The sequence below is a fragment of the Periplaneta americana genome, chromosome 2 (genome assembly GCF_040183065.1).
Source record: "Periplaneta americana isolate PAMFEO1 chromosome 2, P.americana_PAMFEO1_priV1, whole genome shotgun sequence".
In the NCBI taxonomy this organism is placed as follows: Eukaryota; Metazoa; Arthropoda; class Insecta; order Blattodea; family Blattidae; genus Periplaneta; species Periplaneta americana.
The window spans coordinates 31,963,785-32,064,722 of NC_091118.1; the positions used below are offsets into that span (position 1 = coordinate 31,963,785).

The 100,938-nt window shown below is 36.7% G+C and overlaps 3 protein-coding genes across 3 annotated transcripts in view; all 3 read left to right on the forward strand.

Moving 5' to 3' along the window:
• Window positions 1-20,409, forward strand: part of LOC138695159 (UDP-glucosyltransferase 2-like) — a 22,126-nt gene extending 1,717 nt beyond the window's left edge. The window contains exons 2-5 of the mRNA XM_069819616.1: window positions 9,940-10,749; window positions 14,610-14,826; window positions 18,272-18,491; window positions 20,096-20,409. Coding sequence (XP_069675717.1) covers window positions 9,940-10,749; window positions 14,610-14,826; window positions 18,272-18,491; window positions 20,096-20,357 — 1,509 coding nt within the window. The 3' untranslated portion in view covers window positions 20,358-20,409. The remainder of the gene's footprint in view (window positions 1-9,939; window positions 10,750-14,609; window positions 14,827-18,271; window positions 18,492-20,095) is intronic.
• Window positions 20,410-42,831: 22,422 nt separating this feature from the next.
• On the forward strand, window positions 42,832-66,090 carry LOC138695160 (UDP-glucosyltransferase 2-like). Its single transcript, XM_069819617.1, has 5 exons — window positions 42,832-42,864; window positions 44,725-45,531; window positions 54,536-54,752; window positions 59,086-59,305; window positions 63,685-66,090. Exons 1-5 carry the CDS (start codon window positions 42,832-42,834, stop codon window positions 64,043-64,045), a joined length of 1,638 nt encoding a protein of 545 aa, XP_069675718.1. The 3' UTR covers window positions 64,046-66,090.
• Window positions 66,091-78,586: 12,496 nt separating this feature from the next.
• LOC138695161 (UDP-glucosyltransferase 2-like) lies at window positions 78,587-98,543 on the forward strand. The gene is made up of 6 exons (XM_069819618.1): window positions 78,587-78,649; window positions 79,936-80,766; window positions 82,707-82,778; window positions 86,792-87,008; window positions 97,351-97,570; window positions 98,246-98,543. The coding sequence occupies exons 1-6, from the start codon at window positions 78,587-78,589 to the stop codon at window positions 98,541-98,543; spliced, it is 1,701 nt and encodes a 566-aa protein (XP_069675719.1).
• Window positions 98,544-100,938: the final 2,395 nt, after the last annotated feature.

Here is a 100,938-nt window from a genome sequence, read left to right on the forward strand (position 1 = left end):
TTCACCGCTAGTTGCTATTCTATAGCATACACAAAGGGACGATCTGCACTGTGTCACTCCCCCTTGCTTCATAATACAAACTAACATTCCTTAATTCAATTAATTATTATTAGTTGGGAATACTGTAATATTAACACTAAAATATACTCAAACATGTAATTGTCAAACATCTGTGTGGCTGTATTTTATATCCACTTCTGTACTTTATTTAATACTTTATTTTCTTGTCTATACAACGTGGGGGGTACAGGTATAAGAGGTAACAGCTACCGTTCTGTTACTGACGGACTCGGGGCAAGTAGAAGGGGAAAGAAATGACTCCGAATCCTCTCAGCTTGTATGAAATGTCGTTTAGTAATACGTGGACAGCAGTTACCAAAGAACAAAGTGCTAAGACTAGTAAAATTTAACAGAGTTAATAGCCCTGCCACGACAGTATCTACAATTCGCCTGAATTGGCTCACCAAGCGAGTACTCATGAGCCACTCCATAAAAGGGGGCCCTACACCCAGCACAGGAGGCCTTTGCCTAACTTGAGACATACGGCTATATCATTCATTCATTCATTCATTCATTCATTCATTCATTCGGCTACCCAGTGCAGAGGTATTTATAGCTGTCTGCTAGCTGGTCCGTGATTCGAGAACATAATTCCAACATTTCGCAATTGGGGTCGACAACGACCTGATGGAATTGTTGACGGGGAAGAGAAGATTTTAAATTGATCGAGGAAAACCTGTTCCCAAGCAGTCAGCAGTCGCTTGATTTTGCAATACGAAGCCTTTTGTTTACATCTCACCTCGGATGTCTTCAATGCCTCCGTGTGGAATCTTTGGCACTGCGATGTTGTCAACGACTTTAAACTTTCGATGCTATTATTACACGTCTCTCAAAACGTATAAGATATTTTTTGTTTATTTTCATGTAATCTTCCCCTCCTTTCAATGCGCAGGATTACAACGCTTCCACCCTGTATAGCTTACACGTTGTTTTTAGTTGGTTATTTAACGACGCTGTATCATCTACAGTAGGTTATTTAGTTTCGATGAGTTGGTGATAGCGAGATGATATTTGGTGAGATGAGCCCGAGGATTCGCCATAGATTACCTGGCATTCACCTTACGGTTGGGGAAAACCTCGGAAAAAAACCAATCAGATAATCAGCCCAAGCAGGGATCGAGCCCGCGCCCGAGCGCAACTTCAGACTTGTAGGCAAGCGCCTTAACCGAATGAGCCACGCCGGTAGCTTACACGTTGTTCAGAAGTAAACATTTCATTAGCCATCATACAGTTTGCATTTATTCACACTTTTATTTTAAATTCACCAGAAAACACAGTATAATACACCGTAGTACAGACCATTCCAACATAGGGTTTGAGGGCTAGGGCGCCCAGGGCGGACCCCTCCCCCCTCCTCTCTGTCGCTGAGGCTGTGGTGGTGTACGAATGCGTGCGATCATCAATTCTTCTCGTCTGTTCGATGATATTCTGCAGGCATTGCTGGATTATGCGTTCCATCAGTCATTCATTCATCCATATGGTGTGCTATCGTTTGTACTTAACCGTTTTAAATAAGAATGAAGAGAAGTGCGTCGACAGTCGGTTCAGGATTTAATCCCTCTTGAGAGGGCTTGTATCTTGTCTAATCTGACGACAACAATGTTCAATGTTTAATATGTCATATCAATGTACGGGCAAAAACGTACAACATTAAGCGTCATTTTTAAGTTAAACATTTTGATATCCACGCTCATATTACCGTCGAACAAAGGAAGGAATTAATAACGAAACTAAAGGTCGAAATGCAGTCTTCTTACGATGAGGTAAATACCATTTCAATTAATTAAGTACCCTAAGGGCAACATAATAAGGGCATCTGCTGCTGAATTAGCCGTGAAGTATAAAGTCATTAAATATGCTCATCTTTTAGACAATTATATCTCTGTCCCATTTGCTGTGGAGACCTTCGGTCCTTGGAGTCATGACGCTAAATTTTTGGTATCTCAAATCGGCCAAATTTTGATCTCCATTACTGGTGATCGCCGTTGCACTACTTATTTGCGTCAACGCTTAAGTATTGCTATTCAACGCGGAAATGCAATGAGCGTTTTGGGTACTCTTCCAGAGTCCAGCCCTTTGGACGAACTTTTTCTCCTGTAAAATTTATTATCTCTATGTAAATGTTTATATTTAGTTTTTATATATGTTTAATTGTAACGGTGACAATATTGTTAATCAAATAATTTTTTTCGTATTTTTGTATATTATTTTTGGGAATGTTTTTTGTAAGTAATTTTATGAGGTTGTTATTCATATGCTGATAGTTTATTTGTACGAATTACGAATTTTCTAGTGTCCTGAACGAATTTTATTGTGCTTATAAATCCATATTTATTAAATTAATGGTTAGGTTACAGTGACTTTATTTTGAACAGTTGTTTAGAATGTATGGGAATTATTATAAAAACATTTGTTAAACTCTTAAAGAATTTTCTGTCCGTTTAACTAGGTATGTATTTTTTGTATAGTCACAATGTCATTAAATATTCATTTTTCCCTCTCTTTCGCAGCACATTGAGCCAAGTTCCGAAATAGCTGTCCATGCAAGCTACATTGTTTCTCTAAATATCGCCAAAAGTAACCGGCCTTTTACGGAAGGAATGTTTGTAAAGGAGTGCATGATTTCATCAATTAGTCTCTCTCCACAATCTGTCGCCGCGTGTAGGAATTTTGTGAACATTTTTATGACGCCCTTTTCTGTACATGCTGAGCGGACTCCAGTCAAATTCCAAAGAGAATAATTGATAAGGCTTCAATGTCACACAATTTTGGAAGATAGATATTACAATGTTCCAGGCGACCTCATTGCGTTTTATAAGAACTTGGAACAAAAAGAGTTTCCGCTTATCCACGCACTGACATGCAAGTTAATTGTTACATTTGCATGTATTTACATTTGCGAACACATATTCTCAGTCATGAACCTGAATAAGAGTAAAACTTGGTCATGTTTGCCCTATGTTGCATTGGAAGCAGCGTTACGCATTCATTCTGCTCAAACAATTTTCCCTGATATAGCTAAGTTGGTGAAATCAAAGAAATGTCATTTGTCTTCCTAACTATAGAAAAAAGAACCATTTTATTTTGTTGCATTATTTTGTAATGAATTCATTCTTTCTGTGTCATTCATATATCTCACTGGCCCACTCCCCCCTTGCACGCATGCAACCCCCTCAGCGTTCCGTATTCCGTCTCTTTCCCACTCACTCGCTTTCTCTCTCCGGAGCTCTGCACGGCTCCTACGAACCCAGGGCAGCCACAGGGCATCAAGGGGGCTGCCCACTTGGAATGATCAGCCGTAGAATGTACCGTGTCACTCGCTAGTAACTTGGAGACTGATTCACTTACTTTGACACGAGCCAGGACGAACAAGTGCATGCTTGAGTCATCGTCTCTGACACCCACCGGTCCCCGCACAGTGCACAGTAAAAATCTCATCGCTCTAGTCCACGCCTCATCTGATCGTTCTGTGTAACAGATGAGGGTATTTCTTGCTTGTTCGTATCTAGAGTCCTCGTTTGGTTACGTTGAGTACAAGTCAGGTGCACATGGATCATACTAGCTTCGCTTGCAAGGGACGGCTTTGATTCGTCTTCCCATTCAGTTTCGTGTGTTTACGTCTGCTTATTCGTATAGGGCAGTGTAGGCACTGAACAATGAGAATACTACTCATGTATAAATATACTGCCTAGAGGATTTAATAACAAACTAACATACATATACTTTTAAGCCACCTTATAGACAACAGAAGATTATTCTCACAATAAGTAAAACGCATCTAGACTCTAGATACTCGTATACTTTGTTTCATAATGTACTTTCATCAAGAAGTAAAAACCAATGCTCATTATTTTTATCTTATTTACATAATGTTGAATATTTAAATTGCACTTTATAAAAGAAATAGATATACAGGGACATCATTTTATTTTTACTAACATTTTCAATATTAACTTGCCTATACCTCTGAATCAACGCCGTTTGCTACCCCCTTCCACGACTGGAGTTCGATGATACTGACGTAATATATAAACAAATCACTTTACTGGGTATAGGAGGGAAGAAAAGTAGTTCATCCATTTACGTAAACTAGGAAATATTGCGCTTTTGAGTTTGATCATTTTCATTAGTATTTGTTTAATCAAAATACAGTACAGTATTAACAATGAGTATTTTTACTCACGAACTGAGCTGTCCACGTGGACGTATTCATTATGCAGTGTATATTATACTGTCTACAGCACATTAGCGTACAATATAGAGAATGAAGTTAAATTGAAAAATAATCATAATATGGATATTTAAACACATTTTTTAAAATGGTGGCCGTTCATTTCGATACAGACTTCAGTTCTTTTGTGCATATTATCGCACTATAGACTATTGTACCTAATTCCAAGTACCAGTTTCGTCCTTCGTACTAGTAACTCATGTTGAAATAATTCTGTAACTACTATACTTTATAAAAGAGTACCTTACGTACTGTAAATTCAATCTTCACTTCTGCCCGATCCGAAAAGATAAAATTACTCGGACATACTATCTACTGTCCGTCCAAGGGGTTTTGTCGTAGGTTCGTAGAAAGGGGGGAAATCACGTGACAGTTAATTACATAACGAGGCCCTTTCATTTAAATTATTTTAAATAGGCCTAGTTGTATAATATTACGTAGACGTCCAATTCCTAACAGAAATTAATGTTTTCAGAAAAGAGCTAAGACAGCCCAGCCACTAGCTGGCGAATAAAAGCTGGTGGGGGAAACCGGGATGCGACGTAGGCAAATGGACGGCAGTACCTGTTTGAAAATGATTCAATATTGAGAGCTCTTTCGTCACTGGAAATCGCGAACATATTTTTGGAACGTACTGTTTACTGTGACCGTAAGGCTACTATGACTATATATGCGGTCTTGGATCTGTGTGCAGGACGGTTGAACTTCATTAGTAGAAGGGGTAGGAGTGAAGTACATTCAAAAACTCAGGTACAATAAAAATTGAAGTAAAAATAAAATGATGTCCCTGTACTTTATCAAAGTGAAAATGAGTTTAGAAATAAATAATATGACAAGTTATTGATACGATTGGAATTTGAATATTCACAATTGAAAATGAGTTAATATTGAAATATATCAAATATATTTCGGCCCTCTTGTTTCAACTTTTGATCAATTGTAAATGCTGTAGTATATTTTTGAATCCATATATTACTGTCTCTAATTCCAGGTTGCAAAAATCAATAATTGAGCCGTTCAGAGCGAAAGTGGTGTAAGTCAAAATTGGGTAATGAGGTTTAAAGTAAAAATTCTGTAAAATACAGCGCAAAGTAGCAATTAATGGTCTTCTTGCTATCCACTGACTACTAATAGTTTAAGTAAATTGAATATTAATTGCTACTATGCGCTGTATTTTACAGAGTGTTCACTTTAACCCTCATTACCCATTTTTGACTTACACCACTCTTGCTCTGAACGGCTCAATTATGAATACTTGTTTCACACGTGAACTTTGTAACTAAATACAGTCTGTGTATTTACACACATATACATATATATATATATATATATATATATATATATATATTTATTTATTTATTTATTTATTTATTTATGGTGTAAATTAAAATAACACAATAAATCTCAGTAAAAACAAAATTATATTCATGGCCTTTTTCTTTACACGTCCCTTCACATTACAATGAAGGACCGTAAACAATGTTTACTGTTTCAAGTGGAAAATGTCTCCTTTTTTCTGATAAAATATTGTTTCTTCTTTTCTAATAAAGTACTCGCTACCACATCTTGCAATATAGCCCTGATCTCCAAGAGCCTAACTTTCTTTTGTTTTGGCATGTTTGTACGCCGTGTTCACTACATCGTATTGCATTCCTCGGACGAATCGCACGCAATGGGTTTTTTAATGCAGTGCGTTCACTGTAACGACTCTACCCAGAGCCTCATCGGATTCCGTATCAGCTGTTTAAAACATATGACGTACGATACTGAATTCAAAAAGAGAGGAGTTTTTGAGGTTAGGTCTATTAATAACGAGTGATAGCGAAAAAGAATTTGTAATAATTGTTTCATGCTTATTCATTGAAGAGGACTAAACGAAAGCGATATTACTTACATGTCATTATATGCAAGAACCGACTTGATTGCTGTAATGGGGATGCCTCAAATTACATAATTCGTCTTAGTATACTACAAGCGAAATAAATTTCCCGTCTTACATTCCGTCGCGACACTGAACACGGCACAACATACTATTAACAGTTGAGCAATTACAGTCGTTTTATTACAGGAGAGCATGATCGCATGGATCGGAAAAGTTGCTCTTCCGAGAATCGTGGACGGATTTACCGATAGCCGATGCGTGCGATAGCATGGATGAATACATAATAGGATGCGAAACAGCGGTCAGCACCGTCTGACGGAAGGAGGTTCAAATAAGATGATCAGCGCCCAACGTCGTGGGTGGTGAACATTAGAACTATGTGTTGGGTAGATTACCCAGAGTTCTCTATTTATCCGTTCGTTCGACACGAATAGACGATGCTCGAGAAGACAAGACGGCAGCCAGAAACTTGCTAATGGGTGGACATAAAGTGATACAAAGTGTGTGTATAAGAAGTGTATGTTAAACAGTGATGTTTATGGACGTTGTAAAAATAGTGTTGTTGAATGTATTGTAAAGTAATAGTAATATAATAAATTGAACTAAGTAGTTCTTGCAGACTTTTCCATTGCGCTGTACAATAAATACCCAAAGAATACAATCCCAATTATTTAACCTTTTGCTTTATTTTCTGTCTCTGTTTGGTTATATTTTAACTGGGTAGTGTAAAATAGATCGTCTCTTTTATCTTCCTCTTGACTCCGGTAAGAATTTTCAGTGGAACGTGGTGTGAGAAATAAAAATGTAAATGTTTTATTTTAAATTGAGTTAGTTGAAAATATCGATATGGGTGGGAGGGAAGGAATATTTTATTCATAGTTTAACATTTTCGTCACCAGGTGCGCTGCTAAATGCATGGAGTAATTAGTTTTTGTTTCCGGTACTTGGCGCGCTGCTAGATGTAATAAGTTCTCCTCCGTCCAAGAGATGGCAGCAAGATCAGTTTCTATATTAGCGCCTCTAGCATGTGTTACGGGAAAATCAGTAATTTTCGCATCCTATTATATATTTACCCATGCCCATTGGGTGTAGTGAACGCGGTTAATTAACAATTATAGCAAAGATTGTTCTCCGATTCGTTCGATGAGTCCGATACGATGTAGTGAATGCGTACCTTTATACTCCATACACACCTACACTATTACGGATTGCTTGGAGGTTCTATGTAAGCAAACGCAGGACTCTATCCATGACAGCTAGTTGGAAAATTACCTTTCAGTACAAGCCTTTAAATCTGTTTCATATTAATTGAAGCGTCGCACAGTGTGTAATTTCAAGCAGCTAGCCGGCCAAAAATCAATTTTCACACCCTATCTTTAATGCTAAATTCTTATATAGACGTGTTTATAACACTCCAAAGTATACTATCCAAGTGTAGACAGATGCTTACATCTGTTAGGGGACCCTCACAACAGAGCGAAAGTTGCATGTCTGCGATAAGATCATTTACGCTGCTGAGGCAGGCGCGCAGTTTGTATTTAAATGGTGGAAAGTGGTGAAGTTAGTACAGTATTTTTTCTAATACAGAGTATGGATATTTTATAAGAAAGTATGTACTTACATATAAGCTGATTTTCGTCACAAGAATTATTATCTTATTGTCTAAAATAAGTGTCTAGGTAAACATGTGCAAAGAGTTAGAGTTTTACCTTATTATATATTTCGAGTTGACTTTTAAAAGGCGTAGCCCTCTACCACCTCGATAACATTTTGTAGAGATATGCATTATGCTTTTCTGAATACGACGTCGTGATTTTTTTCTGCAAACAGATGCATACAGAGTAGCTATTAATTATTTTCAGACACCATGCGATCCGTAATCCGGAGACCTGTTTTCCAGATGTGGAACAAGAGCGAGAGAAAAGTGAAATTCTCAAATACAATTAAACATTTTGGTCTCAAAGATTACTCTGAAGACATTTTACAGACAATAAAAAAATGAATTAAATTTCTATGCTCGAAAACTCGATTATGCTGGGAAAAATACAGCACAAATGAGAAAAATTCCTTATAATATAATGCGCTATGTTTGAACCAAGATGCAAAGTCTGAGAATAATTTGAGTCTGCCAGTACAAGCATTCGAGGATGTCCACGTAAATTTTTCGGAGAACTGAGCGACAGAGCAAAAAAAAAAAAAAAAAAAAAAAACTATTCCACTTTTTAAAGAAAGATCGCCAGAAGACAAGCTTTCTGCTGCCCATATGAGTTTCAGAACTTCTAGGAAAAGAGATGCGACCAATATTGTAGGAGAGCTTTCACTTACATCACTTCAACGTGCGACAAAATGGAGAAAAAAACGTGAAAATTGATTTTGCAGGAACGACCAACAATTGTCACCTAATAAGGATCTCGCTTTGATTACTGATTTACAGTTGAGCTCTAATCATTATAATGAATTAAGGGAAATGCAAAATCTTGTAACAGTCAATTTAGATTCACCGTTTTATTTATTGCGAAACATTGAAGACAGGATAGGTTCAAGCAGGAAAGAGGACTACCTTGTTGACAAGATAAAACAAAGCATTCGCAATAAAAACGATGCAAATACCGCAAGAATATTTGAGGAAGGTTTCCATTTTCGCATATGTTACGGGAATATATGGAAATATAATAAGTCGTTTACACACATAATATCAGAAAACTTTTTCTTGCGATTTTGCAATACTGATGAACGGGCACTTGACATGTATGCAAGGTAGACAAGTGAATTATATTTATGCTTGTACAAATAGTATTATATACCTACAACCCTTCACAAACTCTTGGCTCATAGAGAGAAGGTCACAGGACACTATTATACTTACTGGCAAACTATCTGAGGAAGCCCAGGAAACGAGGAACAAATACTATATATTACACTTTTCAGAGAAGTCTTCGCAAGAAAAACATCAAGAAAGACACAAATATCGATCTTTTACTGGGGCTACTTATTTCTTTGGACCCTTACATCACCAGCTTATAGAAATTAAGAAGAGAACATCGCGGTCGATTTTAATAGTAGTGTTGCAGTTCTCTCGGAGCCTCCATTACTCGGTGCTGCCGAAGGAGAGAATAGCAGCGAGGATACAGATTCTGATGGGGATGCATTTGACGTCTGAAAGAGTAAGAAATGTAGCAATATTCCTTCTTCTTACGCTTTCAATTTTAAACGCATTCCACATTATGAACATTAATTTCTTTTTTCACTCAAATAGAATTTGTTTACAATATTACTAATTTTATTTTCAGTAAAAATAGTTGCTATTTTCATTTTCATTATTAAAAACTTATTCACTTCAATAATTGAAGGTATATACCAAATTTTATGAAAATTGAGCGATTAGTTTTCGAGAAATGATTTTTGGCCGGCTAGACTCGCTAAATTACACACTGTGCGTCGGCTGGAACAACGTTATAAGTTACATTTGCTAAAATTTACAGGAGCTGCAAAAATGTGTACACGTACAACGTTGTTGTTATAGGGTAGCAAACTTTTGAGTGGACAAATTTCACGTAGTACTGCATTGATGGACAGTTGCAAGCGAAAGAGTATAGCAAGGTAACATGACATACAACATTATTACACGGAAACACGCCGAATGAAAATTTTGTAACTTACAACGTTGTTCCAGCCGACGCTTCAATTATTATGCACATTAGAAAACTATAGCCTGCTCTCATAATTCTTTTCACAGTTATTGATTCTCCGATCCACTTGTTCGCAGATGAAGTGCTCGCATATTCTAGTCATCTGTGCATTGCCTATATGCATCTCGGAAGCTGCGAGAATCCTGGCCCTGATTAACTACGCAGGACGAAGTCAGTACGTCATATTTCACACGTACTTAAAAGCCCTGGCAGCCCGTGGCCACCAAGTGGATGTGTACGGCTATCATCCACTGGAGAAACCGGTGCCAAACTACACAGACATCATCATAGGTGGATCAGCTGTGTTAAAGAATGTATCCATAGAACAGCTAAGGGGACAGGGACGGTTTCAAGTAATGAGTTATTTCCTGGACAACATGCTACAAACCTGCCGTGTTGCGTTTAAGAATGAAAACATTTTGAACCTCATGAAAAGCAACATAACCTACCACGCCGTTATCACTCTATTTATGGGACAGGATTGTTTCATAGGTTTTTCCCATCGTTTCAAAGCCCCCTTAATCAGTATAACAACCAGCACTGCTCTTCCATGGGTGACATACCGGAATAGTAACCCTGACAACCCAGCATATATCCCGAATTACTTTCTGCCTTTTACAAATCAAATGAATTTCTGGGAAAGATTGATAAATACAGTGTTCTACTGTACTGTGAAAGTCTGGTATGACCGTAATGTCAATACGGCTACAGAAGAATTCTTCAAACATCATTATGGAAAGGATTATCCATCGGTGCGGGAATTACAACAAAGAATAAGTCTCATCTTGGTGAACAGTCACTTCTCAGTCAACACTCCCAGACCTACACTTCCAACGTTTCTGGAAATAGGTGGATTACATATAAAAAGCGATGGGAAGTTACCGCAGGTAAGTATACAAAATACAGGAAGACTGAAATTCACAATGTGTCTTTCTTTATATTATTAGTTTACCAAAAATATTTAATGTTTGTCACTTTTTGCTTTCAATCTCTCACTGCAAGGCGTATTTTTTTTCGTTGTTGGTAACTCTATAGCATCTATTAGATGCTTTATGGTTGTGCTAACAGATGGAGTTACTTGTCAACAATGTGATGCTGAAACGTGTGTTCAGGTTACTGCCCAGCGACAGTCCTGATGTATTTTTGTATTTGTGCTGATTGTTTATTATTAACCCGGCACACTCACAATCACAGTCAAATTCATACAAATTTCCAGACTCTAGACACCCAGGGAATTCTTCTTCTTCAAGAAAAATTCGCTCAATAGTGGGTCGCTCATTCAAAAAGTTTGGGAATTACAGTTCTAAAGAAATGTGTGATATGGAAAACTACACACACAGTCATTAGATCTTAAAGATATCTAAAGGAATCATTTCAGAAAATAACGTTATCCTAAGCTCACCAGAAACACGGTCTTTGGATGGTAAATTCTCGAAGTTCCCGCGTTGGTTTCGCTGTTGTTCTCCGGGCCATGGACAGCTGGAAAATATAAACGAAAAGTTACATTTGTTCGAATCAAATTTCTACACATTTAAAGGATAAACTAAAATTCTTTCAATCATTTATTATCATAAACCACTGTTCTCTTAAATTGACAGAGCTGAGCATATTGGGAATTATGTCAATGGGTTTCCCAAAACGCGCTATGAAATGCTTCATATAAAACAATTTTTATCTCGAAAAGGAAGCAAAATCGACCAAAATTGTATTAAACTCTTTTGTTTGAAATATCTCAAAGAATAACTCCCTGAAATTTTCGACATTACTTCCGGTTCACTCTATATATTCTTTGCCTACAATAACCCAAGCCTTAGTTTTAGAAATTGATATAGACTTACTCATTCCAAATGCTGAATTTGTCTGAAGCAATCTATGTGTTGCTATCTGTAAATTCTTTTCAGATTCACACAGAATAATTCGGTTATCGGCGTTATCGGGTTATGAAATTAAATCATGTAACACAGCAACAATATATGAGGTGTAACAAAAATACTGGAACAAACTTTAGAACAAGTTCTTCACAGAAAACAAGAGCAAAATATAATTTCAAAAATATTTCCGCAAACGCCTGGTTTATGAGTTATTATTAAAAGGCTGCAGTAAATGCATGTCGAGGTATAGTCGTACAACTTAAGTTTGTTATAAATTATAAACTTCTGCAGACAATCAAGTGATCTTAAATACACACGTCTACACATCAATAAGGCCATGCATTGCCAAAGAAGTTTTTTACGCTCATGGTTAGCAGTGGCGTAACATGAAATTTTGAGCAGGGGAAGCTAATTCAAATTGTCTTTCATGCAATATGAGAAAACGTATTACAAAAATACAGTCTTAAAATAAATAGTAGTCAATGTCAAGTCAGCAGTCGAAGATTGGTTGGAACCTCGTAAGTAACACCAATAAGGCATGACCTCAAATGGTACGTAGTAAAATATGATTTCACGATTTACACATCAAATAGACACGCATAGTATAACACTAGCTCACTCCCTGTCATAGTTAGAGGAATCACAATTTTAACGGTAAATAGATACAGTACGTAAGTATGCGTCTGTCTTTTAGTTGTGTCCTTCATTGACAGCAAGGGAGTCGGTCATTTGTTTTTTTAGATCACACGTTTGTTCTAAGTCAATCTTGATAATAGAATTGTCCTAAAAAATTCAAGTAAATTGGTGTCAGGAACTGTTATTTCACTCATTATTTATTATATCAGCCACAATGCACACAACATTTCAACTGAACACAACTGACGTAAAGGGATAACTCGAAAACTACTTATTTTCAATGTCAAAGCTAGCTTCCTGCGAGCCTTGCGACCAGGGTAGTTTAGTTGGAAAGGGATGGAAAATCTGCGGTGTGGGTTACACAGAAGAATGAGTGTAAGAAACCAGTCTGCTTGGAAGCTGGTGTGTGCAGGCTTCTTGTTTACTGCTGCATCACAAATCATCCTGGGCTGCCGCATCACAATATTTAACGCGTAAATATAAATTCTATTAAAATTATTAAATAATTTTGTCCATAGATTGTAGGTTTATTATGACATTATTATTAACTGGGGAAGCCGAGCTTTTTAGCTTACATTGACGCTACGCCACTGATGGTTAGTCTATCTCGTACATGCATTTCATTTTTGGTGCAGTTGTGTTAGATTTCGGCTCCTAACCATGACCGGATATTCATTTTGTGAGCAGGCAGGTATGGTTTTTTATGTTTCGTCGCGCTAATGGTAAATGACGCAGGTCTACGCAGCAGTATCACATGGCGTTTTCGCATTGTTAGAGATGCACTACACTCCGTTTAAGTCGACGCATTTGAGTGGAGCCGATGACAAGAGAATTGACGGGGCCTATCAGTATAGAAGTGTATTGCGAGTTGCAACGGCTCACGGCCGTTAAGGGGTAAGATGCGCGTGACAGAAAATACGGCATTTTAGACACTTGTCTTCAAGCAATGCGTTCCCTCCAGAGCGATCATTGAAATAGACCCCTCCACTAACCATTTGTTCAAAGAACTTGTTTCAGCTCCTATACTCTACAGATTCCAGAGACTGAGTGTAGCTAACACCTACCATGACAGATGGATAGGTATGGAGGACCAGCTCAAAGGCCTCCACGTTCACCCGAACTCAATCCTTTATATTTTTAATCTGTGGGGACACACAAAAATAAATTAATAATACAATTAATAATAATATATAATACTAACAATAATAAATAATAATAATAATAATAATAATAATAATAATAATAATAATAATAATAGTAGGCCTATAACAAAATTAATAAAGAGCATCCTAAATAAAATGAAGCACGATTATGGATTGGTGAAAGACAAATAAATGTTCGAAGTATAAATGTTACGTTTTATGTAACGACGTTCGCAACTGCAGAGGTTATATCAATGTCGCCGGATGTGCCGGAATTTTGTCTCGCAGGAGTTCTTTCACATGCCATGAGCCTGTCGCATTTAAGCACACTTAAGCAGCGCTATACCAACTCGCCAAGCAGGCCGACTTCGAAGTGTATCTTGTTAGGTCTAATTAAGATTTTTAAGTGCCCACTTAACCTCTACATTCTATTCTAGGATACATAGGCTACACGAAACTATGGTTGGGATATTATTACTATTTAATACGAGAAAAATTCGTACCGGCACCGGGAATCGAACCCAGGACCTCTCAGCTCTGCGCGCTGAGCGCTCTTTCCAACTGAGCTATGCCGGAACACGATATACGGCGCCGGGCGAACCCCACTCGTAATGAGGTGGGCGAGATCTCATACATGATGAATATGTGATGTATGGTTGGGATAATTTTATTTTCTTAGGACACTTCAATAAAACATATTATACCCAAATTTCCCCATCCTTGAAGTTAATTCAGTATAGTTAAAACCAGAATTGTTATTATTATGATGGGAAGAAGCAAACATACTTGAAAATGCAAAAGGAACATCTAGAACATCACAGTGCTAATTATAAAAAACTGACTGAACAAATTTATCTGGTAACAAGCTATGGATCTCTAAACTTAAAAAAAAAGACTGATTTTTACTCAAATTACTCCAATCCAATAATAAACATCAGTTCAGAAACTACTTTTAAAAACTTTGATATATGAATAACTATTAAAACATGGTGGTTATTAAATTACTTATGTAAGTGCAACATTACGCGCCGTGGTATTAACTTGCCACCAGCAAGAAAAGATGTCTCTGGAATTGAGTGACCTGTTCTTTGTATACAGGACTTGCAGACGTACTTCGATGAAGCCAAGGAGGGAGCCATTTACTTTTCTATGGGCTCAATTATTCGTAGTGAGACCTTCACGAAAACCAAGCTGCAAGCATTCATCGACGCTTTCTCACAGTTACCACAGCGAGTTCTGTGGAAGACTGGCAACATTTCCGGGCTTTCGGATAATGTCAAGACTGCAGCCTGGCTACCACAGCTTGAGATACTCAGTACGTATTGTATCAATGTGCAGGATATCTGTATCCTTAAGTACAATGTTTAATGACATGTCTAATCCATTTCAGGGTATGTCTGTACCCTCAATTAATAAAGACGCGTTTCACGAAGTTAGAGTGTAATTTCTCAATATATACTTTACGCCATTAACAACAATTTAACCCTTTTGTCAAGCAACAAATGATGCAATTGTTTACACTTTATTTTCTTAATTATTATTGAAAAAACCTAAAATTTATTCAAGGCGATCCCAAAACAAGATATTTGATTACACTCATAAATTACGTAGTACGGCTTAAATTAAGTATGTACGTATGTATTATTATGTGTGTACAATTAGGGTGAAGTGAATCTATACATGAAACTGTTTTTGATCTGTTTTCCAAATGTAATAGCTTCAAAAATCTGTATTTTCACTTAACTTAGGAATGTGAAAAATATCGAGTTTCTATATTTAATTTTTGAGGTGCCCCAAGGGCTTTGATGTTTCTTAAAATTATATTTTTTTCCTCTTTATATTTTTTCTCTAGTATTTTATTTTTCATTATATAGCTAATGAACTGCTGTGATATCACATATATTGCAGTATACAGTATTTTTAGGGGATCCAAAGGGACGAAATATACAGTATTTTACATAAAATGTGACAAAAAATCCGTTTCAGCCCATTAATTTTTTTTAATTAGAATTTCTTCTTGTTTTATTTTCCATTTCTTTCTGAATGGTAACTAAATCAACAGGCCCAATTATCATCCTTCTTTCTGTTCTTTGCTCCAGTAAAACATTCTTGTTTTGGAACATGGAGGTCTTTATCACAATTAGTCTTACAGGATTAATTTTTTTTACATTTGCAACTGCATACTATATCAAATAGTTTGTTTGCTTCTTCTTTGAATTTTTCAATGCTGTCATTTTAGTTGTCGTCACTATGTCGTTTCTTACAAGGCGTATTTAAGTTTGTGTATTGATCCTGGTAAGCACCATTCAGTTGTAATATTCTTGTATGACTCACTTTCGGAGTTGATGCCTTTACTTGGATTTCCTTAGTTTTTATAGCAATTTTTTCTGAAATCTCTCCAACAGTAGATTCTTTTGATTTGAAATCAGATTTTAATTCATTTTTGACTTCTAGATACTTCATTACGTCATGATAGGTAATTGTGATAGGTTCAGCCCCTCTGGCATTGCGAATACAGGGTAGAAGGTTAGATTTCTTGTATTAATATTAGAGACATTCTGATTTAAATACCCTGTAACATAAGAAGAATGAATTTAAATTAATTCTATTATATTAATTATAGCACACGTAAAGTTTTGTGATTATGTCCAATTTTCTTATAAATTGAGGTTTCTGTGACACTTCAAGATGAAACAACAGTGGACCAAAAATATGGAGAGTCTTTAACATGTATTTTTTAACATGTTCCTGGTATCTTGTTCAGATTAAATCACTGGAAAATGTTCTCTCACTAACAAATTTGAACCTCAAAATTTTGTGAAAATTTCAAAATATGAATTTCTCGGGGCACCTCTAATCTAGAGAAAATATATTTCGCATAGTTCTTTATATCACCCCAAAACTTTTCCCTGGTATTACATTTTGATTCCATAAACTTCATATTTTCACTCCGCTCTATTGTACACCATTTGACACGGAAATTTACCTGCATTTGTGTCTGTGAATCTTTATGAAGTGTAGAATTATATTGAATCTTTAAAATGGAAACAAATGTCTTTTTTTTTAACTATGACACTTTCGTTCCATAGATGCTCCCGCGTCTCACTTCACCCTCCCTGTATCACTTCACCCCATTCTAGGGAACTTCTGTTGATTCCTGAGCTTCGCTTTGTCTTTCTGGAGGCCTTCCTTCACTCACCATTGAGATTTCTTGGAATTTAATCGAAAATCTGTCCATTCAAGTAATGCAGATAAATTATTTGGGAATCACAATATCAAGCTTTGGTTTTTAGAGTATGAAGTAAGGGATCAAATGATTAAGGCATCAAGAGTGGTAGGGTGTTTAAATGATTTCATACGGGAAAATAAATATGTAAAAAGAAATACAAAGATGAGAGTATACAAAACTACTGTAAGACCAATAATGACATATGCAGCACAAACCAGAGCGGATACAGCAAAATCAAAGCAATTACTTGAAACAACGGACATGAATATACTGAGAAGAATAACTGGAAAGACAAGAAGGATAAAGTGAGAAGTAAAGAGATAAGAGAGAAATGTAATATACAAAAAATACAAGAATGGGTTAAAATAAGGAGAGAGGAATGGAAATTACATGTATCAAGAGTGGGTGGTGGTAGCTTGGTAAGGAGAGTACAAGAGGATATACCTGAGGGAAGACGAAGCACTGGGAGATCAAAGAAGAAATGGCGATATTCTATGTCTGGTTATTAACAACCTTCAAAGTTATATCAAAGAAGAATAAGAAGAAGAAGAAATGTCTTAGAACCCATATATCATATTATCAATATATATAATTATATTATGGTTTTAAAGGGCACGTTAACTTTCTTAATAGTACATTATGCAACGAGCCTATAATGATAGTAATTAAGAATCGAGTATGGATATTTATGAAACGAGCGCAAGCGAGTTTCATAATTTTCATACGAGCTTCTTAATTACCATTATAGGCGAGTTTCATACGACTTTTTATGCTCGACCATATTTCTAACTTGAAATTACCGGTATTCAGATGTATACATTTTATTTGTAACTGACAAGATCGGAAGTGACCTTGTTCTAGGTCGTGAATTGTGAGATGTGCGCAGACGCGAAAGTATTGATTTTTTCCGAGGAACAATAATGCCATTGACCTTGACGTAGTCCCGTTAAACTTTATAATATTATAATATTATAACCTTGATTATTGAATTCGACATTGAAAAACGAGATGACAAATTGAATTTATTTGAATATTATTTACAATTGACGCTAATTATTATAGTAACAGAACATAACCTTCTGCGACAGTATTGGATTTCCAGCCTCCGTGACTTTTCGCTAATTCTCTTTCGATTGCATATCCGAGAATAATCGATACTTGCGGTTTTATAACGGTACAAAGCTGACTTGTCATTGGCTGAACACATGTAAGCTGAGTTATCATTGGCTGAAGACCTGTACTTTAATGAGTAGGTGTACTATAATGACATGCATTAAAGGACTGCTACCAGATGTATAATTAGTACATTTCGGCATGGTCGAGCATAAAATAAAATAAAATATCGGAGTTTTCACATCACTGCCCCGTTCCCTTAAAATGATTTGACATTTCAAGATTATTCAAAGATTTATTAATAAGGGCAATATTGCTCAATATCTCAAAGATAATGTATTCTCTTAGGTTGTTTACGTTTTAATGAATCTGTAAATTTAATTTTCCCGACATCAATGCCAACGTCCTTCCGTTTCAGAGCATCCCAACGTACGAGTCTTCATAACCCATGGCGGACTTCTGGGAACTCAAGAAGCTATTTACGCCGGCGTTCCAATGATAGGCATACCCGTCATGCTTGATCAGCCACTCAACATCATGAACTACGTGTCCAAAGGAGTGGCTGTGCATCTGGATTACGACTCCATCACAACAGAGAACGTCCTCAAGGCTCTGAACAAAGTGCTGCATGAGCAGAGGTGAGGATCTTACTTCCGAATGGCATGATAAGTGACGTGTATTATTCGGGACTCCACTTCGTGATCCTTCACTCTGAGGAAGGAAGAGATAGAAAACGGTAGTGCCGAGGGACTGACAGAGATTTCTATTCCTTATTGGCTTATTTTACGACGCTTTATCAACTACTATGGTTATTTAGCGTCTCAGTGAAATGAAAGTGATAATGACAGCGAAATGAGTCCAGGGGCCAACGTCGAAAGTTACCCAAATCTTATTGGCAGTTTCACATATTTTGTTCCACACATGTTGACTTTCTGCCCACTACTTTTACTAAACTGTCCATCTATTGGAGTATTATACAATACACGGGCACAGTAACCTTCTTTTGACCAGCACTCACAGTCTTCTACTAGTTTCACACAGAATTCAGTCGATGTCATAAAAAATGGACGTATTGCCAAACTACTTTAGTAGAGCTAGTTTGTCGTCATTTCTCACCACTTGCTCGTAGGCCCTAACTATCCCTATGTTCTTTCTTCATTTCGGTGTCACTTTTTAGTGAAGCGTATTATATTGTAAAGAATATTTTTATTATATGAAAATTATGACAGCATTAAATAAGAGCTCACACATTTATACAACATTAATTATTCTACTTACTACACAAAACTAAAGTAATGTGATTTATGAAAAGCCATGCTAGTGACCAAAGGTATATAGTGTTGTACGCCTGTATGAGAACCCAAACAGTGTTTCTATTATTATTACGTGAATAGCTAATGTGTAAGAATGTATCAACAATTAATATTATTTCATTTTACACACAATAAATCGGCAATTATATTTGCTTTTCTCAGGCATGCTACTGAATAGACGGAATGATAAATTCAATCAACTGGAGGCAACTAGTGACGAGAAAACAGAAGAAACTCGAATGATAACCAGAAATTCCAGGCCACGAACCTATATAAATGCATAGCGAATGACGCATGAATAAATTTCTAAGTTATCATATGAGCCGTTGAGAGCAGAAGTGGTGTAAGTCAAAAATGGGTAATGAGGGTTAAAGTAAACATTCTGTAAAATACAGCGCAAAGTAGCAATTAATATTCAATTTATTTAAACTATTAGTAGTCAGTGGTTAGCACGAAGGACATATTAATTGCTACTCTGCGCTGTATTTTACAGAATTTTTACTTTACACCTCATTACCCAATTTTGACATACACCACTTCTGCTCTGAAAGACTCATATAATGATACCGAAGGAGACGAGGGTATACAGAGTGTTTCAAAAATAGAGGGCATAATTTCAGGTACGTATTCCCCATATGTAGGCAATACAAAAAGTTCACTACAACATGTGTCCGGAAATGCTTGGTTTCCGAGCACTGCCGTCCGCATTACCGTACATGAAGTGCACTTCTGCCATCTCCTGATTTGAGTACATGTCTCACAATACAACGCCAAACGCAACGTTCAATGTACCCTTCGCCTCGGAATTAACTGTCAGAGTGTCCTCTGTTAATATCTTATCACGGCACCTACCTGCTGGAAGAACAACGTTGCCCTTTCCCAAGTAAAAGTAAAGGTTAAAATGACGCCCCTGCGAACAATTGTTTCAGTTACCGTACAAACGCCAAGCGTCTGTCACAGCTGTTCAGAGATCGTCCGCAATCGGCGCTGGACACTGCCATCTACTGGACAGAGTACGTCATCAGACATCGTGGAGCGCCACATCTGCGATCTGCAGCACTAGATCTGTCTTGGTACCAATATCTGCTACTGGACGTCATACTTGCGATTATCGCCCTTATAATTGCCTTGGGATTTATTGTATTTTACAGCTTTAAATTAATGCTCAAACTGGTGACCGGTAATGTGTAACATGCTGCAGTCAAGAAGCGTTCGTCCTCTAGTTCCATCTCACAAGGAGTTAGAAAAGGTACACAGCCTTCATCGCAAAGGGATGGCAATCGTAGACCTACATAGACATTAGATATCTTCATGTACCTTCCTTGCCAGCTATTTATTCTGTTCTGTTCAGAAAACCAGTTCAGTCACTACTTGTATTTTTAATGACGGGTACTTCACTTCCGTCATCACTATACTTGTTTTTTTGAAAGATGGGACATGACAGGAGCGTTGCGATCTGAAAAACAACTGAATGTCACATAGCGTGGTAGGCTTGTTGCTATGGTAACAACGGTTGAGTTGCCAAACTTACCGTTTGCACGTGGCGAGTGCTTAATAGCTCTCTTGGCGACATTTATTGTGCACACAATGTTAGCATTGGTACGTTTCGTGTTTGATTCTCTGTCGATTTTGTATTGTTTTCTTACCTTCACGTCAATTGTCAATGAATGTTTTAACGTCAGCCATCTTAACGTAAATTGCTAGCTTCCATCAGCTGGCAGCATGGTAGTCCATATTGGCAAAATAGCACTGTAGTTCCAAGCTCGGCCGCTTAACTGTCATGTCCCATCTTAAAAAAAAAAAAAGTATAAATGTCAAGCGTTTGGTCATCGAGTGAAGAAAACAGGTTAGTTGTGGCTACGTTGTATAGATGACAGCACACGGCATGTTTTGTATAGTCAGTGCAGAAGATAACAGTAACAACACAGTATCGGTGGTAACATGGTTATATATCGATTATTGTTAGTCTGATTGAAACTGTTCTCTGTCCGCATGTATATAAAAATTGAAATATACAACCACATCATGAACACACAAGTCACAACCCATTTCACCTGAGACTCAATTACAATAATAAAGGTTTTCATCTTTTGGTGAAGGAGGATCATACTAGTATACTCTATTTTTTTTCATGGAGTGCAGTTTCATAGAAAGGACTTTGCCGACAGACCTTCTACTGCCCCCTACTAATTGGTTGTCATAAATAAAAGTCTTCCTTACTGTGACGGAAATCTTGTATTCTCTTGTTAGTAACCAATCACAACCCTCGTTCAGAAGAATTGACAGGTTCCCCTCAAATCCACATGGAGGCAGAGTTGCCGCATCTTTCCCGAATTCCAAGGATCCCGTCAGTCTCACTGTTTCATTTCGAAGGTCACCAGGATTATAGCAACTATGAAATGTTGAGACGAGGTGACAGGATGGAATTGTCAGAGGTGTTTGTGTAGGAAGTCATAAATCTTTAAGTGGGTGTTCAAAGGAACCACCGAACTGCACTCCTTGAAATAAAATAGAGTATACACATAATGGTGATGATACGACGGCTCTGATTAACGGCCTAAATATTCATTTAATATCCATACACTTATTCCCTCAAAACACCAAAATATGACATAAAATTTGGAAATGTGATTAAAAAAATGTGTTGTTCAAAAATTATCTTGAAATTTTCTACAATATTGTATTTGTGAATATTAACTGCTTGAATTGACCATAGCGGACTGATAAGCCTATAAACAGGGGGATCAGTAGAGTGAAAAATGTCCAATGTATTTCCTCTGCGTAAAGTATTATTTTGCAGCTAAGTTAACAGAGTCGCTGACTGTTTATGAATTACTACCTGGCAACAACGGAGTTGAAGTCTCCTAAGCGTCATATGTTGGGAAAGGTGAGGGGAATCAAGACGAGACCGACCAGCAACAATCTGGCCATATTCCTAATATTATTTTGCCCTTTGTGTTTTGACAACTTACTGCGGCGAATACCGTTACCTTCAAATTTCATTTAACCACAAAATATTTATATGGAAAGGAAATGCGAATTAAATAAACACAAACAAAACGTCTTGCCATTATTGACACAAGACATGTGAATAGTATTTGGAGAACTATTGAAACAGCGTAATATGACCAAAAATATGCTATTCTATCATTTTTATCAAATATTAATTAATGATTAAAACAAATGAAGAGTCCACTGCAAGAATGATGGATGACACTTACTTGTCGAAAACGAACCAAGACTGTCAATGCATAGCTTAAGACATATAGAATGTACATAGAGAGTTATATGGCATTAACACTGATAGTCATTGTCCAGTAATGATCGGAAAATCACAGTCAAGCTTTGAGCCCTAAGCATTTCAAACGTTCAATTGCTTCTCCTGAAAAATGTATTCCAAATGACATCCATCATTCTTGCAGTGGACTCTTCAAATGTAGTAAAATATTCACTTATGTGACCAATACAAACCATGTTGTCCTGTTCAGAAGAGCTAGGAATATGTTTCATTTAACTTCATCTTATAAAAATGAGACCATGATAAAAATATGACTTGTCATAGAAATCTGGGCCTTGATTATGATTATTATGATGATGATGATTATTATTAATATTATTATTATTATTATTATTATCATCATGTCAGAAAACAATTATTACTGACATAGTCAAGGATGTAGTATAAGTTTACAGTCAATTAATACTCCATAAATTCTTAAATCTATCAAACGGTCTGTTCAGCGAATAGGGATTATAAAGAATGGACACTGAGCGAATTTTCCTGTGTTTTGTTTCTCTGTGCGCCAGCGGCTAGTTCCACTTTCAAGCGCTAGAGGTAGTGTAATCGAGCATACGCTAAGATAATAATTGAGAATAGAGTTGAGGCACAGGATCCAAACATCGCCTACCTTACTGCATAATCCAGTAACGCTTTGCTTCAAATAAATTCAAGTTAACAGCTTCTCAGTGACAAACTAGTTGCAATAATATTATTTTATATTTCAGATATAATACATTATATTATAAAATAATATAATACATTATAAAATTAAGTATCGAATTCGTTTAATATTTGTATAATAATATATAGGCATATGGTTTTACTTCTCGTAAGAGTTTTGTTTTTCCATTTTCAGCGCTATCAAATCATTACATATTTTAATTGTTGTTGGGGTCAACGTCTCAACTCTCATTATAAAGGAACTCTTAGAGTCTAGACATTGCAGTTAATGAAGGATTTATTATTTTATGGATCCAATTTATTTTATTTGAGTACATAATGTACCTAGATGTATTAATTGTATGTGTTATATTTCCGCTGTGTCGACTGCTAGCTGGTGTGATGTCAGCGCCAACTCTAGGGAGAAAGCAGAATCTCACGCTTTAGCTGGCTTGAAGGTCATTGAAATCAGTCCGGCTACATCAAAGGTACCGACGCGAAGTGTCCATTCTTTATAATCCCTATTCGCTGGTCTGCTGGGCGGCCAATTTCATTATAAAACACTTCTAAATGTTTTAAATACGTACTGACCGTCCAGTTACTGACAGCTTGTTAAACAATGTTCACACCATTCATATAATACTTATTTTAATCAAACTAAGCCTGTACTTGGGCTAATCTGTACCACTCTTTTGTCTCTTTCCAATGAATGTATTTGGATCTTAATACAATACACAATTATTCAAATGACTTTTAATTAAATGGAGATGATACCAAGATATGTGTCTATAATAAACTTATTGAACAAGTTTCTTCATTTAAATAACTTATTTAGGATATTATCAGTTATGAAAATGAAATACACATATTTGCTAAAATTTTAAATTATAAACGAGCAATGGCAGTCATCAGCAAAGTGTTTAAACCCTCACTAGTGCAGAAACATACGAGGATTAAAGCTTATAAACATTGGCAAGACCAGTACTAACTTATGGTTAATAAATAATTGATTAAGTGGCGATCTTACTCGTGTTAATTGTGTAAGCATGTGCGGCTTACAGCTGTTTCGGTGCTTCTTCACACCATCCTCAGAACCTATTAGATCTCGGCGTAAGCCGCACATGCTTACACAATACGAGTAAGATCGCCATTTAATCAAGTATTTATATTCAAGTGTTAAAAGTAGTGTGCGAAAGATTCAACATGAACTTATGGTTGTGAGGCCTGAAATTTGAGGGAAAGAGGTAAAACCCGAATAGTAGCCAACGAGATGAAATTCCTGCGAAGAACAACTGGCTGTACTAGATTAGACAGCAAGAGGAACGAAGATGTTCTTCAAGAGCTTGAAATATATTCTATTTTGGATTACGTCTATAATTACAGAACTAACTGGCAGCAACATGTTCACCGCATGGAAAGGACTCGTATTCGTCGTCATATTTCTACATACTGCCCAAGAGGGAAGAGATCACTGGGAAGACCTTTAAAGAAGTGTTTTTTTTTTTATTTTACCCGTCTCAAAATAATTCAGTTTCTTTTATCAATTTCATAATTTATTTTCTTAGCTGTATTTGAAAATACATCTAAATTAATTTAGGCCCAAATAGGAAATGTGAACATTCGTTTTCTGGATTATAGTGGACGATTGTTAGGGGTTCGGTCCGTAAAACATTTTTTTTCTCTGGGCATGCAGGTTGGCGTTTACCGCGAAGCGGTAGCCGTTCGCCATGGCTAATGACAGTGTCGTCTACCAGTAACGAAATTAAGAAAAGTAACCAAGAAGTAACGGTTTAAGCAATTTGTAACGAAAGTAACGAAAAACCCAATCAGATTGGTCGGCAACGTGGTTTGAACCGGCGAGTCTCAAAAGTTACCGTCAACTCATTTTTCAAACTGCACTGTGACGAAACTTACGAACATTGCTTACTGTTGAGCTTCTTAAGTTACGTTTCTTTGAAGTTCCATGTGCGGAGTGATGGTAGCCTGGTAGGTTGGTCAGTTGGTGTGTAATTTAATGATTAGTTAATTATTGAACAAAATGAGTGGACGCAGATTTATATTAAATGGTGCGTAGTGCAAAAAACAATCAGAGGAACAGCTGTTCCGAACAATGTATTAATCAGATCAATTCCAAAATGAGAATTATTTTTTAAGAAATCCGATTCGAAAAGCTGGTACTTCTAACAATCATCCATTATAATCAAGAAAAGAACATTCACCTTTCCCATTCGGACAAATTAATTTAAGTAGATGTATTATATATTATTTCAATGTACCGAAGTACATATGATATTTCCATGCAGATATTCTGCGTCATCATACGATGAAAGAGCAATGGAACGGAGAAAAATTCTCTCCGGCGCCGGGATTTGAACCCGGGTTTTCAGCTCTACGTGCTGATGCTTTATCCACTAAGCCACACCGGATACAACCTCGGCGCCAGACAGAACTGTCTCTGAGGGCGGCCACTAGAGGGAACCCAAGAGTTGGAACTCAATCAGAGACAGTTCTGTCTGGCGCCGGTGTTGTATCCGGTGTGGCTTAGTGGATAAAGCATCAGCACGTAGAGCTGAAAACCCGGGTTCAAATCCCGGCGCCGGAGAGAATTTTTCTCCGTTCCATTACTCTTTCATCGTATTAAGTAGATGTATTTTGAAATAAAGCTAAGAAAATCAATTATGAATTTGATGAGAGTAACTGAATTATTGCGAAACTGGTAAAATAAAAAATGATAAAAGTACGAGGATGATTCAGAAAGTAAGGTAACAAGAGCTCTCAAGCGAGAATTTTCCGCCAGAGTCGCAGCAGCAAATCACAGCTTCAACACACAGCCATTAGATGGCGCATATGTTGCGTCAGACACTCGCAGCATCAGTTGTGAGATGATTGCGCGCACAGAAACATGGCCAGACGTGGAAGTGAGTAGTGTGATCCGGTTTTTGCGTCTGAAGAGCACCTCACCGGCAGAAATTCATCGTCACTTTGTTGAGGGTCCACCGCTGTGAAGTAACGGTCAGCATGTCTGACCGAAACGAGCGGGTCCGGATTCAAATTCTGGTTGAGACAAGTTACTTGGTTGAGGTTTCTCCTGGGTTTTCCCTCAACCCATTAAAAGCAAATGCTGGATAATTTTCACTTAGACACTAGGTAAACCTAGCAGTTAATAAAGCGTCGTAAAATAAAACAAATAAAAAAACCTGTTGAGGTATACGTTGCGAATGTCATGTCATGGAAAGAGCGCTTCCGGTGGAAGGTATTGGACCATCCTCCCTACAGCTCCGACCGGAACCAGTGATATCCATCTCTTCGAACCGTTGAAGAAGCAGCTGGATGGTAAGCGATTCAACGCCGATACGGCTGTTCAGCAAGCCGTTGTGATGTGGCTTCAGAGACGACGTACATTTCTTCTATGCTGACATTGATACCTTGGTCTATCTTTACAACAAGCGTTAGAACAAACATGGTGACTAAGTTGAGAAGTAATGCGTACCAGTGCCCTACTACTTTGTACATGAGAGCTGTTATCTTAGTTTTTGAAGGACCCTCGTAAGTCAACTTAATTTTGTTTTCTCATTTCGTAAAATTAATGTGTTTGTGCTGCATATCGTGGTCGTACGTCAACTAATTTTTATTTTCTTATTTCGTAAAATTTATGTGTTTGTGCTGCATTTTGTAACAAAATGTCAGTTTTATAAAGCGTGATACTGAAATTTAAGTCGGTTACATGACCATGCATTGTGTTTGTTTCTATTAGAATATTTATCTATAGGGCTACTACACAATATTTAGCCGGAGTGTGATTAACAGGAAGATAACATTAGGAAAGTCTTGGCATGTTTGATTTATTCAGTGCATAGATCAATTCAGACAGTAATATCAGCTTCACGGTCATTTTTCCTTAGGAAGTTTTCCCTGAACATGTACTCCCAAAATAACTTTTTCCCCCGGATTCTTTTTCCCTAAAATCACTTTACCCAATTTCATTTTTCCCCTATTCGTATTTTTCTTGTTGCCTCGTAACCCAATAAAAATCAGGGTAGGTTATTTTCATTGAAATTTATTACCAAATATAAAAAGATTTTAACATTTTTTATAGTGTGAAATGATCACCCAGCGGTCTTAGATATTCTAAAATCTTGTCTTCTTCCTTATAAGTAGCCCTATTGTAATCAACAACAATGGATCGTATTCTTTGCTGTACTTGTACCCATTTCCTTTTCGGTTGTCCTAGAGATAGTTGGTTAATTCCTGTTTCGATGTCGCTTTGTTCTTTCTGAATCTCTGCCAGAGTTACATACTGTATAAAGTGATGTTTTTCCACAAATGTTTGAGACCGATTGTGCTGCTTCAAAAACGTTATGCGTGCGATTTTGACCATGAATTGTTGCATGATAACAATTTCACTGTTCTGGAGAGAATCTCGTTTGGACGTGACGTCTTCTTCCTCTTCTTGGTGTATCAGAGATGTACGCAGTTCTGAAGTACGCTGCAATTTCACTAAGTTCTTCAGGTAGTTCCTCAAACAATATTTCAGAAACATCTACAACATCTTCAACTGGTATGAAGGCTATAACTAACATTGAATGCATTCCGTTCTTAATTATCGGTCATTAGGATCATTTTACATGACTTTTAATCCTTCACTTGTATTTTACGGAATAATGACTTTAACAAACGGAGATGTTGGTATTACGAAAAGGTGTAAGTCCGAAGTTTATAATGGCAACTTCAAAATCGGACATATCTCTTGAAAAATTATAACTGCTTATAAGTGTTTCCATGGAAATAAACGTAATTGTTATAAAATTGTATAAATTGCTTGAGGGCATAAATGGTATAAGGGAAAAAGGGATTTGGGAAATAAATTGCTAGGGAAAGGAGATATTACGGAATAATTGTTTTAGGGGAAAATGGTATAGAGAGAAAACATTTTAGGGAAAAACTCCTAGGAAAAAAATGACCGAGAACGATAATATTCTTGACATCGTAAAGTACTGGGTGTTCATTTCAAAGTGTGCCATGACGTCACTGTTGTTGGGTCACCGATTTGAAGCGAGTTTCAGCTTATATGTTAGAGAAGTTGCCTATTATTTAAGGCGTTCTTCAATCTGAACTTGAGAACGTGTACGGTATAACTTGAACGTCGTAGCAACAGATGGCGGTCTGTACGGTCTGTGTGCTACCATAACCTCTTTCGAACTGTGTTTTGCGCCGGCAAGTCGTAGGCAGGGTATTTGTTATCATCGGTTGCGTACGGTAACATTCCACAACACAAATCAAATGCTCCGTGTCCATGTTGACCGTCGAAGTTAATGTCAACAAATACGTAAGTAATCGTCTTAACCCTCTCCCCATATCCCGACAGTACGTATTTCCAAACAGTTCACATTCCTGCCATTACCGGCGTTACCGTACGTATCGGCACGTACTCTTCAGAATGAACGCCGTACTTGCTAGCCAACTTCTCTGCCTCTTAGATTATACACCTGAGCTGCGGAAGTGTAGGAAGATTGAATTCTCTAGGCTCGTCAGCTAGCCACATGACGGCATACAGCGAGCCAAGACACATTTTGAACTGAACACCCAGTAGAAGAGGACAGACTTCAAGCAAATGAACTTCGGGCACATTTCTTTTTTAGTATCAGAATAAAAGCAGTAATTCTATAATAGAAATATAATTCTGAAAATTAAGCTACTTTTTCTTCCCCCCACCATCTCTTTTTGTGCACTTAAGGGCTAAGTAATTACTTATTTTCTAAATCTTAGGCAACCACACAATGCTTCTTCCTCGACCGCGGACGAGGCAACAAAGTGCAATAATAAAACAAGGAATACGCAACCAACTCCGAAGTATGAATTAGTTATTTATGCATCAAGTGGATAACATTGATGACTATGGCATGAGTGAGTTCGACAATTTTTACGAGTGTCATAATAAGATTATCCACGAGTTGGATACAACACTTTATGGCATCTTAGTTTATAAATTGTAGGAAATAAATTATGAAAGAAATTTAATTAGGGATCCATATCTGACAATATTGTCTTCATATACCTATTCGTATCGACTACTTGCGCCTCGCATTGCCATTGAGTGAAGAGGAATGGATGACCTTGCAGATTATGTTACAAATGCTCCTTTATTTAGGAGTGGATCAGGACAGCACGTTTGCACATCTCCTTTTTATGTTAGGTTAGGTTCTTTTCAAACTGAAATGACGAGTGAAACGTACAGTTAAAATTACTCTAACCTAACCTAACCTATCCTAACCTAACTTAACATAACATAAAAAGGTTAGGTTAGGTTAGGTTAGAGTAATTTTAACTGTCCTACGCTTCACTCGTCATTTCAGTTTGAAAAGAACCTAACCTAACATAAAAAGGAGATGTGCAAACGTGCTGTCCTGATCCACTCCTCTTTATTTTGTTAATATAGTTTCTCTGAAGCACAGAACTAATTTATATGATATTACAAAAGTGATAAAAATTGCTAAAGATTGGAAATAAATAATACATTACCTTCTGTCCTACATTTCATTTCTTGTTACGTCGCGCGTAGAAGCGATAACCAACATAGCAAGCGTTCCGCTATTACGTCATAGCAAATACATCATTACTTCTATCGGCACGCGTGCTATAGAATAATAACCCAATTACACACGATTTTCGATGTAGTAACAACCTGTTTATAAGGCTAGGATGGCATAACACTGGATTTAGTGAACATACAGCAGATTTTCAAAACAGTTCGAACAAATCGTCGGTTTACAAGCAAAACATATTAATATTATTATGATGTACGTAGTACATATAATATTTCCGTGCAGATATTCTGCGTCATCATATGATGAAAGATGAGTGGAACGGAGAAAAATTCTCTCCGGCACCGGAATTTGAACCCAGGTTTTCAGCTCTACGTGCTGATGCTCTATCCCAGGCCTGCACAAGGTTTGTGCTCTCCGAGCCGGCTCACAGCTCGTGAGCAGAATGCAGATATTAGCTGCGCTCTGTATAAGGCTGGACTGGAAGAAGGGGTGGATCTCGTAAAAAAATGTACACAAAAGGAAGTACTATTACGAGTGTTTATGAAATGAATTCGCGTTCACTGTTCGCAAAACTATCTTGGACTGTTATTAATTAATAAAGAAATATGTATTTTACAGAAATAATAGAAATTCTATACCTACTTAAATGTACAATATCATTTTGTTATATTTTTATTTACCAATACATGAAAACGAGGTTTTATGCTATTGGCAGCTGAAAGAGTAGCCTACTGATCGTAATGAAACATCATTGCAGATGTTCGATGTCTGCCTTTATTAAAGTTGATTATAGAAAACAGTTGCTCACAAATATAAATGTTGAGCCAAACATAGCAATCATTTTCACAGCCAGCCTGTGTAGTCGTGGATATTATTGCTATGTTTAGTCTTGTAAAACTCAACCAGGCTAGTAGTATTATTCAAACGATCTTTAGCCCTTAGGTCCCATTGAAGATCAATAAGTTCGAGCTGTAAATCGTTAAATGTTAAATGTTATGTTCCGTCTTTTAGATTCCTCCATACTGTATTGTAGCAGTAGGTAAGCAACGTGAAACAGTTACTGAGAATAGGCCTACACACTGCACTCCACTAGATAGCTGAGTGGTCGTTTCCCTCTCCTCTACTTATACCAAGTCTATGTCATTCTGACGTATCTTCCTCTCTGTTTCGGCGAGCGGTAAACACAGCTCTCCCGCTCCGAAGGAGCGCGCGTGCTCGTTGAGAGCTGTTTGTGCAGGTATGTCTATCCACTAAGCCACACCGGATTCCCATCCCGATGTTGGATTGAATCCTCTCAGTTTAAGTTTCACCTCTTGGATTCCCTCTAGTGGCCTACCCTCATGCACTGGGTCATAGATGTATGACAGTGGCACAATGTCCACACATTTGCGGAGGTGCACTCGTTATGAGTAACTAAGTGGCCGGGATCCGACGGAATAAGCGCCGTCTTAAATCATCAAGTGATTATTCGCATATCATAATACATTATTAGCATTTGTGATGTGTTCTGCATATCTGGAAGTGTTTTGTAATTTTGTTATGGCTGTGATGTGTTCTTTGTAACACAAATGCTAACCACACCTACAGAGACATCAACACAGACATGGAAATTCTACACAGCCAACCAAAAAGCCAGAAACTAAACACACTAGAACAATATGAAATATAAAAACACACAAAAACACATTCAAATCAAATTCTCAACACACAACTCAATTTCAAAACACACACACTCTCTGACGCCACATTACACTACACAAACACACCCCCACAAGAAAAACAAGGCGCCAAGACCAGCAACAACCAGTTCTGAAGAAGGCCATTAACAGGTCGGAACATGTTAACCATGTACGATAGAATTTAACACGAGAAAGACATATAAATACATATTCCGAAGTCATATAGTGTTAAAAGTTGTGTAATCAGGATGTATAGAAAAATATTTCACTATACTGTCCCCTTAAATTATGCTTTACTTTTGCAACGGACATCATCAGAAGTATTTCAAGTGTTTTCTATATCATCAGTGTAAATGCCATCACTATGTTTCATTTCTGCATACGAGAAAATAAAATACCTCTCCTTATCCATAATTTGACATTGTTATTCAACAAATTACGATATTTTAAAGCTCAACGGTATCCAGAAATTCCATCAAACTGAGTATCTGTATACAGTAGTGACAAAAAAACCGGACCGACCCTTGTACCTGATTTCAGAGCCTTGTTCACTTCAGAGCACGATAGACTGGTAACCAAGACTTTCGTGGTTCGAATCCTGCCTGGGAAGGAAACTTTTTTTTTGTTCCTTATTCAAATTTATTTCCAATACTTTTCGATTGCTGGTAAAATTCCTGTTCTGGGAATAATAAGTTAATTAAGTAGTAAAATATCACTGCAATCGAAAAGTATTGGAAATAAATTTGAATGTGGAACAAAAAAAGTTTCCTTCCCAGGCAGGATTCGAACCACGAAAGTCTTAGTTACCAGTCTATTGTGCTCTGAGTGAACAAGGCTCTGAAATCAGCTACAAGGGTCGGTCTGTTTTTTTTTTTTTTTTTTTTTTTTTGCCACTATTGTATATTAGAATTCCCTTTCTCTTCCCAAGTTTCAAGTTATTTAACTCTACCGCCCATGGTCTGCGAAATACTAATTCTTCGACATGTTTATCTTGTTAAGTTCGGACTTAGTTTTCAGCGTTTTGAAAAAGTACTTTAATTTATCTCACAAGGGATGCTTTCGGACCTTCCGACGAAAATCGCCACGAAACTTTCTGGGCTGAACAAGCATGAGGCCAAAGTAATTGGTGTCAAGTGTGGCATTTCGCAACCATTTGCTACCCCAAAAACAAGGCGTATAAAAGTACTGTTCGCAACTGTAATGTTTGTAGTCGTAGAGTGCCTAACATCATATACCTGTGAAATGTGATACATGTAAATGGCGAGATTACGTACAACAGATAGATTTGTAAACTGTCATATACGTACCTCATTCTACCTCATGGTAATGTGGTGTAAGAAGGCAGTGCTGCAAACAAAGTTGCATCTCATACCACGAGCAAATAATGGCGGAACTGTAATCGCAGTCAGGAATGCTACATATGTCAAGACCAGCAAAATTTATGTCCAACACATTACGAACGGAAGTGGCATGTCCTGTGAATCATATCCAGACGCCTTCCAGGCATAGCGAAGCATAGGCTTCAACTGATTGTATATCAAGGAATGCAACTTGAAAATGAAGATCCTATCATGCAGCTTGACCGCATTCCCTTCATCATAACGTATGTTGTCTTCAATGCGTCCCATAAATAGTTTGTACTGACGAAAGAAGTAGACGTCTAGAGGCTGACAGTACTTTGTGGTTTTAGGTGGTATGATTTTTGTATGTAAATTTAAATCTGTGTCCGAAGGCTCTGGCCCATAAATCTGTGTCTGTTTGACCAGACCATGATTCCAGCAGCAGAAGCGATGCTCCCCTTTAGTTCCGGTTGAAGTACTTTACTCATCCTGGACAGTACGAGAGCTGTTGACATCTTATCAAATTTACCACCCGCTTCCTGAAAACAGACGTACAATTTCTTTGCGAGGCGTCCTAATATGGATATAAGGACCTGAATGGTGTAGGAGTGAGTAGTAGATGTAACGCTTTCAACAGTTGCTTCAGTTGTCTTTTCCCCGGTCATTGATAGTGTCCTATTTGAGGTAATTTCATACTCAAATCGACTTTGATCCGTATTCAACACCATGTCGTCATCGATCGCATTAGCAGAAACGTAATCCGTTAACTTCTCGCACAAACTCCAATGCTCTGGTCCTCACGTCAGTATCAAGAGTAACATCCCGCCTAGTAACGAATCTTGTAATCTTGCGTGATGTTATTTTGTAGCGCGTTTGAACTGGTGGAGGAAATAATTGCTGGCTTTAAATCTGGAAATGCCCATGAAAATAGCTGCTTCTTTCGCCCAAGTCTTTAAATGCCAGTAGTGAATTGCGTTTCCAACATTACGCCATTCCTGAATTTGGTGTACATATGCTCTCGAATGCGAGCATGTTTTTTTTCTATCGTACCACCTCTCTGAAGAGCCTTTACTATTTGCCTCAATTTTGCCGGTGATGTCTTGAGTTTTCGGGCAGTTGCTGCTACGCTTTTCTTTCCAATCTTGACACTGTCATAAATCCTTTTCATTGTTATTTTAGAGACTGCTCGTGGATACTTCTCCATTTGAATTTAGGAGGTGATCGTTCATAGGAACTGGAACTGGTTACCGTGTTATGAACTGGACTACCGAGCACATCGTTATCTTCAGATAAAGTGTCCGATGTTCCATCATTATCACACCACAATGTCTGTCCTTCCGACATGTCCATGCCGCCACTGACATATTTCTCCAGGATGATAAACAACCACCGTGCAATTCGCCTGTCGACGTATGTTCGATGCGTGTTGTCCGCTGGGTAATTCTGTGTCACCTCATTCACCAGTATCTGTACCACAGCATGAGGGTTACAACTCATTTTGATAAACACACAGTTGTATACACGTATTTCAACTACAGTATTCTTTAACACACAAACAGGCCCATGCCCTGAGTCGTACTACCTAGCCACTTACGGTTATACAAAACGCACTTATTTACAAAAGGCAGGAGACCTACCAAGCATGCGCATTATCACAAAATGACATCATGTCTCTTATGACTACAAACATTACAGTTGCGAACCCTAATTTTATACGCCTGTTTTAGGGGTAGAAAATGATTGCGAAATGCCACACTTCGCACCAATTACTTTGGCCTCATGCTTGTTCAGCCCAGAAAGTTTCGTGGCGATTCTCGTCGGAAGGTCCGAAAGCATCCCTTGTCAGTCATTCTTCTGGAACAGCTAAGGCTGGTTTCTAATAGGTTACTGCACGTTTTTTCTTCTTGGCACTCAGAAATAGCCCTATAAATTATTATTGTTCTGTTTACACTCATTTGAATAAGAACCATCGAAACTGTCCAACTATAAATAATTCTTTGCGATTTCAAATTGATAAGCTATATTAGAATTGGTTAGTATTAAAAGGCACTAAGTAACATTTTTTTATAAACTGAGATATGCATTGTTTCTTATATTTTCAAGGTAGCCCTATCGATTGATAATACAGAAACTACCTACAACAACTTGTAGGGAAATAATTACAACCTCTTCTTTAAAGTTGATGAAGAAAGGGACGGACTGACTGATGACAGACGGACGGACGGACGGACGGACGGTCGGCAGATGTACAGAAGGACACATGGACGGACAGACGGACAGATGGGCGAAAGGACAGACGGGCAGATGGGCGGGCGGGCGGACAGACAGACAGACAGATGGACAGAGTGGAGGATGTAAGACGGACAAACGAACGGACGGAGGGACGGACAGCGGACGGACGGACGGACGGAAACACGGAAGTACGGACAGAGGGACCGAAGAACGGACAGACGGGCGAACGGACGGACATACGAACAGACAGACGGACGGTAGACATACGACGGACGGCTAAACAGATAGACAGACAGGAAGGTAGATAGACAGACAGGTAGGTAGATAGACAGACAGGCAGACACAGACAGGCAGACACATACAGACAGATAAATAGATAAAGGTAATATAATATCACTAAATAATAAAAAATTGCTTGAAACATTTGAAAATATACAAAAATTTACTGGAGTATTTCAACTACCCCGCTTGATAGAATGAAGATGCTAAAAATCTTGGGACCGGGAGGGTTATAAGTTATAAGGATAGCAATGAGTTTCTATTGTATATACGATCCATCACTGAGCAGTAGCAAGGAGGGTTTGAGACAGTAATAATAATAATAATAATAATAATAATAATAATATTTACTTACTTACTTACTTACTGGATTTTAAGGAACCCGGAGGTTCATTGCCGCCCTCACATAAGCCCGCCATTGGTCCCTATCCTGAGCAAGATTAATCCAGTCCCTACCATCATATCCCACCTCCCCCAAATCCATTTTAATATTATCCTCCCATCTACGTCTCGGCCTCCCCAAAGGTCTTTTCCCCTCTGGCCTCCCAACTAACACTCTACATGCATTTCTGGATTCGCCCATACGTGCTACATGCCCTGCCCATCTCAAACGTCTGGATTTAATGTTCCTAATTATGTCAGGTGAAGGATGCAATGCGTGCAGCTCTGCGTTGTGTAACTTTCTCCATTCTTCTGTAACTTCATCCCTCTTAGCCTCAAATATTTTCCTAAGAACCTTATTCTCAAAAACCCTCAATCTCTGTTCCTCTCTCAAAGTGAGAGTCCAAGTTTCACAGCCATACAGAACAACCGGTAATATAACTGTTTTATAAATTCTAACTTTCAGATTTTTTGACAGCAGATTAGATGACATAAGCTTCTCAACCGAATAATAACAGGCATTTCCCATATTTATTCTGCGTTTAATTTCCTCCCGAGTGTCATTTATATTTGTTACTGTTGCTCCAAGATATTTGAATTTTTCCACCTCTTCGAAGGATAAATCTCCAACTTTTATAGTTCCATTTCGTGCAATATTCTGATCACGCGACATAATCATATACTTAGTTTTTTAGGGATTTACTTCCAACCATTTCTCTTTACTTGCTTCAAGTAGAATTTCCGCCTTTTCCCTTATCGCTTGAGGATTTTCTCCTAACATATTCACGTCATCCGCATAGACAAGAATCTGATGTATCCCGTTCAATTTCCAAACCCTCTGTGTTATCCTGGACTTTCCTAATGGCATATTCTAGAGCGAAGTTAAAAAGTAAAAGTGATAGTGCATCTCCCTGCTTTAGCCCGCAGTGAATTGAAAAAGCATCAGATAGAAACTGGCCTATATGGACTAAGACACATTTTAATTAATCGAACTAGTTTCTTGGGAAATAATAATAATAACAATAATAATAATAATAATAATAATAATAATTCTTTATTTATACTGGCAGAGTTAAGGCCATAGGGTCTTCTCTTACACTACCAGGTCACAGTATACAAGCAGTTAAAATTTAACAAAAAGTTAAAGAGCAGAATACTAACATATTACAAAAAAATGATAACAGCATAATAAAATCGACACTAAACAACATGAAAATAATACCATGATAGAAAAAAAGAAAGTAAAATACATTGGAATATAGTAAAAGCAACTCATTTAGTACAAATGGTTAATATGGAAAATGTAAGGAAGAATATAACAAAATGGAATGTAATAAAATAATAATAAAAAAGGAAAGAAATACGAAAATTAAATAAAATTCACAATAAAAAGGCTATGATAATAAATTCATCGGCTGATAAAGAGAACAAAAAGGGGAAATGAAGGAAAGAAATATAAAGTCTATATTTTTACAAAACTATCGCAGAGAAAAGGGCTTGTAACTGAAAAGAATCTGAATTGAAAAAGTGTAATTTTAATTTATTTTTGAAACTAGACAATGTCCGACAGTCTCTGACATGTTGTGGTAGAGAGTTCCAGAGATGAGCTGCAGAGATCGTGAAAGATGAAGAGTAGAAGGATGTTTTGTGTTCAGGAATGGAGAGTGTTGTGAGCGAGTATCTATTTCATGATATGAGGACAAATGTTGAAAACGAGAAGCTAAGTAGCTAGCGTACCAGATGAACGAGCTAAGTAGCTAGCGTACCAGATGAACGAGCTAGGCGGATTTACTGCGATCACTGCAGAACGGCTAAAAGGATAATAGTACATTATGCAACGAGCCTATAATGAAGGTAATTAAGAAGCGAGTATGGATATTTATGAAACGAGCGCAAGCGAGTTTCATGATTTTCATACGAGCTTCTTAATTACCATTATAGGCGAGTTTCATACGACTTTTTATGCTCGACCACATTTCTAACTTGATATTATTAATTTTATTGTATCTGACCTGGAGCAATGTCTCGTATGTTGTGAGATGTGAGCAGACGCGAAAGTATTGATTTTTTCCCAGGAACAGATGTCCACATTGACCTTGCTAGATCATAAGAACCTACAGAGATAACATTGAAATTAAATTAGACATTGAAAAACGAGATGACAAATTGAATTTATTTGAATATTATTTACAATTAACGCTAATTATTACAGTAACAGAACATAACCTTCTGCGACAGTATTGGATTTCCAGCCTCCGTGACTTTTCGCTAATTCTCTTTCGATTACATATCCGAGAATAATCGATACTTGCGGTTTTATAACGGTAGAAAGCTGACATGTCATTGGCTGAACAGTTGTAACCTGAGTTGTCATTGGCTGAAAGACCTGACCTTTAATGAGTAGGTGTACTTTAATGACATGCATTAAAGGTCTGCTACCAGGTGTATAATTACTACATTTCGGCATGGTCGAGCATAAAAATGCTTATCACTGTCTTATTGATACAACTTATGATGTTTCAATCTGTATTCGGACTGTTAACTAAACAGCAATATTGTCATAGTCTGTATTGTGCTTGTTCATTAATGTCATGTCAAGTAGGTGCTACTTTTTGTCAGCCTGTCTAAGGGTGAAATACTAATATTTATAAATATGTCGCGTCGGCTTGAAACTTCTACAGAAATAGCAAACTTCATTATTCACTCAAAGTTTAGGAATTTTGCCTTGTTTGACATTAATGTACGGCAGATACTTCTGTCATTTCTGCAACAGTGTGACAACGACGAAGCATAAACTTGTTATTTATGTTATTACAAAAATATGCATGAAATATTAAAATAATCTGTGAAGGAAACACAAACTTATTGCATATTATCGCCTTATAACAAGAGGTTCTATATAAATAACAGAAGTTGTGAGGACATCGTATTCTTCACACACACTCAGGCCTCTGCAAGCAGGGATATTTACAAAGGTAACATGGAGCAGCAATAACAGCTAAATGTTATATTGTTTCATTAGTCCAATAAACTTTTATTTTAAGTCTCCTGTACAGAATTTGGCTTCAATTTTTTTCTCTTAACCTAGGAGTATACGAAACAGGGACTATTTCTGTTACGACATCTGTATAATTAAGCAGTACATATCGCTTGGGACAGTGGATTGTCTCAGGAGGCCACAAGATTAACAAGGAGAAGACACGCTCTGTTTATCACCGAATTAAATAATATTGTGTGGGATAAAAGTATAAGACGTACTGTTTAAAGTCATACCTGGTATAGGTGGCCAATGACCCCTCGTTTTGGAAATATTGGCTATTGTACAATATTCTGGTCACGAGACATAATCATATACTTAGTCTTTTCGAGATTTACTTCCAAACCTATCGCTTTTATTATTATTATTATTATTATTATTATTATTATTATTATTATTTTTATTATTCTCTCTAGTTATCAAACACATTAGAATGTTGATTGTCATTATTTTGAACAAACAAACAAATTAGTTTTTCTTCATCTTACTCACTAGTCAGCATTTCTCAAAATGTATCCCGCGGAATCCCATTACATTTTATTATGTATGACTACTTGAGAATTTACTATAAATGTATAAAAAAATTAGGAAAACATGAATAAAAATATGAAGCAGCACCAATGATTGATGGTATGAAGACTAATAATTATTGTATTATTATTATTTATTATCATCATCATCATCATCGAACATATAAAACGTAAATAATATGTCATGTATCATTTTGTCGCCGGATTTTCTACACGTGTCAAAAGAAAATAGGGAAACGGACTAAATTCACAAACAGAACTAGAGCCACAATTTTCCGCCATAAAACCAGACAAAAATAATTTATAGGCTTAAGAAACAAGCACATCCAATCTACTGAACAAACTATTTGAGACACCAGCTTTCATATTTGTTAATAATTATTAAATACTAATAAAAATACAATAAATTTTGTATCATAAAGATTTTTTTTTAAATTGTATACAATTTTGTACTACCGGTACTGCTTATATCAAATCTGTAATTTCAATGAAAATGCAAGATTTTTACAGTGAACGTACATTATTAATCCTGTTCCAATTTCTTTGTTACTCCCACTTCAATAAATAAATAAATGATAATATTCAAAGAAAGAAAATTGGTTACACTCTACAGGCCTAGCATTACACTATAAGTTAGGCCGGGGTACAGAAAGTGAAAAACACTGCACTAGGTCAATTACTATGTCCTCGTTCTTTTTCTTTGTCCCAATAGGCTGCTGAGCATTGCATCCAATTACTTTGATATCGCTTTCAAAGCAATTGTGAATTTCATCGAATTGAGTTTTATTTAAATGAAAATATGACTTAAATTCTGCATCAGGAAATTCATTACTTAAAACTAACTCGCAATGAGTATTCCTATATTAAAAGTTACTTCTCGCTCGAGTTTTTCTTTACTTTTGGCCACTATTTTTCAAACCAGTTTTATCAAAGTATGAAAAAAAAAAATCTGCAGTTACATCATTTGGTAACCATAACATTGTTATGGTCTCTCTGACATCTTTAATATTTCTCCTGCTTGTAATAAACACTTATTTCTAGAAAGTATACTACTCTCACATATGTAGAGTTGTTCATTTTAATACAATTAATTCTTTATTTGAATAATTTCGAGGGAAAAATTGTTCCGGAGCCGGGTATCGAACCCGGGACCTTTGGTTTAACGTACCAACGCTCTACCACTGAGCTACCCGGGAACTCTAACCGACACCGATCCTCTATATCCACAGACCTCAAAGTGGGCTGACAACCGTCAAGCAAACAACTTCGAGTGCACACTAACTCCGTGTGACTTAAATTGTGGTTTTCTGTTAACGAACAGTGACGTGTATTATGCAAATCAAGATTTCAGGTATAACTCCCTGTAAAGTTGATTTGAATAATTCGAGGGAAAAATTGTTCCGGAGCCTGGTATCGAACCCGGGACCTTTGGTTTAACGTACCAACGCTCTACCACTGAGCTACCCGGGAACTCTAACCGAGTCCTATATAAAATATATTAAAATTTACATTATGTTTTGGGACCTAATTTTCCTTTATTCAAAAAATGGGCATTATTGTAGTCTTCCTTTTGCATAAATGCATGTTAAATGAGTGTTCAAAATTTCAGAATTCTGTCTCTAATGGTTGTGGAGTTATGAAATAATATGTGTGAAAATTTTCAAATTTTGGAAAATTTAATTTAAAGTAATAAGTGAATTCTAAAAAATATTATTAGCAACCTTTTTATACTTTTATCAGATATTTAAGTTCTAATAAGTCTTGTTGTGGTGCCTTGTAACTTTTGTCCAATTGTGAGTTCATTTCCTGATAAAATTTTAGAAATTTAGAGCCTGCATTTTCTGATAATATTTGTGGTCGTTCACGTACATACACCCTTAACATATCTGCTGATTTTTCAGTCTCAATGGACAAAAATGCCGTACTGGGCAAAGTGCAAGTCACCAGCATTCATAAAGTGATCAAAATAGAACTGCAGTGCTCCATGTGCTCCATGAGCACCTGAATAAATTAAAAATAAATTAATTGTTAACTGCCTCCCATTGGAGGTAGCCCAGAAGGACTCAGTATACTCTTCTACATGAATTTTACAATATTAAATATGTACATACATTTTGTTGAAAGAAAATTAAAATAAACATATATGAATTATGAAGTGAAGAAAAAAATAAGCAGAGTGAATATGATGACTCAGAATTTGGCAAGAGCGTTTCAAAACTGAAGTTATGATGTCAGCAGTCTGTGGTAGTTCAAAAGTCTTCCTGAAGTTTTCAAAGAACTTGGGGAATCACACCACGAGCTCCAATAAGAAGACCAGTCACCTCAATGTCTTCAAGCTGGTATTTTGCTTTGAAGTAATCAACTGTTGGCAGATAAATGTTGATCGTTTCTTTATTGACATCTTCCGGCTGGCTACTCCCCGTTTCAATCCTTATGGTAGGATCAATTATATATCCTTTCTTGGTAGTCTGACAATACGCTACGATGTCAATACATCTAGAGGAGCCATTAGTAGCAAGGCAAAAAACTTCCTCTTCTACTATCCAAAACTTTTTTTTCAAAGCAGTTGCAATTAAGGATCGAACATGATGATGTCTGGCATTTCGGAGGAGTAAACCTCTGTTACACTGACCTTGGACGTGGAAGAAAGAACCTCCACGAATGTCGCAAAAGTTAACTCCTGGTATGTGAAAAGCATACTGCTTCGGCACTTCAAACCATTCAATGGGATCATTAATGTATCCTGATTTATGAAGTGTATACCGAATCATGTCTTTGAATCGCGGAGACTGTAATTAATTGCAGCGAAATGAATGCAGAGTGACAATGGTATCTCTGTCATGAAGTTTTGAATGAAAATGGTCGTCCTTGATTGCATAATCCGATATACTGGGTGTTCATTTCAAAGTGTGTCATGACGTCACTGTTGTGAGTCGGCGATTTGAAGCGAGTTTCAGCTTTTATGTCAGAGAAGTTGCCTATTATTCAAGGCGTTCATTCTGAACTTGAGAAAGTGTACGGTATAACTTGAACGTCGTAGCAATAGATGGCGGTCTATACGGTCTGTGTGCTACCATAACCTCTTCCGAACTGTGTTTTGCGCGGTTAAATCGTACGCAGGGTATTTGTTACCATCGGTTGCGTACTACAACATTCCACAACACAAATCAAATGCTCCGTGTCCATGTTGACCGTCGAAGTTAATGTCAAATACTGTACGTAAGTAATCGTCTTCACTCTCTCCCCATTTCCCAATAGTAAGAAAAAAACTGACCTCAGTAAGTGTTTCCAAACAGTTAACATTCCTGCCACTACCGGCGTTACCGTAGGTATCGGTAAGTACTCTTCAGAATGAACGCCGTACTTGCCAGGCAACTTCTCTGGCACATACAGTCGGACACTAAAGTCTACATACACCCCCATTTTTAGCATATTTTGTACAATCCTGAATGCACAGATGTTAACGTGAAACTCTATGTCTGCGTTCACTTCCATAACAACAAAAACCAAGGTATTCAGACCAGAATCTTGCGCTACAAGCTTGTTAGATGCAACTGTTTGTGTTTACTGAAGTACAGAAGTGAACATACACTGCGATTCTTTCGTCAGTTGTAGGAGAGACGTTGCAGTGAACACAGTGAAATTGGTGCAGTTTGTTAAAACAGTAGATGTGTATTACAATACATAATTTGATCGCGTATCATGGATCCAAAAAGAACTGAAATATCAGTGGAGGTAAGAAAAAATATAATTGAGCTCAATAAAAAGGGCTTTTCACTGAGTAAAATTGGGGAAATTGTTAGAAGGAGACATGCAAGTGTCCAAACCGTAATAAGGAACTACAATGATCGAGGAAGTGTAGAAAAGAAAGCCAGATGTGAAAGACCAACAAAATTATCTAACAGGGAGCAACGGCACATCATTAGAAAAGTGAATTCAGATCCCAAAATTACAGCTACGGAGTTGGCAGTAGATGTCGCAAATACTAGTGGAAATATTGTTCATCCCATCACAGTACGAAGACTTTTGAAAAAGCATGAGTTTCAAAGTAGAATAGCAAGGAAAAAAACCATTCATAAGCATTGTAAATGAACAGAAGCGCCTAGAATTTGCAACTCTGCATCGAAGTAAAGATTCAACATACTGGAATACAGTGCTTTTCACGGATGAGAGTAAATTCAACACATTTCAATGTGATGGAAAGCAAAAGGTGTGGCGAAAAAGGAATGAAAGTTTGAAAAAGCAAAATCTTGTTCCATCAGTGAAGCATGGTGGTGGAAATATTCTTGTATGGGGTTGCATGTCTGGAGCTGGGGTTGGGAATTTAGTATTTTTTGAGGACATTACGGATAAATGGAAGTATCTCACCATATTAAAGGAGAATTTGAAACAATCTGTTGAGAAACTGGGACTAGGAACAGACTGGGTGTTTCAGCAAGACAATGACCCCAAGCATACGGCCATTGTCGTAAAAGAATGGCTACTTTACAATGTACCAAAACAGTTGCATTCGCCTCCCCAGTCACTAGACATCAACCCAATTGAACATCTTTGGGAAGAACTAAAGCAGAGGATAAAAAAATACAAAAGCAAAAGCAAGAGGGATTTGAAAGCTGCCTTAGTGAAAGAGTGGAATAAATTTACATCAGCGGACACAAAAAAATTGGTGGAATCTATGCCTCGACGTTTGGAAGCTGTGATAGAAGCAAAAGGTGGAAATACAAAATATTAAATGGTGCCTGAAAGTGAAAATAATCAAAATGTATGTTGACTTTTGTACTTGATCGGTTTTTCTTTTGTGTGCTTAAGATGTTATTATATGCAAATGTTATTAATAATGCAGTATATATGTTGTTTTTCATTTACTAAAATGTCTGTTTTTGTCACACAAAGTGAATACATAATATTTTCTTTATTGATTTTGAATTTAAGTGTTATTTTTAGGGTGTATGTAGACTTTTGCGTCCGACTGTAGGTAATACGCCTTTGCGGAAGTGTAGACAAACTGAATTCTCTAGGCTCATCGAGCTAGCCACATGACAGCGTACAGCGAGCTATTATACACTTTGAACTGAACACGCAGTAGTCCTCCAATATGTTTTGTATTGTCTGAAAAAGAAAACGTCCCGTCCAACAATTGAATCATACATGGTAGTTCCGTTTGGAATTCATCGGACTTTCACTGACTTCCCAGCCGGAGCTGTTGCTGATCGCACTTGCTCATGTATTAATGCAACAAAATCTGGTAAATGGGATTACAACAGCTGCGGGAATGGTACCTTAATTGCTATTGGCCAAATGCAGGTAGCAGGAATTTACTTATGGTGGACAGCTGGACATCGCTTAACAATGAACATACTCCACTTAAAATATCCGTTGAGTGCGATTCACCCGAGGAGTACGATATGGTGTACTGAACGCTCACCTTTATACTCCATACATACCTACACTGTTATGGATTGCTAGTTGGAAAATTAGCTTTTAGTACAAGCTTAAACATCTGTTTCGTATTAATTATAATGCATATTAGAAAACTACAGCCTACTCTCACAATTCATATCACAGTTAATGATTCTTTGACTCACTTGTTCGCAGATGAAGTGCTCGCACATTCTGGTCATCTGTGCATTGCCTATATGCATCTCGGAAGCTGCGAGAATCCTGGCCCTGATTAACTACGCAGGACGAAGTCAGTACGTCATATTTCACACGTACTTAAAAGCCCTGGCAGCCCGTGGCCACCAAGTGGATGTGTACGGCTATCATCCACTGGAGAAACCGGTGCCAAACTACACAGACATCAGCATAGGTGGATCAGCTGTGTTAAAGAATGTATCCATAGAACAGCTAAGAGGACAGGGACGGTTTCAAGTAATTAGTTATTTCATGAACAACGTGCTACAAACCTGCCGTGTTGCGTTTAAGAATGAAAACATTTTGAACCTCATGAAAAGCAACATAACCTACCATGCCGTTATCACTCTAATTATGGGGCCGGATTGTTTCATAGGTTTCTCCCATCGTTTCAAGGCCCCCTTAATCAGTATAACAACCAGCACTCTTCCGTGGGTGACATACCGGAATCGTAACCCTGACAACCCAGCATATATCCCGAATTACTTTCTGCCTTTTTCAAATCAAATGAATTTCTGGGAAAGATTGGTAAATGCAGTGTTCGACTGTGCTGTGAATGTTTGGTATGACAATAATGTTAATACGGCTACAGAAGAATTTTTCAAACATTATTATGGAAAGGATTATCCATCGGTGCGGGAATTACAACAAAGAATAAGTCTCATCTTGGTGAACAGTCACTTCTCAGTCAACACTCCCAGACCTGTACTTCCAACGTTTCTGGAAATAGGTGGATTACATATAAAAAGCAATGGGAAGTTACCGCAGGTAAGTTTACAAAACACAGCAAAACTGAATTTCACAATGGGTCTTTCTTTGCATTACTAGGTTAAGTTACTAAAAATGTTTAATTTTTGTTACTTTTTTCTTTCAATCTCTCATTGCACGGCGTATTAAAAGAGAAAAGTCTCGCTCAAAAAGTTTGCAAATCACTGTTCCACAGAAATGCCTGATATGGAAAACTACACACAAAATCATTAGGTCTTAAAAATATCTAAAAATTATTTATCGAGTTCCAGGAACGGCTTTTATATAGACCTGTTCCATAAATCAGTATTGTACCCATCTCTTTTCACAAATTTGCCTTTTTCTTTTCGATAGCTCGTAAAATTCATGTTCTAGGAATAATAAGTTAATTAAGTAGTAAAATATCGCTGCAATCGAAAAGTATTGGGAATAAATTTGAATAAGGAAAAAAAAAGTTTCCTTCTCAGGCAGGATTCAAACCACGAAAGTCTTAGTTACCAGTCTATCGTACTCTGGAGTTAACAAGGCTCTGAAATCAGCTACAAGGGTCGATCCGGTTTTTTTTTTTTTTGCCACTACTGTACTTAGAAAATTAGTGGGTTTTCAGTGATGAGCGACATATGCAACATCCTAATGAAAAAGGAAAAAATATCAGACAATAAGAATATCTTGTACTACATCATGCACCAATAACTTCATGTGCTATTGAAAGAATTTCTTGCAATATAAAATCATTTCAAGTGACATCTGCATACGTTCAAGTTCCGTAACTTACGAATGCACGTTATTATTCACTGCAAAGATCACGACGAAAATGAACATCACGGCTCAAGCATGTGTTTACTAGTATAGATTCAGATGTTCTCTTGTTCATAATATTCCTCGACTTCCATACTCTACCAAAACCAGACTACATAGTCTGGTGTTGGCTTTACCTAAACATGAGGCTTGCCGATTGCAGCACATTTGTTCCGCGTTTTATATCTTAGTAGGTAAACATTGACTTTTTCCTATATCGACGGAGCAGTGTACACCGAATCTGTAATGTTGGTCTATTTTTTTTTCTAAAATATCGAAATCAAGAAACACCTTTCCTTTAGCTACTATTCGATACTAAAATCAACACTTTCAAAAATAATAGCATCAGTGCACAGTGAAACCAAATTGATTATCATTTAGTATTTTTTTTTGTCTAAAAATTTTATTAACCGTGTTTTTATGCACTTTTCAAATAGGTACTTTAGAGAGACTGAGTTATAGTGAAATGGGTCTGCTGTAATTATTAAGATTATTTTTGTCACCAGACTCGTGGATTGGTATCACCACAGCATGTTTTAGAGCTGAGGAAAATACACCTTGAGATATGCACAAATTAAATATAAAGGCAAGTGGTTTAGAAATAGCTTCGATAATACGTTTCAGGATATTTGTTTTAATACCATCAATACCAAGGGCCACATTATTATTTAAACTATTTACAATATTAATGATCTCACATTCATTTACAGGAATCATAAACATAGATGATAAACTTCTATTATAAGTAAGGTTATAGTGATGAATATTAAATACTTTCTTTTTATATTAGATAACGTATCATGACCTACATTAGTAAACTATTTTGTCTTCCTTTGAATTAACCTATAATAACTTACACTTTGAGACAAAATCATATTTTAAATTCAAATTTATAGCATAGTCATTTCATTGTCAGAGATAAAAATGGTCTTCTTTGTTTCTATGACAAACTACGTTGTTGATTCACTGAGCTATAAATATAACTTATCAATTCAAAGTGCAAAGAATTGTTTATAGTCTAATTAGGCAATTTCAAAGGACATGGTTCATGTACTTAGTCATACAGATACTGTATAAACTTACTTACTTACAAATGGCTTTTAAGGAACCCGAAGGTTCATTGCCGCCCTCACATGAGCCCGCCATCGGTCCCTATCCTGTGCAAGATTAATCCAATCTCTATCATCATACCCCACCTCTCTCAAATCCATTTTAATATTATCCTCCCATCTACGTCTCGGCCTCCCCAAAGGTCTTTTTCCCTCCGGGCTCCCAACTAACACTCTATATGCATTTCTGGATTCGCCCATACGTGCTACATGCCCTGCCCATCGCAAACGTCTGGATTTTATGTTCCTAATTATGTCAGGTGAAGGATACAATGCGTGCAGTTCTGCGTTTTGTAACTTTCTCCATTCTCCTGTAACTTCATCCCTCTTAGCCCCAAATATTTTCCTAAACACCTTATTCTCAAACACCCTTAACCTATGTTCCTCTCTCAGAGTGAGAGTCCAAGTTTCCCAACCATACAGAACAACCGGTAATATAACTGTTTTATAAATTCTAACTTTCAGATTTTTTGACAGCAGACTAGATGATAAAAGCTTCTGAACCGAATAATAACAGGCATTTCCCATATTTATTCTGCGTTTAATTTCTTCACGAGTGTCATTTATATGTTACTGTTGCTCCAAGATATTTGAATTTTTCCACCCCTTCGAAGGATAAATCTCCAATTTTTATATTTCCATTTCGTACAATATTCTGGTCACGAGACATAATCATATACTTTGTCTTTTCGGGATTTACTTCCAAACCGATCGCTTTACTTGCTTCAAGTAAAATTTCCGTGTTTTCCCTAATCGTTTGTGGATTTTCTCCTAACATATTCACGTCATCCGCATGGACAAGAAGCTGATGTAACCCGTTCAATTCCAAACCCTCTTTGTTATCCTGAACTTTTCTAATGGCATATTCTAAAGCCAAGTTAAAAAGTAAAGGTGATAGTGCATCTCCCTGCTTTAGCCCGCAGTGAATTGGAAATGCATCAGATAGAAACTGGCCTATACGGACTGCTGTATGTTTCACTGAGACACATTTTAATTAATCGAACTAGTTTCTTGGGAATACCAAATTCAATAAGAATATCATATAATACTTCCCTCTTAACCGAGTCATATGCCTTTTTGAAATCTATGAATAACTGATGTACTGTACCCTTATACTCCCATTTTTTTCTCCATTATCTGTCGAATACAAAAAATCTGATCAATAGTCGATCTATTACGCCTAAAACCACAGTGATGATCCCCAATAATTTCAACTACGTACGGAGTTAATCTTCTCAAAAGAATATTGGACAAAATTTTGTACGATGTTTTTTTTATAACTATGATGTCGCACCATCTACCCTTAAGTACTAAATATGATAACCTGTCACTGATAAATTCGACCTTTTTTACTGCTGATTTTATTCTTTTATGAACAAAGAATCCCGTTCCTAATTGGTGATTATTGTTTCCTTCCCCATAATACAACAAGTAATCTCCTATTTGTGATATGCCATTCCCATCTAACCTAACCTCCTGTACTCCCACGAAGTCTATTCTATATCTAGCTAGTTCTTTTGCTACTAATGTTAACCCTCCTGTTCTATAAAGACTAGTTACGTTCCAAGTGCCAAATCTCAAAACCTTATTCCTTTGCTGTGGTCGTGCCAGAGAATCAGTCCTATTCCGAGGCTTATTGTAGGGATTCGTAACAAGCTGTTTTTTACGGTGATGGGCTGTTAGCCCTTCGCCCAACCCCCAAGCTGGAGGACCACCCCTTATCGGCTGTCCACGACTGCTTATTCAATATATTCGCAGCTACCCTCCATATCTGGAGGCCGTCTCCTCTATCCTGCAACCTGAAGACGCGCCATGCCGTGGTGATAGGGACCCACAATACATGGACTGTATCAACAAAGCAATAAATTACAGGCCTGTTTCTAACTGCCAAGAAAAATTTCCTGCATAAATCTATCAGAAAGTGGCCGTTTCAAAGGAATGACAGTATTTTAACAGATATCATAACTTCTGAAAACTAAGTCCGAACTTCAACAAGAGAATTAAGTTGAAGATTTCACAGACGTCCATACACTGGAAAATAAAGGAAACCAACTTAGTATTTTAATTTTTTATCACTTTGCATATAAAATTGCGTATGGATTAATCAAGTAACTGTCGTTTCAGGTCACAACAGTACGTAATATCCGTCGGCGCTAAGAGCATCGGGAATTAGGGTGGGTCAGGGTAATTTGAGAATAACGGGATAATTTTGATATAAGTTACAATTTATTGAATGAAACTCACTTTATCTAATCTTCAAAGACATGCCAATTTAATATATTGTCTACTAGCCGTACCCGTGCGCTCCGCTGCACCTGTTAGAAATAAATATAAAGTACGAGTAATTACATAATTAAAATAGGACGGTTGATCCAGGGAACATTCGTGTTTGATAGAAGGATAAATCGTTTAATATGTTACTTAATTTAAATTGGATTTAAATAATTAAAATGCGATCATTTTGGTCCAGAAAACACTCATTTGGTGCAATGACAATTCCTTTAACATGTTTTCTTAATTGTTATTACATGCAACCATAGTTTAATGAACAATGACATCATTTAGATTTAATGTGTATACTTTATTTTACTTGCTATATGTTTCCATTGAATTATGGTAATAACTTAATTTTAACCCTTGTTGTTTTCTACGTATTCAGTAAATGGCACTTGGCCCACTATGGTCCTGAACCCTTCAAATAACAAATTATATTATATTATATAGATTACATTACATTACATTATATTATACACTCAGGGACGAAAAAAACCGGACACTTCTATATTTGCTTGTATTTTGTTGCCAATTATTTCAAAATGAAACAAAACCCATTTAAACAAAATAATGCTTCATTTAGCACCTTACACGACAACATTTGAAAAAAAAAATCTCTGATGAGAAAATTTACAAAAAATTACAAAGGGCGTATAACTATGGCATCGTTTGATCTAACTGTTTTTTCATTTTATGGTGCCTTAAACATTAAAATCTCTTTTTAGTAACGGGTATTACCCCCTCTGGCTTGAATAACTGCATCCATACGTCTTGGCACGCTCTCAATTTGGTTAGCAATGTCTTCTTGAGGAATAAGTTCCCATTCTTCGCCAAGTGCTCGCCTCAACTTTTGTAACGATTCTGGTCTCGGTCGTCTATTCTTAACACGCCGTCCCAGCATTCCCACACGTGTTCAATTGGGTTCATGTCTGGACTCCTTGCTGGCCATGGAAGAACATGGATTCCCACTTCTTGGAGATAATCTCCGACCGCATGGGCAATATGCGGCCGTGCATTATCATGCATTAAAACAACATTATCGCCTACAAATTGGCCAAATGGCACAACATGATCAGCCAAACATTCATTTATATACCTATCAGCTGTTAGTCTTCCATTTCCAACAAAAATCAACTCTGTACGAGCATCCGTACACACTCCTGCCCAAATCATCACTCCACCACCTCCATACGGCACATTTTCGGAAATGCAACACTGTGAAAATCGTTCTCCCTTCCTTCTCCAAACTCTTTCACGTCCATCAGGTGAGCACAGATTGAAACGGGACTCATCGGTGAACAGAACACAGCTCCACTGTCCATTTCTCCAATCCCTGTGATCATTTGCAAAACGCAGTTGTTCAACTCGATGCATCCTGAGAAGTCTGGGACCAGTTGCAGGTCTACTTGATATCAGTCCACTTGCTTTCAACCTCCTTCTAACTGTTTTGGCCGAAATTGGGCGTCCATGCATGTTAACAAATTGCTGGGCTACTCTAGTAGCTGGCAGGTTGCGCTCCCTAAGAACTCTCAACACCATATACCTGTCTTCATTTGGATTTGTAGCTCTTGGACGACCCGAACCTGGTCTTCTGGTATATTCTAGGGTCTCTCTATACCGTTTTATGGCATCATGGGTTGTGCTTCTAGTCACATTCATAACATTTGTAATGTAACGTATACTGCGTCCATCATCGTAAAGGGCTACAGCTCGAGCCACATCTTCAGGTCGCATCTTGTTTTAAGACATATGTTACAACCCCACTTAAACTCAGAAAATGTAAAAATAAAGAAATAACGAATGATAACGATAATGAAGCACAGAATGGTTGAGACAAAATTGTTATAGCTGAGACTCCGAAAGCAAACTTGGAATATTTGGTTGTAATGGCTTGTTTATAAAACAAAAAACAATCAACAATGTATACACCTCTCCATAACAACAGATGGCTACCATAATATTGTATGAGAAGATAATGTTTTGCAAAATACCAGCAAATATTAAAGTGTCCGGTTTTTTTTTTGTCCCTGAGTATATTATATATTATATTATATTATATTATATTATATTATATTATATTATATTATATTATATTATATTATATTATATTACATTATTATATCAGAAGTTATTGTAATAACATTATAGTATTATGTCCATCTAGAGAAACTACACTTTCCAATGGTGAAATAATAATTAATTATACAAATCGATTAATTTAGCTTCCGATATTACTTCATACAAACACAGAAACATTCTCTGTAGGCTATCTTTCATAGCTTTCGATTGTTGTTGTCCAAGGCCCCTTATAGACAAAGTCATTTGTTTTTTATTTCGTTACACGGCCTTAGATGCCAGTTATTTTAATTTTAAAACTCATTTATCTCATTAAATATCAGTCCTATCAAACTTTTTCAAAGAATAAAACTTATCGCAAATGATTTTTAAAGAAAAGTTTGTTATGTAACATATTTCACAAAAATCAATAATACGCGAGATATTTCGATTTATTTAATTCAGGTCCCCTTATAAACCCCCTTTTAAATAATGTATTTTGAATGCCATATAGCCTAAAATCTAAGTTACAACGAACTTAATTTATATTCTAATTTTCATTGAAATCCGTTCAGATCGCGTGAAAAGGTAACAAACATAGACAGACAGACATACAAACAAAAATTTCAAAAAAGCGATTTTCGGTTTCAGGGTGGTTAATTATATATGTTAGGACCAATTATTTTTGGAAAATCGAAAAATACCAGAAAAATTTCGGCTACAGATTTATTATTAGTATAGATTTCACAATTGCCTATCATGGAGTGTTAAAAATTTATGTTGATCACACTGATACTTCCTGGTAAAAAAAAACTGTTTCTTGTTTACCAGTCTATGAAATGATTCATCACATTCAAAGCAATGGTGTTGGAAAACCAGCTGACATAGGCCTACATAGGCCTAACCAAATGCATGTAGGTATATGTAGGCCACAATCTTAGAAAAACGTTTTGTCGCACAAAGACTAATTGAGGTAAAATTAGTTTTGTTTCGTTGTATGTCTAATCATGCGCACTGCCTCCTTTCTGGTATTTATTAAGTATATGTGCGACGAAACTTTTTTAATGCTATACATTACACATGTTTAGAATATGTTTTTAATAAATTTAGTAAAATATTACTAATAGTTTGTTAGTAAATTATAATTTACAAACTTGGGTTAATTTGGTATAAGTTACAATTTACTGAATAAAATTTTACCTAATCTTCAAATATATTCCAATTTAATATAAATTGTGTACATCACAATTACCTATCAGAATGTTAGAAATATACCGTATGGCAAAAATAATGTTTTTTATTTATCAGTGTATGCAATGACACGTCACATCCAAAGCAATATTGTTGGGGAACCAGATGTGATATTGTAACTAGATTCAGGTCTGTCTACATTAAACATGTTTAGAACATGTTTTAATAAATGTAGTAATATAGCCTATCATTAATAGTTTCTTAGTAAATTACAATTTACAAACGTGGGGTATTTTGGGTATAATTATAGGTCAATTGCTAACTAAGTTTTCGTTCCAAACCATGCCACTTACACAAATTATGGATTGGTGAAAGACAAATGTTCGAAGCGTATACTTTTAGGCCTAATTAAGGTTTTTAAATGCCTATCTCACTTCTGCATTCTGTTCTAGGATACATACACTAACCTACTGCTGGGCTAATTTAATTTTATAATAGTACATTATCCAACGAGCCTATAATGATAGTAATTAAGACGCGAGTATGTTTGTTTATGAAACAAGCGCAAGCGAGTTTCATAATTTTCATACGAGCGTCTTAATTACCATTATAGGCAAGTTTCATACGACTTTTTATGCTCGACCATATTTCTAACTTGAAATTATTCAGAAATATTCATTTTATTTATATCTGACTGAAGATCGGAAGTGACCTTGTGCATAGCTCGTATATTGTGAGATGTGCGCAGACGCGAAAGTATTGATTTTTTCCGAGCAACAATAATGTAATTGACCTTGATGTAATGTAACATGAACTAATTTTGATATAACCTGGAAATTGATTTAGAATTGAAAAACGAGATGACAAATTGAATTTATTTGAATATTATTTACAATTAACGCTAATTATATTATAGTAACAGAACATAACCTTCTGCGACAGTATTGGATTTTCAGCCTCCGTGAAGTTTCCCTTGTTGTCTTTCGATTGCATATCCGAGAATAATCGAAAACCTGAACTTTAATGAATAGGTGTACTTTAGTGACATGCATTAAAGGACTGCTACCCGGTGTATAATTACTATATTTCGGCATGGTCGAGCATAAAGTCTATATAGCATGTTTTACTTCAGTAAATTACATTACAGCCAAATTTCCCCATTCATGGGGTTAATAGAGTAGGCCTAGAGTTATAAATTATTATTATTATTATTATTATTATTATTATTATTATTATTATTATTATTATTATTATTATTATGGGAAAAAGCCAACATATTCTAAAATGCAATAGAATCATTCTAGAAGGTCATAATGCTAACATATAAAAAACTGACTGCAAAAAGTTTATCGTGGTAACAGACTATGGGTCTCTAAACTTAAAAAAGGCTGTTTTATACTCAAATCATCCCCAATCCACCCTATAATATACATCAGTCCAAAAAACGCCTTTTTAAGACCCTCATACATAAGTAACTATTAAAACATGGTGGTAACTAAATTACTTATTTAAGTGCAACATTACACGCCGTGGCATTAACTTGCCAGCAGCAAGAGAAGATGCCACTGGAATTGAGTGACCTGGTTTTTGGTCAACAGGACTTGCAGACGTATCTCGATGAAGCCAAAGACGGAGTCATTTACTTCTCTATGGGCTCAATCATTCGCAGTGAGACCTTCACAGAAACCAAGCTGCGGGCATTCATCGACGCTTTCTCACAGTTACCGCAGAGTGTTCTGTGGAAGACTGGGAACATTTCCGGCCTTCCGGATAATGTCAAGACTGCAGCCTGGCTACCACAACTTGAAGTACTCAGTAAGTATCATATCAATGTACAGGATATCTGTATCTGTATGTAGAATGTTTAATTACTTACTTACTTACAAATGGCTTTAAAGGAACCCGAAGGTTCATTGCCGCCCTCACATAAGCCCCCCAGCGGTCCCTATCCTGTGCAAGATTAATCCAGTCTCTATCATCATACCCCACCTCCCTCAAATACATTTTAATATTACCCTCCCATCTACGTCTCGGCCTCCCTAAAGGTCTTTTTCCCTCCGGTCTCCCAACTAACACTCTATATGCATTTCTGGATTCGCCCATACGTGCTACATGCCCTGCCCATCTCAAAAGTCTGGATTTAATGTTCCTAATTATGTCAGGTGAAGAACACAGTGCATGCAGTTCTGCGTTGTGTAACTTTCTCCATTCTCCTGTAACTTCATCCCGCTTAGCCCCAAATATTTTCCTAAGCACCTTATTCTCAAACACCCTTAACCTATGTTCCTCTCTCAGAGTGAGAGTCAAGTTTCACAACCATGCAGAAGAACCGGTAATATAACTGTTTTATAAATTCTAACTTTCAGATTTTTGGAGAGCAGACTGGATGATAAGAGCTTCTCAACCGAGTAATAACACGCATTTCCCATATTTATTCTGCGTTTAATTCCCTCCCGAGTGTCATTTATATTTGTTACTGTTTCTTCAAGATATTTGAATTTATCCACCTCTTCGAAGGATAAATCTCCAATTTTAATGTTTAATTACATTTCGAATCCATTTCAAGTTAGATCTCTACCCTCAATTAATAATGAAGCGTTAGACGGAGTTAGCGGGTAATTTCTCAATATATACTTTACGCCATTAACAACAATTTAATCCTTTTGTCAAGCAGCAAATAATACAATTTTTACACTTTATTTTGTTAATTATTATAACCGTTGACCGTGATTGAGGCCGCCAATATTAGTATTAGTATTTATGTATTTATTTAACCTGGTAGAGATAAGGCCGTCAGGGGATTACAACTATAATATGAACAATAAAATTACAATTAATATTAAATTTACAATTACAATTGCAATAAAAATTAAAGTACGACAAGGTTACCTGATTAATGAAAGCTAGACATTTTATCATAGAAGTTAAGAACAAAGAATATTTTTGTATTTACTGAATTACAAATTAAACCTACAATAACAAAAATGTATAGTAATGAAATTACCGGATATTGAAATATTTTGTGATAGATTAAGAGAGCTATTTACAAGAAACCATGTCTGAACGAGTCTCAATTACTGGCCAAGTGCCTAATAAGTTTGCGTTTGAATTCAATTTTATTTCGACAGTCCCTGATGCTAGCAGGTAACGAATTCCAGAGTCTTGGCAGGGCTATTGTGAAAGAGGATCTAGAATTTAGTCTGGCAACATTAAATTTGAACTGTGGACTCCTTACTTCTTCTGGTATTGAAGATTCGTTACAAAAGCTGCGTTTTATCAATCGGTTCTTAAGGGGAATGGATAATGATATCTGTGCGACTGAAATATTTAAGTACAAAAGTTCAATATTTCTAGGTTTTTAGTGCTCTGAATGGAATAAAAATTGTCATGGCTATACAATAAATCATTCTGAATTCAGCGGTAAGAAATAAATCTAATTTGTCTCTTATCAAAGAGCAAAGAAAATCCTAGCTGGCAACCTTTCTTCTCCACTTTGCTGAATGAACATCAAATTTTAAGTGCACATTACTTGCTACATTATTCACTTCTATCCCTTTTTTATGTTATTAAGTAATGTATAGTGTAAATTCTAAAGCAATATTTAGTTCAATATTTCACCCATAGTGAAACAGAAATATATATATATATATATATATATATATATATATATATATATATATATATATATACACATACATTTACTTTGATTAACAATTTTTGTCATTTTATCAATGAATGTATATTTTGCCTAGTGTTTGTATGATATTTATAAGACTTTCTATAATACAGGCTGCAAAAAGTACTGAAATTTTCATGTAAATAGATTCAGGAGTCTCAAAAAAATATGCACTTAAGTTTAAAAATTATTAACTTACAGAAAATTGAAAAAGAAAAAGGCTACATGAATTACATGCGCCACCATATCTAAAGAGACAATTTAAAGGGTTTATCTACAGAGATACTCCCACTATATATATAGATTCCACTGCAAGAATGATGGATGTCATTTGGAATACATTTTACAGGAGAAGCAATTGAAAGTTTGAAATGCTTAGCGTTCAAAGCTTAACTGTGATTTTCCGATCATTACTGGACAATGACTATCAGTGTTAACGCCATATAACTCTCTGTTTACATTCTATATGTCTGAAGCTATGCATTGACAATCTTGGTTAATTTTCGACAAGAAAGTGACATCCATCATTCTTGCAGTGGACTCTTCATATACTGTATATCCATTATACAGAGTGTTTCAAAAATACGGGGCATAATTTCAGGTATGTATTTCCCACATGTAGACAATCAAAATAGTTCATTGCAACATGTGTCCGGAAATGCTTTATTTCCGAGTTATTGCCTTCACAACATTGAAATTCACCGGAACGTTTTTCTTTCCGCAGGTCGTTGCCGTCAAAGGAGACATTAAGAGGGCACTGTGACAGTTCATTCCGAGGCGAAGGTTACATTCAGTGTTGTGTATGCGTTAGACTGTGCGACATGTATTCAAATCAAGAGCTGGCAGAGATACACTTCATGTACGGTAAGGCGGACGGCAATGCCGCGCTGGCTCGTCGTTTGTACCAGGAGAGGTACCCACAGCGACAATGTCCAGATCTGAAGACATTTGTACGTCTCCATTACCGTCTATGCGAGTATGAAAAATTTAACTCTCCTGGTTTGGGAAGGGGACGACCAAGATCTACAACTCCAGAAATACAGGAGGAGATTCTGGAGGCTGTGAACAGGACTCCTTCTATCAGCACACGAAGGGTAGCGTTGCAAGTCAATGTTCCTCATACGACTGTCTGAAGACTGTTGAAAGAGTATCAATTGTATCCTTATCATTTGCAACGTGTACAGGCCCTGTCACCAGCAGATTACCCTGCACGAGTTAGGTTCTGTCAGTGGTTCTTGCAGCAGTGTGGTGTAAATCCGAACCTTCTTGCCTTAGTATTATTTACAGATGAAGCACAGTTCACACGAGATGGCATAACAAATTTCCACAATCAGCATGTATGGGCGTATGAAAACCCACGTGCAACTGTTCCATCTCATCACCAAGTGCAGTTCTCCCTCAACATGTGGGCCGGTATCATTGGTGATCGATTAGTTGGACCCCATGTACTTGTAAACAGACTTACGGGGCAGGCGTACACAAACTTCCTGAAAAACACCATACCTCATGTTTTAGAAGACACTCCACTGATCAATCGTCAATACATTCACTTCTTGCATGATGGCGCTCCTGCACACTTCAGTCGTACGGCTCGCCGGTACTTGGATCTAAGGTTTCCTGATCGATGGATAGGTAGAGGTGGCCCAATTGCTTGGCCTCCACGCTCACCTGATCTGAACCCTCTTGATTTCTACTTGTGGGGCCATTTAAAATCATTGGCTTATTCGTCTCCGGTGCCTGATTTGGAATCCCTTCGGAATGGAATTGTGGCATGTTCTGAGGACATACGCAATACTCCTGGAGTTTGGGATCGTGTTCGCAGGTCAATGAGACATCGATGTGAGGTCTGTATTCAAGCAGGAGGTGGACATTTTGAACATCTTGTGTAATGACAACGACCTGCGGAAAGAAAAACGTTTCGGTGAATTTCAATGTTGTGAAGGCCATAACTCGGAAATGAAGCATTTCCGGACACATGTTGTAATGAACAATTTTGATTGTCTACATGTGGGAAATATATACCTGAAATTATGCCCCGTATTTTTAAACACCCTGTATATATATGTAATATATAGTTTTAAAGAGCACGTTTTGTACTTTTTAACACAAAATAAAAAATCGGGGTTTTCATCCCAAATTATTTCCCAGTTCCCTTAAAATCAGGGATGCCAAAGCTCCTGTATTACATGTTCATACTACAAGCAACACAAATCCAATAAGGTTCATGTTTTAGCATGATAAAGTACAATCATCGCTCTTAAGGAAATGTTGTGGGGATCTTGAAAGCAAGCAGTGCAGGCACTTTGGCATCCCTGCTTAAAATTATTTAAAGTCTTTGAGAATATTTAATGTCTCATTAATGAGTGAAATGTTGCTCAATATCTGCAAAATTATCTATTAGGTTGTTTATGTTTTAATGAATTTGTATATATAACTTCGCCCGACATCAATGCCAACGTTCTTCCGTTTTAGAACATCCCAACGTACGAGTCTTCATAACTCATGGCGGGCTTCTGGGAACTCAAGAAGCGATTTACGCCGGCGTTCCAATGGTAGGCATACCCGTCATACTTGATCAGCCACTCAATATCATGAACTGCGTGTCCAAAGGAGTGGCAGTACAGCTGGATTACGACTCCATCACAACAGAGAACGTCCTCAAGGCTCTGAACAAAGTGCTCCATGATCCCAGGTGAGTTGATCTTACTAAGGAAAACTCAGCAAGTGATAATGGATTTGCACAATGATTTTTCACTTGGTAAGCCTTCCTTGTTGGTTCTGAATGGCGTGATAAGTGACATGTATTATTCGGGGCAGTACTTCGCGATTCTTCACTCTGATGAAGGAAGAGAAAGAAAACCGGTAGTGCCGAGGGGCTGAGCAGAGATGTCTTTCCCTAATGGTTTATTTCACGACGCTTTATCAACTGCTAAGGTTATTTAGCATCTCAGTGAAATGAAGGTGATAATGCTAGCGAATGAGTCCAGAAGTCACAGCCGAAAGTTACCCAGCATTTGCTCTTATTGGATTGAAGGTAAATCCCGAAAAAGCATGAACCAGGTGTTCCAACTTGAATTGGAACTCGGGCCATTCTTTTCACAGTCATTCATGCTAACAGTTATTCAACAGCGGTCGACCAGCAAAAATTTCAACTACCTGGTTTTGTAAACCAAAATTTATATATCTAATGTTATGTGTTGGAGGAAAAATATTCGCTATGATTTGGAAATAATCTTAGTACATTAAATTTCCATTAGGATCTTGCCCATTTACTGCACTTCTCGTCCTTTTACTGCACTTCTTCTCTTATTTAACTTCTTGTCGTTGTTCTCCTTAAGATAAATCATGAGTGAAATTTGAAAATCTGAAACTATTCACCCGATTCTCTTGAAATTTTTACCACATATTCTTTTCAATTATAATTTAAAAACTGACAAAATTTGAAGTCCCTAGGCTAAATAGTTTGAGTTATAAAATAATGTTTTTTTTCTTTTATGTTACGACATAAAAATGAGTAGCTTAATATCAAAGACGGACATCTGACCTCAATCGAAATTTAGATAGCTGTGGTTTTTTATACAATTTTTCATGCTCTTTCCAGTTATAGTGAAACCATATGCAAACTCTAACGCTATATGTATAAAATAACTTGTGTTAAATATTACAAAGAACGCCTGGCAATACATGGCTTCCACTTCAAGCTATGCAAAACCAAAAGCTACCATGATCCAAACCCCATGTGTATATGTGATCTTTGCGAGTGTTTCTGTGACAGATACCATGTACTTTCGTGCAAACAAAGGAAAGAATCACTGACACAATTCTGTAGTGAGTGAACGGCAAGACCAATGTGTCAGATTTAGTAATTTGTGCTACAGTGACATCTATGCACATTTGTGCGCAATTCTCTCTTTATTAAATATTACATAGAATACTTTGAATTAAAAAATTGCCTCCAGATCAAAATTATGGAGATGACAGATGTCCGTCTTTGATATTAAGCTACTCAAATATCCTCGTGTTATAGGCTTAACTTGTTTTGTAATATGTTAATTTTTGTGAAAATATTCCCCATGAATACATTATTCATATTTTGGTACAATTAATTACTTATGTATCTTGTTTAGTTTGGAACGTACAATTCTTTCCTGGTCTGACTTTTCAAAAATGAATAAAAATAATTATAATATATAATTAAATGTCTTAAATGTGCACTTCATTAACCTTTTTGTCAAAACAGAATACCTTCTTCTTCCTCATACTTTTCTCAACTTACTTGCAAAATTTTGTCCGAATAGGACTAAAAGTACAACACCTAAACTTTTTACAGGATGAAAGACACAGAAAAAAGCTGTTTTGAAAAAAAAGCAAATAAAGATTTGTTACCAAAGACTTACATGTTCAAAACTGCTTGCTAAGAGGTGGCTAGACGTGTCTACCTCGGTTTATATAGTGCAGCTATATGACAGTGTTTCCTTCTCATGAATGTTGTTTCTTGTGCTACAATTTAACAACTTCTGTCAATGAATTGATAACGGAGAAAAGTTTTCTTAAAAGTAATTGTTTGTTGTCTTTAACATTTGAGCATAAGCTGAACTTAAGTCTAAAATAAATAGACTGTCCTCAAATTTCTCCTAGAAAGACGGAAACGTGACTAGAAAATGACAAAGAACTTCTTCTTCGTCTTCTTCTTCTTCTTCTTCTTCCCTTCAAGTATTAGGCCAAATGGCCTGTTACGATCTCACAGTTGAATTTTCAATCCAGCGCTTCTTTGGACGACCGAGAGATCTCTTCCCGTTTGGACGATAGTGGAGCATGACTTTTGGGATTCTATCCCTATGCATGCGATGCATATGATTTTCCAGTTGTTCTGATAATGTTTTACGTGATTAATTACAGGTTCTAGTTGTAATTCTTCCATTACATCTTCATTGCGTTTGTGATTCCATTTCGTATATCCCGCTGTATATCTCATAAATTTCATATTCTGCTTTCGTCTTTCTTCCTCAATGTCCATGCCTCACTGCCGTAACAAAGTACAGGTCTCGCCAAGGTCTTGTAAAGGCGAATTCGAGTATGCCTTTCTACTATAGGGAAGGTTTCATAATGTTGTTAATTATCCCCATTGTTTTGGTGTATTTAGAAATTTTCTGTGAAATGTCTACTATATCGAAAAAAGATAATGTGTATCCGAGATACGTAAAATAATTTATCCTTTCTAATATTTTTTAATCTAAACATATTTTGCTAGGCACAGGGTATTTTCCGCAAAACGCCATAATTTTATGACAAAGAGCTTAGTACTCTAAATATAAGTGGCTATGTAGTTCTGCGCATGTGAAGAACCTTGGAGTCGTGCTAACATTTTCGCAGCAAAAGCTATAAAAAGTTCAGGGAGAAAAACGTTAAGATTGCAGAAATGTTTCACATGTTTGGGAGAAACAATAGAATACTTGCAGAAACGTCATGCTTAGAAATCATGCTTAGAAGCTGTTAGACATAATGAAAATATGACGAAATAGACGAATATTTGGTCACATTGTTGATGCAGTATGACACCTCGGACGATAATAATAAATTAGCCTTTAGAGGAAATCGAGAAGTCCTAGAATCGGTATGTACATACAGTTATTTAGAAACCCTAGACTTACTGACAACAGAAGAAAGCAGTTCTATTTTTTAAAGGCGCATCTGCACATATGCCTTACGATTTGATCCAGTTTGTCACCAATTCTTTAAGGCAGCGGTTATCAGCACAGTGCACCCTCGGGCTAGCGTCTCTTGCCCGCGGGTAAGAGAGAGACAGTTTAGAAACACAGTGTACTTATAATTTATTACCATACATACCTCATCCCTAAACGCCCTATTTCTACAAAACCGATACTTAATTACTGGACATTCTGTATATAAAATTCATTTCAGTGGAAATGGGGAGAGAGTGCAACAAACGATATGAGGTTCGTTCCAACAACAGTCAGGAACCGTCCGTAACCATCGTGAGCATGCGCAGTACAGAAAAAGCGTTCCAACACAATCCGAACCAGTCCTGAACCGGAAACATATACTGCAGTCAGGCGTTCCAACAAGCTTTTGACACGGGTTCGGAACGGTCAGAAATAGTCCGCGGATTGAGGCATGTACAGATGTCTCAAACTAGCAAGCTGTCTCGTTCGCGCAGGCGCATAGAGCACTTCTACCCTACCACTGTCCGCCTACTGCTGTGCACCGTGGACTAGAACGGTACAGCTCAGTTCTAATGACAGTTGAGAAGGCTGCATAGGGAGGGTACATCTTGAATACATCGTCAAGAGGTCAACATTTCAGATAATATGACTATACCTGGGTATCGGAGCCTAGGTGGGCCCCCTCCGTTAGCTCTACTACTTCCCCTCTCCAGGCAACTTCCTAGTTTGAGGCATCTGTACGGAAGAGTACGCAAGACGCGCATGCGCATAAGCTCACCAACGTCTCCTGGGTACTGAAGAAAGACATGATCGACTGTTCACATCTAGAGTTTTAATTTAAATTTTCACCAAAAAGAAAGGGAATGGAAATTATTTGGGTATTGAAATAGTTAATTACAATTTGAACATGCAGCTATGATTAAAAGTATAATAAATAACGTACATACATCAATAATTAAAAAAGAACTATTTTTAGATGAGAGTCCCCCAGTACACGACATTTAATTAGCGGAATTCTTGCCTTCCAAATTTTTTGTCATCTTTTTATAGAAAATGATCGAAATTCTGTTTTCTGCAATTACAATTAGCAACGAAAGGATAATAATAAGCATCCCGTTCTTAGCAAAGATGATCATAGTTATAGCATCTCTGGATTTAGTACATAACGATCCGCGAAAGCGTTCCAACAGCGTCCAGTCTGTTTCAATCCCATAGCAGATGCTCAACTAGCGCATGCGCATAAGATGGTACAGGAACCGTACATGAACTGATCCATAAACCGCTTGTTGGAACGAACCTCCTATAAGCCAAGGTCTTCGCTAAAAAATATTGTCCACCTCCAGGTAAAAGTGAAAACTAAAAGGAGGCCTGCAACCGCTTGTTTCAGTTACCGTACAAACGCCAAGCGTCTGTCACAGCTGTTCAGAGATCGTCCGCAATCGGCGCTGGACACTGCCATCTACTGGACAGAGTACGTCATCAGACATCGTGGAGCGCCACATCTGCGATCTGCAGCACTAGATCTGACTTGGTACCAATATCTGCTACTGGACGTCATACTTGCGATTATCGCCCTTATAATTGTCCTGGGATTTCTTGTATTTTGCAGTTTTAAAATAATGCTCAAACTGGTGAGTGCAAATGTGTCGCATAGTGCTGTCAAAAATCGTTCGTCCTCTAGTTCTACCTTTCAAGGAGTTCGAAACGACATACAATCATTATCGCAAAGCAATGGCAGGCAGTCATAGGCCTATATAGATATTAGGTATCTTAACGTACAGTGAAAGATAGCCTATAATAACCATGAAAATATATTCGTTTCACTTTTCTGTTTAGATATTACCTATTATGTTGAGGAGAAATTAAAACATGAGGAGGGTACTGTTTAAGATACGTATACAAATATCAGACTTAAAATTGCGTAGTTCAGTTATTATTATTATTATTATTATTATTATTATTATTATTATTATTATTATTATTAAAACAGTTATTACTGCAAATAACATAGTCAAGGATGCAGTAATAAGTTTACATTCAATTAATACTCTATAAATTCTTTTAATCTATAAAACGGTCTGCTGGGCAGCTAATGTTATAAAACACTTTTAAAATGTTTAAACAAATACTGACCGTCCACTTACTGGCAGCTTGTTAAACAATGTTCACACCATTCAAATAATACATATTTTAATCAAACTGAGCCTGTACTAGTGCTGCTCAACGGAGTGACTACTACCGCGGAGGAATCGGAGATTACGAATAAAGCTCTCCACCGGTGATCTCCGGTACTACTGCAGGTGGAACAGGGGACATACGGAGGGATGCGGTGGTTCGGAGCGAAGCGAAATTGGAGGACGTAGAGCTGAAGGACGACCGGCGCGTACGAACTGAGGGTAGTTGTGAGTGGAATAAAATGGCACCAAATCGTATATCCGTCGCATGGAAATTCTTTAATTTAGTTGAAGATAATAATAAAGTCGCACGCTGTTAACTTTGTCGGCGAATTAACTCTAATTTGTACAATTTGTTAGACCATTTGAAGCGATCGCACAATCGCGAACTTGAAGAAAGTAAGTAAATTTATCTGTTCAAAACACTTTTGAACTCTTATATATAAAAGTTCTAATATAAATTTCGTGGTTTTGTGTGTAGACAGAGTAACATTGCGAATGAAAAACTGAAAGGCAGAAGAATTTCAGCAAAAAAAAAAGGACCCTCTAAGATTGATCCAGCATATTGTTACGAGATGAAACTCCAAACTTCAGTGATGAGCCGCTTACTTGAAAGGAAATATGATCTGGTGATTGTGTTCCAGAAAAGCCAAACGCTCCTAGGACGCTAACAGGTCCTTATTTGGAAATCTCTATGGCGTGGACCAGGTTAGATAGATTCTCTGAGTAGGTCTAAATGTTAAAATGTAGGTATGTAAATGTTTAGGCTAACATTAAGAGCTGCGGTTGTGGTCCTCGTACTTGCTGTCAAAAATAAATTATTACCATTCAGATACACATTGACGGTTAATTAATGATGTCGTTTTCGTAGTTTTAAAATTACGCAAAACATTTTATACGATTTTTTAACTGCTTTAGTGCTATTGTACCGAAGGTCCACAGTCTAGAAAAAAAAAGTCTTGAAATTTCTATAAAACGTAACTTTCGAGGCAATAAAAATCATACACAACTTATATGGAATATTTAAAAGGAAACTTGAGTTATTAGATTAAAATATTGAGTTTCATTCTGAAACTAAAGAAACGTGTGGTAATAATATAATTACAATTATCCTTAAGTTGATATCCGCTTATATTTTTTATTACAGAGGAAGAGTGACGCGTTTTAGAAGAGACAGTTCAAATACCGACACCCTTTAACACAATGATCACAATTCTGTCTAGTGAAGGATTTTAATAAATTATTTTGGACAGTAAACTTTAACCCATTGACACCACATGTTTCTTTTGTTCCATTCTGAAACTCCCTTAATATATTTTACGTTAAACTAAACCAATTAGAATAATAATTGACAAACAATGTTTGTGAATAAACGAGTGTTTCCAGGAAAATTATAAATGTTTACATTAGCTACTGAAAAGCTTTACTTCAGTTAATTTTAATGTTATTAATTTGATCAATGACATAAAACTAATACGCCTTTCCACATATACTATGAATTTCAAAACTAGAAAAAAAAAATCTGTCAGCTAACATAGTAAGTACTTCAAGCAAAACAAGAAAAAAAAGAAGAGCCGAAGAGAGAGAGAGAGAGAGAGAGAGAGAGAGAGAGGGGGGGAGAGGTAAACAAAAAAGAGAAAATAAACGACAAAAAAAATTACACACTTATTTTAAAAGATACGCGGACGTCAGCGGACTCGAATCACTACGTGATCCGATTAAAGGAATGCTCAGAGAAAAATGTATGTCTGCGCCACAGCACATATACAACCTGCGCGGCATCAGTCGGAGGTAACCGGAGGTCTCCGATTGAAAGCGCACAAACAACCGCTCCGGAGAAAACCTAATCATAAGCAGCATTAGCCTGTACGTTGGCTAATCTGTACATTCTTTTGTCTCTTCTTACTGAATGTAAAATAAATGTATGTATTGTATATTATAAATATATTAATTTTGTTAAATAAATACCTATTGGAATCTTTCCAATATTTTATAACACTGCTCCCAATTTTATATTTTAACCGTCACGATCCCATACTTTTCAGCACCTTCCTTATATCACGCGGTGTAGTCGAAATACCCCAGTAAATTTTTGTATTTTTTCAGATATTTAAAGCAATTTTTTATTATTTAGTGACATTATATACCGTGTCCCGCTTAAAACACCAATAAAATAAATGGCTATAACTCCAAATAAGGTATACAGTGTGTTAATTAAGTATGGAATATTGCTAATAATTCTTTACATATTCATTTTATGAAAAAATACTAAAAACAAACGTTGTTGGAGATATCTAACTAAAACTTATGACTGTGGTCTCTCAAAAGTATTGATTCATGTATAGGATGTGGCAAAAAGATAACACTTTTTTTAAATGCCACCCTAGATTACATTTTACATATTTGAAATCTCCATTCAATTTTACATAAAAATAGAAGTTTTATTCAGCATAAATGATTAATTCCCTTGTAAATGTTATGGTTCTTCCAAATGATTTGATAATGTAACACAAAATAAATGTGTGTATTCATACGGAGTAGGTCATGAAACAAACAAAACAATAACATAACTGTTTCAGAAAATGTTTAAAATTATAACGAATGTTCAAAATAAGAACCATTCACAGTCAAACAATGCCCCAGTCTGTCACGAAGGCAGTTCATTGACTTTCTCACAGTTTCAGGAGTGATCAGTTCCATCTCATTACTAATCCTTAATTTCAGGTCTTCAGTACTGTTCGGTCTATCACGATACAGCCTGGAATTTCAGTAACCCCACAGGAAGAAATCCAATGGCTTGAGGTCAGGTGATCTAGCTGGCCATTCAATGTGTCCGTTTCTTCCAATCCATCTACCAGGGAACATTTGGTTGAGGAAATTCTTTAGTCACTCTTGTAGTAGTAGTAGTAATTCTGTACCTCCTGAGACAAAGTATGGTCCCTACTTATTATTGTGTTGTGTTTCTGTATGTATTCAGCGCAAAGTCATTGGCAATGGCATTCACTTTTAGTCGAAATGTAAACAAACAAATATTATAATACCTTCGATCTTAAATTTAAAAATACAATTGAAAGAAATAATTAAATTTTATTGGAAATTTTGTTTAGTAGACCTATATGTATTTTCTATTGATAGTTTATATCGTATTGTGAACAATTTATTTCTGACTATTAGTTTCGTTCCTCATATTGTTAAGTTTAGTGTACTCCATAACCATTAACGGTTTGTCGGCAGACTTTCTGTTCACCCTGTTTACTAACGCCAAATCTTCCAGCCTGCTATTCTATGCAACTGCAGTAGGCAATGTGATAAACAGACGTAGCATCTTGGGGACCGATGTGTTAAGTTGACTACAACACGGAGTATACACTGAGACTTCGTTGCTAGTGGCAGAAGGTGGAGGTCTACGGAAACATCAAAACTCAAGGAGCCTTGTTTACTGCTGAATGTGTGTTGCCCTTGTAGTGAAGGGTCCTCGTACTTCCAGGGGGGCCTGCATTGTGTAGTTTTTTTAATGTTAAATTTATATATGACAAATTCCAACAAAGGTAAAGATTGATAGGGAAAAGAAGAAGAAGAATAGCTTAAAGTCAGTAACTTTTGCACGATATTTATTTAATAAATTACCTGTCTTTATATTTAAACTAAAAATTAATACTCGAAACTAGTATATATCTACCCCTTTGCACACTATGACTTATGTTGTTAACATTTAGCTTGATTTCACTCGCAATATAGCAAACTTCTGTTACAAAAAAAAGTTGACTAATGCATGAAGAATGATAAAGAATTATGAATCAAACATGGCAGAACTGAACTAGTGTAAGTGCTTCAACAGTTCAGCAGACAATGGCTGAATATTTTCTGGAAAAAAACTAATATGAAAAGGTCATTTACAGTAATTAATATAATATAAGTAATTACATTATTATTCCTGGTTTAAGGCTGGTTCACAATAAACCGGGAAGGAAACGACGAGAACGAGAAAGGATATATTGTTACAAGAAATGTAATTAAATGTGAGCATTCACAATTAACGAGAAGCTTGTCAGAGCCCGGGAACGGAAAGGTGAATATTAATTGTGATTGCTCACATTTAAATAAATTTATTTTAACAATTTTTCGGGTCTCGTTTTTTCCGTTCCCGGTTTATTGTGGACAAGCTTTTAGACGTGTAACGTCTATTTTCGACCTTCATTTAGAACTAACGAAAGGATATGATAGAACGATTTCTTATATTGACGTCATTCGAATTTGGTCGCCTTGGAAACGCTTACATGATATATGCGTTGACCTCAACAATGTGGAGAGTCAATTCCTACACACAAGCGGACTCCCCTGTGTGTTCATTTCAAAACTTCCCACCTTCAGTAATTTTAGATATGCAAGGGAACGATTTTGAGGGGAAAAAAGTCGATTTGGCTTTCTAGGGGGAAGTTCAAAACCACTGCTAATTGAATTCTCTGTTGCACCTAGGGTTGTCAACCGTCCCGTATTTTCCGGAATCTCCCGTATTTGCTTCTAATTTTTAACAGACTTCCGGCTCCTATATTATTAATCTTTTCGAGCGTGTTTCTCCCTTATTTGTGCATAATATAAAAAATTGTATTCTAAACATTTGATTTTGCCGTGAATGAGGATTGTTTATATGATGAATTTTGTTGTTCAAGAAATGCATTAAAATTTGCAGTCTTTGTAGAAAATAATGCTTGCCAGAAATGGTTTTTAGTTCTCACCTGTCTAAAATCAAACAGTGTTAATGTTGTAAATTTGGAAAAACTGGCTAGTTTTGTCCTAAGCATACTAAGTAGTAATGCTCATACAAAGAGGGTGTTTCATCTCATGAAGAATAATAATTGGACAGATGTTCGAAACAGGAGCACGACACATTTAATCAAATCAGAGCTGAAAACTGCAGTTGGTTGACTTCAACTATTACGCGAGACTAAATGTCTCAAAATACTTTTAATTTAAGCCTATCTGCCGAAGTGTAGAATAAGGTTGTTTTTCAGTAACTGAACCGAATAATTTGACTATTTTATATATGAAATTTTTTCGATTCCTTACTCTCCCGTATTTTCTTCAAAAAAAGTTGGCAACCCTAGTTGTACCTCTTTACCTCCGTCCACCTCCACTTTTGAATCTCAAATCGCACACCTATTTTTATAAATATAATTTTGAAGGGGATGATGAACCCTACCCTTCTCATTCTCAGAAGAGCCCCAAGTCCTCCCTATATCATGATCGGAAATTCGATACCCCCAAGGCTTCCACCAGTCAGTTTCTAACTATCGTATATAATGCATAAGATGAAGATGAGGTGGGGAGTGTTGGTAGAATGATGGAAGGGAACGGGATTACCCAAAGTAAAATCATTTGTTACGACTGTTTCGTCCAACACAGAAACCATCACGATCTGGACCATCGATTGAAGCCTAGTGTGCTAGTACTCGAGTTGCAGACGCGGAAATGGTTGGTCTTCATTCCGCGCCTGGGTATAGCCGTTATCCTCCAAAAGAAAAGTCGAAAATTGACTACTTATTTCTACTCGTCATAGAGAAGTTCCTTTACTTCACCTTAACAGCCAATTATTATTGCTCGTCTACGTGTCCCACTGGATTACAGTCCTGAACTTTCAACACGTTAACAGTGAACAAGCCGGTTATCTTCACTAGGCAACACGAAGTTGAAATAGCTTATTGTAATCGCCGATTGATCTGCTTTCATTTTTTTTCCATCTATATATATAATTTGAACTGGTAATGGAAATTACGGGAAAGCGGCTGAACGGATTTTAATAAATGAACCCTCATTTTGAAGCTTGGAACTCAAAGTTTTTCAGACAAATAGTACTTTTCAGTGAAATGTCAATTTGTCAACATAAAGTTCCTATTTTCCAAAATCCATCTGTCGTCTGTTTTGAGAACTACCTAATTGCATTTCAGAATAAAACAAAACACACACTACAGCAAACAATATTACACGAAGGCCATGATCTGCAAGAATGCTGACATATTTAGAGCTCAAATTAAATTGGTTATTAAAAACTTAAATTACTAAAAATAATTTACAGGTTCGATTCTGTGGTGTGTAATTTTCTGGGTACAGCTGTGTATTGGATATTAAAAACTACAAAACTTGAGGTGGTTTGATGACATTATTACTATTAGAAATGAAATATTATTGTAGTTAATGCCATGATGTGATTATTTTTCATTAATTATACATATTAATGCTATATTGACGATATGAAAGTGAAACGTTTTGGGATTATATAAGTAGATGTAGAGAATAACAAATTAGATTTTGATTTCTATATTTTATTGAGTGGCGGCTATATAGTATATGTTACTGAAAGCTATAAAACTTACGTAAGATAATAATATTATTAAAAATCAAATATTTTTATAGTTATTAATCGAGTGGAGTTGGGTCTTTTTCATATATTTAATGGCGGTGTGGTGTAGATATTTATATGCGTGGTTCTCTTCAGTATTGGCTCGAGACAGAGTATCTTTCATTATTATGGAAGCAAATAACTTTCAGAATGTCTGGTATTCTTCATTGAAAATAAATCTGAAAAATGTTTATTTGAACGTCTAATGAACTTAGTTTGCACCATTTGCTGCACAAGTCACTAGTTTACATTTATTGCAATCCATAGATCTTACATCAGCACTGAAGCTTTAAAATGTGGAACAAGTCAGGAGTTACACTATTTCTTGGCGAGATGAGGTGAGACCGAGGATTCGCCATAGAGTACCTGATATTTTCCATACAGTTGGGGAAAACCTCGGTAAAAACATCAAACGGGAATCTAACCCAAGCCCGAGCGCAGCTCCGTATCAACAGACAAGCGAGTCTGCCAACTGAGCTACACTGATGGCTCTACAAGTATGTATAAATACATAATAATAGTTGTACTACCATATAAAAGAGTATAAAGTAAACAGTAAGGAATGGAACTATACCAAAACACAATACACAGTAGATTAATTCAATTTACAAGCCCGAACAATTCATGAACCGAGCCATTCAAAATTATGCATTATATAGCATGCAGATTAATTCCGTTTACAAGCATATATGTACAATTCAATTAATTTAGCTATGCAAAAATATAAAATAGATATCAAGCAGATCAATTCAATTTATAAGCATAAACAATACGTCAGTTGAGCTATTTCAATTTACAATCATATGAAGGGTTCAGAACCATAGTGGGCCAAGCACCATTTATGAAAAATTGAGAAAGCAAGGATTAAAGTTAAGTGAATACCATAATTTAATGAAGATTGACATATCATTCAGTTTTAATGTGCATATTTTATATTACCTGCTATATGTTTCATTGAATTATGGTACTCACTTAATTTTAACCCTTGTTTTCTACGTTTTTAATATATGGCACTTGGCCCACTATGGCTCTGAACCCTTCATAACAATAATACATCAGCTAAACTATACAAAAATATACAATACTCAACAAGCAAATTAATTCTCAGTTTACAAATATAAACAACTTATCTCTTGAGCTACACATAAAATACACAATAGCCTATATAGCGAGCAGATTACTTCAATCTACATCATACACAATTCATCAGTTGAACTAACAAAATTGCACAATAATTACACAGTATAACTACATCATTATGTAATAGAATACAGAACAACACATAAGAAAATAACGTAGAGATTATACATAAAATGCAAGGCAGGTAGAAAGAAAGAAAGAAAGAAAGAAAGAAAGAAAGAAAGAAAGAAAGAAAGAAAGAAAGAAAACGAAAGAATGAGAAAAGAAAAAGAAAGATGGAATGAAAGAAAGAGGAAAAAGAAACAATGAGAGTAGAAAAAGAAAGATAGAATGAAAGAAGAAAAAGAAACAAAGAATGAAGGAGGAAAAAGAAAGAATGAGAGAAGAAAAAGAAGAAAGTATGAGAGAAGAAAAAGATAGAATGAAATAAGAAAAAGAAAAAAGAATGGAGGAAAAAGAAAGATAGAATGAAAGGAGAAAAAGAAAGAATTAGAAGAGAAAAAAGAAAGAGAGAAGGAAAAAGAAAGAATGAAAGAAGGAAAAAGAAAGAAAGAATGAGAGAAGAAAAAAGAAATAAAGAATGAGAGAAGAAAAAAGAAATAAAGAATGAGAGAAGAAAAAAGAAAGAAAGAATGAGAGAAGAAACAAGAAATAAAGAATGAAAGCAGAAAAAAAGAAATAAAGAATGAGAGAAGAAAAAAGAAAGAAAGAATGAGAGAAGAAACAAGAAAGAAAGAATGAGAGAAGAAAAAAGAAACAAAGAATGAAAGAAGGAAAAGAAAAAACAAAGAATGAAAGAAGAAAAGAAAGAAACAAAGAAGGAAAGAAAGAAACAAAGAAGGAAAGAAAGAAAAGAAGGAAAGAAACAAAGAAAGGAGAAAAGAAAGAAACACAGAAGGAAAGAAAGAAAATGAAGAAACAAAAAAAGAAATGAAATAAGAAGAGAATGAAACAAAGAAAGAAGAAAAGAAAGAAACAAAGAAGAAAAGAAAGAAACAAAGAAAGAAGAAAAGAAAGAAAAGAAAGAAAAGAAAGAAAAAAAGAAAAGAAACAAAGAAAGAAGAAAAGAAAGAAACAAAGAAGGAACGAAAGAAAAGAAGAAACAAAGAAGAAGAAAAGAAAGAAAGAAGAAAAGAAACAAAGAAGAAAAGAAAGAAAAAAGAAACAAAGAAAGAAAAGGAAGAAAAGCCAGAAACAAAGAAAGAAACAAGGAAAGAAGAAAAGAAAGAAACAAAGAAAGAAGGAAAGAAGCAAAGGAATAAAGGACAGGAAGGAAGAAACAAAGAAGAAAAGGAAGACAGAATAAAAAGGAGGGAAGGAGAAAAGAAAGGAAGAGAGAAAGAAAGAAAAATGGAAAGAAAAAGTCAGATGCATGTGCTTTTATTTTCAACAGCTACCTTTTTCACTACAATAAAGAAATTGGTTGGGTTACTGGCTGACGAGAAACTGCCTACTGAAGGATGCACTGGAAGGAATGGTGAACGGGAGAAGAGTTCGGGGTAGAAGAAGATATCAGATGATATACGACATTAAGATATTATATAGATCATAATGAGTAGACAAAGAGGATTGCAGAAAATAGGAAAGATTGGAGGAAGCTGGGTTTGCAGTGAAAGACCTGCGCTTGGGCAGAACACTGAATGAAATGAATGAATTGCAAACATGTCTGTGATATACTTCGAACTGACAGCCTTCATTTGTGACTAACTGTGGTAATGGGTTGGTTAAGCCGTAGAAAATAAATCTCGCTTTAAATTTGTCCGGTAGTCTTACTTATTTCAAAACGCTCACGTGGGCAATATTTTGTAGCGATTGAAGAATGTCATAATATGTCAGGAATGCAGATAAAATATATACGGAAGTACGTTTGCAACATATAACAGCGGCTTAAGATCACAACAGATTACGAGTGCGGTCTACATGTTGGAGAGTTGACGTGCTAGAGAAGAGAGGTCCTTCAGTGCTTAAGGTAATGCAACATGACTGAGGACATTCTTAATAATAATAATAATAATAATAATAATAATAATAATAATAATAATAATAATAATAATAATAATAATAATAATCCGTGGCGCTACAGCCCGTAAAGGGCCTAGACCGACCAGCCGGCTGCTGGCCTCACGCCCACATCCCGAAGCAGAGGTGGACGATCATCCAACCAGAATGAAGGTATCGTGTGGTTAGCACGATGGTCCCCCCAGCCGTTATAGCTGGTATTCGCAACCGGATTTCGCTACCTATCGTAGCTCGCCAAGTGCATCACGATGCTGGGTGGGCACCGGCTGAAATTTCATGAGAAAATTTCTTCCCCCATGAGGACAAGATTTAAATATCATGCCTAATTTTTTTAATTACAGCATCTACGATTTGTGTATAAAAATAAAGAATCCAATATCGGAATTTAGTAGCGTTCAAAAGCAAGCTTATTAAGCATTTTCTTACTGCGTAGAGAAGGTTTAATTTTTACTTAATCAATCAAAGAAATGCTTCTCTCTTCTTAACTTTTACAATAAACTGTCTAGCTTAGTGGCAGAATTTCATGGAACTACGAAAGTGAAGTATTAATGAACTGAAATTGAGGCGCTCAGAGTACAAGGGGTAAAAGTGACATCTTTAAAAACTTAGGTAGGTGTTAGAATAGTGATGATCCTTTTTGCTGCCCAAGGGTTATAAGTGGGAATTTGACAGGTGCTGATACCTCTAGTGAAGTCTGCACTTATATCCCTTTGGCACCAAACATATCATCCCTTTAAATAATAATTATTGCAACACTAATTCATTTTTAATGCCATTTGTACCCCGTGTACTCTGTGCGTTTCAATTAATATAATAATTTTGTCCGGTTTAGCTGTGTTAGTTTGAACCATAAAATCACAATGTTTATAGTAAATCCAAAATTATTTATTTTACAGAAACAAAATTATTGCACTGGCATGTTACACAAGAAAAGAGATTTTTGCATCACTCCCCATTACCTTAACTTCATCGTGGATGTTGTATGTGTCCACCATTTCCTTCTTGCACAACTAACAGCCTCGGCAGGTCTGAGCTCGTGTTCTGGAATATCTCCCACAGTGTGTGTGCGGTAATATAACAGTGGCAGAATTTTTAAGATGTGTAGAAAATGAAAAAAAGATCAATTAAGGTTGCCTCCTACTTAAAAACAGCTTTGAAAGAAACCGGATGTTCATAATTATGTCAGGTAAAGAATACAGTGCGTGCAGTTCTGCGTTGTGTAATTTTTTCCATTCTGCTGTAACTTCGTCCGTCTTAGCCACAAATATTTTCCTAGAAACCTTATTCTCGAACACTCTTAACATCTATTTCTCTCTCAAAATGAGAGTCAAAGTTTCATAACCATACAAAGCAACTGGTAATATCACTGTTTTCTAAATTCTAACGTGCAGTTTTTTTTTTAAAGCAGACTGGATGACAAAAGCATCTCAACCGAATAATTACAGGAATTTCCCATATTTATTCTGCGTTTAATTTTCTCCCAAATGTAACTTATATTATTGAGTCCACACTGTGAAGTAACAGTCAGCGTGTCTGGCCGCGAAACCAGGTGGCTCGGGTTCGAATCCCGGTCGGGGCAAGTTACCTGGTTGAGGTTTTTCCGGGGTTTTCCCTCAACCCAAGATGAGCAAATGCTGGGTAACTTTCGGTGTTGGACCCCGGACTCATTTCACCGGCATTATCACCTTCATTTCATTCAGACGCTAAATAACCTAGATGTTGATACAGGGTCGTAAAATAACCCAATAAAATAAAAACAACTTATATTTGTTACCCTGTTACTTCAATGTATTTGAATTATTCCACCTTTTCAAAAGGCAAATTTGCAATTTTTGTATTTCCATTTCGTACTATGTTCTCGTGAGGAGAAATAATAATGTACTTTGTATTTTTCGGGATTTACTTCCAAATCTACCTCATTACTTGCTTCAAGTAAGACTTCCGTGTTTTCCCTAATAGTTTGTGGATGTTGTCCAAACATATTCACGTCATCTGCATAAACAAGCAGCTGATGTAACTCGTTCAATTCCTAACTTTCTCTGTTTTCCTGAACTTTTCTTATGTCATACTGTAGAGCTTTAGCCCGCAGTGAATTGGAAAAGCGTCAGACAGAAACTGGTCTATATGAACTCTGCTGTACGTTTCACTGAGACACATGTTACTTAATCGAACTAGTTTCTTTAGGATACCAAATTACCTGTTACTTTTCAGAACCTATATATTTTCCTGAATTGTTCTTACAATTTTTCGATTCCATGTATGAAGAAATTTCATGATTAGGAGTTGAAGTTATCGTATAGCTGACCTTAAAGAGCTGCTTCGTTTTTTTAAGAAGATTCCTCCAAATTTGTTGATAGAAAGTAGGAAAGCTGAAAATGTGTTCGAGCAATTCCAGGAGAATAGAATGGATGTGGAATATCCTCAAAATGGAGCTTTTGAATAAGCGCTTTTGTAATGTTAGCAGTAAGCGGAACGGCATCATCATGCTGTAAGATCACTTGATACAGTCTTCCCGGTCGTTTTTATTAAATTGATGCCTCAAGGCAACCGAGTTGTTGGCAATATAATATCTCAGCAGTGAGGGTTTCATCTCTCGGGAGAAATTGATAGGCCTAGAAAATTATGTTCTCAGATGCGTGATATTAGCTTAAGTGATGGAAACCAGCTTCTGTACGGAGAATTGGTCTTTTGTTAGGACATCACCAGTAAATACCTGGGATAAAGACGATCGTTGTTGTTGACAACTTAAAGAATGACGACCACGCAAAGAAGCGCAAATTTCTGACACATTCATTTTTGCAAATCTAGTCTTTCAGGTAAAGCTTCCTGTAAAGCAGATTTGAATAATTTCAAGGGAAAAATTATTCCTGAGCCGGGTATCGATCCCGAGACCTCTGGTTGAACGTACCAGCGCTCTGCCAACTGAGCTACAGAGATTGTGTGCACTCGATGTGGGTCTCTGGCGTTTCATCAGCCCACGCGAGTTGTGTGGATATAAAAAGGGAAAAGTTGAGACGGTGTCGGGTGGAGTTCCCGGGTAGCTCAGTTGGCAGAGCGCTGGTACGTTCAACCAGAGGTCCCGGGATCGATACCCGGCCCGGGAACAATTTTTCCCTTGAAATTATTCGAATCTGCTTTACAGGAAGCTTTACATGAAAGACTAGATTTGCATAATATATACGTCACTGTGAACGTTAACAGAAAACCACAATTCCAAGTCACACAGAGATTGTGTGCACTCGATGTGGGTCTCTGGCTTTTCGTCAGCCCACGCGAGTTGTGTGGATATAAAGGGAAAAATTGAGACGGTGTCGGGTGGTGTTCCCGGGTAGCTCAGTTGGCAGAGCGCTGGTACGTTCAACCAGAGGTCCCGGGATCGATACCCGGCCCCGGAACAATTTTTCCCTTGAAATTATTCACATTCATTTTTGTTTTCGCTCAAAACTTACAGTACCCATAGACTCAATTTTTTATATTCGTTCATGGGATGAAAATTTCGTACGATGGTCGATTCCTCATATTCATAATTAATAATATTGGCCCATTCACGAGTTTAGTGTGTTTAAACGCCTATGTCAAAGTGCGACGGTATTCTTAAGGATGGAGATTCATTCAACTAAAACTGGCCCTATTTGAAAAGAAAAAAATACCGTATTTTTCCCGGTGGTGTTCTTCCCGTAGACGACATAAATGGAAATACGGAAGCTGCCAGAACGTAGCAAACCATTCTTTGGGGGTATCCCGGCGCCACTGCTGGCCAACTGCATGAAGTTCGTCATTGATGGTGAACTTCTTACCCCGCATGCCCTCTTTCATTGAGTCGAATAGGCGCTAGGCGCCGGATCCGGCGAATATGGAGGATGTGGCAGCACAGTAAAACCAGTTCGCTAATGGTGGCAATGGTCTGGAGACTGGCATGTGGCCGCGCATTGTCTTGTTGAAGTAGAAAACCATGTCCCTATTTTCCGTGGCGGCGTTGTTGAATGCGTCGGCGGGGTTGGTGCAGGGAAGAGCAGTACCGGTCACTGTTGATGGTCGTATTGGGAGGGAGCCAATCCACCAGAAGTATCCCTACCTGGTCCCAGAACACAGTTGTCATTTGTTTCCGAACGAATAGTCCCGGCCGTGACTTTTTGGGACGAGGGCTCCCATTATGTTTTTCACTCCAAAGACTGGCGTTTCTTTTCTGGAGTCTCGTGGAAAGACCATGACTCGTCGACGGTGACCAGACGCTCAAAGAATTCCTCTGGATCTGCACTGTACTGTTGCACCAACTGTTGGGATATCTCAACACGCGTCTGTTTCTTCGCAATGGTGAGGGTATGTGGCATCCATTGTGCACACACCTTCTTCACCTTCAGATAGTCATGGATGATTGTGTGGAGGGTTCCCCGTGATAGACCTTTTGCCTTCACTGGTTCATCACACGTGATTCGCCTGTTCTCCATTATCAAGTCATTGACACGATGGGTTTCGTTTGGTGTGCGTGCAGTTGCTGGGCGCCCAGTGCTTTTGCGTTTTTCAGCACAGTCCCTGCCATTTTTGAATTGTAATACCCAATGAAAGACGGATCTGCGACTTGGTGCTGCCTCACCACATATGGCTACTATACTGTTTTCGCTGTAAGAAAAATCTTAATGTAAACATAACCACGTTGCTGTCATACCCGTGATTGGCTGCCAGTTGGAACACTCACATGACGCAGGAAAATATAGTTCGTGTTTGGAAACCATAATCTTGGATTACTTGAAAGTAAAAAATTGAATTCTAGTTGTTAAATACGATAAAACATGTAACTTCACTCATATGTAAAACTCTATGTAAAAGAAAAGCTACTTTTATATTTTGTTATGTACTATGAACGCGGAAGAATACCAACAGGCATCCTCGGTGTGTGTGGTTATTAGTCATAAGATTGGAAACCCTCTCAAAAGCGGAGAAAACGAATAGTCTTAAAGGTATATGATAAGTTAAGTGAGATTTAATTACAGTAATTATAAAGTAAATGTTTCCTAAGCAAATGAATGCATAGTAGTGAGGTTAGGCCTATTTGACGAGCAACGGGAAATGTTTAACAAGAAACAGAATGTACAACAGTAGGCGGGAACACGTACTGAGAATCTATGGCGCCAAACAGCGGCCAATGAAGCCTGACTTCAGTCACGTGCTATTGATTACATCAGGATTTTTCTTACAGCGAAAAGATTATAATCTCTTGTGGATGTCTGAAGCAGTCACTCCTTCCCTCCAGAGAAACCACACTGTCCACCTTTGCCCGTGCTTGTCTACTTCCATGTTGTTTCATCGTTGTCCACGAGTGTACTCGAAAGCCGGAACAATTGCTGCTCCAGTGATCTACCTATGGGAAGCAGCAACATCATCTGGTGGCAGTAGACAATACTATCGTCTATCTTTACGCACACATCGCCACACATTTCAAACTGCTATTTTGCAGGAGTTATAGGGGGAGTGCAAATCATTATTGAACGCCCTATATATTAGCAGTACAATGGGTCTATATATTTGCGTTTTCCTCCTCCTGCAACTGAACGACAACTTTGCACTGAATTGCTTACTGTCCAGTTCCTTCACAATATTTTACTCAATATTTATTCGTCGGAGCATATTGTTTACGCTGTATACACTGAACAACTGAACTCCCCATATAACACCGCCTCCAAAGATCACTGTAATCGGTGGTTTATGCTGAGTGTAAACAGGGATTAAATGGCGTAGACCAGTAGTAACAGCCCTATGTGCACATAACTTGTTTATTTGTTTGGCTTCTGAAACCGCCAGCCCTGATGATGAATTTTCCATTAATGGGGACGAAATTGGATTAGATAATACTGCGTTTAAATAGTAAAACATTTGAAACAATGAATATAATTTTCTGTGTTTTTTCCAGCAGATGCGACGCCTTCATTTGCTGATTGTTGCAGTACTCGCAGCGTATTTCCCAGCTGAGAAAACAGAAGCAGCTAGAATTCTAAGCCTAATGACTTATAAGTGGTTTAGCCACTTCCTTTTGTTTGAGAACTACATGAAAAGCTTAGTCTCTCATGGCCATCACGTCACAGTTGTGGGTTACTTCCCTCAAAAGCAGCAAATCGAAAACTATACAGACATTTCTCTTCAAGGTTCATTGCCTGAAATGAAACGAAGTTTCAACATTCAAGAAATACGACGATTAGGAATTTTAGGGGTGTGGAACTTGTACTGGAAGTACCAGGTGGAGATTTGCGAGGCTGTGTTCAAGCACCCAAACATGCAGAAACTTCTCAACAGTGATGAAAAATTTGATCTCGTTGTGACTCATCTTCTGGGTTCGGATTGTATCCTCGGATTTGCACATAAATTTAAAGCTCCTCTCATCAGTTTGAGCACCAGTGTGGTTATCCCGTGGGGAAATTACCGAATAGGCAACGTTGACAACCCATCTTATGTCCCTAATTACTTCCTGCCCTTCACAGATCGAATGAATCTCTGGCAGAGAGTATTAAATACATTATATAATGTGGCTTCAATAGTGGGGCAATATATTTTCTCGGAAATCCCTTCTGACGATTTGTCGAATAAATATTTTGGACCCGGTGTGCCTCCACTGTCGGAGTTGAAGAAGAAGACAAGCCTCCTCATAGTGAATAGCCACTTCACTCTTAACTCTCCTCGACCAATGGTGCCTGCAGTAGTGGAAGTTGCGGGACTACACATAAATAAAAGAGGAAAGTTGTCTCATGTAAGTGTGCAGTCTTTACTAGGAATTTATTGCTTTATACAAATCTGGCTTTCAGGTAGTAGCTCCCTGTGAAGCAGGTTTCAATAATTTCAAGGAAAATTGTTCCGGGGCCGGGTATCGATCCTTGCGCTAAGCGAAGGGTCCCGGGATCGATACCCGGCCCAGGAACAATTTTTCCTTAAAATTATTCAATTTATTGTTTACTAGCCGTACCGTGCGCTCCGCTGTACCCGTTATAAATAAATATAAAGTAATTAAAAAATTAAAATGCGATCATTTTGATCCAGAGACCACTCATTTGGTCATAAAAATTATTTTAGGAAATACAGGAAACGAATGTACAGAATAGCCTATCAAGTTTTCTGTTCATAAGAATCTATTTTAATCTTACCTGTCCTCGATTCACTCAGAAGTTACTGTAATAACATTATAGCATTATGTCCATCTAGAGAAACTACACTTTCCAATGGTGAATTAATAATTAATTATACAAATCGGTTAATTTAGCTTCCGATATTACTTCATACAAACACAGAAACATTCTCTGTAGGCTATGTTTCATAGCTTTCGATTGTTGTTGTCCAAGGCCCCTTATAGAGGAAGTCATTTGTTTTTTATTTCATTACACCGCCTTCGATGTCGTTGTTATTGTAATTTTGAAACTCATTTATCTCATTAAATATCAGTCTTATCAAAATTTTTCATAGAGTAAAACTTATCGGAAATTATGTTTAAAGAAACTTTTGTTATGTAATATTTTTGATGAAAATTAATAATAAGCGAGATATTTCGATTTATTTAATTCCAACCCCCTTAAATAAAATATTTTGAATGCCATATAGCCTAAATTCTAAGTTACAACGAACTTAATTTATATTCCAATTTTAATCGAAATCCGTTCAGCCATTATCGCGTGAAAAGGTAACAAACATACAGACAGACAGACAGACAGACATACATACAAACAAAAATTTCAAAAAAGCGATTTTAGGTTTCAGGGTGATTAATTATATATGTTAGGACCAATTATTTTTGGAAAATCAAAAATTGCCAGAAAAATTTCGGCTACAGATTTATTATTAGTATAGATCATAATTAATCCTGTGCTATATGAAGTGAGTTCAGTATTTAGTACACTGTATCTGATACTAAAGTTAGTAACTGGGTCGATTGGTAAAACCGTAAATTAGCAGTGGCGCCAACATAGTAGGTAATAAGTAAAACAACTACTATGCTAGCAGACGTTTTTAAGGGTAGGCCTACCCATGAGTGAAATTACGATATTCTGAACTATAAAGGCTAGATTTTTTAAATTTCTACCATATGTCTATACTAATATAACTGAAGAACTAACAAAATTTGCCCATGTAGCTCTCATGGTTCACAAGTTATGGGTAAGTTTACATTTGGGGGAGGGGGGCGAGTAACTCAAGTAGTCCCTTGCGTAACATTTTTTTTTCGGTCTCATAATTTGTGAATAGGCTCACCACAAATATACTTCTTTAAATAGCACTGCGTTTTAATGTAGAATCATTACGTAAATCTCTAGAATTTTTAATAGACTACTGTATAATTTCTTTCTTTAAAAATATTAATAAACTGAACAAATATATATTGAAATTGTATTCACCATAAAACCTAGAGCTATTTTTTTCACTACGTATCTGTGAACTTAAACACCAAGTTTGAACTGTTTATCACAAAATCTGCTTCGCAAGATGCATTTTGTAGAAATGAAACTGCTGAAAATTTAAAGTGTGAGAAACAGCAATGAAAGATTTAAATACATTAGCCTACTCATATTAAAATCCTCCTGGTTCACAAGTGAACCTATGGGAACATTTATTAATCAAAGTAGCGCGGTATATTGAAACAGAAGTCAATGAAAATGCAAATTAATCCGGATTGCCCAGTACAGTGCAAAACTGTGCGTGTCGCAGCTGAAATTTAGAGCAGGCCTGCACAAGGTTTGCGCTCTCCGAGCCGGCTCACAGCTCATGAGCGGAATGCAGGTATTAGCTGCGCTCTGTATAAGGGTGGACTGGAAGAAGCAGTGATCTCGTACAAAATGTACACAAGGTGTTCATTTATTAATTAATAAAGAAATATTTATTTTACAGAAATAATAGAAATTCTATAGCTACTTAAATGTACAATATCATTGTTATATTTTTATTTATCAGTACATGAAAATGAGGTTTTATTCTGTTGGCAACTGAAAGGAACAGTAGCCTACTGATCGTAATGAAATATCAGTTACAGATGTTCGATATCTGCCTTTATTAAAGTTGATTATAGAAAACAGTTGCTCACAAATTAATATAAATGTTGAGCCAAACATAGCAATCATTTTCACAGCCAGCCTGTGTAGTCGTGGATATTATTGCTAATATTTAGTCTTGTAAAACTCAACCAGGCTAGTAGTATTATTCAAACGATCTTTAGCCCTTAGATCACATTGAAGATCAATAAGTTCGAGCTGTAAATCGTTAAATGTTAAATGTTATGCTCCGTCTTTTAGATTCCTCCATACTGTACTGTAGCAGTAAATAAGCAACGTGAAACAGTTACTGAGAATAGGCCTACACACTGCACTCCACTCCACTCCACTCCACTAGATAACTGAGTGGTCGTTTCCCTCTCCTCTACCCATAGCAAGTCTATGTCATTCTGACGTATCTTCTTCTCCGTTTCGGCGAGCGGCAAACACGGCTCTCCCGCTCCGAAGGAGCGCGCGCGCTCGTTGAGCGCTGTTTGTGCAGGCCCGATTTAGAGCATAACGAGAATTTTAAAATTGACGTATAGACTTCAAAAAAGGTGGTACCTTATTGGTGGTGCTATGTTGTTTTTTTTAGTAGGTTATTTTACGACGCTTTATCAACATCTTAGGTTATTTAGCGTCTGAATGAGATGAAGGTGATAATGCCGGTGAAATGAGTCCGGGGTCCAGCACCGAAAGTTACTCAGCATTTGCTCATATTGGGTTGAGGGAAAACCCCGGAAAAAACCTCAACCAGGTAACTTGCCCCGACCGGGAATCGAACCCGGACCACCTGGTTTCGCAGCCAGACGCGCTGACCGTTACTCCACAGGTGTGGACGCTATGTTTTTAATAGAGGGAGGTATGTAATATTTTATAAAGTCAAAAACAAAATTATTGTAATTTTTTAGAGATTTTCTTCATGAGACTGGTGGATTCACTGCTATGAAGTACCTGACCGTGAAAAGAAGGGTCCCCGATTCAAATTCTGGTTGCGACAATTTACCTGGTTGGGTTTTATCCGAGGTTTTCCCCCCTCAATCAATTGACACATAATTGCTGGATAACTTTTGGCGTTGGATATCGGACTCATTTCGCTGACTTTATCACCTTCATCTCACTCAGACGATAGTTAATTATCGCAGTTGATAAAGCGTCGAAAAAAACATTAAAAATCTGGTTCCTTGTCGATCCAGTTGCAGGGAACAGAATTAGTTAGTCTTGAGGACGTTATTCTTGTGCAACACAATAGCAGATTACATTTGACTTGATTAATAAGGTGAACTGTGGAAAGTATTAAATGGCAAGCTCTAGCCATAGTCAGTCTTCTTCAGTTCTCTTATCAAACTTTTCATTTTTCTGCAGAACAGCGTGTCCAGAATCACATTAGGATTAGCATCATACAAAGAGAGGCAGCGAAAAGTTACCACATTATGCAGGGGACATCGCACAGTGTGCAAAAACGCAAATCTATCTGGACAAAATTAATAACATCTCTGCATTCTAACGGATTGTTATGAAAATTTGCACAGTCGTTATAGGTAGCACATATTTTTATGTCCAAACTCTGATTACATTTGTGTAGCAGGTTTTAGACAAAATCAACAATTTATCTCTTGTCTAACAGATTTTAATGAAATACTGTATCGAAATTACAAGTGTACAAATTATATTTACGGTTCCGTAAGAGAGAGTACATTTACAAAAATTAATCATAGATTTACAGTAATAATTCGCATTTGCTTCATATCAGAAATAATTCAAATAAGACTTGGAACGACGATTGGGGAGGATATGTTAGTGGAAGAATCAAATTTGTATTCCGTTATCCGAGAGGCTGCGTTTGTCCACAATGAAATATTATTCCATTCCAACATTAATTTTTAATATTTTCTTGGTTACACAATTAAACAAGTTATAGTACCATTTTAAAGAAATAATTTCTGTTTATTACGCTACGTCATTTTACCTAAAAGCTTTTATTCCTCAGTAATATCCATAATAAAATTTATATTTGTTTTTGATATCGTTCTCATACGTTTAATGTTTTGTTATGACGTTCTCGTATCTGATGAAATTTCGACATAGTGACTTAATTATTGAAATTTAAGGGCGTATGTACATCCTCCGGTAGTAAGACTGTAGTAAAAGACAATATTTAATTTCTACATGGCCTGAATTAATTTTGTGCTGAAATTAGGTATAGCGATTAGGGAATACTTTTAGATTCATAAACAATTTTTAAAATCGATAAAAACTTTTATTGTTTGGGGTAATTATGTTTCTTATTTGTCAGGAGAAATTGGTTTTCTTGATATCTTGTACCATTTTTAATATTTTTCAATGCTGTCTTCTCTATTTTATTTGTATTGATTGTTTTAGGAAACCCTGTCTTTAGCACTGTTTTGCCATTTTAAGTTATTTTAATCAATAATTCATTATGTCAAAGAAATAAATCTTACAATTCACTGCAAAAGATCACAAAATATGTAATTCATATCTATAGAATTGTTAACACACTGATTATGAATGAAATAGAGAAGAAAGCATTTAAAACATTCACAATATTACTGTATAAGATATCAAGGAAACCATTCTTTCCTGAAAAAAAAATGAAGTCTCCTAATTATAAATATAATTACCTTTAACAATAAAAGTTTTTCTTGGATTCTAAAAATTGTTTATTAACTTAGAAGTATTGTCTAATCACTACACCAAATGTCATCACAAAATTAATTCAGGATATGTAGAAATTAAATTCTAAAGTTCACTAAATTTATGCTAATGAAATGTGTACATCAGTGGCAAAAAGAACCGGACCGACCCTTGTAGCTGATTTCAGAGCCTTGTTCACTCCAGAGCACGATATACTAGTAATTAAGACTTTTGTGGTTCGAATCCTGCCTGGGGAGGAAACGTTTTTTTTTTCTTCCTTATTCAAATTTATTCCCAATACTTTTCGATTGCAGCGATATTTTACTACTTAATTAACTCATTATTCCCAGAACATGAATTTTACCAGCAATCGAAAAGTATTGGGAATAAATTTGAATAAGGAAGAAAAAAAAAGAAACGTTTCCTTCCCAGGCAGGATTCGAACCACAAAAGTCTTAGTTACCAGTATATCGTGCTCTGGAGTGAACAAGGCTCTGAAATCAGTTACAAGGGTCGGTGCGGTTTTTTTTTGCCACTACTGTACACTGGAGTTCAAGGATACCTGACCACTACTAATCGATAGTGATCGATAATATGTTCGTGTAAGTGTGGCTTCTTTATTTATTATTTCTGTGATTAGATGGCGAAGACAACAATCAGTTCACCAATGATACATAAATATACAGCGCATTACAAAATTCAAAATTTTCATCCCCTTTTACTGACTGTGAAGAAACACTAGGTTTTTGAGCACACTGCTGATATTTTCAACTATTTAAAATTTATACCTAATCTACATCATCTTTTCCTCAACATTTCTTTATCCATCACAATAATGGTGTCACCTTTTGAGAACTATCGGAACTATTTCAAAGTGTGTCCATTTTGTTATATCTTTGGTTCTGACTTATTCCGTGGTTAGAAAGTTCGCTTACACGATCATAAAATTCTGGGTCAGTTTATCTTTAAACGCCAGTGTACATATTTCCTTAAAAATCCCCTCTCACATTTTGTGCTGTACATAACTAGCAATGCAAGCATATGATTTTTACAACTCCTGAAGTGAAGTTTAAATTGAGTCAAACGTTTCCAATGCACATTCTGTTGCAGGATATAGAGGACTTCCTGAATTCCTCCACAGAAGGAGTGATCTACTTTAGTTTAGGATCAGTGCTGGAAAGTGAGTCGTTACCAAGGGAGACTCTGCAAACTTTCATCGACGTTTTCTCAAGATTACCGCAACGGGTTCTTTGGAAAATAGGAAATGTTTCTGGATTGTCTGGAAACGTCAAATGTGCAAGCTGGTTCTCTCAGTTGGAGATTCTAAGTAAGTGGCATAACCATAGCTGTAGATAAGGATATACAGAACCTTCAAATAGACGTTCATCCGTGAGTGTACGGCCGTGCGTGGTGTCAGGGAGCACGCTATTTGCCGTCAGATATTCATAACCCCGTAAGACTAGCGCACAGATTGCTCATACAAATTACACATATTACAATAACCACCAAGCTTTGTCATAGATGATGTTGGAAATGATGTCGTTTTGACTACACACATCTCTCACATCTTTCAAGAGAAAATTGACATTAACACTCATTAGTTCTTCTTCTGAAATTGCTAAAATTTCCCTTTCTGTATTGTCCTTCAATATTCCGATACACATAAGTTTACTTATTTTTTTAAGATCCCCCATAAATGGAAATCGCGTACGGCATTACAAGAACATCCACTATAAGATCTCGAAATTAATGTGTCTAATAAAAAGTATCCAAGTAACACTCACTTTATTTGACCTGGAAATGTACAAAAACTTGCCCACACATGTTCAAACATTTTTAACAAGAGCCAGAACAGGTCACATTGTCACACAACTGTACCTACACCGATTTCACCTTTCTGATAATCCTACTTGTCTGTGGTGTAATAATCATGATGACGATCTGGAACACATTCTTGTATACTGTCCATCCATAAACCACAAAAGAAGTAAATTACAACTGTTATGCCCCAGGGCTAAAGAACGCCCTGTAGCATGATTTCCTGTGGAGTATTAAATTTGAAACAGAAACAGTGTCAGCGGAATACACGGTCTTAAGATGCTTAGCCAGCGGTATAGAGTCTTGCCGGGCGTGTGGTAAAATCACTGCCTACAATGATTTGTATTCTTACGCCTCAGATCATTGCTGGACTAATCGGTTAAATTATATCACGCATTGTTCGAACTCTTTTCTTGCGCGTAATCTCATTATAGCGACTTATCGCTATAATGCACTGAATCAAATTAAATGTAAGAGATGTTTGATTAAGACGATATTTGTAAGTACGTGAAATCAAAAGTGTTTTTAAGCCCATCTCACCTGGTGGATGGCTTGGTCGGTACCCCGGGCGGGAAACGGATAACGAAACATAAAAAGTGTTGGTGAAGAGACGCGGCAGTCAGTGGAGATTGACGGAGAGTGTACGTCGAGTCTATTTTTTTTTTTTTTTTTGCACAGAAGAAACGGTAGCATGATGGCGTCGGTAGAGGAGAATGATATACACTGTAAGTAGTTTTGCTGTACATATGTAAATATACAGGGACATCATTTTATTTTTACCAACATTTTTAACATTAACCTGGTTATACTCGGAAACACTGTTACAGGAGTTTGGTGTTACTAGTGCAATATGTAAACAAATTATTTTACTAGTTATAGGAGGAGAGAAAAGTAGTGTATCATTTATGTTACAGGGAAATACAGTATTACGATTTTCAGTTTGATCATTACTTTTACGTATTTGATCAAAAAACAATAGAGTAGTAACATTTTTTTTTTCACAAACTCAACTCTTCAGGCGGTTATATTCATTATGTAATGTCTACTTTATTCACTATATTACTAACCTAATTTCTTCCTGAGAATTTTGTGAACACTTCCGTAAGAACCCCCAATTTCTACAGCTAACTTCTTGACCAAATTATTAGGAATTCGCTGCATCTTTTCTCTAGCATCTTCTACAGCATCTTCTGTCACCTTTGTTGGCAGTCTCACACTTTTCTTCCTATTTGTACACCCTGTTGCTCTAAATTTATCTACCAGATTAATGAAATTTCTACGAAATTATTTTCGTAATGATATAATCAGGAAAGCGTGAAAAAACTGTTGTTCACATTCGGTTATAATGTAATTCCAGTTTCCAACATAGTCCTTCATACCTACAAATAGTAAAATAAAACTCTTGTTTAAATAATGTTAAGTAGGCCTACCGTGCCATATTATAGGGTACCGTACCTTCGGTAACTCTAATCTTCACTTGTAATCAGTCCACACAGGTAAATTCAGTTATGCTACAAACCATACCTGTGTGAAAATAAACTTCAATAATATAAGCTCCCTCTTCTATAGAAAATGCAACATATTTCTGAAACACACTGTTTACTTCACTGCAAGCAACAGCGGCCGTAAGTTTGTGTGACTGACGTTAGCAAGGACATTAGTGAAAGGGGTGGGAGACAAGTACATTCAGAAACGCAGGCACAATAAAAATGCAAGTAAAAATAAAGTGATGTTCCGGTATAATAAATTAGGTAGAGGTTACAACATTGCAATCATTTCAGACTAAGTTTAGTAATCATGTAGTTTTCCTATAGCATCCTGGGAACTCCTGCTCTTCCATTAAAATCGTTTTCCATTGGTGTGTACAATGGTGGTGTCAGAAATCCTGATGAGAAAGAGCAGAAGTCGAACGCAGTAGCCATCCGGCTAGCAACCAGTGCGACCTAAGTGACGGTCGCACAACAAAATCATCAGTACCAGTTGCAGAAGACACAGCCCTGCAGTATATATTGACTACACCCCAACTCTGGCTACTAGCAACAGGCATCTATAATGAACACCGATCAAAATACCCCTCATTTCTCGTGAAAAACAACAACAGCTGAATAGACTACAGCGAACTATAGTGTCAGCACACAACTGGATACATTAAGAAGATTGATTGATTTATTTGTCCAGGAATAATAATAATAATAATAATAATAATAATAATAATAATTTATTTTAGCTGGCAGAGTTAAGGCCGTAAGGCCTTCTCTTCCACTCAACCAGCAAAAAGTGTATATACATATGCATGAACTTACAAAGAATTCAACAATTTGATTTAGATGAGAGTTACATGTATACAAGAGTTATTTACGAATTAAACAACAAAATACTATGAACTATTAATTAAACACTGAAATAAACTGTGTAGCAGAATTAAACTAAAATACATAGAATGTTAATATATTTCAAATGATATTAGATAATAGAAAGAGGTTATTATGAGACAATTTTGAAAATACAGCACAATCAGGATGATGTCTAAAGAAAAAAGTAACAGTGTAGTCAGTGATAGTTAAAATCAGCATGATTGGAGTGAAATGCTAATAAGGTTATCTTTTAAGCTGTTCTTAAAGGTGTTTGTTGTCTTGCAGCCCCTAATACTTTGTGACAAGGATTTCCATTGACGCGAGGTGGATATTGTAAAAGATGAGGAATAACAAGATGTTCTATGAAGAGGTATATTTAGCGTGCCACAGATAAGCGATCTGGTATTTACGTCGTGGTTAGAGTATAGATAAGAGAAACGAGACGAAAGGTAATTTGGTGTTGAGGTGTGCAGAATTCGAAAGAGTAAAGACAAAGAGTGTAAAGTTCTGCGTTCTTTAAGTCGGAGCCACGAGAGACTTGCGAAGGACGGTGATATGTGATCATATCGTCGGATGTTGCACACGTATCAGACACACATATTGTGAGCTCGCTGTAACTTGACTGACAGTTCAGAACTTAGGTCACTTAACAAAACGTCACAATAATCGAAGTGCGGCATTACTAGGGTTTATACTAGGGTGAGGTTTAGTTGCTGGGGCAAGAAGTTTCTCAAGCGACTCAAAGAGTGAATGGAGGAACAGATTTTTTTTTATCGTTTCTTTAACTTGAAAATTCCAACTTAGATTATTATTAAAAAAAAAGCCAAGATTTTTTACGACAGATGAATAAGGGATTAGCGTGTTGTTAAGGGTAACAACTGAAAGATTACTGTTATTAAGGGAATTGCAACCACGTAATAATATATGTAGATTTTCTGCACTTGGATGTTGGATAATGTTAAAAATGACTCCACTGATCCACATTTAATTTCTTACGGATGAAACATGGTTTTATTTATATGGCCATGTGGCAACACAGAACGAGAGATACTGGAGTGCGGAAAAACCCGCACAGAGGCATAGATACCTAGCTCTACTAATCGAGTAGTAGAAGTAGTAGAGTTTAAAAAGGGCGCGTCAGCTACTATGACTATTTGCGCCCTTATCTAAAATTCTTAATAAAACAAAGACATAAATAATATAACAATCAGAGTGATAAAGGAACTAAAAAGCGTTGTCACGATAAAACGAGGTATGAATCTACTAATCGATAATGATCGATAATTTGTTCGTGTAAGTATGGCTTCTTTAGTTGTTACTTCTATAGGTACGATCACACGTCGCTACTTTTGCAGCGCTGCAGTACAAAAAACTGCGCAACTCTTGTACTACGACGTGTGAACAACGGTGCAACCCGAAAAATAGTGGCTGCCGAACCTGCTGCCCGCTACTTTTCCATGCTGCGCGCAACTTAAAAGTAGCGACGTGTGAACAGGGTTCTCAGGGTTGCAGCCGCAGCATTTTTGATATCGGTTTTGTTGAAACTTTTGCTGCGGTTGCAACCAGTGTTACCACCCAAATGTGTCAATGATACTTTTATTGTTTGGATATATTTTAATGTTAAATGTGATGAAAATAAATTATTTGTAACAGTTATTAAATACACAACACAGTCTGAGCATAATTGGTGACGATATAATTCATTTTTTAAATTTTCCGTAGCGTAGTTCCAAACAGGAGGGTTGCCAACATTGATTACGTGAATATACTGTTGGTTATCATTTAAGTATATAGGCGTTTTTAAAAGCTTTATAGTAAAAATAATGCCAATTTCTGAATACTAGATACGACAGAAAAGCAAATAATAGATAAGGAAGCGTTGAATGAGTTTCTTAATAATGCGAACATGACCACAAAATATATATTGAGAAGTCAACACGGAGATGGGAACCTGCAGCATGACTGCGGCTGCAAAAGTAGCGCCTTGAGTGTGAACAGACTCGCAACCTCCAGTTGCAACTTTTGCTGCACTCGGGTTGCGCAGCACGAAAAGTAGCGTGCAGCGCGCTACTTTTGGCTTACGTGTGAACACGACACGCAACTTTTGCAGCTGCAGTATAAAAGTAGCACTGCAAAAGTAGCGACGTGTGACCGTACCTTATGAATGGATAGCGAAGATAACTATCAGTGTCGCCAATAATACATAAATATACCCGAATTATAGAATTTCATATTCCATCCTTCTGTAATGATTGTAAAGATCACTAGGTTTAGTGTGAAGCCGCTGATAATGCCAATTATAATAATAATTTATATATATATATATATATATATATATATATATATATATATATGTATATATACATCTTGATTATACAACTTTTAACACGTATCACTTAGGAATATGTATGATAAGTACTTTCTTGTGTTAAATATTAACGTACCTTGTTCACATGTTTCGACCTATTTTCGGTCATCTTCGGAACTGGTCGTTGTTGGTCTTGGCGCCTCTTGTTTCCTGTGTGGGTGCGTTCGTAGTGTAGAGTCAAAGAGTGTATGTGTTTTGAAATTGAGTTGTGTGTTGAGAATATCGTTGGGGTGTGTTTTCGTGTGTCTGTATATTTCATATTGTTCTAGTGTGTTGAGTTTCTGGCTTTTTGGTTGGATGTGCAGTATTTCCATGTCTGCGTTGATGTCTCTGTAGGTGTGGTTGGCATTTGTGATGTATTCTGCATATGTGGAGGTGTTTTGTAATTTTGTTATGGCTGTGATGTGTTCTTTGTAACGTGTTTGAAATGATCTGCCTGTCTGTCCTATGTAGAAGTTGTTGCAGGTGTTACATTTGAGTTTGTATATGCCTGTGTGGTTGTATTTGTTTGTTTGTGTGTTGAGATGTTTTTGTAGAGTGTTATTTGTTCTGTATGCGATGTTGTAGTTTAATTTCTTGAATGAGCTTGTAATTTTGTGTGTTTTTGTTTTCGTATTTTAGTGTGATGCATTTTTTTGTGTTCTTGTGTTTGTGTTCTATTCTTCTGTTTTTTGTGGTTTTGTTTTGTCTTACGTATTATGTTGTCTATTATGTTGGGGTTGTAATTTATACTTAATCAACATCATCATTTTCCCAAACACATTTTTACAAGTTCTAATAGGCCTAATATTGAGAACCGGCGGAACTTTCAAAATTTGTCAAATGTTTGTTTCTTTGGTTCTTACTTATCCTGTGCCAGGCAAATATACTAAGTTTCATTGTGGGCGGATAGGAATCCTATCTCCCAAATCTACTTATGAGACAAAAATCGATATAATAAATTCGATGAAACTGATCACGTGCTCACGGTTTAATCCTATCGTTAGAGACGAAATCCAAGTGTGTCTAGAAATCTTTTTAAAAGAAGTGAAACGGATATTAATACACTGCTCCGTCGATATAGGAGAAAGCCAATCTTTATCTACCTAGACATAACAGGCGGAGCAAGTCCTCTGCAATCGGAAAGCATCATGTTTAGGTAGAGAATGAAAGTCAACAAATATTACGGATAGTAAAAAGTCGACCATACTAGAATGGATATTTAAGAGTTCTTCATTCATTTCAAAAGAGTGAATCTAATACAGCGTTAATACAATTTAATTTTATTTCCTACAGTGTATATATATTCTATACATACACTGTTCGAGTATATACTGAGTGTTTCAAAAATACAGGGCATAATTTCAGGTATGTATTTCCCACATGTAGACAATCAAAATTGTTCATTACAACATGTGTCCGGAAATGCTTTATTTCCGAGTTATGGCCTTCACAACATTGAAATTCACCGGAACGTTTTTCTTTCCGCAGGTCGTTGTCATTACACAAGATGTTCAAAATGTCCACCTCCTGCTTGAATACAGACCTCACATCGATGTCTCATTGACCTGCGAACACGATCCCAAACTCCAGGAGTATTGCGTATGTCCTCAGAACATGCCACAATTCGATTCCGAAGGGATTCCAAATCAGGCACCGGAGACGAATAAACCAATGATTTTAAATGGCCCCACAAGTAGAAATCGAGAGGGTTCAGATCAGGTGAGCGTGGAGGCCAAGCAATTGGGCCATCTCTACCTATCCTTCGATCAGGAAACCTTCGATCCAAGTACCGGCGAGCCGTACGACTGAAGTGTGCAGGAGCGCCATCATGCAAGAAGTGAATGTGTTGACGATTGATCAGTGGAGTGTCTTCTAAAACATGAGGTATGGTGTTTTTTCAGGAAGTTTGTGTACGCCTGCCCCGTAAGTCAGTTTACAAGTACCTACATGGGGTCCAACTAATCGATCACCAATGATACCTGCCCACGTGTTGAGGGTGAACCGCACCTGGTGATGAGATGGAACAGTTGCCATACGTGGGTTTTCATACGCCCATACATGTTGATTGTGGAAATTTGTTATGCCATCTCGTGTGAACTGTGCTTCATCTGTAAATAATACTAAGGCAGGAAAATTCGGATTTACACCACACTGCTGCAAGAACCACTGACAGAACCTAACTCGTGCAGGGTAATCTGCTGGTGACAGGGCCTGTACACGTTGCAAATGATAAGGATACAATACAATTGATACTCTTTCAACAGTCTCCAGACAGTCGTATGAGGAACATTAACTTGCAACGCTACCCTTCGTGTGCTGATAGAAGGAGTCATGTTCACAGCCTCCAGAATCTCCTCCTGTACTTCTGGAGTTGTAGATCTTGGTCGTCCCCTTCCCAAACCAGGAGAGTTAAATTTTCCATACTCGCACAGACGGTAATGGAGATGTACAAATGTCTTCCGATCTCGACATTGTCGCTGTGGGTACCTCTCCTGGTACAAACGACGAGCCAGCGCAGCATTGCTGTCCGCCTTACCGTACATGAAGTGTATTTCTGCGAGCTCTTGATTTGAATACATGTCGCACAGTCTAACGCCTACACAACACTGAATGTAACCCTCGCCCCGGAATGGACTGTCAGAGTGCCCTCTTAATGTCTCCTTTGACGGCAATGACCTGCGGAAAGAAAAACGTTCCGGTGAATTTCAATGTTGTGAAGGCCATAACTCGGAAATAAAGCATTTCCGGACACATGTTGTAATGAACTATTTTGATTGTCTACATGTGGGAAATACATACCTGAAATTATGCCCCGTATTTTTTAAACACCCTGTATACTGTATATCTATAAAATAAATAAATAAATGAAAAATGAATATATAGTAGTATTAGTAGTATTTATTTATTTAACCTGGTAGAGATAAGGCCGTCATGCCTTCTCTGCCCCTCTACCAGGAGATTCCAACTACAATATGAACAATAAAATTATAATTAGTATTAAATTTACAATTACAATTATAAATAACATTACAATTAGTATTAAATTTGCAATTACAATTACAATAAAATCAAAGTACGAAAATATTACCTGAATAATTAAAGCTAGATAATTTATCATAGAGAAACAAAGAATATAGTCTTAAGCTCTTCAGCAATATCCTTAATATTTGCGCCGTTTTCAAGGCGTTGAAAAATATTTACTTTGTCAGAAATACTCAGACATGATCGTGTTTGTAACATGAAGCCTTACCGGTATGGGAGGGCTTGGATTCTCGTCACAAAAATAAAGCACGCTGTAGACCTACTGCTTTGTTGCTTTCTTTAGACTCAAACGCATTTTACTAAATCGGCGGAGGATGGTAGAGAGTTTCAATACTTATTACAAAGTGAGCCAAAGAATGACATGTGTATGAGTCGTGAGATTTTTATCGCTGAAAGCTCACTTGTCGCATCATCACTAATCGGCCTGTTGCTTGCCCATGTCACTTGTCGAACGTGTCATACTAAGCGAAACCTCTTTCCAGGAGTACATCCGTTGTTAATCGCAACATATTACAACGAATTATTGCGTAACGCTTAAAGTATATAAAGAGGATGTACGTCTCTGCTACTACCACTAATAATTTTTAACATTTTGGGTTACTTCCGGATTTAAAATGGCTTTTCTTATACAGTGCGATCGAAAAGTCTCTCCGCAGGTCTATTAGTTCTAGTAACCCTATAATACAACCCTGTAGAAAGTTATCACTCCCCAATTCATTCCTGTTTGACAACCTCACATCCCCAGTCCATCATATGCTTACCAGCCAGTGCTGCCACTTGAATTCTCTGCCTAGTAGATTCTCGGCTACACAAGCATTGCGGAGAGACTTCTCGATCACACTGTATATGTTTATTAAATACTTATTAAAAGGGAAAAAATTGTTGATGTAACAAAACTATGAATTCAAATTGTGTCTTAAGTATTACAATATTAATTTTATATGACTATTAACTTACACTTTTACTACGCCACATTACTTTTGACCAATAAAACGGTACGAAAGGACGTCTTTCAACCAATCATGGCTGCTTATCGCACAATTTTATCGCGTCCCTAGCATTTATTTAATTTTATCGCGTCCCTAGCATTTGTTTATTTTCATCACTACCCTAGCATTTGTTTCTTTGTTTGCCAACATTTCAAACTGCACTGGTCTGGACGTCAAAAAAAAAAAAAAAAAAAAAAAAAAAAATTACAAACCACTCCAGTTGATGCAGACCACTTTCAAATACCTATAACTCGCATTGGCATTCAAGAACAAGAATTATAAAGATCACTGGTCATAGCTATGCATCTTCCCTGAAACCCTATTTACAAATAAATGAAGAGCACCATTCGGAAATCCTGAATAAGCTGAGCAATACACCATGTACATCAACGAGTTCACTTCTTTTACGCACACGTCCAATATAACATCAACTGAACCACCAACTACTAAAACATTCCAATTTGAAAATTGTACTTTCAATAATTGTTTCTTTTAAAATTATTCGTGTTTATTTTTTATTTCATCATCGTTAATTAAAACGTTTCTTGTTTATTTCATCATCCCTAATTAAAACTTTTCTAACACTTTTTATATTATTTAGGTTTGTTTGTTATAGCTTTTGCTATATGATATTATGGATAGTCACGTATCAGAGATTGTTTAATACTAAGATTTATTGAAAATCATCTGTCAAGTGACGTTGATTACTGGGATCCGGATGATTGAAGTGGAATGCAAATGTTTTAATAAAAAAGAAACTGAATCAACAAAGCCTTCTTGACTAGTAACCGTCCACAGAGTTCAATGAAGATTCCATAGTTGGCACAACTGATAACAAGAAAACAGCTAATCATAAAACACTAAACTGCCATCTAGCGTTATGTTGAGATGGTACAATAATACATTTGAAGATAGTTGTACTTTCTTAAGTCAATTAATATTTTATTGTATTGAAGTACTTTGTTACTTCTAATCTTTATATACTTTCTTCTAATCGTGTAATAGTAAATTAAAGTGTTCCACTCGCAGATTTAATGATAAAATCAAAATCTCTAGTGAGATTACTTTTGATAAACTGATGTATCATTTCTGAATGTGTATTTTCATACATTTCAGTGCATCCCAACGTTCGCGTGTTTATAACTCACGGCGGACTTTTAGGGACACAGGAGGCCATATACGCAGGCGTTCCTATGTTAGGCATACCCATAGCCTTTGATCAGGAGCTCAACATACGAACCTACGTCACAAAAGGCGTTGCCATACAGCTGGATTACGAGTCCATGTCTGCAGACAGTCTGTTGACCTCGATAAATGAATTGTTGAACGATCCCAGGTGAGTAAAATATTGCAATAGACATGCAAACTCATGAACAAAATTAGGTTTTTACTATAATTCCGGAAGAAAAAATGAACTGTGTATAATCAGAAGTCATTTTGGAAAAGATATGAAATGGAGGATACCAGTTTCACAGAAGTGTCACTAGCCACCGCATTTGGCTCCAGATTAGAGACTGCATTCCCCTTGTCATCCCCTTATTCCCCCTTTTTCTCATTGTATTCCCCTTATTCGCCTTGTTTTCCCCTGGCTGGAGACACGTTCCGCTCGCTTTTTTTGTCAATAACCCCTTCTACATAAATATTTATGCTGCAAAGTAAAGCTATGCACCTGTCAAAAGGTGATGGCACCCACACATAGTTCAGCGTAACATAATACTACATAGAAACGCTATGCACCTGTCGACAGCTGATACCACCAACTCATAGTTCTACATAAAAATATGCAGCACAGCAAATCTATTAACCTGTCAATTTTTGGTGAACATCAATTAATCACATGACAAACCTGGCACAGATATCGCCAAAATACAATCTCGTTAAATTTATCTTCATCGATTTAAGTCGCCACTCAGTTAATACAGAATAGCGAAATAGGAGTATTAAAGTTTGTATTCAACAAAATTCTATAGAATCAATGTACCATATGCGCGAAAATTTCCTAATCTTTCAGGTATCAGAAGAATGCCAAGCATTTATCACAACTATTCAGAGACCGACCTCAAGCGGCGATGGACACTGCCATCTATTGGACGGAATACGTCATCAGACATCGCGGAGCGCCACATCTGCGATCCTCCGCACTCGATCTGTCTTGGTACCAATACCTGCTACTAGATGTCGCACTTGTGACTTACATGACATTGATGTTGATAGCCATATATACGTGTTACATTTGTAGTAAGACAGTCAGGAAATTAAAAGGAAATTGTAAAAATTTGAATCTCGCTGAAACCTCTCATCAGAAATAAAGGTGAATAAAGGTTGTCATAACTAGGGATGTGATTTTTAGGTGCTAAAAATGAGAAAATGTGTATTTTTTATGTGTTAGAATTAAAAAATATATTTTATAAAGACATAAAAATATTTGCTAAAACATAATAATACAATTTAAAACTTTTTCTGTTAATACTAGTTCTTATGAGTAGAAAAGCACAGAGGTACTGATCAATCGTAGCTAATCTTCATATGCTTGAACGTTTTCTCCAAATTGTCCATCAGAAATCTGTGTCGGTTGTCACGGAAGAAAGCCTTATATTGGGAGAAAGACCTTTCGCGTCGCACAAAGTCTGGCGTATTTAAAGAGGGGAATATCATTAACGCTTATGTGATCATAATCAATTGCTGCTTCTTCACCCTCCAAGACCTTAGCTATCTCACACATTGTTTGAAATCTCTTCTGAATTTGTTTTCATTTTAGAGTCCGTGGGTGAGTAATTTTCTTTCGACATTGCGTAATTCTTGTACGGTTTCAGCCAAGATGTTTGTTGTTACTTCTAATCCTTTTATTGAATCGCATAAAAACTGAGGTTGGCAGAAATGTACGCTAAGTCACTTTTCACAGACCTCATTTAGCAAATTTTGCATTGTTTTTATCGATGATGCGCCTTCTTTGTCCACTTCATCTATTACTGATTAACACACTGAAAATTATTTGCATAGTACACCACAGCGAGAAGCAAAGTATCCCAGCGAGTGATTACGGATATGACGGAAGTTGGAGACCCTCTTGTTTTTCATGCCATGGACAAGACAAATATACGCAGTATGACCGCAGTCTACTAGACTGTCGCGAAGCTCAATACGTAGTAAATATGCAAACATTAGATAGTTGCTCACCACTAGGATCGCTCATTACAGGCAATGCAAAATAGTACCGTCACAGTCTATTGTTTCTAGCACTCTCAAAACTCAAGCTTCGTGACTGTATATAGTAGACTGTGGTATGATTTCATAAAGCTATTATGTGCATTCAGCACTAAAATTAAAACACAACAAAAGCGAACTGTATGTTTAAATATTAATGGATACCAAGAGTCAAGAAATGATAGGGAAGGAAATAGTGTAAAGAATAAGGGTGCAAGTGTAAGTGGAAATCTAGTACGTGAAAGTGAAAGCGTGGGGGGGAAATAAAATAGGAATAGAAGAAGAAATAAATAGAAAGAAAGACAAAGACAGAAATAAGGCAGAGACGAACAGTAATGAAAGGTCAGAACCTGCGACAGTTGAGGATTTAGCAGAGATATTTGATATGTGTAAAAAAAATTGGGGATCTGATCAAAAAGTGCAAGTATAGTGAAACTGGAAAAGATCGAGAAGTATAGGGGAGAGAGAAAGTGTATAAGCAGATGTGTAGAATAAAATATAAGTATTTATAGGAAGTGGGAATAGTGACAATGGATTAGGTGTAAGCAGAATAGTGAGAAAGTGGAAGTGAGCGCAAATAGGAATGAGTGAAAATAGTGAGAAAGGGCTAAGAGAAGTGAACAAGTGACAGCATAAAATTAGTACTAACATTTGAACGTTGGAACAGTAAATGAATAAAAGGTCAAAGAACAAATAGGACAAATAATTCAATATGATAATTCATAGAGAAAAACTGAATCTGAGATTTTAGTGAATAGTAGTTAGAGGAAAAGGGGGGTGTGAAAGGAGTATACAATATTAGATATATTAGGATTAATGAACAAATAGAGAATAGTAAATGAAATGTAGGAGAAATACTGAAGGGGAGATTGACCAAGTAACAAAAAAGGTACGTAGTGTAATTGGGAGTATTTGTGTAGACATGTACTGCAAATAATGTGTTATTGTAATAATATGTTAATGGTGGCACCGGATACAGAAATGTGAGGTTCACCATTACATGTAAAGAAGAGCTGTGAAGAAATACATATCATATCATATTAATGGATATCCCATATAAAGGCATGCAGTAGTTATATACAGTATGTATATATTTAACAAATATTTACTTTATGTTCGGAATTGAAATAAATTAGCGCAAAACCATGAAAAATGATTAAAATCTGTATTTATAAAGAAAATTCCAAAAATATTTATTTTATATAATTTTTTCTAAAAATATGTGTTTTTATGTGAAATAACATTTCATATTTATGACAGTGGTTCTTCGATCAGAGTTTTAAATTCCGTTGCGTTCTACATACAAAAAAAAATTATTTACCTAAAATTCCATCCCCAGTCATAACTTATACTTGTTTTTTTTAAAGATGGGACATGACAGGAGCGTTGCGATCGGAAAAACAACTGAATGTCACATAGCGTGGTAGGCCTGTTGCTATGGTAACAACGGTTGAGTTGCCAAACTTACCATTCCACGTGGCGAGTGCTTAATAGCTCTCT

Excerpts from the sequence above, each read along its gene's own strand:
- LOC138695160 (XM_069819617.1), top strand. The coding sequence starts at position 42,832 with ATGGATCCAAAAAGAACTGAAATATCAGTGGAG. Across the intron at positions 45,532-54,535 it reads GCAATGGGAAGTTACCGCAG|GACTTGCAGACGTATCTCGA; the intron begins GTAAGTTTACAA and ends TTTGGTCAACAG. Across the intron at positions 54,753-59,085 it reads ACCACAACTTGAAGTACTCA|AACATCCCAACGTACGAGTC; the intron begins GTAAGTATCATA and ends CTTCCGTTTTAG.
- LOC138695161 (XM_069819618.1), top strand. The coding sequence starts at position 78,587 with ATGAAAGACGGATCTGCGACTTGGTGCTGCCTCACCACATATGGCTAC. Across the intron at positions 78,650-79,935 it reads GCTACTATACTGTTTTCGCT|CAGATGCGACGCCTTCATTT; the intron begins GTAAGAAAAATC and ends TGTTTTTTCCAG. Across the intron at positions 82,779-86,791 it reads AGCTCATGAGCGGAATGCAG|GATATAGAGGACTTCCTGAA; the intron begins GTATTAGCTGCG and ends ATTCTGTTGCAG.